The sequence below is a fragment of the Vidua chalybeata genome, chromosome 1 (assembly GCF_026979565.1).
Source record: "Vidua chalybeata isolate OUT-0048 chromosome 1, bVidCha1 merged haplotype, whole genome shotgun sequence".
NCBI lineage: Eukaryota > Metazoa > Chordata > Aves > Passeriformes > Viduidae > Vidua > Vidua chalybeata.
In genome coordinates, this window is record NC_071530.1 from 28,167,803 (window position 1) to 28,302,336 (window position 134,534).

Consider the following 134,534-nt stretch of genomic DNA (forward strand, 5'->3'; position numbering starts at 1 on the left):
ATGAGCAGCATCCCAAGCAGCGGCTCAGAAGAACATATAGGTTAACAACAACAACGACAACAAAAAAAAAAAAAAAAAAAAAAAAAATAATAATAATAATAATAATAATAATATTTTTGCAAGTTATCTGATTAGCACAGCTTCTTTCCTAAAATAAATTGATAAATAAATAAATCCATGAAATGAAATGTCAGGTTCCTATCTGCTTATAATATTAAAAAATTATCCACAGAACTGAAATACACAGAAAGTCAGAATGGAAACATATCTATATAAAAATATATCCATATCTATATATCTCTATCTATCTATCTATCTATTGATATATATATATCTATCTTAGCATTTCTGGCTTTCACATGTTTTTGCATAATGATAGGGCTAATATAACATAACAAATCCTAAACTGTTTTCACAAGGAGTGGGAAAAAGATGTGTAAAAGTATGCTCTGTCTTGCTTCCTTCTGTTCACAATGTATCTAAATACAACAAATGGTGTTCTTGCTCTTTCTGTCTGTTTCTCAATCTGTTTGGAAAGTAGCCATCATTCCGCAGCCAACCATAATATTTGACACTTCCTGACATCATGAAAGCCACCATCTGTCTATCATTGAAGCCCTGTACTTTTTAAAGACTGCTTGGCTTGATCTTTAATGAAGATTCACTGTGAATGCACAGATCAGTTTAGATAGAAAACTGGGGAAGTCTGACAAAAACACTGTGCAAAATCATGTTTTAGTTAGATTCATACACAAAACAAAAGGAATAACAAGACCTTCTTGCAAATACCAAAGGAAAAGTTTGGTTCACATTCAGTAAGTCCAAGGTCCAAATTCATCATGGAAAATTTGGAACATAAAACTGAATTCAGACAAAAATTAAAAATTATCCAAAAAGCAGTTTTCCTACCTATGCCTAACTAGTTTTCAAAGATAAATATAGACATACTTCCAGTGTTTGTAAAATATAAAATAAATGTGTGATAAATTCCAGTGTTCATAAAATATAGAATATGCTATTCATTACAAATCATAATGCAATTTCATATTTAGGTATTATTACTATTTTCAAACAAACCCAAAAAGCAGGTTTTCTATGGTTTTGGCTTGATACATGAGTTTTAAAGACTCTTAAATACCAAAAAGATAGAAATCTCTGTTTTGTAAATATGTGCAAGAAGGAAAGCATAGGCTTTTTTTTTTTTCCCAAGAACATATCTTAACAGGGAAATTTATTCCCTGTGATATTTTAGGCATGTTTTTCTACCATAATTTTTGCACAAAACAGTGACTCAAGGTGTAACTCCACTATTTGCTTTACTTAGAACAGATTTGGATGCAAACCTTTAGAAATCCAACCTGGAAAACCATGACCTTTGAATACCCCATGCTCTGTTTCCTTCATCTGAAAATTAATTCAAGTGTTTCCACATGGCTATAGAGGCATAATACTCCATACAGCCTTCAAATCTTTTATAGCCCTACTGATCTACAGCCCCAACAGAAACCAATTCATGGATGGAGGGCCAAGACCCTTGTCCCCTTTGGCTACCGACTCTCCTCTCCTCCTCCTCCTCCTCCACCAGTCTGCTCTCCCCTTTACTGATGCTGAGAATGGAGATGAAGAATTTCCTGTGCTTTTCTCAGCACAGGACCAGTAGATGTGGCTGGTCCTTCAGCAAACAATTCAGGTCAGGAGAGAGCACTATGTACAAGCTGTGCAGGGGCTAAGCGCCCTGCAAACACCACCAGCCTCACAGGGTGACAGTGAAAAAGCAGCATTCAACGGGCCAGAAAGCTACTCAAGGTCCCTGAAAGAGCTTCTAGAAAAGAGCTGCAGTGCACTTCTCACCACTACTAACTCTGCAAAACATCGCTGCTAAGGTTGAAATTAATGAGCATGAGGGCATGAAAGGAAAATGCTTTTCTTCTTCACAATAGATGGCAATTATAATAATTATTATTTTCACTTTGTTAATTATCTCAGAGCTAGCCATAATAATTCCCAAAGCAAAAATTGGAATGAGGTCCTTAATTTTTCTGTAAGAACAAATAAGGAGCAACATGGTCTGAGTATGTGTCCACATCCCATTTTCAGCCACATGCCAATTCATTTCTGCACCCTCCCATCCAATGCCACAGTGCCTGGAGGTTGTCCCTGCATACCCTGTCAATATTATTCTTCCTATATTTCCTGCCCTCCTGCCATACCATCCCAAGCCACAGCTGGAGGAGTTGGTCTGCACATGCAATAGGTTTGCATGGCAATGTTGTGGCAGTGGGGAGGCTACAGGGAGCGGCTTCTCTGACAAGCTGGTAGAAGCTTCACTCATGTCCAACTAAACCAGACAGTTCTAAGACAGACCAACTACTGGCAAAGGCTGAGCCCATCACCAGTTGTGGTCGTGCCTCTGGCATAATGTCTTCAAGAACAAGGGGAAAAGAGCTTTTCTGTTGCTTGTTTGGAATATATGGCCACCAGGATTCTCTCTTTCACCCCTTCTCCCTCCTTCTCTTCTTTCTCTATCACCATAACACCTGAACATCTCAGAGTCTTTCATTTACCCAAATTTCATTAACCCAATTTACCCAAGCAATGCTCCTGTGAGGCTGGGAAGTGATGTTGCCCTGTCTCATGCTACTATACTGATGGCACAAAGGCAATGAATGCGCCCAGCACTGTGTCCACTCTCAGTAGCAGAGCAGGAATCTGAGCACAACTTTCCCAAGTCCTAAGCTAATTTCCTCATCACTGAGTCTTTCTGTTCACATTTTTCTTTATTGTTTTATCAACATCTTCAGGTTTACTGCTTTAAAAAACTATGATTTTAATAATCAGGTTTTATCCCATAGATATTTTTGTCCTTTCACAGCTTTTTCTGCTACATATTTTTTTGGTTTATAAAACATGGCATCTTCTAAAAATATTCACTTGCTTTCCACACAATATAGAGCATTGGAAGTTGATTTGGTTGATTGGAAGATTTCACTAAAAGTGAAAGTGGAGTTTGTTTAGAGCACAATAGGCAAAGAGTGATCATTTGTTGTAAACTAAGTATCTTACAAGATACAGGTACAACCTCACAGGGTGGAAAAGGAATGGCTTTATGTTACCCAGAATGATAGTGACGTAATCATAGTACCACAACATTCAGTGTTATGGAATTTGCTTCTTCAAGGCCAAAAAAGGCATTCAAGGAATGCCTCGGGCATTTTTTTTTTTTTAATGTAAGCCTGAGAACAGGGCCTTATATACTAACTTCAACCAAACCTCGTTCACAGAGAACTTTCTCCTTAAATGTTGTAGACTGTAGAGCAGACACAAAACTCAATCTGAATTTTTACCTCTCCTTTGTGAAACACATGGAGTTGCTCAATAAATGAGGTGTAAGAGTGTTTATCACTGAAATGCAAGAAAGAAAAGTAGCAGCCATTTGAACAGAGTCTTCACAGTAGAAAAAGGGGAGTGAAGAATATTATGTCATCTCTAGCTGACATTGCAAAGTGATAATAAAACAGACTGTCCTTGGCACCTTTTTCTCTGTCTTTGAGAATATTACTGGATTCCAAATCAGCAGCACTGATCCCAGGCTCTGTTTTGGATACTCTTGCCAATGTCACCAACATCAAAATGATCCATGTCAAGTCTCTTCACTGGGAAAGAGAGAAGGCTGACAACTATTCCAAATACCAGTGTCAGATACTTTCAAAGATACCTTCATGCTCTAGCATAGCTGTATCCAAGTGCAGGGAAAATAGGGAAGGACTGCAATACAACAAAAAGAGAAAGGTGAAAAGGACCTAGAAACAATAAAGGTAAATGTGACTAAGTAAGAAAGAAAATAGGTGATCCAGCCACATACATAGTAAATACTTTCATTCTTTATACATGCCTCATTTCTATTACTCATCAAAACAACATGTAGTGGTTTCTAAGTTTTCGTGTACAAACCAAAAGTGAGATGTGCTTGTATATATTACTTCCATTTACTATGGATTTAAGATAAATGCATTTAAATATGGGTATTAAAGGTTTTAAAAGAGTAAGCTGCCTGGAAAAAAAAATTGCATACTGGTTAAATAAAGAATAAATTATTTGGAGCAGCTGTTCTCATTAGAACAATATTTTCCCATATTTGTTACAAACCTCTTAGTTTGCTTTGTGTGCCCAAAACAGAGGCAGTCTAATCAGTATAAATTCAGGACTATTTTGTGCCAAAATTTGTGAGGACTAACAAAGTTGGTCAAGGCCAAGAACATCTAGGAAGACAAAAATACATATTTTTGTTATGGCCTTGATCACCAATTTTTTTCAAGTTATTCTCCTGTGGACTCTTACCACAGGGCGGGGGGAAAAACCCAAACCAACAAAATAAAAGGCAAGCCAAAGAACCCTTTCTGCAAATAAGGATTTAAAGCTTGATGTATTCAGCCTTTGACTCTTGAATCAATGAAAAATTATTGTAAGTTAGTAATGGATGTCATTCTTTCATCTTAAAGGAATTTTTAAAAAATTCAGAATACAGCTCTGCTGAAATCATGTTGCATGCCAGTTATGATAGTGAATCTTCTTGTATAAAGTTCTATATCCTGTCTACTACCAGATGCAGGACAGGACCTTTCTGCTAACACATTTTTCAGATTAAATGAATAATTATAGAGAGGGATTGGATGGAAAGTCAGGAGATCTAGTTTAAATCCTACAGCTGCCATATTTTCTGCATGACCATGCACTGAATGCTGAAAATCTCCTTCCATTCTCTCAGACAGGGATGCTGATATTTCTTTTTCTCTTTGAATATCATGTTTCCTTAGAGTATAAAACCCTCACAGGAAACACTACTTTTCCTGTATCAAATAAATTATTGTATCCTTGGTAGGATATGTTATATACAGTTGTAAGATAAATAATCATGTTCCAATTCCTAACTCAACATTCATAAACTGGGAAATTGTAGTTAACTCCTGAAAAGATTAGTTTGAATGGATTATGAGAAAGGTTAAAATGACAACACAGTGACTTGGGCCAGTCTTTTTAGATGGAAATGTGTTGTCTTTAATGTCTGTCACTACATCTCTTGTTAGATGCTGGAAAGATCTGTACAATGAAAATATACATCTAACACCATCTTCATTTGTACTTAAAGTTTCAGCTCTAGAACTCTTTCATGAACTAAGGGGGTAAGGAGAGTAAAGAAAGAAAGGAAAGGAGGAGGACTTATTGAAAGTTAAATTATTTCATGCTAATGTCTGAGTACTTTCTGGAGGTCATCCAGTCCCAAACAACTGCTCTTCAGTTCAGTCCTGCCATACTACTTCACTGTGGTCAGACAATGAATCAATTCCTATGCTCTTTCTGTCCATTGTCTGTTTTTCTTCCTTTCTCTGTGTAATTAAACGTGTGAAAGACTCTTCTATTAGCTCCCTAGAAAGGACTTAAAAGATAATTGACCTGCTCCACAAAATGGTAAGGAAATTTTATGTGTAACACAGCTATCTTCACTTTGCCTGAACATTCAGCAGGGTCTGGAGATGCTGCCAGCCTGGTGCTTCAAAGGATCAGGCCCATAAAATGCTCACTAGTTTGTATTTATGCAACAGAAGCCATATACTGAGCAAGCTAATCTACTGTATTCCCCACGGAGGCATCCCAGCATCGGCTACGTTTGCTATCTCTATTCCTGTTTAAAGGTGTCAGCCTAAATTCAAGCAGCTGTCAGCTACCTAGTGGGCTTGGCTCTTTTCTAGCAGTTAATTGTGCAGACACCATTGATTGAGAGAGTAGGCCAGTTGTACGGGTTCTGATTTGCAGGAAAACAAAGAGGAAGAAAGAGAGGAAAATAAACCCTTTTATTATATGTAAGCCAGACATAACAAATATAACCTCAAAGCTATTTGTAAAATTAGCTAAGCATGCATGCTTAATGTGCAGATTATTTTCCATACCTTGATCATGCTATGGCCAATATATGCTGCAGAAACAGATATGAGATGCAAGCAGTTTCTTTTCAATCTTGTTTATGATTTCAGTTATTTTATTTTATAAAATTCTGAGGAGACAAAAATCTTTCCAAGAAAACCAAATTCATGAAGTTTGCTGGCCAGAAAGGAATATTAGTATTGCTTTTGTAAAACACAAGCCACTTCATCCTGTTAACTCCATATCAATAGTGTGTTAATGTCTGATAATGGTAACCATTCCATAGACATCTAATAATTTTCAAAGTCAGAAAATGGAAAGACTAGAACACAGAATGAAAAGAAATCTAGACTTGTTTTGGAAACTTTCTAAAGAGATTTAAGTTCCCAGAAAGATACAAAATACTTTTATGATTTTTCCCTGCTAGTGTAGATATGTGAGACATGTTCTCCTTTTCTATGCCATGAGTAAAAACTTTTATATGGGAATGAGGGATCCCTCAGCATCTGTACTGAAGTTGTAACCAGTATAGCTTAACACATGAGCCATTTGGGGCTCTGCTTTTGTGTCCTGGCATAGGTTTGAGTGAAGGTTTAAGGTACTGAAGTTTTAAGAATGTTGTTCTGTTAATATGCAAACTTTTCAGCATATATTCTAAAAGCTGTACCATAGAAACAAAGTCTTTTTTTTTTTTTCTTACATTACCTACTGGAAAATAAATATGTACAGACGTTAGTGTCTATGTGCAAACTAAACCCTAACTTGATATGCTCAGCCATGAAGAATCACAACATTTCTTGCTTTCATAATGAAAAGTATAATATATACATTTGACAAAACTTCATTGCAAATCAGTGCATACCCCTTCAAAATCACTGGCTCTCTATGGGATGTCACTCTTCTCTCAGCAGTGACTGACTGAGTAGTCAAATACACCTGACATGCTTTGGGGACTTAAATCCAATAACACTGAAATGGATAAGGCAATGATCTGGATGTGAATTGAAGAATGGTGGATTTGTTAAATAGATCAAGCTCAGCAACAAGATTCATCTAACTCTTCCTTCCCTCACTTTTACAAGTGCTGACTTCCCTAACTTTTCTTCTCCAGTGACCCTTAACATGTTCAGTTGTGATGCCTCCAGCAGGGCCTTAACCTGTATAATTTTCCACTACCATCACCCACATATTTTCCACAGAAGGGTATTTCTGATGCAGATTTATCAATATCCAGACATCAGTATCAGAGAATGGTGTTTGTTTCTAGAAAGTTTCAGAAGACTTTCAGTGTCCAAAAATTTTAGTAAACTGAAATTTTCTATCCTTAAAAGCTTACTAAGCCAAAAGAAAAAGGTGAAACAAGCTTAAAGGATCTGAGAATCCTATTCCTCCCCCATCCCTGTTCTTTCTCATTTCCCCTGGAAATATGATATTTGTTTTGGTACACACAGAATCTTTTTGAAAATCTGACTGATTGCATATTGAGCTTTGTGTGCAACCACTTTGATTTGAAAGAAGCTGCATTTTCCAAAATAAAGCAAGGAGCGCTGAGAAGGGAGAGACACAGCTGTATGAAGCTCCATGTCCCAGCAGTGGGTGTGTCAGGTCCCCCCCACTCCTCCAGATGCTTGTTGCTTAGCTTCTGTGTTTTCAGCACAACTTTGGGGGAGTTTCTATCTTATGGTTTCTGACTCTGCCTAGCAACATTTTAATGACTTTTTTTCTGTCTGGAATTTTGTCTGTGAATCACTTCAAAGACCATATTTCTGGTGATATATGCTATCAGGCAGAATTAGCAAAATTTTGCCTGACGCAGGCAAACAATATTTGAGCTAGTTTGCGGCATCAGGAAGAACACCCACAAAGAAAGTGCCACTTTTTGTATTGTCTAAACTCTCCTTTTCAACCTATAGGCAATTGGCACCTAGGCCTCTTGAGAATGGCATCCCACCTTTGTGGTGGGCACAGTGCCACCCTAGCAGATGGTCATGAGTGTTGGCATGCTGAGAATCAGTATGTGCATCACGTTTGAGTACAATAGGTCAGCCTCCCATCCAAGTATGTGGGAATGAGAGTGTCTGTGCTGAGCTCCTGTGCCAATGGTTAAAGGAATATACCATCATTAAGCTAGCTGAAGGAGAAGATTAATTTTTTTTTAATTAAGTCACGTTCTCTATAGCCATTTGGGATCAGCATTTCTGCTGCAGTTCTCTGGTTGCTGGATCACTGAGAGAAGGCAGAATGCATGTATGGATACATGCACACAGATAGCCCAGCCAGGGGAGACACCTTCTTGTTTCAACAAAGATGCATTTTTGACCTATTTGGTACCCCTGCTGAATGGCTCATCTAGATACAAAAGCCAGATCCATAGAAGCTAGCATATAATTTGAGCTCAATAGATCCCTAAGAGCACTAGAGTATTTGGCATGAAATTTGCAATGGAGCCCTTGAAGGGCCTTTCCCATCCTGGAACCAATGGAGTCTAATTTTGATTCAGTAATGAAAAAAAGCACCTTGCTGACATAACAGAATGGACTTGTTCAAGCTCCTTTTTTACCAAGCGCATTTAGAAAGTTACTGATAACAGTAGGCATGCTTTCTTCACTCTCTTCTACCAAAATTGTAAAAATTCTTCACAAGTAGTATGGAGGCTCAAGGCATTTAGACTGAATTGTCTTATAACAACCTCTTTTAGTGTAAAATGTCGTAGTAAATAGGACTGCCATTGTCTATCGATGGCTTCTCTAGTGCAGGGCACAAACTAAGAGCAGGCCAGGAGCATCTGCTTCTCTAGAGAAATGATGACCACTCAGACTTATTGATGTTCTTTGGCCTTATGCATTTGGAACTACATCACAAGAAGCACTGCAATTCATCAAATTTCTTCCTTATGTCACTGAATATTCTGTTTGTGCATCCAAATTTCACTCTTATTGGAAATGTAGACTGTTTAGTCCACATTGAATAGATATGTCTGTTGTCATCAATTTTAAGTAGGCATATTGAAGAGATTTTTTTTTTCTGGAGAGTGAACAAAACCACCTATATATTTTTATGAAATGTATAATCATCATATGATTTTTTAAAATTAGCTTTATGATGCCATAAGGAAGAATAATTATGAACCTTTTTCACTACCCTACTAGTTCTTGAGGAAAAGAGAGACTGATTATAATGAATAAGTGAGCAATTGATGTGGAAGATCCAGAGTTAAATTTCAGACTTTACCTCACTTGAAATTATTTAAGTTATTAAAAATAATCAACATCATCAGCTGAAATCAAATAAAGGACTCAAGTCCACTTCCAATATCTGAACTCCTTGAATCTGTTCCCTGGAGGAAGCTCTGTTAATGAAAATTATCAAAATATTTTAGATTCAGAAGAAGTATATTCTTGATTAAAGCCAACAATAATCAGGTTTTATAACAGTACGCCAATTACATCTTACATAGGTAAATCAGTCCTTGTCCTTGTATCATCAAAAAACTGCCAAAATTTCATGGCACCATTCTCAAAGCTACCCATGTGGGTTCAGAAGTTTACCTAAGTTGTTCTCATCTTAATTTTTAAAATTTTCCCTATATCCTCAAGTTACCAATAACAGCTAGATAGGGCTCAGATTCACAGAATCATCAAGGTTTGGAAGAGATCTTAAGGTCATCTAATCTAACCTTCAACCCAGTACTGTTATAATCACCCCTAAACAATATCTCTAAGTGCCCCCATCCAGACACTTCTTGATGTCTTCCAGACATACTGACTCCAGTGTGGAGGACTGTGAATCTGCTGGGGACAAGGCAACAGCAATTCCTTGAAGAGATGCACCTTAAGCTCTGGGCATTCCTCAGCTCAGGGTGAGGAAAGAAGCTTCCCCCATGGTGCTCTGCAGCACTATGCTACTTTGTCCCAGTTCTGTCCTCCCCATTGGCCCGTTGGCCTTCCCTACCCCTTTTACCTTACACGTTCAAGTTCTAGTAAATTCTCAGCTCCATGTAATCCCATTGGTTTGTGTAACCTTGCCCATCCACCCTGGCATTCCCTATTAGTCCCTTCCCTGTGTATTGCCCCTGAGCCCTCAGACCATTGGATCCCTGATGCTCTCCTCTGCCCCCTCTTTCCCACATTTATACCCTAGACTCTCCTTGGTTTTCGCTTTTGGCCCCTGGACCCTTTAAGCATCACCTGAAATAAAGCACATTGGAACTCCATGCCTGGACCCTCCTGTGTCTTCACTGCTGAGCTTCCATGTGCGTGTGTCTGTGTCTGTCTGTCTCTGTCTGTTTGTCTGTGTGTGTGTGTGGGTGTGTGCTCTCATGGCTCCTACCGTTGGTGCAAGATGCTCTTGGGGAAGGTTGCATCCACCCCCACCATGGACCGCAACACTCCAACACCACCCTGAACAACTTATTCCAATGTTTAACCACTCTTTCAGAGAATATTTTTCCTAAAACCTAATCTTTACTTCCCCTGGTGCAACATTTCCTCTCATCCTTTCACTTGAGACATGGTAGAAGAGACCAACCCCCACTTGGCTACAACCTTCTTTCACAGAGTTATAGAGAACAATAAGGTCACCCCATAGCCTTATTTTCTCCAGACTAAATAACCCCAGCTCCCTCAGCCCTTCCTCACACAAGAGGTTTTCTAGATCCTCCACCAGCTCCATTGCCTTTCTCTGGACACACTGCAGCACCTCACTGTCCTTTCTGAAGTGAGACACCCAAAACTGATCACAGAACTTGAGGTGCAGCCTCACCAGTGCTGAGTACAGAGGCACAATCACTTCCCTAGTCCTGCTGGCCACACTATTCTTGATACAGGCCAAAATGCCATTGGCCTTCTTGGCCACCTGGACACACTGCTGGCTTGTATCCACCTGGCTACCTACATCTGCTACTCATCCTACTGTGTCTGCTTAGAGCAATAGGAACATGGTACCTTTGTGGCCTCCCATATTTCTCATAAAAAGGAAAAGAAGAAAGCATAGAAACTAATCACCATTAGCACCGACGTTCATCTCTATGGTTTAACAACTTGATTATTAAAAGCTGCATAGGGATTCACAGGGAAGGAGAAGAAGTTTCTGAATACATTCTGCCTGCATTCAATGACAGGGAGCTAATTATATTAAAAAACCCAAGAAACAATTGCATAAAGAAATAATTAACGTTCTGACTACAACTATTGTTTATAAGCATATTACATATATAAATTTACATATAATTTATAACCATATATAGTGATGTAATTTGATACAGTGAAATAGTAATATATTGTTTACCACCACATACTAATTAGAACGCTAACCCATGCTAGATGATCTTCTAAAACTAACAAAATCTCTAACTAAAAAAACTAACCAATGATTCAAACCATACAACAACATTGAAACATCAAATCTTTCCTTGAGAAGCAGAGAAGAGAATTCTTTTTGTGTGTTAATTATACAATTAACACACAAAACATGCAATGGGCAGATTAACAAAATGTAAACTAAAAAGCTTTTACTATATCATCTACTTAAGTCTTTGTATTTCAGACTTTACACAAGTGAAGAGCTCCATCTGGAACTTAGTTTTAGTAGTGCTAACCATGCAATAATTTTTTCACCATATAAAAATAAAAAGCAAAAGTACAGTTAGAGGTACCACTACATTGTATCATATCAATGATTTGTTCACAGTCTTTCAAAAAATGACTAAATATTAATTAATTTTTAAATAAATAAAGTTATCATTTCAATTATGTTTTTAAAAGTATCTGCACTGGTTCAATACACAGCTTGAGTTGTTTCCTTCTCTTTTCTTTAACATCTTCCCATGCCTTTGCAAATAATTTTTTTGTTACTTACAATAAGCCAACAGAGAAGAAGATGAGTCTACCGTGTCTTCTTGGGACAGTAAGTGACACACATCTCTGTGTCCTCCCATGTCTTGAGAAAGAGAAGGAGAGGAAGATAAATTCTTATGGCTGGACCTTCCTGTTTCAAGTTAGGGCAGAGCCTGGAAAAATGGGAGAAGTTATGACAGTCTTTCTTTAGTGGCCTCAACAAGATTGTGGAGGAAAACACCTTGCTGAAGTGAAAAGAGTAACAGTAATATATTAAATTAATATATTTTGTAAAACACTTTGAAAACCACTAGAAAGGCAGACTTCACACTTAGAAGGCCATTCAGAATGGAACTTATTTTACAAAATAACAAGGAACCTGAAACTTCTGAATTAGGAAGGACAATTCTCAAATATGACTGTGACTATGGCACATTCTCCATAAACAGAAAGACAGATTCATCCTTGCTTCGGTTTTCTGTTCATGGTTTTATTTTACTGTTTTGCAAAGATCCCATGGATTGAATGAATCAGGCCTTTTCTGCTGTCATTGACTAAAAGAAAGCTAATAAAACCATTTTTAAGCTGAGAGTGTAAAACTTGAAATCTTAGCAATGATAAAGGAGTTTTCCTTATTTCACAGACAAAACTGTTATTACTACTTCATGTATTAAACTAAGTTATACCATATCTCTTTCACATATGCTTAAGAAACATGTAAATCAACTTCCTATGTTAAGCAGCATGAAAGTCAACATGCTTTGTATTCTGTGAGAATTATCTACCCTCCATCCTTCCCCAGAACTGGACATCCTTTCTGCTAGACAGTCATCCAAAGATTTAAAACATCTAGGAGAGTGACAGAATAGTAGAATGCATTGTCAGAAAACATAGCCAATTTCATTAATAGATTATTAAGTTAATTAGTATATTTGTGTCCCTGGCTAATTTCCTTTTTTTTTTTCCTCATTAAAGGTAATATCATACAACCTTCAGTTAAGCACATGACATTATCATACTAGGGTCTGTAGTATGTGACCCCAGGGCTATCACATTATGGATGAACAGGCACCCATGAATGACAGTGGCTCAGAGAAAGAAAAAAAAGAGATTTAGATGTATTCCCAACGACCGCTGCCAGTGGCGTGATAACTGACGTGATGCTTGTGCTGGATTTTGGCTGCAGTAGAGTTAATTTTCTGCATTACAGGATTTATAATCAAGTATATCAAAGAATCAGCATTTTTTGTCTGTCATGCTTTTCTTACATTTTTCTGCTTCTCAAAGTTCTAATTGTCTTTCAAATTGTTTTTTGTAAGAGTAGCATCAAAAAGAAATTGTGAAATTTGAATTTTTTAATTAGAAATATTTTTACAAAAAATAGTCATTCATGATACATCTTGTCTGCCTTGTATGACAGTTAAATCTTGGAGGATTCCACAATTAAGCACATTGTGCCACAAGCACGTCTGACCGATACAGAGATATCTTTATGTAGTTTAAGGCAATCTGGCTCAAACAACAAGTACACTAGAGATGGTAAATTCACCTAAATCTGTCTTAGGCTACACCTCTCCCAGCAGCATGACAAAATGTTATTCCAGAGCTTAGCTTTCTAGATTCCATCTGAAATGTGGAGTGTTGTAGTGTGTTTTGTTTAAAGTTCATGTCTGCCCCCTGTTTTCCTCCTTAATCCCCTCCTCTCCCGAGCTGCCAATCTTCCCAAGGTCTTCCCTAACCCCCTCCATTCCAAGTTGTCAGTCCTCCCTTTCTCCACCCCTTTCTCCAGAATGTTCCTTGTCAATCCTCCCTATCCCTACCCTTCCTTCCAGGGTGTTCCCTGTCTATTTTGTTATACTTGGCACCCTATTTGTTACTTTGTGTTATTCCACTCCCCTACTTCTCCTGATAGGTTTATAATAGTTTAGTCCCACCTTAGACCACTCCCCAGCTTTACCCTCATTGGTTAATGTTCCTGTACCCCTCCTCCTGAGTTACTGTATAAAACTTCTGTTCACCCCGCCGAGTCTTGTCTTGGGGCTCCATCTTGTCCATCCGATAAATACACTCTGGTTTACCCCAAGACCTGTGTCTTTGTTATCTGTCCCTGCGGCGAACCTGCCGATAGCTGGGATTGCAGAATTCGCAGGGGGATGGTCGTGCCCCTGCATTTGCTGCCCAGCACGCCCCGCGATGGTGCGCTGTGACAGTGGAGGTACTCTTAGGCTGAACAAGCAATACTCAAAGCCACAATGATAAATAAAATATAGGTATCTCACTGGCTAAGAAGATGTTCCACTCACCTCAGGAGAGTAAGCCAGAGCACACAGGTATGCTCTACTCTGAAAGCAGGTAGATTTAGATTGGATATGTGGAAGAAATTCTTTCCTATGAGGGTAATGAGTCACTGGAATGAGTTGTGTGGAGAAGTTGTTGACACTCCTTCCCTGGAAATGTTCAAGGCCAGGCTAGATGGGGCTCTAAGTTATCTGGTCCAGTGGAAGGTGTCCCTACCCATGGCAGTGGGGTTGGAACTAGATGATCTTTAAGATTCCTTCCAACCCAAACTACAATTCTATGATGCCCAGCTCCTTGTGTCATTTCTGAAGAAATGCAGACTTGTTTACAAGGTTTGGTTTACAAGGTGCCTGGTTTACAAGGCAGGGCGTTATGCAAACTCAGTAGGAAACCAAGACCTAGGTACAAGGCTATGGCTCAAAATTTAATTTCTGAAGCTTTCAAAAACAAGAGACCATGGCCAGCTGAGTTACAGCAGCCCTCATAATTGCCCATCTGGCTAATACAAAATTACTGAAATGTCTGTTCCTTTGTCATAGCACAGCCTGTCTTTTTGCAAACAGCCATGCCTATAAGTCAGTGAAATTGTGTTTCAAATCCCTTGGCAGCCTTTAAGAGGTTCAGGTGTAAATCTTCATTTCTAGAAGGAAGACTCCATGCAGCACAGAAGACACCTCAGCAGCTGTGCTACCTTGCTGGGGGCCAGCAGCCTTTCAGAAGCTGCAGTCTGGCTCTGCAAGGGAGCAGTGGTCCTTGCTGGTCTCTAATGGCACCTATCTGAGCAGAAGTCAAGAGCCTTTTCTCACAGTCTGGTCTCGTTTTTCTCTTTGTTTGTTTTTCACCTAGACCACTGAATGTAATGAGGCATAAATAGTCCAGGGAACACAGATCAAAACCCAGATCTCACATATACCATGCCAGCATTCTTAATCAATGAGATAAAGATTTGCTGTCCCGCTTATCTGTTTTCATTCTGGCCATCAGAGTTAGGCAGTGATGGAAAGTAGACTCTCTGACTCCCTCTCTTGAATTTAGCTATCTATGTTTTATCAGACAAAGTAGCCTTGTCTGTACAAATGTCATTAACTGTCCCCATTCATTGGGAGCTAGGATTTCTGTATGTGCTGGTGATGCATACTAGCATCCCTGAAAACTGTCTGGGGGCTTCTAGAAAACCTGCCTGGTTCCCAGTGCAGGCAAAAGCAAATCTAACTTCCAAGGGCAAGATCATTTATATGGAACGAGTGAGGAATGAAAATCCGCTGGGAATTCGTAGTCAATCCTCCTACTTCTCTGAAAGTATTGTGGAATTTATTCAAGTGACCAAGTCTGTTTTGTTTTAAATATATATACTTTATCTAAAGGAAAACATTAATTTTTCAGCACTTTTACAGTATTTTTTCTGTCTTCCTCATAAATACATTAACATTATTGTAAAGACTGAAATGCAAAGAGGTGAGGGTAGTACACTGAACAATCTGCAGTATTGTGGGCCTGGTTTAGATCTCATCTGGTAAGTATGTATTAGGAGTAACACTTCAGAAGTCCAAGAAGTCAAACTGACCTAAAACTGGTGCAAGACCTTTGGTTGGAAATTTCTTATATATGAAATTACAAATGTGGTCCTCTGCCTGGTTTACAAAACTACTGTGCATTAAGTAGAGGTTAAAAATTTATGAAGTCAATGGCTGCCATGTAAAGCGTTCAGTCATCATGGTGAAAGCAACCTGACATTGTCTAATAATACAAAGTTAAAATTTCCCTGTATCTTAATGTCCTCTTCTTGAGCCCTTTGAAAAGAGTCATAATTTATCAGATCCAAGGTAATTAATAAATCAAAGTGAAGATGGAGAGTATGACCCAGGGCATGAGCCTCTTGCAACTATTCCCACTATTGTTCATGCCAGGCACCTCTAACCCCTCAGCTGGAGTCCCAAGAGCTGAGCTAGATACCTAACCTCTCGGAGTCATTTACATGAAAAATTAGGCACCACCAAAACATATCCTTAACAAAATCATATAGCAAAGGGAAGCTTCCTAAGGCACTGGGAATCGCCTATGTCTAGCTAAAAGGAAATGTCAATCATGTCTGCAATCCTTTCTCTCTCCTCTGGAATTTTGATTTTCTGATCTGAGCTGTGAGCAGACAGATACTCCTTTTCCACTTGGGACCTTCAGTCCCAAATGCTCTCCTGAAGGAAGCTTTACCAATTGCTCTTTGTGCAGAACTCATTGTTTTATTTCAAAAATAAATCCAAAGGAGGAGCCACATGTAATAGCTCAGTGGTTAGAAGCACTCCCTGAGGAGACTGAACGGGGACCCTGCTCTCTTCAGCCTGAGGGGGCATCAAATTAGCAGCTCCAGGAGCTGCTCCAGCCACAGAGCCCAAAGGGTGTCTCCTTCCTCCTGCTCCCCTGAGCAGCATGTGGCTGGTGGAAAAGCCATCACAGCTTCTGGGGCCAGCACTGAACAGACAGGTCTGACTGCAGCTAGGAAGTGGTGAGTGGCCATGATTTGTACTGCCAATTTGTTTTGCCTTCCTCACAAGAATTTATACTACTACACCATTGTCCTGCTGCCTACTCTCCAGCAAGAACCCCTATAAATATATTTCTTATAGCAATAGTCTAACCTGAATCACCCAGTAGTATTGTGGAGAAAAATGAAAAAAAGGTAGCAATCTCTCAAGATTCCTCATATAATTCTTTTTATGTACTGTATATTACCTCCTGCAAAGGTGGTCTAACTACATTTCATCATATTCTCTAAATTCATTCGTTATGCATTATGTCACATCAAAGGTCACAGTAACTTTTTTCCTACTCAAGAACAGTAGATTCTAATATCAAATATTTTTTCAAAGAAAAAGCAGATAATTAGTGGATAGGATAAGCAGAAGTTTTATCTCTAGAGACTTCACTCCTCACAGATCTCTAATTAAAGCAGAAGAAATTGCATGATGTGCATATGCTGTTAAGCATTAGCACAAGCAAACCTTGAAGAGGGCTGGTACAAAATGATATAGGATATTTTACTTGCTTATTTCTTAACACTTCATGCAGACAAGACCTCTACTTTTTCTTCAGCTGCTAATCAGCTTGTCTGGTTACATGATTTTTTTTTTTTTTTTGTTGGCATTATTGGTAATTATTTGCATTGCCCTAGTACTTAGGAGACTTATTTACAAGCTGAAATGCTACTCCTGCCAAAAAACCGGGCTCTGCTTCAGCAAGATTGCAATTTAAGGATATGTCTATACTGTACAGGAGACTGTTCATGATAAAGTAATTTCACTTAAAGATATTTCAGATATTTTCATTCTATTCTGCAGCTAGCTCCATAAATATTATGGAGATGGTATGATAAGAGGCAACAGATACAGACATATGTGGAAATACAAGGGAAAAATGAGGCGATATTGGTCACTAAGATTGATAGGGGTCAAAGCATATTCACATCATAATTGCTGTCAGCTGTCCTCTAAAATTTATGGTCCCAAAGAAGAAGGTTTTAAGGAGGGAATGAAAAGAGGATGATACAGTAGCTGTCTATATAGTATCAGGAAGCTTTTTCCCAGGATGAAGAGCACAGGGAGAGGAAGTTCAGAGGTGGCTGAAGATAAACCGGTGAATAGTGAAGACTCAGGTGTGAATAGGAGGGATATGGATGGTGGAGATAGGGCCTGGAGAAACCTAATGGTGAAGGCAAACAGTTCAGACCTTTCATAACAAATGTGGGAAAAGATACAGAAAAAGGAAAAATTTGATCCTGTAAAGGATTGAAGAAAGAAGGTAAAGAAATTATTGTAACAGCATTTTGCATGAGACCAGACTGTTGTAAAACTTGGACTAAGACATCCTACAGTACTACATTGTTTGTAGTTATTAAATATCCACAAGATTTAAATTCACAGCGACCTTAAAGTTATATTAAGACAGTAGGTGAAGCTACATCTACAGGCAGAAGAGTGAGATTGGCAGCTCCAGAAGATAATTCATCTTCTACTCTAAGAGAGGTCATGTGAATTTCCTTTTGACTAATAGACACAATCAAAATCTTTCTAAATACATTTTTCAAATGACTTTGTTGAGTTACTTTTTTTATTCCATTTTTTTATGCATCGTCTCAGTTACATCCAGGCTTCCTGTCTCTTCCTGTTCTCTAAAGGTTATGAAGTTAATTTATCAAAGTGGTTTTAAACATGAAGTGGTAATGAATATTTACACACACTATGTCTGTCTTTGATGAGATAAAATGTGAGGATTTATTAAACAATTTTCCAATTAAAGATACTCTACAAAGAACAAAAGATACATCATTGGGCAGAGTAAAGCAGCACAAGTGGAGCTGTTAAAAGCTTATGAATTTAGGGAGTATTGACCTGTAATAATACACTACTTCTTAAAAATCCAGCACTGTTTTCTCAGACACTATTAACTTTTGGTGTGTATTGCCCTTTCTAGGATTCTTGGTGAGTTTGTACCGCATGATGCAAATTCCTTAGAAGGCTTCCATCCTAACATCTGTTGTAACCTGTGGATAGTTTTTCACATAAAAATGTACTGTCTTGCAGATCTGTAAGGTATAGCATGCCACAGGAGGATGAGTAGAAAAATGGTATTATCTTACCTGTGTTTGGGAGGAAGGGTGTTTTCTTTTGGTGGTGATCATCATCACTTACAGAGACGTCAAAAGCTGAATAAACAGTTTAACTTCCAAACAACTTGTTTTACTGACCACATAAAATCTAGGGGAAAGTGCTATTAAGTTACATTATGTCTGGTACATATATTGAGCAAAATTCTTGTAAACACTGATATATATAGGATTCTTCAGTCCTCCCACTTGTAAGAAAACCTAAGTAATGTCAGTATTCCTGAAAACCAGTGGGCAAATTCACAGAACCACTGTCAAGTTTAAGATCTTTTTCAATACTTTTACTTTTGTTATTGCATGGGTCCTCGATGTAAAGGGTCTGTCATTTCTCTATATAACTACATTATATTCAGTTGAGCTGCTGGTAAGAATAGAAGAAAAGGGAGTCTCTTTGAACTCAAATTATACTTATGTTCAAGAAAATGTTTATGTTACACAGTTATCAGATTTACCTTGATCTAAAACATTGTTGTAACATTTATGAAATGATGAAAAAATAATTTTGTCCTTGTCTTCTTTCAAATCCAGCAGTATTATTACTAAGAGGGCTGCAAGTGCTAGTCAAGTTCCTAAACCTTTGAAATAAATCCAACAAGTACAGTGAAAATTATTTATTTTTCAAACATCACTAACATACTTATACGAGGGCCAATAGACATTTTAATATTAGGAGGGGGGCAAAACCCCACATTTCCGATTCAAATAAAATAAGCACTAAACATAATCAGTCTAGATTCAGCTTCGGGTTCAGCTTACCTATAAGCACTTAAAATATCAAGACATGTTACCTCACAGAGAAGACTTCTTGCTGGTGGGTAATCTACCACCCACGTGTGGAGGCATAAGAATAGACATGACTGAGGGGTTACTAGGCATTGACAACATATTGCATGTTGCTGCTCTAACTCAACCCCAATAAAGCGGTATTATGTTTTTCATACTACAGTAACAATCTCAAGACACGCTGTCTTCTCAAAAGATTATATGGCATGTCAGAAAGGAAGATCAACTGTGTTAAAATGGAGCAAGAATTTTTTCAGCAAAATGAACACCATCCAGTTGATTTTTTTCTAAAATCAGCTGTTGGTTTTTTTCCCTCTTTTCTTTCACCTACCTCATTTCAGTCAAAAAAGGCAAAATATCAGTGTCAGCTTTGCACATACTGTCTGCAGCTGATGCAAATGAAACTAGTTATTATCTTTGGATAAAGAAAATATATCTTGATAAAAAAAAGTTTTTTTGTCAACTGTGTATAAAACCTCTGATATATATTCACAACTGAACTTGAATCTATAGATTCAAGAATAGATATACTATTCTTCTTAAGCATATCTGGTAGAGCACAAAATGAGGTTAATTTTTTGAAGGGTAATTTATAGTAGAATGAACAATTGATGTGATATTACCTTCCAAAATAGGAGGGTGATATCGGACTTTTGACTTCATGTGGCCAAAAGGAGCAAAATTGTTTCTATTGTTCTTGTCAGCGAGACGCCAGTTGTCAGCCTATGTTTGCATTAAAGTAATTATTAGTACATAGATCCTAAAATGAATTGCTGCATTCAGAGATCTCTTATTGAGCAGGATTGATCCTTGCCCTAAGTTGAATCAAACAAAATATACATTCACCCATGATTCAGTGACATTTTGACATTTCAGACAGAACATATCCAGTCCGGTGAAATCTCAGCTGGGGCTTAGAGCCTGGTCCATGATGGTAGGGATTGCTGGCATCTTGTGTCAGGCAGCCCTCTGAACTCTGTTACAGGATAGCTTTTCATCTGTGGGATAATTTCAGGTTACATCTATCATTGCAAGTTTTTACAGTAAATCTAAGAGGCAGTTGGGCCTCAAAATATTTCACTTACACTTTCTTTAATAAATTGCCTTTAATTCATTAATATACTTGAGAATTAATAAATGTAAACATTATTTAGATTATTAATGAGAATTAATTAAGTCATAAACAGTTATAATAGTAAAAATGTGATTAATGCAGAACATAGTTACTGGAAAGTACTTTGTAGTTTTTCATAAATATTAAACAAATGAGAATCATTACACATTTTAGAAAAAATATTGACAGGTAAATTCAAGAGGGGATTGCCTGCAACTTTACTCACTTCTGGCATTTTGGAAATTGTCTCTACTAATTATGTCACAATCTTTCAGGTTCTCCATGGAGATCTTAGTTGGCAGCAGAAAGATAAATATGTACCAGATAATATTACTCTAAATTAAAACTGCTGTCATTGTAATTGAAGGAAATGTGAACACAGGCAAATTCAGCTCCCTGAAATTCAGAGCCATCACCTATTCAAGTCAATGGGTCAGCATTAATTTTAATTTAAGCTTCTATTGCAGTACATAATGAAATTTTAAAAATCAACATACAAAAAGATTATGTGGTTAAAGTTTTAAATCCAAAGAGATATATGCATCAGTCCAATCTCACACCATCTCTGCTACCCCTCCCTACTCTGTCCATTCTCTTCCCAGAGAATGTATTCACTGCTGCCTTCCGTGCCACCCTACAACTGGGTGGTCTTTGCACATAGTCCCACTCCAGACACATCTGCACCAGAGTTCAGATCAGTCCATAGCAATTGCTGACATCGTACAACCCCAGGAGTTCCTGAACAGAAGCTGACATCCCACAGCACCTTGAGGGAACTTAAGAATAAACTCTTTTCTACCTTTTGCACTTACAGTTTCACACACACCTTCTACCCTCACTTTGAGAGAAAAATGTAATAATCAGGTCAGTTAACCTTAAATTGATTGTTTGTGAGACTAGCTCTTAGAAAACATTACCTCTTCCAGTCATCATTACATTGTTCAAGAAATCCAGCTCATACCTAAAAAGAGTACAAGGAGGCTCAACCCAGACCTTGGTCCCAGCTGAATGGATGAATGTTGGTTGGTGAACTTACATGCACAAATGCATGACTGGGGAGCTTGGAGGGTGGTGTTGATGTTCATTTATTAACACACAACAAGGATTCTTTGCCATAAGAAAAACAGGAATAAGGCTCAAATCATCTTGATACAGCATTATTTGTCTCTGATTTCTAGTTCTGACAGAGACCTCCAGTGGGAGCATGGACAAATTCATGAACCAGACTCTGCCTCAGTAGCCTGTTTTTAGACCAGAAGCTGTTTTTCCTTGCTTCTGAAGGAGTAAATCTTTCAAAGTTATGCTATAGCTGTAGGAGAGCCAAAGGAGAAGACATCCCACATTTGCTTTTCAGAGCAAAATAAATTAGCCAGGATGAAACTTGCAGATAGAATAACAGAATCATTTAGGTTGGAAAAGCCCTCCGAGGTCATGGAATCTACTAACCCAGCACTGCCACATCCACCAAGCCACGTCCTCAAGTGCCACATCTACACATCTTCTAAATACCTCCAGGGTTGGTGACTCAGCCACTTCCCTGGGCAGCCTGTTCCAATTCTGGAAAACCATTTCAGTGTTGCCGCTGGAGTGATCCTAATTCCTTCTTTAGGGGTAACTCAGTATTGTCTACATAGTGCTTTATATTCACAAACATTGCTGCACAGGCTGCAGAACCAGCAAACCTATCCTGCTAACAGCTTATCTCTGGCTGTCTGTTTGCTCGTTTCCAGCCTATACAACACCCATGTGTTTACATTGATTCAGAGATGTCCAACCCCCAGGCAGCAACAGTGCAGCCATTGAGTTCAATGGAAATATTGCTGTTTAGGTCAGCAAACACAAGGTCAGACTCTCTTACATTCAAATGAACAATTAACAAGCAAAGAATAAACTGACACATGCTCCTGAAGGCTTCAAGAAGAATGAGGAAACATCTCTTACAGCTCAATTATTAAAGGTTAAAAGCTTAGGACATCCTATTATAGGACTTCTAAGCCTCATTGATCTAGGACATACTTGCACATTAAGCAATGAGAAAAATTTTAATTGATCATCCTGATTAGCTGTGAAGTGTAAGGCTGAGCCAGCTGGGCACTGAGCACTGTCCAGGCTGAAAATCAGAAGTTATCTCTAATTTAACTGGACTTGGGATCTTTTTTTGTCCTGCATTTTACATATACATGCTGTGTTTATTCCTATCTGCCAAAAGTCTTAGCTCCTCTGCAGACTAGTAACTTGATCTCAACATTAACCATTCCAAGCTCAGACAATGCAAAATCAATTTTGCAACCAACATTTGCCAAGACACAGAATATGTTTGTGTCAGCTTCTTGAGTTACCTTTTTTCCCCCATTGCCCTGTTTGCAACAGTGAGTGGATCAGCATTTTTTTTTTAAGTAGGAGGGTTTTTTCACTTTGTGTTAGTACAATGTCTTTGATGCAGATATCTTCAAGTGTTTTACAACCATGCAGTAACCTTACTGCATATCATGGGGGGTTGTATATTTGTCTATCTGTATAGCTACACTTACACACTTTATATATAATCCATATAGCACATACACACATATGCATATATGTAAAATAATACAAGTATTAGAATACATTTTGCATTATATGATTATACAACGCTATATGTGGTTGCCAGCTAGACATATGTAATCCCTCAAGGAAATTATGGAGTAAGTTAAGTACGGTGGTTGTAAAATATGTGCACATTTCTGAGTCAAAAATCCTGCATATACAAAATCATTGTATATACAATCATCATTGTCTCTACTCATGCCTGGATGAACTATAGCACATAGCAAATTATCAAGATCATTCAACAAATCATGAGCACAATTGGGAATAGGCAACCCTACCCATGAGATACAATTTATTTTCAGTGCTGTGTATTGAGAGATAGAAGACATTAGAGAGAGTAGTGATGTACCAGTGCTAAGCAAAACAGTGTTTCTTTCTTCCCTGACTTCCTCATTTTTTGGCAGAAGCAATTTTATTTTTGAACATTTATATTCTTCTTGTAATATAGTGCTTCAAAACGAGAGTGTCAGAAAGTTAAAGTGCAGGAAGATCAATGAAGCTTTTTAAATGGTTTCTAAAAATGTGATAAATATTTCTTTTAGTTTCTTCTATAATAAGCACAATGTTTAGCAAAGTAGTTAAAGCAATTTTGGACTCCTGTAAATCTGACTTAAGCTGTTCTAGCACTAATATGGAGTGGAACCTTGAAGAATTAGAGGCATATTTGTTAACAACTTTGACTGTAGCTGATTTACACTCAACCAATAGGCATATTCTAAGGCACTCAAGGTATTTCTCTTTTGTCTGATTAAAACACAGTTAAGAAAACATATAATTAAAATAGTTCTAGCCTATGACTCATAATCAATATTTAGTAGGACAGCACAAAGATTTCTAAGGCTAAATCAGGGATACATAATGCTTTCTCAACAGAATGTTAGTGCACACTAAAAGAAAGAAGTATTATCATATGTTGGTGGCTAGGGAATTACCAATCCTCTGCATTACTTTCTCCTCACAATGTTAGTACCATAGTTTTCCAGCAGTCTTTTGGTCGCTGCATGCACAGATGTTCTTAACTACAGTTAAATTCACACTACTTGCAGTCCACGTCACATGGTCTCCATAACATCAAATCACTTAAGCAGTATGAATTGGTTAACATATTTTATGACTGAGCCATATTAATGAGTATTAAGCATATTTTAACAAAATGAAAGAAAACCAGCCCAACATGATAGATTTAATAGGTAACTTGGAAAACTAAATGCTTTTTTTCTGCTTGAAAATAAGAGTCATCTGTTTTTTTTGTTTCTGTGTGAATATGAATATTCTGATGAAACTGGTGTAGCTGTTGCTTTCTGTTGCTCTCTGTTACTCAGTGTTTTCAGAGCTTGGGAACAGATGGTGCACCACCTGACTCTGCACACTCTAATGTAAGATTCATTGTGCTTCACAGGAAATCAAAGATCAAGCAACATTGCAGAAGGTGAAGCAGCACCTCAGCAACCAGCAACACAGTATGATATAGTCAAGTGGTGGAGCAAGAAAGCAGAAAGAGAGAAGGAGAGAGGTAAAGAGAGATATAATAGAATAAAGAATCCTTTTAATTTCTGTGGTTTTTTCTTTAGTTTTTTCTTTTTTTTCAATCTCTGACCTATTCTTTGGGAAAGGATCATGTGATTTCAAATGAGCAACTTTAATACTTAGGTTGTCAGAGGTTCAGACCTGCCAAGCAAGATATGAATGCTTAGAAAAAAGAGAGTTGTTTGATTTGATTGTTTACTTCCATTTCACTGTAACAAATGCCTGTTTGCAACATTAACAGCTTTAGAAATATTTAAAAGTTCATTCCAAATTTCAGAGGGTCCCATGGCTGTAAAGAATTATAGGTATATAATTCCTACCTGCCTCTCTTCACTTGCTACCCATTCTTCCCTCCCTTTGCCCTGACTTTGTATGCCTGGACTTAAGCCTGGGCCACTCCTTTAAGGAAATCCAGAGTTTACAGACAAATTGTTACATGCCTAGGCTATGTGATACCAACAATTATATTCAGAAACTAAAAACCCCTCCTAGACCAGATGGAATTTTCAGGTACCCAGGACAGCACCATGTAGAACACACAGTGCCCTACACTTCACTCATAAGAGGCAGGTAACTATTGGAAAGGATCATCCCCTACTTTCTTATTACTCAAATACAGTAATAAGGAATACAGGAATTTGCATAACTCTGTATCCTTAAATATATATCCCATCCCAGCATCTAGACCTGACCTAAATCTAAGTGAAGTCAATAGGAAAACTGCTTTATAATCAATTTGAAGCTCACCAGAACAAGCTTTGTACTGAAGTACTATAGGGCTGTCTGTTTGAAATATGCAAACAGTGAAGCAAAATACATGGCTGAAACCTTTACCACAGTGATAAAAGTAAGGAAAGTCAAGAATCACCTAAAAAGGAAGGCCAGGGGAGAGTACACAGCAAAGAAAACATTCACTCAGTCCTCAAACTTATTTCTGTGTCCAACTCGCATCTGGGTATCTAATGTTCAATGAATTAAAAGTGAGGTGGCCCTTGAGGATCTGATGAAGAAGGTCAGCAAAATTATCAAAGCCATTGAGAAATAAAAAAACTATGTTATTACTACAGAGCTCTGATGCTATAAAGAAGATCAGATCTAGGCATAAATATCCAGCAACAGACTAGAGCACGACTGCACTGCCTCTTTGGCTTATGCTGAGTCTCAAGAAAGACAGGCTGGTACCTGTCACTTAGAAAGTTTAGAGCTTATCTTGTTAGTTTTCACTTTTAACCCTTCCAGTAAGAGTCCTGAATCTTGTAAAGTCCCTGCTCCTCATCCTTGGTACAACCAAGGAAGGAGGTTAATACTAATTTTGCTTATGGAGGCTTAAGATATATCTACTTAAGAATTACAGTGTCTGGATACTGGTAAGAAGAAATGCAAAACCAAAATAAAAAAGGCTGATTGTCCCACAGGGAGAAAATCAAACTCAGTACATTGCAGTACCAGATGAACAGAAGTTACATTTAAGTCACAGTCTTAAAGACAGTGAAACCTCACAGAACAAAAGGAGCTGCAAACAGCACATCATTCACTGCATCAGTGCTTCACTGTGCTGCATAGAGAGATGGTAAGACCAAATCTTACACTCCTCCTATGGCACTCACTTTTGAAACCACCTGATTGCCTCTACAGTGCATATGTTTTCCAGTGACATGTGCCAGCTTTACTGCATACTCTTCTTTTACATTTCTAACTGACCCTATATTTATAGGAAAGATGCATAAAGTGATATTTTTGCTCCAGCTAGAGCAGTGCAACAGGGAACTGAGCACAGCTGATGTGCTGCCAGTTTCAGTTCACTGCAATGAAGCTGTATCTGAGAGGATTACAGTTGTGTAGCTAGAGAGATTAGTTTAGTTATCCTACCTATTTTCATTATATGAACATGGTGGTACCTAGTCCCCTTGGTCAGGTACACAGTGAACAACAGCTTTGATGTTTAAGCCTAAGGATTTATAAAGTATCTAGTACAGGAGGGGTGCAAACATAGTTGTGCTAGCAGTATGCTAATCATAATAAGAAATTTCATTGGTTTTGTAGGTTTAAAGTGGCCTCTTTACCCTTAAGTATAATAATAACAGTAGAAGTTACACATTTTAGTTATCAGGTTTTTTTTCTGAAATCTTGATATACAAGACAGCTTAAAGCAAATCCTTATTTGCAGATGGATTATTATTCATTGACATATAGAAACTGAAACAATATTTTTGTGCAAACACAGCAGGCTTGAAACTCTGCATGTAGAATCAATTTGATATTATGAGTATACATTACCTTACTGTAAGCTTTATTTTCTCTTTTTTTTTTTTTTCTTCAGACAATTATAGTGTAAGCTTTGCAAATAATCCTTCACAAATCACTGCCCATGTAGGTCTCTACATTGAAAAGTGATGTGGTTGGAATAATGATATTTCTATAAAGAAATAACAGGCAGGAAAAAAAATTGGAATATACATGGCCTTAGGGAAGAGATACCTAAATTTTTCTTGGTAAAATCCAAAGCAGCTGAAATACAAAATTCAATAATCTCTTCAATCTAATCTATTTTATATTCTTACAATATTTGCTCACATTAGTAACATAATTTGTTACTTTAGAAGTCACTGCAGTCACTTGTTTGACTCTTGTAGCTGAGCATGACAGAGAATGAGGAAAGATACTTTAGCTTCAATTTGTCCATGATATTTGAAGAAAAATACTTAAACTCTTACAACAAAAACCTAAGGATATCAACCAAAGAAGATAGTAAGTTTGAATAGAAAATATCTAGCTATCAATATGATTACCATTGTTATTTATACTGTGTTCTACCCCACTCTGCAATTACAATTGACTATTTTAAAAATTCAGTAAAGATATCTTAATATCTTTCTTACTTAGATGACAGAGGCACTTTGTGGACTGGGAGACCAATCAGCTCTTCACCAATGAGGGCAATAAACTGTACTTCATATTTTTCAATTTTTTTTTTTTTTTAATTCTCCACCTTATGTCATTTGTGACTGTTAAGTCATACTCGAACACAAACTGCAATAATCCTGTCTAGTCCTCATCTCTCCCCTGGCCTTACAGTTTCAATCCCTCCTTGTCACCCATGCTGGCGTTTCTGTGATCTGACACTGAGCTAGTTCATGGAGCTGAGTCAGCAGAAGATCATTTTCTTTTTAAAGGCTGGGGAAGAGAGGCAGAGCTGTGACTTTGGCTGGTTGTGCACCACTGTAAAATAATGCTCTGAGGGATGGGGCAAATACATGCTTGCACCAAGGCTCTTGAGTCTACTTGTGAGTTTTTAGTGACACATTGTTCATGTTGGTGTACAGCCTGCTCCTTCAGTGACAGATACAAAGGGGAATGGGTGGAGCACTTCTAGAAACTCAAAAGTGTTCATTCTTGGAGATATTCAAAAGGTGTCTGGACACAGTCCAGGTAACTGGCTCCAGGGTGTCCCACTTGAGTGGGGGGTTTGTGCCAAATGACCTCCATAGGTCCATTCCAACCTCAGACATGCTGATTATGTGAAAATTATGCAGACTAATACTGATCTGTTTTTTTTTTTTTTTTTCAAATGTGGTGCTCATAGCATCTTGCTTCATTCCAGCTATATATCTGAGCTCTATAGGCATTCTAATGGGATGTTTCATGAATCAGTACACATTCTTTAACTAACATCATTGAAAACCTAGGTAGACAGTATCTTAAAGATTGAGTCTTGAGGTCTTGAATGAACTTTCTTAAAAACCAGAATTTAGACAATTACTGTGTAAGCCTGAACTGTTCATAACCAAGCTCAGCTTTTGGAGGAAATTAATTTACTTTTTCCCCTTTTACCAGGAATGTATTTATTACCACTGCAAAGAAATTTGCACATATCAGCTTTGAGATGAATACAGAAAGGACTGGGCTTTTCAAGAAGAAGCTGGGAAATTGTCACAAGCAAAGCTACACATTAAGCCCAGACTGGTCCTTCTGCATCACCTTTCCTAGAACACATAGTAACTCTGAAAGGTAAAAGCCATCAATATAACTAAAGTGGCTCTTGCTACAGATATGTAGCAAATATTTAATCTAACCTTGGTGCTAGAGAACTGACTTTCTTTGGTGACACAGTTCTTTCTTAAGGTACCTCTTTACAGGTACTAATGATTGTACCCTGTACAATTAAAATAATGAAGAATTTACAATGAGAGTATTCCAGAAGTTTTATTAAGATATAGCATCTGGTTCTCTTAATCTAAAAATATTACTTCCTCACTTGAACAACACAGCTAAAAGTAAGCATGAGGGGATCTAAATACAGATCTGTATTTCCCAGAGCCTTCAAAAAATTTTTTGGAATTTTTTGGAATAGAAAAGTGAAAATTCTTCTCAAAATGGCTTCTCTGGGAACAAAAGACCTCCCCCAAAGACCAAAAAAGCTAACAAACAAAAAGTAAAATCATCATTGAAGTCATATCTCTCTGCTTATTAGATAATTTGCAGGACAATACCTTGATTGACCACAACAATGCCTTCTTTCTCAGTCAATTATTACCTTTTTATTCCCAATGTAATTAAAAATACTGGAAACTCCTGAATTTTCATATTCCTTTACCTATAAGAACTTCCACTTGCACTCCTCCCTTCTACTGTTTTATCCTCTCCATACTGTCAGCTATTGACTGCTTTTTTGTTCACTTTCCTCGGCCTACCCACCTGTCCTGCATGACTTCCAGAGATTTCCTATCTTCTTTTATACGTAACTCATCATCCACACCCTATTTGTCTTTCTCAGTCAAATATTATCTCACTTCAAATATTTGTCTTTCACTCTATCAAGACCAAATAGACTTTCTGTTGTCCTGCCAAACCCAGACAACAGCAGTAACCACACACCACTACTCTCATTCAAAGGCTGGGTTGAGCCTGTTGGTCTCCACCCCTGCTACATGTCACCGTCCAGGTTGCCTCTCTTGTCTATACTATATCTGCTCCTGTCAGGTTTCATCACCTCATTGTAGCCATCAGATCTTCCTTCCCAAAACATCAACCAAACAGTGGGCACACAGCTTCAGGACTGGTTTTATCAGCCCCCCAAAGGACTGGGAGAGCAGCACTCTCTACCTCCTTGGAGAAAGTTGGGATCCTGAGCACTCCTGGTAATGCTGGAATGTTGATCTTCATACTAAAATGCAAACGAGTGGAACCACATTGCAGATACTGGCATATCCATCATTCAAGGATCACATAGTCTCTATTGCTTGAACCATGACTAGGACCAGCAGAAATTTAGAAGACTCTTCTTTGCATCCTATTTATTTATAGCATTGCAAATGTTACTATTTCTCCTCTACATTTTCCCTCCCAGGAAGATTTCTTCCTGGTAATTGAATACAAAGGCTGACAGCCAGCAACAATGTTTCAGGAGCCTCTGGAATATACCTAATGTAGCTACATACAAATGTACACAGGTGGGCCTCAAAACCAGAAGATGGGAAGCACAAAGGAGTTTCTAGTTTCCCTGACTCAATATTTCTCTGCAGACAGCTTGAAAGTACTGTCTTTGTGAAGGTGAAGAGTGTGAGGCTCTGAATTGTATCCAAATAGAATTAATAACAATCACAATACAAAAAAAGGTAAAGAAATTAATACCTCACCTCTTTGAGAAATGGGAACTTCTTTGGGGTACATCCAGACATTAGATTCTGGTTCCAGCTTCTTCTCTTTCTGCCACATTAACAGCTTTTGCAATTTTATATTAGTCAAGAACAAAATTGTTCCACAAGGAACTTCTGCTTCATGATCTCCAAGACATGGCAGTACCACAAGCCTGATTTGCATTCAGATTTCAGACAGACTGTCGAACTATAGAGGATGGATATTATAACACAAGCTTATAGGTCATGGCAACTTCTTGCTGATGTTGCTATTATTTTAAAAATCATTTTCATGCTGTCCTTGAAAGTTAAAAGCAGATCATACTAACAAAGAAGTCATTTTCCTGGAATCTATAGGGCTGTGAAAATCATGATTTGGGCCTTGACTTTTCTTATGTTGTCATTTTGTTCTCAGAGCAGAGACCTTGCCAACTTTGCTTCTTGGAGAATACTGAAGTAAAACAGCTGAACATCAGAAACAGCTCATGATGAGCTTGTCATTTGAGTTCAACAGCAGGGGCCCCACACTCGGTAACCATTACCACTGCCTAATCTATTGCATGTTTTCTTAGTCAGTAGAGATTAGAGCAATGGTAATTCAGATATCTATTGGGAATAGAGCTAAAATGAAATCATGAAAATTATGTGTAAAAATAAGAATGTATAATATAAACAATGTTACTTTGCTGAATGTTGGCCTAATAAAAATGCTGCTTGTTGCTATGCTGGAGTCCTACCTTTGGGAATTGACTGCAGACTAACAACAAAACAAGGAGACTATGGGCTTTTGAGGCTTCTATAAATTTAGAAACTCATTGAGAACACTTGTCCACACAGGGGGAAGTTTTCTAAGTTACGTGCTTGGGATTAGGCTGCGTGATTGCCAACAATGTTAATGGGAGTTATTCTTGCCTCTGAAAATATCAGCCTAACTCTGTAATAAAGTAATTTCCTCCACTATTGGTTTAAGAGCTTTGTGCCAAATTTCTGACCTCAGTTACTTATTTGAAATCCAAGGTTGTTTTCTGGATTGCGTTGTAATGAATCAGTGCCTGCAGGCAAGAGAAGCAATTGCTCAATAAAATTCAGAGACTACAAGTACATCTAGGACTAATATTGTCTGCTTCTAATACATATTTTTGTACCACTATACTCCATGAATAAACCACCAGTAGGGGACATTAAATGCATTATAAATAGAAAGCCTGTGAAATAACTTCATACATTAAGAAAAGGAGTATTAGCTGAGAGCGCTGCCCGAAGAATGAATCCAATGATTAACCAGGGTTAGTTTCCAGCCCTTCTCCTTGGGGCAGGCAGAGCTGTTCGGTGCAATGTAAAAATGCCGAAATGTTCAGTGCAATGTACAGGAGACTAAAATGATAAATGCTAGCTTTGCGTTCTAGAGAGTCCAGTATCTCTTGAGACATTGTGGCTTACCACTGCATTGCAGTGAACTAAGCACTGGCCCACCACAGCAATCCAAATGGGCTGTGGGAGGCTGTTTTGCTTGTTTAGAAAATGTTCACTAAGATGCAATAGCTCTGATAGACCAGGAATAAAAGATTTTGAGACCTAGGTAGGAGTGGGGACGTGCTTTATAGGCAATAGCCATAAGTCAGTATTTATCATTATTTCAAATTGGGGTGACAACTTAAAATTGAACTGCTCACACAGTATAGTGTAAAAAAAAAAAAAATCATGATACTAAAGATGAAGCAATTTGCTTCTGGCCATTTCAGCATCAAACAATTTCATTGTGAAGTGAAGCTGGAAGACATTTTTCCTTCTTTGAAACAGTGAATCTGGTTTGAATATGTCTTACATATGCATGTGAGCCATGTGATAATGTTCCACTCTTTCTGGATTTCCAAAGATGCTGTGATAAGTGGAATTCTCCTTTCCAATGTAGAAAAAACAATACTGTAAAAAACCCAGGCCATGTAAAATTGAGTTACTTGAACAACTTTTCACAGAAAGCTAAGTCAGAAACTACCGTTTAATATTAAATTTATCTAAAAAGAAATTCATTTGACCTAACAAAATAAATAATTGTCATGAGATTATAAATTATCATAACATATTGATAGAAGTAGTTTTGTTTCTTTTTCTTCCTTTTTTTTTAATGTGTGAAATCTGCATTTTTAAACAGAATAAATATGTTAATTGAAAATAGTATGACTAGATGTAGTTTAAATGCTATAAGCCCTTTGGGTTTTCAAAGTGCTGGACATTTTGGCTTTGGTATAGTAAAGCAGAGTAAAGTATATGTAACTTTAAACACAAGAACAATCCAGCATTTACACTGCCCCGGCATAATTTGCAATTCACTGTGGTTTCTAGTTGACTCCCATCAGTGGAAACTCACTCAGTGGGCCACCACACACCTTGGTTTGATTATTTATACCAAAAGAACTTGTTGAAGTCGGAGATGCTTTGTTATTCCCTGTATATTAGTATTTGTTTACAAAGAAAAAAGGGACTATGCCTGCATCCCATCCCAACATGTAATCAGAAGTACGTTGCCTAAGGCAAATACTTGAGGAGGAGAGTGGTTTACACCTTGTCAAGCATTCACACCACACCATAACACATCTAGAATGTAAAGAAATTTCAGAACCTTCTTCAGATTGGCTTTGGGGTAAACTACACTAGCATAGGTGTCCTTTTTTATCAGAAGCAATAAAGCAGATTGTTGCTGCTGCAGTTTGCCAGATGCTGACAAAGGTCACTCAGGTGCTCTTGCAAAGGTCAGAAAAAAAAACAAAACAAAAAAAAAACCAAAAAAAACAAAAAAAAAAACAAAAAAACAAAAAAAAAAAAAAAAAAACAAACAAACAAACAAAAAAAACAGCTTGAGAAACACACTGTCTCACTGTCTTAGTCACCACAACCAAAAAGCCCAGGTAAGAGCAATACAGCTATGGAAGGGAAGGGGTGGACTTTTAGTCAATGCAGCACTTACACTACTGCCACTAGGTCCATTGCAGTAGTGGATTATCACTATTTTTAAAGTGCTGCTTTACTTACATTAATCTTTTGCAGCAGAGACATATTCAAAAAAAAGTTAATTTTTCCCAGGAAAGTGATTTTCAGTCTTTCAGTGTATGCTTTACATCCCTCTACTCTAACCTAGAAGATCAGATGAAGAAAACCAGCGTGACTCACACAAGGAGGCGTTGATCCTATGCCAAATACAAGTGGTTAAAGGTGTTGTGTGGATTATAGACTGAACAGGAGAGATCACTCTGGTATTTACACTCACTGGGAATGGCAACAAGATCCCATATTTATTATCCTGTTCAGCAAAATGTCAATTTGAGAAAATTAGGGAATTGGTAAGAATTAGAGTTTAGTAGCAAGTTAGCAATACTAAATTTGTCTGCTGAGAAATTTGTCTTCTGTCAGTTTCCCAGTTAAAAACTGTGAAATGCAAGTTGACTAGATTGACTGAAGAACCATCATCATTTCCAAAAGAGAATTTTGCCTTATATCTGCTGATGAAAGCCTAGATCTTTGGTCTTCAGTCTTTTTACAGTATGTTATTTATGGTGTTCTCTCATGTCTGTCCTTTTATCTCATCAGGTTTCACATGAATAATTCACTGAAACTCTGGCTATATGATTTGATTGCTCTTCTAGAATGTATGTTAAATTTAGTTATGCTGCACTTTTCTTAGTGAAGCCTTATTACTGAAACTCACAGTTTAGCAGGATACAATCCCCTCCTCCCACCTTCCAACTGTGGGTTTTGTTGTGGGTTATTTTTTTTTAACAGAATGTCAACAACACAGTGCTAGACAGATCCTCCATTTATACTCTGAGGCTGTATTTTCATCTAGGTTTTCACTTCTCAGAAAGGTCTTGAGTGTCTTGAACTGTGTTCTATTCAAGTGTATTTCTTGTAGGATGCCAGCTGCTTTCCTGGCACTAGCCATGAATGTCACTGCTAAATTATGCTCTCTAACACTGTCTCTGACATCTTGAATGCAATGTTTCCAACCCTGACCCCCCTTCTGAATTGAAAGACATGTTGAGGGTTATTTCTGTTCTGGCCCATTCTTTCTCACTTCCACTTGTATTGTGTTAGATAACTGAACTAATTGCTGTGACTCAAAAATGTCACAACTTTGTATGTAAGGGCTTGCTATCTTCCTCCCAGACAACTGACAGCATGAATAATGTTTTATCAGCAAGGTTTGAAATAAGGATGATTTAAAAATATTCTTTTTAACTGTGCAACAAGAAGATTATTTGGAAGAGATCTTTTCTATTGTCTTCCTAACGGAAATTTTATATTGACACATAAACCCTGTGTATCTCTTACCACAGAACTTACCAGGACTGAAAAATCTGAAAGTCATGGTCTGAAATAAGAGTGGTCAACAAATCCTTTTTTGCATAAATACTGATTTAGTCAGGTGTCCTCACCTCTGCTTGACTGTTCTGCATGCCCAAGCTCTGTACAGGCAGAGCTCTGAACTTCCCTTCTGACCTGAGCAATGTTGGGACCAAGGCTTTTTACAACACTTTCAACGGGAGTGATGGGGAAGAGCACAAACTATGACAGAGTAAAGAAGTGGACAGTTCATCTTAATTGCATACATGTTTCAATATTTTATGAATCTTGAGCATGAAGGTCTAGACTACAAAGAAACACATAATGCTCATATCAGGAATATCACCTGCATCTAACTTTGAAATTATTTAGTACAACTTTTGTTTATAATTCCAGTTTGAAATCAAGAGCATCTACAACCCCAAGCATCAATGCCCTTCAATATCTAATTTCACAGTTTTCTTAACACATATCTCATGTTATTTATTATAGTCAGTGTCATCCCAACACCTTTGTCTGTTCTTGCTACATTTTAAATGGTTTAGCTGGCAAGCCATCAATCATAAATCATGAAACATATTTTAACTTCAACTAAGATCAGTTTAGAAAGAAAACAAGTCTTCAATGGCCTAAATGTGTACATTACTCACATCTATAAGTGATAAATGCCTGTTCTGGAAAAGAAAACTTTGTAGAGTTTTGGTATATATCTATAGAAAGAAACAAAATTTTCCATTTCTTTATGGCCTGGAGCAACAATATTATTGATAAAACCAAGGCTTTTAATACAAGGAAGCCTCGGCAGACATAAGTTTCAGTGTTCAGAAATACACCCATTAAACACACACTTTCTTTCTCCAGTAATATTTCAGTCACTAGGTAAATGGAGGAATGATATAATCTTAGGAATGACTGCATTTCCTCCTCTGGAGACATGAAGAAGCTGGAATCATGTTTTTTATTTACTCTGTGTATTTTGATGTTTCCCTTCCTGTAAGATATCTTATACAGACTAGTTCTTCAGTTGTTCTCTAACTTCTGACACAATACAAAAACAAAGATATTTTTAAAACATGAACACATATGTGAATTGGCCATGTGTTTTTGTGTTTTTCTCTACTTGGTATTAAAGAACAATATGACAACAATAACAAACTCACAATAGAAAATTATGAAAAAAAACCAAAAACATTCAGTTTTATAGTACAAAACAAACAAGTATTTGGAAAAGATAGCAGTCATTTCTACAATGCAATTTTAATTCAAAAGAAAATAGATAATTTTGTATATTCCATCAGGTCTATTGTACCAGCCACATTAAGCAGGTGATGCTCATTTCATTTTACAGGTAATTTATTGCAACTGCAACACTAACTCCAAGGCAGTTCACAAAAAATAATTTACCTTAAGTAAACACCATTTGCCACTAATGATGGGGCAAAACAAACTTACAGAGCATTTATGAACAGTAACATCTCTCTCTTTCAGTACACATTTGGAAACCAATCTCTGTTGTTTGCAGATGAATTAAGCATGGCTTGAAAAATCATTAAAGCCATCTGCTTTGATGAGAAAAAAAACCTGCTGTGATCATTTTATTGCACTGAAAGAGGCTAGGGACCATTTTACGATATATTTTAGCATCATTTACCCTAAATTTGACATCCTGTCTAAAAAATGAACAGTATTATCATGTCATGCTTATTTAGAACTACATGTACAGAGAAAGCAGCTTATACAGGTAACTCAAGGTATTTGTTTTGCTGGTCTCCAACAGATGGATAAGCCTGTTTTTCAACCATTAAAATCTGTAGTTACAACAAAGTAAATGTTTATGGGTTCTGTAGAAAGCTTAATCTCTCTCCTAAATGATAGAAGCTAATAAGCATAAAAAAATCATCAGTGTTTCAGTTACAAATTAGTTCCCATGGTCCATTTAAACATAACCTTGTTTTTATTTTTTTTTTTTTTTTTGTTTTTTTTTTTTTTTTTTTTTTTTTCCCCAAGAGTGCTCTGCAGTTATTCAAAGTATAATAAACCAGTAGGTTAATATTGCTGGCTTTTTTTCTCTCCAAATACATATTTTTGAGACCAAATCCATCTCATTTAGCTAGAAATAACTTCTAATAACTTTCAGAATCTCAATATTTCCCCTTTTTGAAATACTATTTGAACTCCTATAATTTGATCAGATTTTCCTCTCAAGTAGCTTTCAGTAGTATTTTAGTGACTGGATTCCACCACGATTTACTCCCCAGAAATACTGTACAAGATGTACAATTGCAGCAATCCTCTACCAATAACAACACTTTCCTACTCCCTATTTAGCTTTTGTACAAATAAATGTATGCACACATGGAAGTTGTTAGTAAAATTTGGGGCAATAAAGCCTCCTAACATTAAATGAGTCATATTATGGCGCTTTTTTCAATTCCACAGAAGGGTGGTGAATGGACCACCTAGAAATGTCACTTATTGCATCAACATCCTAAACAGGGTGGGCCACATGTGACCTGAGCTAAGAACCAAGGAGACATGTGACGCAGTAGTTGCTGCCTAGAGCCACAGAAAGTATTCACAGGTTCTAACAGTACTCCCTTTTCCTGTAACTGTAACTGTACTCATACGAATCTTTTGGCACATAACAGATTCTCTGGTCCTGGGACCAGTCTAGAATAAACAGGCCCTGGGTATTCCTGTCTGCACATTCATCACAACTACAAGTCCTTAGGGAAGTAGATAATCAACACAGCACAAAGCAGTGATGGGACTGATGGGTTTCAGTGTCTGAACTTCCTTGATCCAGTCTAGAACCTCATCTGCTTTTTCATGACCAGATCACATCCTCCTGCAATAGGTAAGTACTCAGTGTACAATCTGCTTCAATGCCAGATTGTTCAGGGGGAACTTAACAATATGGAGTCCTCATTCAGATACATTTGCCTCTTTTTCATTTATGACTCTCCAGTTCTTTTCTCTCCATTCAAAGTCTTTTCTAGATATTCCCCCTAAACTCTATTCCTTCTCCAACAACCCTAATTCTTCATATGGCTCGAGTCACAGAATGATCCTTTCCTTGTTTTCTTTCCCTCCACTTCATTTCTTCTTCTTCCTTGCTTCTCACTTCATAATGCGAAGAGAAGTACACACATTTCTTTGTTCACCCCTTCCTTGCCAGTCCTCTACCTTTCCCTTGTGGTTATATGTGTATGTGTGTCCTGTGGATGTCAACAACCACACTCCAAAAAATCAGTCAATAGCTTAATATAACTTATTGAGTTTGCAGTACTTCCTGAATGCTTAGGTGTTCTTCTCTCAATGTCCCTGTTGCCATTTCTGAAAAAGACTAATCTTTGCAGCAGGTTGCATGAACAATTCTTTATGTTTAACAATAATATTTGGGGATATTAAATCAATACAATTACTCCCATTTTGAGGACAGAGAACTTGAGCACAAAAAAATGAAGACTGTGACCATCCTTGTAAAGTAGATCAGGTAAAGATCTGAATGAACAGACAGATCTCTGGACACATAGCACTGAGGTTTGGTCATTTTCTCTAGTGCAGATGACAAATATTTGACAACAAATTTTAAGCATACTTTCCCCTGATAAACTTTAATGAAAAGACACCCATCTGAAATCTTCCATACCAAGGTGAAAACATGTAATCTAGAAACTAATTCCACTGTTAGGTGTGAAAACATACCTCATTGTTGAGAGCATCATGCAACGGAGTTAAATTGACAAGGAACACAGAAAACTCATCATACATGCCCATGTTTCTAGGTTAAGAATGGAGCCCGTGGGCTCATTAGTTTCTCATCTTTTCACAGGTGGTTGACCTGTAATTATCATCACTCTACCACCCTTGTCTGAGAAATATATCTGCTGATACACACAGAGCTCTTTGCAAGGTCCTAAAAGCAGAATCCAGATGTATCTCTAATGGTGCAAAGGGACTAGGAAGAAATAGCCAGGAATTTCTTTGACTATGTAGAGGATCACGTGAAATGTTTGATGACTGCATAAGAAAATATTTGACATCTATCTCATACACGCAACAGTAGCTGTTAAAGTCTATGCAGTATCAACTACACAATCACAAGTCATTACCTTTCTCTCATTATCTATTCCATGCTAATTCTAAGAATAAAGCATCACATTTGCATAAGAATATTATCTGTTACTCAACATTGTTTTTAAAGGTAGACTTAGAAGTTAAATAGTGATATTTTTAAAACAGTACAATGAATATTGTATGAAATAGTCACATAGCAGAGAGCTGAGTGAGACAATGCCTCTACAGTATTTTTCTGTCTCTAATAAATGATATTTACAAGCATCCGTGACCAGGTTTCTATGCTCCTTGAATGACATAATTGTGCAGCTGATCCCTGAACATCTTAAGCTGCCTTTTAAGATCCATTCTTTCAATTAGGTAAAGTGCCTTGGATCTCATTTTTTTTTATCTCCAGATGTTCTCACATAGCACTTTTCTTTTAAAAACTTCTTAGATTGTGTCACAGGCACACACATACACATACAAAAAAAAAAACCCCAACAGTCTTTCAAAATTAACTCTAAGGAAAAATGTTCTTCTGCTGGGTTTGCATGGGAAAAACCTTGTCATTTCAAGACTCTTCTACTGTTCATCTAGTCTCTTTCTAATGAACTGATCCTTCCATTCCCCCCAAAAAAGCTGCTGAAGAAAAGATGAAAGCCACACTATAATTAAAGAGCTACTACCATCTTATATTAGAAACTAAGATTCACGGATTTGAAAGAGATAGCAGCTGTTCCCTGTGTACAAGATGTAAAATATATAATATACAACATACAGCATAGAAAGAATTTTACATGTATATTAGTACATCTTATAATTTCCTTCATCTTCAAACAATTAGTTAATGTATTTTCTTTTTTATTCTGTTATACTGAAGAATATAAATATTCTGTATCTAAGGGTACAGTCAGAGCCAACTTTTCCCAGCTGGTTAAGAGTTTAAGGAGCACTGCCAATACTTGCTGATTCACAAAGATGTGTTACTCATTCTTTCTTTGTCTGTCTTCCACATTTTCTCTACTCTTTTCCCTATTTTTCTGATCATTATTGTACAAAAGATGCAATCTTTTTTTTTTGTTTGCATATTTGTTCCACAAAAAATAGTGTTGATGGTTCTGATAATAGCCAGAGTATGATTTATCTTGAAATATTCCATATTCATTAAGACACATGGGGTTTTTTGTCCACGCTCACATCTATGTTCTAGAAAATTGAGCTGTTAAAAGAAGGTTTTCTTCACTTGTTTGAATACAAGCAATCTTTATTTCCTAAGAACCGTCCAACATTTGCCATCATCTCATTTCTTTGCTCTTCACTTTTCCCAACACTCAAGCATTTGAGCTTTCTGTGTCCAAATATGCAGGTAGAGTTGTGACAAATTCCAGCTACAAACTAGAAAATGTCAGAAGCTACAACTCTAGGTTCCACAGTGAAACTCAGTATTCAGAAAGTACATTACATCACTGCTATTTTTAGTGCAGCAGCAGTAAAAAACAGATTCCAGACCCCACTTCACAAAATACTGCATGAATATATAGTAAAGAAAAGCTTTTATTCAGAAATCTTATTAATTCTGATCAACCTACTATAGGTGTTGGTGGAAATAGTCCTATTAATTTTACTTACCTCCATGTTGATTTGGGCTTAATCTGTAATTTGCATTCTAATGGTTGTAACTCACATACAATCTCCTGAAAATTCAGAAGACTTTTGTAAACACTAAGACAAAACAAAACTAATGCACCAGAGAATATTTTCCCTGATTTTGGGCAACTGATTTAAGCATGTGCATTGTCAGTGCTGCTTTTAAAAGCCAGATCGGAAAGCAAAGATAGCACTACCTGTTGGCTTTCTGGCAAAACCTCAGTTTCTCTTCAGTATCCATAGTAAGAGACATGAAGAAAGAAGGTGAGAATTATACATGTGGGAGGGATGAAAGAAGAGAATGTGAATGCCACATCTGGAGTGGCATCTGGGATACAGGGCTCAGTACTTCATGGCATGCCCCGTGAAGACATTCAGACACTTCACAGAATTGTTTTGGATGAAAAAGACCTCTAACATTGTGAAGCTCAACTACTAACTCCACACTGCCAAGTCCACCACTAACCATGTCCCCAAGTGCCACATTCACTTGTGTTTTTAAGCACCTGCAGCAGTCAAGCCATTCCAGAAGTCGCTACTGGCTCAGCAAGGGGCATCACCTACTGTGGTCAGGAGAAACCACAAATTAACCACTTGCTGTTTGGAACATCTACAACCACCAGTGCCTCAGCTCTGCTAGAACAGATGCTTCACTGCATCCTAGCAGAGATGGCATCTGATGGTAGACTGGACATGGATTTATAAAGGATTTCTTCATCTTATGGAAAAGCTCAATAGATGAGAATAAATTTTTTCTGACACACCAGTTGAAAGTTACTATAGTTATCACATCACTGAAAAGACATTCTTTTAAATCTACGCATAATATCTGTGTTCCATTTCTGGTTTCAGTTCTGTTAAATTCTCCATGAGTTTTCCAAATGGAGAAGTACTATTGTATTGATAGCAGCATCAAGGATCTATGATAACACTTTAGTAATATTATAGTCATTTGACCTAGCCTATGGCACAAAAAACCTAGGCACAAAAACCGTACACACTTTTCTGTGCTTTTTCTGTCCAAATTTTAAAAAGTTATCTAGCTAGTAATTTCTTTGCTGTGAATTTTTACCTCAGAAAATTATAGAGGCATTAAATTTCTGAGTGAAGTAACAAAAGAAAAAACTCTAGGAACAATTTTCTATTCAATGACTCAAATGATTGCAATTAACAGCTTTCACATTTTCATGAGTTTAAGAAAGAATTTGACCTTCTTAACAAAGAATCAGAAACTGAGTACTCTTTCTCTTAATCGCTCTCTGAAGCTGAGCTAATTTAATTCCTGGATGATGCTGATTTCTTTGCTATAGCAGAAATTTGACCTTATAGCTTATAAAAATTGGTTTTTGGTATAAGTGCATTGGAGATGTTTTTATACAGTATTAATTGATGCTTATTGCAAGCTGGATGGCTGATCATTTAAAGCTGTGGTTTCAGGCATGCCTTGCTTGTGGGTCTTTGCGACATGACAGCAAGTACAGAGACTATTAAAATCTCTTTGTGAAAACACACAAAAATCAATCCTCTTCCAGAAGGAGGTGCCCTCCAGCACAATCAATACAAACTGGTACAACAATATCTTATGTTGCTTGTCAGCTGCTTTAAACCTTTTTGCTCAGCAGAGCTCACAAAGTGCTGCTGCGTTTCATCTCTGCTGGATTGTGCCAAATGAAGATCTATTTCTAAATGAGTTGCAGGGCCAAATGCTGCCATCAGTTACCCCTGTGCAGATGGCTTTAAATTCGGCAAGGTTGTACAAGACTGATCTCAACTTAGATTTCATCCAGTAGAGTTAAAGAAGATTAATTTGTTTACTGCCTTGAGACTTTTCTTTCCTCTACTTTAGTTATATCACCAGTTCTTGATGGAAATTTTTTCCCTACATTTTGATTCTTGCATGCTTGAAGGCCAGAACAGAAAAGGAATCTCAGTCATGACAATTTACAGGTTCTTTCACCTTCCTTCTATTATTAATCAATGGTATTAGCTCTAATTACAAGGCAACTGGTGGAAATTAACATCTTCAAGAGCTGTATGCCTTGATCAGGTCCACATCTACCGATTGCTTTAACTTTGCTTTGTCTCGTTGGCGTTGTTGTGCATTTGTCACACCTCTAACACATGGCTGTGAAAATCCTAGGATTTCTGCAATGACTTTCTGGCAGTCAAATACTTTCCCCAGATCACTATGAACCCATGTCCTGATAAGTGGAACTATCTGGTTCCTACTGCCTATCACCTAGTTCAATCAGTTTTATCTTCTGATACATATCTCTTGAAGATAAGCACCACAAAAACCAGAGTGATAAAGAGCTCTGGCTTAACATAATGTTGCTAAGTGTTAGACAGAGTAAAATACTCCAGTGCTGTATTTCTTTATGTAATGAGACATCAAACACCACGACTGAAACCAAATCCCATAAAATCTTGTCCAAACAAGCCCAGTCAAATCAAAATTCCTTTTAGGGAAATTAACATTCTGTGAGAAGAACAGAAAACTCATCCAAATAGGCAGCTGCAAGACACTGTGAATTAGTACATTAGCCTTTCAGCCTTGAGAGAACAGAGTTTAAGTTCTGGCATTAGGCAGAAAAGCAAACAATTTTTGAGGCCTCATATGAGTCATGCTCATGATGTACTTTTGATAGCTCATGTTCAAAGAAAGGTCACTGTGATTTGGGTGGATGGCAGAATAGATCTTTAGCCCCTGTTATTATTAGCTACTTAGTTAATTTATTAAAAGTAACAGTGAAAAACAAAGAACCATCCTCCTTGATGAATAAAGAATATGGAGATGAGACAGATCCTGGTTTGTGAGTTGGGGAATGTTAGTTTTTCACTAATGCTCCATCATTCCTTTGAAAGTACAAAATACCTTGGGCATAGATGGAATTGGAAGAGGATAGAAAAACCCCCTAGTAAGTCCAGAGTGTAGTGGATATACAAGCACTTTGATTGATCTTTTATTGAGATTACAAAGCCTCCATAATCTCCAACTTTTTTCCATACTTTTCAGTTGAGAGGAGCTGCCATCACGGGTCTTGGTTAGCAGAAGATGTCTGTGCTAACAGCACTCCTGCAGAAATCAGGGATTGGCCCTTGTTTTTTGAAGCTGCTGGGGTCCATCCATGCTGGCCACATTTTAAATATCACCTCCTAAGGGCACCAGAGCAGGAAATTCCCAAATGTCAGAAGCCAAGCAGGTGAGGCAAAAGGCTGGCTTGGCTGAACAGGGATCTTCTTTTGGAAACAGGGCAAAAAAGAAAGGTGTATGTGCGGTGAAGACAAGGTCAAGTGACATGGGAAGAATAGAGAGATGCTGCTTTCTACTCCAGGGAGAAAATTCATGTGGCCAAAGCTCATCTGGAGTTCAAGCTGGCCAGAGGACAATAAAAAGGGTTTTTTCAAATATATTGATGGCAATAGGCAGTGTAAAAATAACATCATCCCATTACAGCATGATGGTCACCTCAAAAACAAGAACAAGGCAAGGCAGAGATGTGTAATGCTTTCTCTGTGTTTGAAATTGTCCTGTCCATTTTTCAGCAATTAAGTTTTAAATACTGCATAATATCCTTCTACAGATGTACAGTGGTCTTATTTTAGTGGGCAATGCTAGAATAGTTAATACTCGAAGACAAAATATTGCAGATACTTGCCTTTTGTAATGTTTTTCTGCCACAGTACTCCCAGTAAGATATGTCAACCTGTCTGAATATGTCATTTTGTCTGCCTTAGTTTCCTGAAAATGGGATTTTCACAATGAAGGAGTATGAAACACAGAAGAACCTAAGCAAATGGAAATACATAGGATTAAAAAAAAAAGGATTTTTTCTCATCTGAAGAGGTGAAAAAGCAGTTTGCAGTGTTCTGGTGCTGACAAAGATACAGAACAAAAATAAGTAATAGTCTGTTACTGCTAAAAGACAAAAGAAGAAAATCTCTTGCATTTGCATGAAGAAGATAGAAAACAACTGGATGCCACAGCCCAGTTCTTTACGTTTTTATCTTCATTTGCATTTGTGCTGATTGGTTTGACCTTGCTCAATTCACACTCTCTATACAAGAATAAATGTACAAAGAAGGGGCAGAGGCAGAATGAATCAGTCTTCTCATAGCAGGCATACACAAAAAATCCAATAAGGCATACAAGATAAGCTTCATCCATATGAAAATAAGGTGGAGTAGAGAAATCTTGGGCCCAGCCCTATTGAATTCAATAGACTTCTGAGTTCTTGTTCTAACTAAACTGTACAGAAAAATTCATAGAACTACTGGAAATGCTGGAGAACTTACCAAACCATTGAGTGGAGCTCTGCTGCCAGAAAATGCTGACAAAAACCGATGCTTCTGATTGTGTTTGGCCTTTGAACTCTGTTCCTTCACAGTTCAGAGTTTCACCTGTGCAGAGAATGTTCATGCATTCAGAAAAACATACATCACTTACAGGTATAAAAAAGGCAGAGGGACCTAAGGTCTGTAGGCCTCAAGGCAGACTCAGAGAAAACACCTGAACTGTGTACATTAAAACATTGTGACTAAATATTCTTCTCTTTAACTTATTTTGACAGAGCTGATTAAATTTCAATCCTAAACTCTGCTACCAGCTGTAATTATTATACTTAATCTTCAACTCACTAATTATTATTCTTTTTCTTGAAGTCTTGTGAAGACATTCTGTTTTACAGTTCTCAGTGGAAGGTGAATATTTTTCTATTGTTATGCAGAAACTTACAAAAAATAAATGGATTGTCTTATGCCAGTAATGGGAATCAGTTCAATGTTATTCCTCTCAGAACTGTTCTAATTTCCACAGTTATTTTGAAATTAGGCGCAGGAAAACCAAAAAGTTTTCTATTTTTAAATTTTGAATATATATCAGTGCAGTCCTTCCTATAGCCTTTTCTTACAGATCTGACTATATTTCAAGGCCTGAGTATGTTTTAAGTCCTCCTTAATCCACTTCCATATCTTTTCTGCCCATTTCACCAAAAATTGGCCTGTGTGCTTCCTTTCCAGGGCAATTAGATTGGCTACTTTCATAGACTTCTATTAGAAGATTTTATGTACTGGTAAGAATTTAGTGCAGCTTTTTTGTCTTAATTCTAACATACCAGAATAAATACCTTATGGGGATCACACTAAGTTGTATCTTACAGCTTCAGGATGGCAGAATCATTAATGACATTCCTTAATAGAAGCACTTATATATTAATAATGTATACGTTAATTACATGGCTATTATATAAAGTGCCTATAGAGTCTATGTACATGAATAGTATCCATGTAGTAAATCACAAAGCTATATGTCAACTGTAATTATCCATTCATTTTTAACTTCCTTTTTCCTGCTCCATTGGGCAATCTCATTTTCCAGCAATCTAGAAAAGTTAGTCCTCCTTTCTTTTATTTTCTGATAAAGTTTTCCTTCTTTTCTCACAAAATCTGAAGTTTAGGCAATTTCTATCTTATAAACATCTGAAATAATTGACAACATTTGTTGAAAGAAGTAGTTTGAATATGTGTGTGAGCACATAAATATTAGTTAACACATCTCTGCTACTTCTCTAAGATGTTCTATTTTGACCTCACTTTCAAAATTCTTTGTCAGGACTAAGACTTTCCATTGCAGTCATTAACTTTATAAGCAGAAAAATGAAGAAACCTGTGCCACTATTTAAAATTTTCTGAACAGTTAAAGAATAGCTTTCTCTTTCTCCTTACTTTTTGTTCTTTTTTTTTTTTTTTTTTTTTAGGATATGAGGTTCAGGGGAAAAAATTGCTTGGGATTGTTGCTATAAAAGCTTTCTTTATTTGGGCAGGGGGAAAGCTGTAAAATGTACTTCTGTCTCCAGAAACAAACAGCATGGAAGTAACAAGCAGCTTGGGCACAGTAATACAACTCCTTCATATCCATGTCAATAAAAACCCTATACTGCATTGCTCTATGATTATTCTATAATTATGACATAGCAACAGCTGTATTCAGTAGAGTGGGTTAGAGGCTTTAGCTTTAAATCTGAATTTGACCTTTCAACAACAATAAAGGAAAAGAGTAGGAATCTTGATAGCTACTGAATTTTAAAGTGGAAACTTATTTTTCCTTCAAAAGCAGGGTCATGAGAAAAGGAAGCTACCCTATACTTGTCTAAACATTTAAAACCTGAGGTACTGGAGAGGCTTGCTTTTCTTGGTGCCCTTTTTTGTTATGTAGGCTCTTCCAAGGGCCTTTTCTTTAACAATAATGTTACCGTTCATGAACTGATTCAAATTTTTTTTCTCTTATCAATATAGAGATTCATTTTCTTACATGTTGATGTTTTTTTTAGCACAACCCATTGAACATTCCAGATTTTTTTTTATAAGCAAATTTGAGACCATTTCATGTAGTGCAAAAATTAACTGGCTTGAGTTACTTACATGTCCTAGGTGTGCAGTCCAACAGAAGCTGAACTCATCTGCTATCCCAGAATCAAAGGTCTCTTAGCAAGCCATTCTTAGCTAATTTTTGTTTCTCATGAATTACAATTAACAGCTTATATTTGCCAATTTGCACCAAGACTGAAAGCTTTAATCTTTTTTCCTTATGATTAATAAGGAGTTTTAGATTCTTTCCTTGCTCTTCTTTACTGGATACAGCTACAACAGCCTCTCCTCCTGATGTATGGAGCTACTGTCTGTCCCATTTAGGACTTGTATGAGAATTCAGCTCACACTTGCAATGATATTTTAGACTGATACCATTTTGGGACAATGAGTCAGCAGGTCACACTTCTTTGGCTAAATCCTCTTATATAAATTTTCAGAAATACTGACTTCCCGTTATAGTTTATGCACACGGTCACCCCCAAGTAACACAAATCAGCCAAATAAAACTGCCTTTACTCTTCCAAAAATATTACTAACTGAAGGCATCACTTACACAGTATTTCCAGTTTTTTTGCATTATTTTACATGAGAGATTTTGGTCTCTTGCTGTCTGTGTTTGTCATAAGCATCCCATCAAAATCCAAACCTTCTCGTCATAAGAAATTTGGCCTTGGATCCACACCTGCTTTCAGAGAGTCAGATGACTGCTCTGTTGATAAAACTGATATAAATGCATGAAGTCACCTAAGGTTTTAAGGAAGAGTCCAAGTCTGATGAAATTATAATACATACTGCTTAATGCTGTCTGTTGAGGCTGGAACTCAGAGCATTATGGAATATGGAATTGATAAATTTAGAGGCAAAATGAGAATGGAAAGACATTTATAAATTTGTTTTTCTCTCCTTACTTTTGGCAGTTATAACTTCTTAGCCCTACTTCAACCCTTCATGTTACTATATAGCTTTAGTTTCCTATATACAAAAATGCCCCGCAGAGAGCAATTACAATGAAAAGTTAGGTGTTAGTGGTAGGAATATAAAATGACTATTACTCACTAATTGGTCAAATTTTATTCTTGATTCTTTTTTCATTTCTTCTTTGTTGAAAGACATACAGTTCCCAGGTAAACATAAATGCAGCATCTTTTCTCTTTTCCCTTTAAAAATAACTCCAACCTCAATGTCAGCAGCTTTGTAATCATGCACAGGCCTTTGCAATTTAGTGTAAAAAATCCAAACTACTTAAGTGAGTTGTGTTACCTCCTTTTCAGTTCAGTTAGAGAACCCAAACAAAATGCCATACACAGAACTGCCCTATACCAATAGAAATTTGTGCCTTCATTTCATCTGTAGCCAAAGGTATATTACTTTGCTGGTCTAGCCTTTCTGGCTAAATCTGCAATAGACCTGATTTTTGCTAATATAGAGAATGCCTGGAAGCTTAGTGCAGACCTTAAGATTTGTAAATGGTCACATGGTCTTTGTGACAAGCTGGGCAGGCAGCCTGACCCTACAGATCCCAGATACCTTTGTAGAAACTAGTGCTGAGCCACTGGGAGCAGAGACTCCAGCGCACAGAGTCTGCCAGCATTGGTCAGAAAAGTTAATTGCAAGGATTAGAGGTGTGTATAGAGCTCATTTAGGGAGCTTTATACTAAAGCGGAATGACTTGTCTACATCAGTAGAATTCAGAAGACATGTACTTTTGTTTAATTTCATGTTTTATTGTTGGTCTCATGCTATGCCCCAGGTCTTTGATCATTTGTGTATCTTTCTGAATAATGCAACAAGTTAAAAAGTCCTGTGTATATACTATGCTAGACAGGCATACACATTACCAAATACAAGCTATAGCCTCTGTTAACATAAAGCTACATAGCTGATTTCAAGGAAACCAAGCTGAGTTATACCAACCCACAATCTGTCCCATTATCCTGAAAGGTATTCTTTCTTCTTTCGTGTTTGTGGATTTTGTTGGGTTTTTTCTAGTATAGTGGGATGAAAAAGGTATCCCATTTGCAGCCCCAACCACTCTCTGCATATTTCAGTATCTTGTTTTTAACAACTACCAAACACTGTGCAGATGATTTTACTAAATAATCAACAATCACTCCAAAGTCAGAATTGATATTCCTGTCCTTGGGGATATGCTACCAGGGCCACACACATTCCCAGTGCAGCTCTGAGCCTAACACATTTGGCCCACTGACCACAAAGTGCACTGCCTCCAATTACCTTTTCTCTCTTGCTTTTATCTCAGTGTACTGACTCTGCACTTATCTTAGTCCCTTCCTTTTATCTAAAACACTGCAATCTTCCAAGTCCCTTAATGCAGTTCATGGTTTGACTCCTGTTGTTCTCATCTAATATTATCATCCCTTTCTGTGTTTTACTTTCTCTCTTCCTTTTCCTGAAGCACTCCCACAAGCACCAGGGTCTTAAAAAATCACTGCTGTTTACAGAGTTTATTACTTTCCATAATTTCTTATGATTCTCCTGCAGCACGTCATTCAAATAATTATGTTTGTGATTTACTGTATCGGTCATATAGCCTCCTTCTTCCTGAACTAATCAGCTCTGGAGTAGCCACTTGGTAGAGCCAGATTGCCCCTGACAGACTTTTTTCCATCTCTGTGCTTCCTCACTCAAGCATGCTGGGATCATGGTCTCTCTGGTCTTCTACATACACACAGAGTTCCTCGCCAGATCTTCCAGGGCAGACTCATCCTGGCTGGCCAGGAATCAGGCTAAACTGCAGATTTCAGCAAATGTCTCAAGCTCTGAGGAGCTGGTGCCTCTGCAAAAAATCTCTCTCTGTCTCTATTGAGGTGGTGTAGCCATATGCCACTGCCCATGCAAGATTTTGACGGAAAGCCACCATAGAAAGCCCTTTGCAGTACATCTAAAATACTCAACACTCTGTACCTTAGCTTCTACAAAGTGCCACTATACTGATGAACAGATTGTTCACTAAAATACCATGGGTGAGTGAAGAATTTGCTTTAACTATCCTCAGATAGATCAGCTGGGTCCTGTCACCGAAGGGAGGGAAAAAGAAAATGGTGAAATCTCCTCAAGCCTTTCCTTTTTAAGGCAGCAGCAAGGAAATACCATAGCCTCTACTGTAAATTACACAGCAAAAAAGCTATTTTGGACACCAATTCTCTACCTGGTTACTTGGAAAGTAACTGTGGAAAATAATACACATAGCCATTCCTTCTGAAACAAAGCCAGTCATAGATGCTCAAAAACTACCAAACCACCTCACCTCCCAAATCCAGCCAGTGGCTGTAATTTCCTCTCTACCACACAACTAAAAAACATTTATATGGGCATATGTGCCCACAGAGCTTTGTAAGAGCAAAGACAAAGACACAGAGTTATGGCTTACCAGATCCAAAAGCTTGATTGTAACCCTGCCTCAGGGTTACCTTCCTGTAACTCATTTAGAAGCTCATTTAAAACGAACAAAATTTCAAGGTACACTGAGTATTTTTTGAGGTCAGCCCAATGAAACTATGTAATAAGGACAATACAGCAGTATTAAAGACATGATACATTGCTAGAGTAAATACTACTATAGCTTTGGAGAGCCTGATGTATGGACAACTTCTTGGAATTTATTTACCCTTTCTTTTGGTGATGTATGTTGTGGCATTTTCACACAAAAAAACTTCTTTGGGAAAATGTCAACAAGATACTTCATAGACATTTTAAGACCATTACATAAGAAGATGGCACAGATATTTCCTTCCCACAGAAATTAAATTGGTGTTCAGGGAGGAAACCAATATTTCAACAACCTGAAGATTGAAGTTAACTTTACCTACCTACACAATCATGAAAGCTGGGGGGTAAGGGACAGCACTCGGCTGATGCATTTTTTGGTGTCTCAGACAGGCAGATCTGGGTAATCCCACAGTTCTAAAATGCTACTGCCCCTAGCTTTCCATTCTCCTGCTCTGCCAGATATTACTGCTCTTGTAGCAGAAGAAACGAAAGACAGTGCACTGTTGTCTCCTCTTCTGTACAAGCACAGGGAGGGGAGAGCTCAGTGCTGTATTGCAGATACTCTACTTCTCAGTCTGGTAGCTTAGCAAAATGCAGTGGACTTTGAACTGGGGTTTCTGATGCAGAGGCACCTGCTCTCAGCTGCTACCTCCTTTCCAAGCAGAGTAGCCTCTGATATAAAACCAAACCAAACCAACAACATTAGAAAAAAAACCAACAAACAAACAAACAAACAAACAAAACTAAAACAAAAAAAAAAAAAAAAAAAAAAACACAAAAAACCAACAACCAAAAACTCAAACACACAACAGAAAAACCCTCAGATAAACAGAGAACTGAGAAATTAATTTCCTAGGCTCTTATTACTAGATCCCAGGCTCTTATGTTAGTAGAATATTCCAAAGTGATGATTCTTAGAGTATAAGACACCATATTAATTAAGACTCCCAAAAAAATCTTTGAAGAAGACTATTTAGAAAAGTCCTCAGTACTATTAATGTGAGCACTGAATAGGGCTGTTTATGGGTGCTATTACCTGTAATACATGAATTGAAGATAATGCTCTTCAGAGGAGAAAGTAGTGCCATTAACAACTCAAAGATTTCCTCATAATACCTTTTGTACACATTGATCTATTTCCTGCTATTAAAAACCAGCCAAACAAAAAAAAAAAACCACAAAGAAGGCAAAAATATTTAATAGATGATATTGTCCTGTGAAAATGGACTTGAAGCCCAACCCAGTCAGATGTCAAGGGCAATAAAACTCTAAGCATTAATCCCTGGGGAATAGTCCCATGTATTAGAGAATCCCAAAGATGACAAAATTGAGCAAAGGGGTCTTTGCAGGGAATTTCTAGAGAAAAGCATTTATGTATCCCAGTTTCCCCTGGTAACCTCACCAGACCACGGTCAGGACAGCAAGCAGATTTGGTCTGAGAAGCAGATGAAATTTGCTTTTTCAGTGAATGTAATGTTGAGGTTGTTAATATAAGTTAGACTGGTGTAACCTTGGAGAGAAAAGGGCAGAGTCTTTGCCATGGAAGTCATATCCCTAATGAAAAAGAAATTGTCCTAAACTTGTAATATTAACTCTCTTAAATGGATTCTGAGGGAATCTGCCAAGTCCTTCACTAACTTCACCTGTGTTCAGCTATTGATGCAAGTGGATCTGTGATGGCACATGAAAGCTGAGCCCCTTCAGCTGTTCCACGGTGCTGGGTCTTTCCAGCAATGCCTCCCGAATTTGCTTCACAGCAGCTCTACCCTGTCTGCCCCAATGCTCTGCCCAGCACAGAGACAGACAGAGACAAGCTCATTCTATTACAGCTCCTACTAAAAACAGGTGAAAGCTGCATATTCCCTCCACTTGTGGTACAGCTTGAAAACAAAACTAAAATACCTCCAAACTAACCAAATGAAAACCCAGCCCCCTTATCCCAGTCCCAAACATCCCACATTCAAATCCAGTAGAGTATTAAAATGCCCTCTGAAAATGTGTAAGTGTTCTTAGTAGGAATCAATCCCAAGATATACATAGACCATCTTCCTCCCTTTTGTCAGTCAAATACAATGCTTTGGTAATCTAACTCCTGGCTATAACTCATATATACATACACATGAATTGTACATACTCCACCTTTTTTTTCCCCTGTTATGAATTGTACATACTCCACCTTTTTTTTTCCCTGTTCTTTTTTTTTCATTTTTCTTTTTTTTTTCTTTTCTGTTTTTATTACACTTTGAAGTAAGCCATTCTAGGCACTGGGGACAGATCATTCTCTCCTCTCCCAAAAGAATAACCTTTCTGCAGGGGCCTCTCCAATTCAAATGGTTAGGAATCCAATACACAACAATCTTGCAGAAATCAGCTGCCAGATTTATTATTCTACCTGAAAACCCCCAAACAAAACAAAACAAAAAAAAAACCCAACCCCAAACAAACAAAAAAGTGGAATAAAAATAGACTTTAAATAAACCTCATAGGTACATTTTAAAAAGGGTTAATCAGTTCAGTGAAAGACCTTTTTGTCTTCTGCTGAGAGATCATGTAATGTTGGTCTGACTGCTTGTTTTGTTCAGTGAGTCACTACCGTATACAGATATATATATATTTTTTTCTTCTTAAATATTACACATTCGATGCAATTTTTAAATCATTTTTTTTCCTTTTTTTGTCCAACCCCTTTCCCAAATACCCACATCCTGCCACAGGCAAGAGGCACTCTGTGCTGACATTAAAGAACCAAAACCAATCCAAGGACTTTTCATCAAAGCATGTTTCATTTGAACCTCATTTCAATGGAAACCACATTTTTTTAAACAATATTACTCAACATTTTCCCTTTCCTTTTTGCTAGTTCTGCAATTTTAGACTTCTTTTTCTCAGTTGATCACCAAGTATTTAAGTGCCATTGAGACCGATGGATGACAGAATTAGGTGGCATATTAAGGCATATATCATAAAATATGTTGTCTCATGGATCTGCATAAATTAAGTACCTGCCAAAATGCTTTTTTATGCACCTGTGGTTTCTAGTGACCACTACTGCTTTACTTTTGATTAAATGTGTATTGAAATATTCATAACTTAAGTAGTGTCTTAACTGACAAAGGATGGAAGATCAACCCATCACCTAGGACGGTCTTTGAAATCCATCCATTATGATGAAAGTTATTCTTGTCTTTTTATGGTTATGTATTTATTTTTCTCCCACTTCTTGACAATCTAGGAAAACGAGGAACTTCATATAACAACTATTTAAATTTCACTGGGCAAAACATGAAATCCGATTCTTATTTCCCTCTCCACCCCTTAAACCTATGAATTATTGTATTTCAAAAAAGGTGCTCATAAATATTTTAAACTTTTGGGGTTTTGCCGCTTTTTGTTTTTGTTTTACATACAGAATAGCATGTATGGTTTGTATTCAAGGTAACCCCTCTCAAAAAATAAAACAATTTGAAAAAATAGTAAAACAACCAAAAAAACCCTCAAAATTTAAATTGTCTTCCGAGCATATCCGATCACATTTACATTTAGTGTCCAAAACAAGTTGATTGGTAACACCAGTGCCAGCACTACAACGTCATACAGCAACTTCATGGTATTCTTTGACAGTTCATCTCTGTTCCACCGAAAATTACAAAAGGTTCTGCAGAGCTTTCCTTAGCAAGCTGAAGCTTACTAGTCATTTGTGGATGCGCATAAAAGCTGCTTATAGCACAGCTATGGCGTAAGCTATTTTCTAAGCAATAAATGGTTCAAGTCATCTATTTTGTCCTGAAATGCTACCTGTAGTTACAGCATTGCTTATAAATGGTCATAGTAAATTCAGCATCAAAGAGAATATTACAGAAAAAGACAGCAGCAGAAGCATTAGCATTATCTAGTATTTATATATGTTATCAACATAACACAGCAGTAAAAGGTTTAAATGCATATTAATGGGTACCGTGTCTAAAAATTACTAAAGTACCTATTTAGTGTATTGGATATTTTTCTCAAGGAGTGCTTGCTGTGTCTAAACAGCATAATTAGATATGTGACTTAGTACAGTTAATTCCTATTGATTAAATAACTTATTTATGTACCAAAGGAAATGGAAGGATACAAAATGTTTTCTCCCTCCTGATCATGATCCTGTATTTAATGCTGACATGATCATCAGAAAGCCTATTCCATGTAATTACTACCCTCAAATGGATCTTGAAAAATCAACGCTATAGCATGGGCCATATATGTATAGCAATGTGGCACCAGATACAGCATGCAGCTTGCAGTCTGAAGTCAGGGATTTCACTGCTTGGTCACTGTATTTATGGCCAGTCTGTCATTAACAGGATTTTTTTTTAAGTCATACACACACAAAAAAAAAAAAAAAAAGAAAAAAAAAAAAAAAGCTATCTGGTTGTTCACAGAGGCAAAGTACAAGTTCTGCCACTGGAAACTTCTAAATTAAATGCTGTGGTATATGCTTTGCTTCTCTTTTATTACTGCAGAAAGACAATTAGGAATGGCAAGAAACAAATGCCCTAGGCATGCTGTGCTGATATCATCACCGAAAGTGGTTATTTTGCACAATGAGAATTAACTGTACTACGGATACCCAGAGAAAATGTACAATATCTTATGCCGATATGAAACAAAACAGACATGATATAGCTTTTTTTTGTAGTTAAAACCTGTATGTTCCCTTCCCAAACTTAAGTAAAAAGCAAACCCACCCTTTTCCTCCTTTTACACAGAATAACGTTTAGGTTCCAACCCTCCCCTTTCAAATAAAGTGCGCTGTCCATGGCAGACCATAGGAGTAATGCAACAGGAAAAGCCCCTTTTAGTGTACTATTTAAAAAACAAACTGAAGTTGATTCAGCTTTCCTCTGGGTCTTGGGAAAGAGGAGAAGCTTAAGGGAGGGGGAAACACCCCTTCAGTGTCACTGTTGTTAATAGACATAGCCTTCGTTATAGGGGTGGGTGTTGCAGCAGCCTCCGTCCTGCATGTAGACCATGCTCTCATCAAAGTGGGACAGAGGCACAGTGTCCTCCTCATTGATGTGGCGCTCCATGTCAGTCTTCAGTAAGGGGCGCTGGTTGTCGGGAAAAGCCATGGAGAAAAGCGCTTCAGGGTCGCAAACAAACTTGTAGACATATCTTTCTCCAGCCACCTTAGGACAACAGAAGGGGAAAAAAAGGTACAGTATAAGGCCTCGTGTTTTGCAACTCCAAGTTCAACAGTCTTGTAAAGAACTCACCTTTGTTACACAATTAATTACATGACAGCAGAACTGGTAAGGTAACAACCTAGCAAAGACAAGTGGGACCTGCCAAAGCAGACTGTGCAGAATGCTCTTGATTTTGCCACTCATGACATCCTGTTGGAAGATGAACTAAGTATTCTGCTTCTAAACACTTGTTTGCGATCATTTTCTATACTTAACCACAAATGGAACTGTTCTTATTGGAAAATGTAAACAAATTGTCACTACAGTGGCAAAATAAAATTACACACTCCGTGTGTGAAGTGGAAAAAGAATCACATTGCACAGCAGAGATCTGGATTTCACTTCACACAGATTGATTCATGCTTACATATAAAAGCACTTTAGTTATAGTGCCTGCTGATTGTACAGGGACAGCGTAAGCAAATACGTAGGCTAATATGTACTTAGCAATTGCTCATGCAAAGCTGGAACATTTGCATTTGCTTATGGAGGGGCAATTTGTCCAAAGATCCTAAAGTTTTCCCTTAATCAGAAACAGCCTTAAATGTCTATGCTTCAATTTCCTAAAAGCTAGAGAATGATAAAAACAACACAAAATTGCTGTCTTATTACAAGCAACAAACAGAAGTCAATATAGTGTCTTCTCAAGTACCTTATTTAAAAAATTGTGCTTAAAAATATGCATTACATTGCATGCTCACAATTTATTAAAATGATTTTAAAATAAAATCATATTGTCTGCTTCTTGCAACTCTAGCTAACCATAGCAATGAAGCGAGTTAGTGAAGATGGAAAAAGTGTTGCAAACTTAACAACTCTCTTCTTATGGGTGCAAAATAGTTTCAAGCAACTCCTTAAACTTTTAGCTTATTTATTCTACAAATAGAATTTGGTAGGGACTGTATCTGCAGTGGAATTTTTAAAATCAAATAAATGTCAGCAAGATTGATAGACTAGAGGTTACATTCAGAAATCAGGCTTTTGCATAACCTGCTATCATTGTTGATTTAAAAAAAAGGAGGGAAAATATGCATGCAAACTTTGCCATAAAAAAACCTACTTTGCATCTACAACCCCCATTAGTTTTTAACATACATGAACTGGCCAGATAGAGCGATCCCAGGACAAACCTGAAACATCGCTATGTCAGAAAAATAAGCATACAAGTTAGCTTTCAAAACATGTGTTAAACACATTCTTGTGTTTAAAGTAGTAGTTTAGGATGTAGCAAGCTAGCTGTCCAAAGTACTTGTAAACTTGCCACATTAAATGGATATGTGGGTTGGGGCAGCATTATCAGCCTTCTGGTATTTCTATCCCCACCTTTTCAACTTGCTTCACTCTGCTACTTTTTCTTTTTTTTTTTTGCCTCTGCTGCCTTTGAAGTGTGCTGGCAGCACAGATGCCTATGCTGCTGAACTGTAACCTGCAACAAGGAATTCCTCTGCCTGAAGCACCAGTCAGTGAAACCAAGCACTTCTGCTTCTCCCTGGTTGGACCCAGTCTCCAATCCACTTTACAAAGACTCTGTGCACAATTACATGACACACAGAAATGAATGAAGTGCTGAGCTACTGAAGAACTGTAAGCCAATACTAGCCCAGATTTTTGTCCCAGTTGACTACTGGTAGTGAAAAAGGAGTGCACTACAACAACCCCATAATCTAAGAAAGAGAACTTTTCAGACTTCACAAAACCTACCAGAAACGTTGCCCAGTAACTTGAGCTGAGAGCACTGTTTCCATTCATGGAATTGGCATATGACAAGTTTAAACATGTTCATCATCACTGGTCACAAGACCAATGTGAAAAGACAAGGAATAGGTTTTGCAGTCCAAGGTGTTTATTATGATCTTTGATCACACCTGGCAGTTTTGTAGATACAGCAGACTGGCCTCTTCTATTGATTTCTCAGTCAATCTACATGGTACTACACAGCAAGATTTAAAAATCAGCAAGCCACAGTAGGAGGATGGCTTGAATACTGTCAGCAAGACTAGCCCATAATATAAAAATTATTGCTAAATATTTCTCCTAATTTGGTCTATTATAAATATTAATTCTATTCAAAACCAGCATTAGTACAACACTATTGACAAAAATAGTATGGGTATGTTATACCCATACTACTGGTATGTTAATCGGCATAATTATGCTCCCCTATCTTGCACTTACTAAAGTATCCAAGCACTGGGCAGCTAATTTAGATCTGCAAAACATTAATCATACTGTACTCTACTGTTTGCCTTTTCCAGCTGCCAGGAAGGCCTTTTGGATATTTTTGAATGTTACTTCTTTCCTTATAATTATGAAATGCATTGTGTGAACTAAAACCACAGATGTTTTTTACATAGGAAAAAAAAATATCTTAATGCACATGCCAGACCTAGTAGGTCCAAAAGCTTTGTTTTTGCCTAAACAGATGAAAAAACTACCTAAGCCATGCAATTACAAGAACTCCTTGTAAACTGACCTATGGATTAATATGCAAGATTCTGGTGAAATGTAAATACAAAATTAGCTACTTACCTTTTGCATGATTCCCTTTTCATAATAATAGCGAAGCGATCGGCTAAGTTTATCATAGTTCATAGCTGGCCTGTTTTTCTGAATCCCCCAGCGACGTGCCACCTGTCACAAAAATGGATTAGCAATGATTTGTTAAATGCATTTAACAAGCAGACTTTATCATCAGATACTTTATTTGGAGATGCAGGAGGGAAAACCTTGCAGGTGCAATAAATAGGAAAAGGTTGCCATGACCTGAATTTCCCATGTACGACTGTGAATTTTAATTAGATGTACATCATCATTAAACTTGTAACAGATTTATCGGACAATGTGGTGGAGGGTTAGGGTTTTTCCTTTGCTTTTTAATAAAGAAAATCAATGAAAAAATAAAGCCATACAAAGAGATGATGGACAAAAAACATTTAGCAAGTTCCACTGGAAAACTTTTACAAAACTTTTCTTCTATTTGATACTATGGACTATTGTACTGTGCCTGTCTTTTCCTTGCTGCCAGAAAAAAAAGTAAATTATTTTAAACACACATGCATACATACTTAGTTCATGAACTAATACAGACTGTACTTGGAATGACAGCAATTTTGCAATTATTAGGAGATACACGTCAAAAGACAACTCACAGTCTTGAACATTACTTCAGCAAAAAAAAAAAGAAGAATTATCTAAGGAGGCAGAATAATCACTTGGAAGAACTATATGGTGGTATGAAGAATGGGACAGAAATTTCATCGTTTCAGCCGTATAATTTCTCTTAAAAATAACAATAAAAAATGAATTGCAAGTAACTCATGAAACTATTCCATAGAGAACAATATGCCTTCTGCTCTGACTTATGTTTTCTACGTGACTTTATGCTTCCTGTTTTATTGCTAAAGATAGTTTTGGACAAAGCGACCCTTTGTTTAAAGAGCTTAACTTCTTATTCCTCGCCTGAAATTTAATTGGCTATTGGTGACATTTCAATTACTGCCTGTAAAAATGACTATAATATCACCTGAGGGAAAAAAAGGCAGAGCTGATGAATGCTTTAAAGCACATTTTATAAAAATGATTGAGAGGTACATATGCATACAGGTCTGGAAAAAGGACAGAGTAACCATGCAGCTTCTCTGCAGACTGCTCTGTGAAAATTCCCGTAAGTGCCTGAAGCTTTTTGATGCAAGCCATGACAACATGCAGCACTGAGCAAAATCTATGATTTTGGTGTCCACCTGGACAATAATGTCTAAAGTTTCTCTTGAAAGCATTATTTCCTTTCAGTGGTGCAGCTTTTCAGGCTTATGTAAATTATCACAGCTCTGTTAACGTCAGCTACATTTTAGCTGTACTGAAACACACCTCCAAGCACATAAATTTATTCCAGCTGCAGATTTGGCCTAGATGTCTAACTTTGATTCACCTATTTATTTTTGTAACACATTACCACATCACTCCTTTTTTATACCGTCCAAGGTTTTTTTTCTGCATTAATCGGAGTCCTAAAAGTCCCCAACATAACTGGCTTGCAAAATAAATAAATACACAGCAAAGATAAACAACAAGTAATGGTGAAGAACATGCTACATTGTGTTGTATTTTGAGACTCCTAAACAAGCAATCAGGTCCAGTTCCCATCCCTGAACTGCACAGCATTTACCTAGTCGTGCTCTGTGGAAGGGATTCCACCCTTCTCCCCTACCTTCCTGCTGAAGGTTGCTGTCTCTGTGACAAGGCTGCATACATGGACCTATGTCCAATTCTCAGGCTCCATAGTTCACAGTTACTCCCTGAATGAACTATGGCATTCCAGGAGCTGATACATATTCATTTTTGTTGTCACTCTTTCTACAAGGGCATAAACCTCCAGCAAGGAATGGATGGAAAGGTCATGTCACTGACATTCTAGCTTGCCACAGCAAGCTCTTTGATTTCCCTTCAATTTATACTTGGCAACCAATAGAATTGTGTGACTTCCCATAGGCTATTCTTATTTTAATTGACTGTTTCTGTCAGATTCATGACATTCATATGAAAACAACTTAAACTCCTTTGTACTCCTAGGAACACACAGAGTGAGGCAAACTTCAAGCCTCCTCCAGATCTTGGATGCAATGGTGCTCAAAAACACAAAGCAACCTTTACGTAGCCAGACATGCAGATGATCTGTTTAAGTTAAATTAGAATATCCAGTTCTTCAGGGAATTACACAATAAGGAAACCTTAGGAGTTTGTAACTTTCCTTTCCTTAGCTAATAAAATCTATAAAGTTTTTGCACCATCTGCTGGAAACCATTTCTCAATAAAACTCTTCAGTCTTGAAAGAAATTGGAAGTACCTCAAAGACAAGACAAAACTAAAAGAGTAAAAAATAGGAGACTAGGGTAGGGGGGAAAATCATAGGCATCATTCACCAAAACCAAAGAAAAGACTTTCCAAAGATTTTGCTCTGTTCCGGGACAGGTTACACAACTAAGGAATCTATCTAGCCTGCTAAGGCTGCAGGCTTGCAGCAAAGTTTCAGTATCATATTGACTAAGACTGTTCTGAGTTCAAATCCTCAGATACACAATGTCAGGATCTGCAGTGGTGACTATCACTAGAGCAGGGAATGTTCAAACAAACCAGAGCCAGCACCAGGGTCCTTGCAGCAACCTGCTCCTCAGCCAGACCATGTCGGGAAGGAAATGGACATCAGTCCTGACACCAGCCCCAGCTGCTCCAGCATCTCCACAGAGCAGCTAGCAGACAATGTAAGTAACATGCAAGAAAGCTTTCAGACTGTTAATGCCAGTAGATAGATGGCAAACAGCAGAAATAGCTGGTGGAAGGTAGAAGCAGCCATACTCCCCCGAGCCTTCCCACTCAGCTCTAACTCAGAGGGGATCCTGCCAGAAAATTTGCTGTGGTCTTCTCTATTAGAAAACCCTATTCAAGGGGTAAAAAAAAGTAAAGCAGAATGATACTGCCTTTTGACAACCCTAATTAAATCCTCCACTTAAATTTTACTACAAAATTCACATACACCTGATCTTCCAACAGTTTCTATGATAGTTTAGAATGCAGGCTAGGTTACATAACATCACCTAGTCCAAAACACTTTACGTAATAAAACGTTCCATTTATTCCTGTTTATCACACAAATGAACTAAGACACGCTTCAGCAAATGTTCGTGAATAAAAGTAATTTTATCTACCCCATGGTTTAGAAGAGCCATGCATGTGCATGAGCATCTGCAAGCCTAGGATCTAAGCCTGTACTAAACAATGTAAGGATTCAATCTAATGAATCTAATAATTGGTGTTGAAAGACTAGTGAGGGACAAGTTTTCACATTATTTTGGGATACAGTTATGTCCATAAAGTGATTCTGAAAAATGTAGACCCCACAATTAATGCGAGCTATTTACTAACTCTAGTACTTGCAACATTTTTATTATTTTGTGGGACTAGGAGTCAAATCTATTCTTAACCACAGCTCTGCTCTAACTGAAGCACTTCCCTTGCCAGTCCTTTCTGTCACCCTTCTAAAGCACTACTGAAGCAAAATACTGAAGGAAAACAAGGCCTAAGTCCAAAGGAGCACAGTTAAGTTTGCAGGATGGGGCAGTGGATGTGAGGGCATGCTGTCTGTCTAAATCACCTCCTCTGGCTCAATCAGCTTGAACTCCATGCCTCGGCCAGTCCATGCAATGAAGTGAGAGTTTGATGGGTCGTCAAGAAGAGCTACCAAGAACTGCCAGAGCTGAAGCGAGCCTCGCCGTTGATACGTGGGTCCTTCGCGATACATGCCTGGCTCCTGTTTGACATCACCTGCACACAACAGCAACAACGTTAGAGGAGCAATGCCTGGGAACACCATCACTCGGTTTGTCAGATAAGTTGGCAAAGCAATCATTAGGGGCAAAAAAACAGAGGGAAGAATCAGCCACCCTCAAATGCAACATTCCCCTGTTTGCTGGGGACTTACAATAACATATCAATATACTAAAAAGGACTTAAATTCATTCATGATTTATTGAAGTCTCACTAAGTCTCTCCCCATGTAGGTTTGATAAAGGCAAATCACTTGCAAACCATTTTGTAATATCCTCTCTTTGAAAGCACATAAACTATTTCTGAAGCAACTGATATATGAAGAACTGTGTTTGCCTACAGTACTTTGCACAGCCCCCAGTTTTGGTAAAGTAATATAGGCTTCATAAAGGCGCAAAACCCTATTGAGTGAAACTTCTCTTGCACGCAAATGATTCTAAGGAAATGACAAAGTATTTGACTTGGACTTAAACAGCATGTGCTTTGTATATAGGCATGTAAATCCTGCAGATACGCAAGTTCCTCTGTGGCATATTGGACTTGCATATGAGCAAAAATTACTTTTACTCATATCTACGAATTAAATTAGTATTCCCTCTGAAAAGCAATAAGTTAATTTTCCTAAAATTTTAAGTCTAGGAAAACATTTTAAAAAATATCAATAACATTCTACTAGCTGTTCCACAAATTGCCAATAAGAAAACCATCCTGTTACATCCATAATGCCTTTGTTGTTTTTAAATAATATTTATACTGAACAACTCATGCAAACAACAACAGCTGAAAGGTCTGATGCTGAAGCAGACAGTATTTTTTTTTCCACACAAGGACTGCAATCCTAGATATACTGGTAAATTCCTCATTTCAACTATCAGAACAGCAAAAGCCTCCAATAAACAGTGTGACCTGTTTAATAAGGAAAGTCAGGAATTTAAATTCAACCACAACATTACGATGCTCTGGCAGCCATTACAGAATGGCTCTGCGTAGTGAATGGCAGAATAATAATATTAGAAATGGAGCACTTCCTTTTGTAATCAGGAAAGAAAATTGACTCAATAGCAGTGGAAAACAAATAAATCAACACAAGGCTTTTTGGTTTATGTGAGGTTCAAGTTCCAGTCCTGAAAGTCCTTCTTTTTCAAGGACAGGTTTTTTCCTTGTAATGATAGCTGTGCAATGTGCAAATAGCAAGCGCAATATTACACAGGATCAAATTCTTTCCTTGTGCTGATCTTTGATTTCAAATGAAGCAGCTGAGAATCTACTTTTGAAACATCAAGACTAGTCCTGGGCTTATCCAACTTTTGCTTTACTGGCCAGAATATGATGATACATCTGCTATTTTTCCCTCAAAATATGATGCTGCAAGCATAAACACACCTATTTGCATCACAAGATCAATCTTGTAGAGTACAAGGTATTCTCTCAATGGGCAGTCATAGAAACTAGCAGCAGACTGTTTGCTTTGCAGGCATAAAAATACTTCTTAACATTTAATTCTTTTACTGTATTTATATTTTTTTTCATTTTCATTCCCTTTCCTGTATAATACCTAAATTAACCAAAAGGTTTTTAAGGAATATATAGACAAATGCTACTGTTAATGAGTTTTATCTTCTTGTAGTACAGGGTCTGATCCCATTCCCATAAATGTACATATAAATCTGACACTGGTGCTCAGATCAGATCCACAATCATTTTTGAGGAACAAAAAAATACCTGACACGATGTGCTTTAAAAAAAGGTTAAAAAAACTCCAAACAAGCTCACATTACAAAGGCAGGGTATAAAGTAGACTTTCAATAAAACACTCTTTCTGTGACTTTGTCAATGCAGTAACAAAGTAATACTGGATTGAGCAGTCTTCAGTTAGGTCTAATATTGTCTAAAACTCTTTTATCTGTTTCTTACCAACATAAAAATACATGTGATACTCTGAAGAATGTGCAGTTCTCTGGATTACTTTCATTTCAGAGTCTCCAGATTTTCAACAAATACAACAAATGCTGCTAAACACGCAATAGTTTTGTAATCCATAAGTGAGTTTCAGGACAAAACAAACCAAATAATGTAAGAGAAAAACACCAATTCTACAGCCCTACTTTTAGCTGTGGTCAAAGATTTGTTCACAAGTTTATCAGGAAATATGTAATCTTTCCTGCTGAAATAAGTAAAGCCAGATATACACACACTAATAACACAAAAGCTACACTAACAACACTACGCTAGTATGCATCCACTAACATAATGACATTCTAGCAAATTTAAGTAATTGGTCTCTAAATTATTTCCCAAAGTTACAGACTAACAGAGTCACTGGCAAGAAATACGGTGTCCATCTACTTTGCTTCTAATGAAATAAATCTGAAATCAACTGAGTTACACCAGGAAACTGATTTTATGTCAGAGTAACTGAGGATAATTTGGATCATTCATTTTAATTGACCTCAGAATTCCTCTTAAAAAAATCTGCTGTAATTGGTAGTGTTGTGAACAGAGCATTGATTTGTTATCAATCCCACTGAAAAATAAACCACTAGTACATTCAATCTAGTGCAAATACATTGGCATAAACACAAAAAATGCCCTATATACTCACTTCTCACTATTCATCACTTCATAGACAGCAAGACAAGAGGCTTAATCCTCAATAAAACCAAAGCTGCTGCTTTCTCCACTGTTTTGTTAATTATAAGTACAGCTTTCATTACATTTCAAACAACAAGTAGTATGTGATCATCAGTGCAATGGAAATCCTCTTATTACTTCTCAACAGTACAGAACTGAGCTCCTCGGCCACAAGACTGGATGCAGCATCTTTTGGTGGTAAAAGTCAAATGACATCCTATTGAAGAGGAGACTTTGGTTTCAAGAGACAAAGGTCAGCTTTGGTTAGGCGCACCACAAATGGTGTGTTAAGGAATCCTAAATTGGAACATTACTGGGATTTTTTGATCAGCAACAGAGAAAAGTCCCTCATCTTTTTCTTTTTCATCTCCCTATACAGGAAAAAGATGTGTCATACATACCGTCAAACTTCTCTGGAACAACGCAAGTGTCATCATAAAACTGCCTAGGTCCCTTTTCATACATACAGCCTGTGGGTTAAAAAGAGAGAGGTATTTATATAAAAGATGCATGGAGAAAAAAGAGATCACAGGCTTAATGCCAGAGGGAACACTAAGTTATACAGGAATCAGATTAATATCCCACATCCTTTAGACACCGCCCAATCCCAACATTTTGGCCTAAGTACAAAGGTGTTTAATTAACATATGCATTCCCAAAAGACTGTTAATCTCCACCTGCTAAAATGAAAAAGCACCCATTTTTCTCTATGATTTATTACAAAATGTTTGCTCATTTCCTGTTTGAACTAGCATGGCTTTGACATTTAACCATTAGTTCCTGCAGGTCTTCTCCCTGCAAGACTCAGTATTTCCTCTTCACATCCACAGAGGTCACCCTCACACACTGCTCTTGATGTTCCTTCTAATTAAGATGATTTTGTAAAATTTTGTTTTGTCATTAAAAGACACTGTCTACAGCCCAGCAGCCTTTCTAGCACACCTTTCTGTAGACCTTCCTACTATTTCCTATTATGCTCATGTTTTGCTTAACCAGAACTGCATTGCATATCGGTATCAGTCTCACCAGTGCTACTGAGTGAGACAAAACATCTTGTCCTCTTCTGCTGCCCTCTGACCCTCCTTTTGACTGCCTAAGTATTACAGAAGGCTTTTTGCATTAAGGTTACAGTGCTCAGTTGGGCTGGTTTCCTGCTGTGAAGCTGAGGAGGAGGTCCACCTCAAAATCCTTTTTTCCAGTATATTGTTTCCCTGTTCCACAGGCCTGGTCTACATTCATGTATTAAAAAACCATTTTTTTTAATGTGCCCAGATAACCAAACAATTCAAACTGCTTTGTGTGACTGCCCTGTCATGCCCGTTATTTACTGCTCTATCTTTGTGCCATAAAGTTATCTATTAACTTTGTTGCATATCTTTACTGAAAATATTGAATAGCAACACTCCTGATATAAATTCCTACAGAACTATAATCCATTCAGAGATGATTGCCTGGTGACAGCCTCTTTTAGATCTGTCAGTTGGCCAGGTCTTAATGTATTTAATGTGTACTTTATTGATATTGCTTTGTGCTAACTTCTTAATCAGAATGTAATGCAGAGGCAAATTGAATGCCATAAAAAGTCAATCTATACAATACAAGCATCTTTATCAATCAAACTTTTATTTTCAGCAAAGAACAGAATCAGATTTGACATGACCTTTATTCTGTAAAATTATGTTGATTGATTTTCAAATACAGAAAACAAATATTTAGCTAACATCACTGCTTTTTTACGTCATTCATGAAAATTCAGCCACCTCCAACTCCTTACAAAACCACAACATGGATAAGATGGGTTTTCCCCTATCTATGCTATGATTAAAACTCAAAATCTTTTGCCCTTATCCCTGCAGTTCATAATTCATATAATTTGATATAACAAGACTTAGAGATTTCCATCTCCTGTTTTACCTTCCATGTTAAACACTATCTTTTTTGTTTTTCTGTCTTTATTTTAACCCAGAAGCAGATGGGATTTTAGCCAGATGTGTTATCTTTTTGATTCTGTCTTTACACTAGCAAACGAAGTCTTCCTGGAAGACTTTGATTCTCATGTCTGTCTGGATTCTCATCAGTCTCAAAACCAGATTCCTCATGTTTCTGAAATTTGCCCACTGGAAGAAAAATAAACCCTAAACAAACAAGCAGAAAAAAATATATTGCTACGACAGATAAACTAAAACAGGACAGTGGAGTCTATAACCTCTCTTTCACAGTCATCTTAGTTCTGTTGACTTCTTATTTCTAGTACATATAAAGTGCTGTCACTCAGAATTATTAATTTTGACAATTATGTAAGCTGTGTCCTACTGAAATAATTGGGAATTTTGGTATGTCTCAATTTGGGTATATAGTGCATCAAAACATCGCAAAAATAATAACAAAAGAAAAACCCAAAACCTTCACTGAATTTAATGTATAAAATGGATTACTTAACACAGTTAACTGAGCCTATCATGCTAACAGCCTGGAAAATATCACTTAAGCAGAATGGGTGAAACAGACAAATTTTTATGTCTTCCTTTCAACTGCTAGAGGCCTTGAAAAGCAGAATGAGTTAAGTTCATAATTGCTTCTATCCTGATCAACCCATGGCACTAAAAGAAACTACAAAAATTCAGTGCATCAGAAACTCAACGCTGAAAAGGGAAAGAAGGATGATGCAAGTCTTCCCAGCGCCAGAATTAAACCAGTGAGCCTCAGATACCCTCAGCTTTTAAATTTTTTTACATTTCTCTCATACAAAAGTGATACATAATAGAAAACTTAACTTCTGTTCTGTTTGGGTGAGCCAGGAAGCCTTCTTGCCTCATGTAAATGGAATGGCAGCTAGGCACTTCTGAAAGGAGAAGATGACAATGCAAGTCAAAAGACTGTCTGGAATTAAAAGTGTGCAGGTTATCAATGGGACAAGCTGCAAGCAGAACAGCAACAGAAAAGGATGCGAGTCATAGTGAGAGGGAGCCTGTCAACACACAGCATTTCATAGCAGCACACATTTTCACCACACACCACATATGGCCAAGGAGAAAATCATGATGTGAGGCTCACAGATCCTACCTACGATAGGCACTTGAACTCTAAACCTCTTGTAATCAACTTTGCTAAAAGCTGACTCCCATGGCAATTACACTTTGGACCATTCACCAAATAACCTTCACCAGTGACCATGAATATTTTAAACCCTGTGCTTGCATATCTATCTTTGTAGCTAATTCAACCCAAAGTTTTTAATCAATTGCACTGAAAAAGACTGCCAGTCACACTGGAGACTTATAAACACTACATTTACACAAGGAATGTCAAAGTGAATTTAGAGTAGGATAATGCTTTTTAGACTCTGGTTAAGGACTTGAAGGGTTAATGAAATTTTCTGCAGTTGCTAAGTATTTTATCTAGAAATTTAGGTCTATCAATATCACTCTCCACTTGTATGTGTTGAAAACAAAAATGACACCTTTCCAAAAAAAAATACTGTTCATATTCTGAGTAATAATGATATTTATTTGCTATTCTCCAGCTCTTCTCAAATCTGCAGGAAGAATGAGAAAAGCCAAATAGAACTATCGAAAAACATATTTTTAAATGTCTTTCTTCTTCTTCCCTGTGTCTTGCACTGTCCCCAAGTAGTCACATCCTGTGCACAGGGACTTGCAAACAGAAACACACCGTAAATGTTTGCCCTTCTAGACCGTGTTTAACCTACTTCTTGGATATCAAAAGTCTTGCTTAACAAAGTCTATTTGATCTTGTGATGAACTCCTACCCTAAGCTATGCAATCTGTTACCAGTAACTTGTAACTCTTTAAGAGATGCAAACAGAGGTCGAAAGAGCAGACATTATTTTTCCAACACCGCCTACAGACTCTTTCAGACTGTGATTCCAAATTTCACTGTTCACTGACTAGTGATGAGTATCAAAGATTTGGCAGGATAAGAAAATGAGGTTTTACACTGACTTCACAAACAAGCGAACACAGGGCAGTAATAAGTTTCCTCTAACAGTCCATGGTCTCTCTTGCACATCTGTGCCAAACTCTTCATTACCTCCTCTCTTGATAAAACGCTTGGTGCCTGCCTCCTCAGCCCTAGAGAATCTCTAATGTCTCAGGCAGCTATTCTGAGCAACCACAGGAATCAGTGGCTCAATGATCATCCCAGTCCAGTATAGCTCTGCAGACTAGAAGTCAAGGCTACAAGCAGTGCTTCACCTGCAAGGAATCATTAATGTTAGCAAGTAGATTGAATTCTAAGGAGAATGGAAAAATCTACGTAAAAAAGAGGAAGCTTTAGAACTGAAACAGATGCTATTTTCTATTTTAGGTAAAACTTCTCTAGTATTGGCAGCAAAGCCCTTTTTGACTCATGAACTCCACTCCTGCAAAGTGATAGAGCAGAGTATACTGAATAAAGAATTATGCATGCATCCACAAAGTTGTCTTCTTAGCCAAGCTGGGGTTTCATCTCCCATGCTCCTAAGTCAATTATAATTAACATCTGGAGTCTCTTTAAGGCAAGCATTGTTTGTACCAACATTACTTAATCTTCTGGTTAGCTTGTGCTTAAACAGTCCACAGAGGACCAAAAAAATACAGCAACGAAGAGTTTATTTCTCGTAAAGTAACCAGAGTCTTGTTATCCTAAAGTGCTATCAGTTAATTTATGACTATCAGAGTGGGTCAGACTCTAATCAAATTGTAGAAACATTTCCAAAGTGATTATTCAATCAAATGACTAACATGGTTAATTAGGAGCCATAAACATTGCTCTGAAGTTCATCAAAGTAATGACTTGCCCAGAAAAATTACTGCTAATTAAATTGCCTGCTGCTTTCATTTCTACCTTATCTAATAAAAAGTCCAACCAATGAAATTTAGTATTGCAGTTTTAAATTGTACTAAATGCTTGACTAAGACCCAGAAGTATTTTTACATGCTAAGCAGAGCTACTTCAAAAGAAAACATTTTAGTGTAGAAATTACAGAGCAATTATATGTTTTCTTCCCCTTAAACCATTGTTTCAAGATGACAAATAAGACAGAAGCAGGCATGAAATACTTCCAGGGCAAGATCCAAGTGTTTGAGATGACTGATTTATCATCTTTTTGCAAATTTTGGTCTTTGAAGAAAAATGTGCCTGGATTTAGACTTGCAACAAGCTTATTCCAGACTGTTAATGAAATAATTCGCATTGTAAGGTTACATCAGCTCAAGAATAGCAGAACACCTTAAAAAAAAAACAAAAACAAAAACAAAAACAAAAAACTAGCTAAAAATATGGAAATGTAAAAAAAATTATTCTTTTTTATTATTCTTTTGGAAAACTTAGGGGTCATTCTTAATTGCTCTTCTTATTAGCAGAAACATATCAACCATCTTAAAACAATGAATATGGTCTTATATCATAGACCATGAAAGCATTCCTTTCCCAATAGGTGCTGTTTTAAAAAGTACACGTAATCTAGATGTGTAAAAAATGCCTTCTCATCCAGGACTGTCACAGTCGACACACTCATGTAAAAATGCCTTCTCATCCAGGACTGTCACAGAGAAAAATAAGGAAATAAGCACTGCTATGCCTCCATCAAAATACATCCAAGCAGAAAAAGCCCAAACAGACTTTCTCAGGACAAGAAAAATCTGCTATTGAACTTAGTGGGCACAGATTCTAAGTTTCATTATCAGGTAAGACACTTGAGTGGTCCCTTGGTAAGGTAGTTCATATTAATTATCATGTCAGAATTTAAGAAGTTAGGTTGTCTCAGCCCTGTATAACTCAGAGCAGGTAAAGAATCCTTAAATCCTCTTTTCTGATTGTTTTTCACAGATAAGGATGAGATTTCATTCCTACAATCTCACCCTGCAGAGAAAAAAAACAGAATTTCAGCCTATGCCCCTAGCCCAAATAGACACAGGGAAGATGGAGCTTCTGCAGGCAAAGGCAGAAGTGACAAGACTGTATTCTACGGAATGAAGTGACTGACTGTCTTCTTCTGAATAAAGCAGAGCAAAGCAGGAACTGGAAACCTGAACCAGGATTGATTCTGACTTTACAAAGCCTCCCTAACTGAAGGGCAGGTTGTCATGTTACACTCTAACTCTGAATTACTTTTTAGTTCACTTTATCAACATCAGTTGAAGATCTGGAGGCCCAGGGCACACCCCATGGGCTGGTGACAAAGCACAGTGTGATACAGAGCAACTGCATTGTATGTGTGCACGTGCAGAGGGAGAGACATGGAGATGGAGCCTTAGAAGGCACAGGCCATCTGAAACAGGGTGGGAGAAGAAGGGAACTGCCTGCCTGGCCTCACCCTCCATGTGGCAGCTGAGGTGAAAACTGTGCTGCACTGGCAGGCAGCTGCCTTAGTCAGGGAGCCTGTTAATAAGTCAATCAAATTCACCAAACACTCAACTCATAGTGAAACATGCCTACTTTCCTAAAGGTTTAAAACAAAGTGATGACAATAAGACTGGAACCTTCTTACTGTTTTCCTGCCTACTTTTTCACTTACAGTTTATTACCAAGTAAGTCATATTAGAAGCAGATTCCATAAGGGACTGTTTCAAAAGGAGCTGTTCCCCAAAACTTTGAAGGGACTTCACTGGAAACCCTGCAATTTCACTTATACCATGTCCTTCTAAATTGTCCTTTTGGTCTGAAAAGTAATTATGTGAATTTTGGCCCCTATTTCATTAATTCATAGTTTGTGTGTCTATACAGATAGACTTAAATGTGCCACTTTGTCTTCCCATAGACAAGAAATGCAGCACACGCAGATTCTCTCCCATTGTGCATGCCTGAGGGCATGCACAAGTCCCTCAGGTAGCTGGGACAAACCTGGTGTCACTCCTATGTGCCAACCTGACCCTGTGAACACACCAGCCATCCCTTTGGTACCTTTCAGAGCTTCCCTTGCACAGTACAAGCACTTCTCTGCTACGTGAGCAGGTGGTTAATGTACTGGGAGAGATTTTTACCAAGTGCAGAGACAAAAGTCTCTTTTTATTTTAAAAATAAAATGTTTGAACTAGAACACATCATACTTTTGGCATTAAACTTAAAACATCACAATATCACTGCAAATAACTTTTCTGTTCATGGATTTTCAAGGGCACTGACAAACTGTTTACAAAGGAGCACTTCATCCACCACTAAAAAAGCGAGTGTTGGACATTCAGCCTCCTGGTGGAAAGCAGCTGTTCACAACATCATTGAGAAGTTCTGACCAGCTCAAGGGTGAAGATAATAGTGAAATCACCAGAAAACAGGACCTTTTTAGGTAAGAACGGCAGTTCTTCAAACAAGGTCACAACAAATCTCTCAGGTAGCACCAGGAGTCATTAATAAAAATGCATGATTTGTGTTTTGCAGGGAGAAGCAACAAATTATTCTTGTTGGATTTTTAAACCTGCAGAACGCATTTAGATTCAAACTTATATCTCCCCAAAAAGGAGATATTCAGGTAAAAATACTGGAACTAAGGACAAACTCCTTATACAGGAATTGCTTGAGCAATTGATCCACTATTCAAATGCTGGTAGATCAAGTTTTTGTTCAACAACCTTTAAGAGCTTTATCCCCTCACAAGCTATGTAATGAACAGAGTCCTACAAATTGGTGAAGTCCTGGCAATACAAAAGTCAGCTTTTTTTTTTCAGTAGTAGATTCAGCATGAAAAAATGTAAGTGCACTGAAATTACATGGGTGAAAACAGATAAAAATTCTCTAAAAAATCAATTTAAAAATTAAGCAATCTTTTCCCAAATTATTATTCAATTTATAAACATTCAGAATGAAAGATTTTATTCATTTTCTCTCTCACTAGCCTTTGTGCCAGCAATCTAGGAAAAAAAAACAAACTTACAAGAAGGTGCACTCATAGATACACATACACTTCCCTCTAAAAATAGCTAATTAAAATTGTTAAAGTTTAATTTCTTACACCTCATTTCACAAAAACTTGTCAGAGAATTAAGTTTGGCCCCACTGGCTCATGTCTAAGTGGAAATATTACACACATAAAGAAAAAACTTAAGCAAACATCTTCCTTTCCACAACTTTGGTTTTTAGATCTATGACAACATCTAATGCATTTTGTGAGACCAGATGTCAACAGCCTGTCTAGGCGATGTGTAACTTTTTGTACAGCAGAACAGGAAAACAAAGGCTCATACATTCAGCTCTGAATTGAAATTCCACATGGAGCTGATCTTTTGAGCATACTTTAAATTCATGTATTTGCTTTTATTAACCTCAGTAACTGTAAAATGTATCTTAAACTTTGCTCTCCTTTGAATTCAACAAAAGACAGCAGTATTTTCTCTCTCCCTTGCTCCTTTTGTTGGTAATCTCACTGCAAAAATGTCTGTGTTGCTTTTTCTCCCCCGCCCCATTCCCTGCCTGTAAAATCAAAGTTGGACAAACACTGCACGGCTGAAGTGACATATTTGAATGGAATTCAGACCAACCAGTTCCTGTTTATGTTTCTGATTTGAGAATGTAGCCTTCTCATTCACTATACATTAGAAACACACCAAGGCCATAAATGGTGTCAGGTTGCAGGCAGCCAGGGCCAAGCAGCATTAATCATTACTTTAAGGCAACTGGCAAAAGCAGCAGCTGAGGGAACACTACACCCTTCAGCTCCGCATAAATGGACATTCCAGGGTTTGGCGTGTGTGGGTTGGCTTTTTTTTTTTTTTTCCCTTCAGCATCCATTTTATGAATGAAACTTCAGGCTGCACAGAGTCCATTCATATAAAAGCTATGCTCACAGGGCTTAGTCTCTCGGGATCAATTGGTCTTGGGCAAGGCTGATGTGATTGGTTTAAGGCAGGCTTCAGCCTTCCATTACTGATTTAAAATGCAGCCTGTGTCCATTTGACCTGCCTTAATGCACAAAGAGTAAATCCAGACTGCGCTCTCAATCCTCAAATCAAATCATTAGCCAGTGCCACTTACTGTAACTGTAGATTTAGAGGATATTTATCCATTTCTTTGAAAAACAGGGACTGCAGGACAATTTTTCAGATCGTATTGTCTGCCTTGAAAACAAAAATACATATACGGTCTCCTGCCTATATATTCACTTTAACTTGGTATTCAGGCTTTCCTTTGTTCACAAAGATAACATAGCAAAATGAAATAATTTCTAACTACAGATTTATTTCAGACAGAAGTAGTGAATAGAGGAAATCAGCTAGATTGAAGCAAGTGAAAAGTTAAATTTCTGTCCTTCACAGCAATCTTCTGAAGCCTAGGTTTCCCAAGTTTCCCTGTCAGATGCTTTTATTTTCTGCTGCCATACAGTCCGACAGCAGATTTGTGTTTTAAAAGCAAGTACAAAGTCCAGTGCAGCTTAACTGTTGAACAAAATTCATATCATTCACTGAAGCAACACAGCAAAGACAAGTTCCCAAAACACAAGGATGAAATATTTTAAATCACAGGGAAAACTGCAAAACCAAAATTGAAGTGGGGAGAATTCTTAAACTTCCTAACTCAAGAGCAAAACCCTGTCCCTTCTCCCTTCCTGTCTTTATGCCATCTGGATTTTCAATGTGAACAATTGTACTTCTGTGCATAAGAATTTCTTTAAGGCCATAAGGAGATGCAGTTTGAGATGTGTGTACTGAAGCACCATACCCAGGAAAAGGATGGAGTAATTTCTGTTTCACAAAACATTTTATAAAAATGTGTTCAAAAATACTGCAAGTATTTGCAGCATGATTAAAATAAGGAAAAAAAAAGAAAAAAGGAAACTTGGAGAAAATTTGAGGAAAAGAGTAAGCAGCTGGAAGACTTTTGAAGCAAGATACAAAATCTTGAGTCACACTGACAGATCCACACACACAATCCATCTACAGTGATTTAGAGGTGGTACATTAATACCAATAAATTATTTTCGATGAGATGTAGCTATGAGCAAGGGAATGCAACTGATCAAAGAAAATTTAGGCTTATGATTAAGACATATTTCTTAACTGTGAAGTCTATTTGTCTGTGAAATAATCTCCCGGGGGAAAAATAGAAGCAATACTACATAGCAATCACACAGAACTTTATATTTTTAGAGCACAGTACAAAAATTAGCCAATATAATCAAAAACAGTAGTGGAAGCACCATGACTTGTGCCACTTTAAATGCTGCACTGGTCAATGCATTTAATGCAGCACTGGAGAATATCCTGGAAAAAGCAAACCAGTACTGTCTCCAACTGACTTTTTCTCTTTACACTAGCATCTCCAAATATCTAAATTTTGACTTCAGGAGTACAATAGAATAACAAACTGTTTAAAAAATAAATGAGGAGCGAGGAGGAGGAATCAACCTGCAAATAAATATAACCTGAAAAAATATTTTTTCCCCTTTGAAATTTCAATTCAACACTTTCTCTTACGTTATTCTGCAAACTCCCATATTTAAGAATACACTGGTTGATGCCTAGGGAAGAATGTGCTACTAGGGGTCTTTTCCCGCATTAATATCCACTGACTTGCTTTTCAAAAAACACGTCAACAGGTATTTGAGAGGACTCTTGCATTTTATGCTGCTTCCTGTCATTAGGTAAATACATTTATAACATGGATGGAGAATGCTACTAACATTCTATACCTCTAAGAGCAAACTTAGGAGGTTAGTAAGTGTCATAGTGAAAAACTTCCTTCACAAACTTTATACAAATCCTTTGCTGCAAATATGATACAGCCTTTTGCTCTGTCACTCTTGTCTTGAGAGCATAGGTCAAAACTCTTTGTGGGAAGGAAAGCCATGCTGCAAACAGCTTAGCAGGTAGAGCCCCTGCTTCATTTGTTACAGGGGCTGGAAGTTGTGTATGTACTGAGGCAGAAGTTTTCAAGAAAAAAAAATAATAGAGCTGAACGCCCAACTTTAGGTCCCAGTAAAGCCCATTCCAGCTCCAACAAGGTTTTGAAAAGTAGCCACATTGCTTCCGCCAGATTTTTGGTATTATGTATTTTTATTCTGCTTATACTGAGACCCTTATCTGATGTTCCCATAATTCTTCATCTAGAAACATGAAGAAAGTCCCTAGGAGCTAGGATTTGAACATATGTAGTACATAATGTTCTTTTAAAAATCACCCAGTTCTAACTGGGTATCCAAAACAAACCAGTTTATGTATCTGATTTGTCTCTCAGCCTCTGCTCATTTCTCTTAACAGAGGGGCAATTCCCCACCCATTCTCACTTGCCAACACAAGGTATTTGCTTGTGAGGCTTCAGGAATTAAAGGGATGAGCAACTCAGAAAGGAAGACATGGAAGCTAATAATTCTTTCTGGAGAGTTCATTCTTTAAGTGATGCGACTAGTGTCTTGGAAGTGACAGGGAAAGAATCCAAATTTTCTAAGGTCCGTTCAAGCATATTAATTGTTAGGCTACCCTGAAATGAAACTGTGAGAACAGCCTTACTAATGCCTGTAACACATTCAGGAAGTACTGAATCTATCTAAATTTCAACAGAAAAATTCCAGGCAATCAGTAAGTAGTATATGCAAACAACAGTTCCTCCTCTATTCATCTCCATTACCACAGTGTGACAAATTTCAGTTTCCAAAGACGTGACTATAAAGATTTCTCAACCAAAATAACTATTTCAATTTTGCAAAATAACAATTTTCAATTGGGCAAAACCAAATATAAGATTTAATAATTTAAGATGTCACTTTAAAATTTGATTTTTAGTATTAATTGATACACACACACAGCTAGAGTCATACCTTACTATATTTGCAAATACACTACATCATGTAGGAAGGGCTAAGACTGTGAAGATCCTGCTCAAAAATAAAGCACAGAAAAGACAAGCTAGATCAAGTTTGGCCTTTTGTTTAAGTACCTGAATACATTACTGAATTCTAAAAGTGCTAACTGTACAGGAATACCCACTATTAGGCCTTATAAACAAAGGTCTTAGGAAGTGTTTTGGAGTGTATTTATTAATCATGCAAAATCTCAAAGCTCTGTATGTCCCTGGCTGCACTTCTGTGCCTGAAGTTGCTAGATTTACCATCAAGTACTAAGTACATGTCTGACATGATGGTCAGACATGGAAAAAAATATCCATGGCAGAAAATGTCTGATTGAACCTATATGGTTCACTGTGACTTCTAGAAGTGTGGATGGATAAGGAAAAGCCTCTACTCTGTTGACATTTTTCTTTTTCCATTATCTCAAACATCTCCATTATCTCTATGCTGCAGCAGAAATTGCATACCTGCAATTACAATTACAACTAATTGATCTGCCATTTCCCATGTCATAATTAATGTCATGTTTTAATAGAGTTGTAATCATTCTATAATAATGCTTTTCATTCATCAGCTTCCCACAAAGTATAAAAGAACAGTGCACAAAAGCGATGAACTTTTACGAGCCCCTTTCAAAAACATCCCAAAAGGAACATCTCAGTGCATTACAATGAACTTTTTAAATATGTTTCTATATTCTTATCTGAGCTGCAATAAAATACAATGAAAAAAAAAAAGACTTTTTACTCTGGCATTCTTCCTTCCCTGAACATCCATAGGTGAAAAATGAAATCAATGATTCAGTGACAAATACATTATGGTTCCTAAGGGGTTATTTAATGTACTCTTAGCAAAGATGGAAAATGATGGTTTCTAGAGAACAGATGGTAACAAGACAAAATATCAACAGACCACAGTTGTTGACTGCAATTTATGGAGTGTACAGATGTGTCAACTTAAATGCAGTGATTCTGAGGCCAATAAAAGTACTTCCTGATACCAACAGATTAATTTTTCATGATCACTGGTTACACAGCTATTACATTTTAAAAAACTAATCATTCATCTACAAAAGAAGCAACAATTTTGCTTGAAGATAATTATTATAAAGTGGAGTGTTGTTCTTGCTGGCATAAAATAAATAGACATGACAGGACTGGATACAAGTTTGTACATCTTCATTTCAGAATAAAATTTCCTGTTTTCTTCCATACAGAATATTTCAAAGAAAGATGAGTGTTAGCAGCCAATCCAGATTTAAAGTAACAGTATAATAAGGAAATCCCACTTCTGATACAAATAAGAAGCATGTTTACAAAAGGGCCTTTTTATGACCTTTAATTTAGCAAAATGAGTAACGGTGCTTGTGAAGGTTGCAAGGGACTGGCAGTGCCTGAAGCTGCAGTCCCTCATTAATTACCCACTGCCACATGAACTAAACAGTCTGTCCCATATGCTCTAGGACCAGAGATACATAACTCCACAAAGTCACAGATCTCAGAACCTTCATCAATGAATGGGTTGAGTTCTGCATCTGATCCTTGTCATTCCATTTCACTTTCATCTCATCTCATCTTATATTTCAGCTTGGAGAAATATTTCATTCCTGGTCCCCTCCCTGTTAAGGGCTAAATCAAATTTTCCTAAGGATTGGTTTTTTGCTTGTTAAGAATAAGAAAGGAAAAAGCAGCACTACTTTCCAAATTCTCCCATTCTAACATTGAGATCAACTCTTCAACAAGCACTTTACATTAATGAAACCACAAAACACCCCACCAAATAGACAGTGTTAAGTTAGCTACAGAAAGAAAATTTTAAAAACTGTTCTACACTATATCAAATTGCAAGATAGCCTTTCATGAGCTAAAATTTCAAAGGACACTTCAACTCAGCTGTCATATAGCCTTTGGAAAATAAATTGCAAAAGCATCTAGCCAGAGACTGAACCAGAAGGAAAGCCCTGGGAATACAGCAGCATCAGGAAGAAGGGGGAGTCAGACTGAAATCAGACAGAGCCATCCATTCCCCTGCCCAAGTCAGCATGGATGTGGACAAAAGCAATGTACCCTCCTCCAGAAGCACAGTTGGGACATGCTGAAATCCCTCCCTTTCCAGTGTGGCATGTACAAAGCAGGACCAAGGCAGACACTGAAAAGGAGCTGCAGAAGTCACTTGCACTAAAACTGAAAAACATTTTGATTGCATTATCTTGGCTCTATACCAATTAACTGTTTAACCCCACCTAGAGCACTCCTCATGTTTTAATCTCAGCTTCTTTTCATACCACTTTTCCAGCTTTCTTTTTTGTAGTTTCCTTCGCCTTGTTACTTGGTACAAATTACTAAATTTCTTTTTTGACTTCTTAATTTTCTCATTCTTTTCCCAAGTATAATATAAACATTACATTGAAATTTTGTCAAACATTTACAGTGTTATTCCCTTGATTTATTTTTCTATGCTTCCTATTGCTTATCTTTTCTATTTTGAACAGAAGCCATTGAGAGCAGACTCTGCCACCACCTCCTCTGTTTTGTACTGTCTGTAGAGCAATAAGGTTCCATTCCAGTTGCCCCATAAGTACAATCATAATAAACATTATTAATAGCAACCGTGTATTCTCTACATCAGCAACCTGGCATCTCAGATTATGTACCTCCACAAAACACAGCAGTATGCACAAACTGAGGAGCTGACACCAATTTGGCCGATTCTTCTCCCTCATCGGTTTTATAGCTGTATAAACCCCACTTCAGTGGAGTTACTCCTGATTTAAAGTAATGCAAGCAAAAGGAGAAAGAGTTCTCTATTTCTGGTACACAAATGGAAGAAATCATAAAACGGAGCACACAAATTCAGAGGTCGAAGATGAGATAGTACAGAATAAGTTCCCTCTTAACAAAGCAAATTTCCACCCATTACTTTCTTCCTCAACTTCTTTAATGTTTCTGGACAGAGATTTCTAGAAAATGAAGCCCTTTAAAGAGCAAGAAATGGTGGCACGAGTCACACTGTATTAATACTTTGTAAGCTCAGACATAATTTGTGAGATGTCAGTGTCAAAAGAGCAAGTTTCAATTCATACAATCAAAACATGAATAGCACTGGCTTGGAGTCATATATTGTTTTGCTATGCAGAACTAAAGGAGAATGTCACCTACCTGAATCATATGCAAAATCCCTAGGTTCCTGTTTAATCATCAGAGGAGGGGGGAAATTTTGACTGGTTGCACTGCCAACCATAGCGTTGTGTTCATATACTGGATCGTGGTACTCCTGCTTAAAACCTTGAGGTGGGAAAGGGATGTTTGGTTCAGACATCTGGCGCTGATATATTGGACGCCCTTCCCTTGGCATTGCAGGCAAAGGTGGGAAAGAATTGCAAGGTTCAGAGAGCTGGCGGCGAAATCTAGAACACAAATTAGAGAGGTCATGTAAAGGACTCCATCTACGTTCCATTTCCCAACGATCTTCAGAAGTCATTATTAGTGGCTGTATCACTTTCTCAATAATAAATATTTTGCTTATGATCATGTCAAGTGCTCCCATCAGGATCCCTGTCATTGTACAACAGCGGCAAAGAAAAAAAATCCCACCTATTAATACCAGCTCTAAGACCTGTCCCCACTACATCCTCTCTTTGCTTTCAATATCTTCCCTCAACAGAAGAGGCAAACAGGAAATGCACCAGCTTCAAAACAGTAGAAAGACTGACATTCTACCACAGTGACATGAAGGAGGTGTAGTTAGAGTTCTCTGCTCTTTCACAAATGCTAACTTGTACTCTAATATACTCTTACCCATCTTACTGTTACACAGAAACCATTCTGACCACAATAAACATATTTTTAATAGAGTATTGTCTGCTCTAACATTTGGAAAAATTCCAGGGTAAAAGTCCACTGTTCTGTCCTCTCAGAGGTAGTGCCATGAGAGATTGACTTGCAAGGATGGCACTGCATTCCAGCTGTAACAGGAAGGGAATGGCAGCACCCCAGAAAAAGAAGAGGGTACAAATTTTTGCTACAACAATTAATTACTCTCCTGCCTTAACTTTTCCCCTTAGTCATTTCTACATGAAAGTTGTAATCTGTACAAGCCACACTGCCATTTGCTATTCCCAAATGCTCTTCAGCAGGCAAAAAATAAGAGAATTTAGTTTCAAATTATCTGGATTTACATGCAATGCTACTCAAGAATTCTGTGCTTGTTTTTTTCTTTCATAAAACCTGTCTACCTGAACTAAAAGGCCTGAATGTAATTACTTGGACATCTGCAGGTTCAGAATCATACAGAAGAATACCAGGATGCTTTTTGCCACTGGGCCTTGATGAACTGCATGATGTCTTCCTGTTATCTCCTGCAGATTACCACAGTAGTAATCACCACAGCAGTAATATCGTGTCCACGCTAACCAACAGCAAATGCAATGTTCTTGCAAGAAACTAGTCCTGTTTTCACTTATTATAAACAAGACACTTAAAAAAAAAAGTCACTTGTGCTTTTCTTTGGAAGCTTCTTATTGTCACACACACAAAAAAATGAAGATCTAATCATTCCTGAGCTTCCTGTACTTCGGGTCTGAATCAGCTTTGGTTCATGCATGCAAAAGACTTTCTATTGGAGAAAACTGTGTGAGTGAAGCACAGCACAGGGGTTTGATTGCACAAGCAATAAAATCCTTGACTATCAACTCATAGGTAGTACATGTTTCTACAACAATTTAAACTCTACTACCATCTGTCATAATACTGCTGTAACTTGTTCTGACAAATATTTACTATCATAGCTTAATTATAAATACTGTGGAAACTACAGAGATAGAAATTATTACAATGAAGTAGTGGAGACAAAATGAATTTTTCCAATGCTGCTGTAAATACTATAATTTTTGCAGTAGAAAGAGTACTGCGCTGTAACACAATTTTTGGTTTTGCAATTCCACCTACACCTGCAGAAAATAAACTTAGAAACTCAAATGTATTATGAAACAGTTAGGCTGACTGGCACTGCATTCATTTCCTTTTTTTCCTTTTTTCATTAGCCAAAAAAAGAAGCAGAAATTATCATTAAGAACTGTCAAGGAGTGAATCAGAAAATTGCAACTTGAAGATAAAATAAGAAACAGGCTCACTCACAAAGCCTCAAAGGAAGTTAATAATACTTGTTGTACTGGAAGCTTTGTATGGAATCAAGCCATTTGTTTATACAAGTGGATTTGTTTCCTGTTGGTACTTGTAAGGACCACTTATATTCACGGCCTGTATGAAGATGTATGGCCTGTATGTACTAGATACTAATTCTATCCTATGCCACCAATGCATGTTCCAAAAAAACCTGTGCCTTGAGTTATAGATGCATATATGAACTCACATAGGCAGGTCATTTGTTTAAATTACATTTTCTGAATACACTCAGTGTAGTAGCATCTCACCTTGTACATCACAAAAATTTGGATTTCACAAGAATATGGAGTACACATTCGCTTCATACACCAGATTCAAAATAAATAAGAAAATGGGCAAAAAATATCTTCCACTACAATTCCACCTTTCTTTAAAAATGGAGGAAAATGAGATGATTTTGTTTTTTCTTTGTTCCTTGAGTCAGCTATTTTGGACTTAACTAGAACACATGATATTCTATAATAGAAGGGGAGCATTAGTGCAAAATGCCCTAAAGAACATGGATATCAAAGATAGGAGGGAGGGAGCAGAAATCATGTAAAGAGCCTACAAAGCTTGCACAGAACAAGGGTTGTGGGTACAGAAACTATATTAGGATGTATGCAAATGACTATAAATAGTCAAGTTAGGGCTGGCATACAGGTTCAGTGCTCTTTTTACAAGTTGCTTTATAACAAAAGAATTTTTTAATCTGAAAAATCTTACTACTGTTCTCTGCACATCAGCTATTTAGCTTCTGCCGATTTCAGTCTCCTGGCAGCTTGACTTTGGTTTATGTACAGGAACACATTTATCCACCCTCCTGTAATCTAAACCATTGCCTGGCTTCACTGGGGGCCTTTGTGGTTAGACCACAGTCCATGGCTGGGGAGGAGATGGGGACTATGATAGGTGAAGGGGCCAATTCAGTGTTTCCTGATGGCCAGAAGGGCTTGTAGAGAACCTTGGTAGTATTTAAAGCTATCTCAGCAGAGCACAAAACAGCAATAGTAACGTTAGCAACTGCCTTCAAATGCGATCTACACAAATCCCTGGAGATAACAGCCCTTATTAGAGCAGAAGCATGCAAATCACACTCCCAACAAATGTTTTTCTTTTCAGGTCTTTCTTAATTTGATAATGATTAAGAGGTAAAACAATTTTTTGAACATATATCTCTTTACACACCATTGGAATTTTAAATGTTCAAGAGCAATCAAAACTCAGCATACAAAAACAGGTTCACGCAATAAAGGCTAGGGTAAATAGAATTCCACAAACAAGTGTTTGGACTGAAAAAAACGCGGGAATCCACTGAGTATATCTGTTGCAAAACTGAGCTAAGAAAGACAGTTGTCTGGGGATTTCTAACATATCAAAACAAAACAAGGTAACTTAAGGACAGTTTAAGCTTTAATTCTAGTCTCTAACTCTTGTGGCTTTTACTCAGACTTATGTTATTTAAGTACAGTTTATGTTGGCATATTTTTTTGAAATGCTACATTACAAAAGGGCTTGGAAAAATGATCCAGCCTTCTAAAGAAAGAATATTCTGAAGCAGGAACACTGTAACATGGCCACTTATCCCTTAGATAGGTGAACTGCTTAGCAAGAGGCCAGATATTTATAGTTAGGAACATGCTTGCTAGTGACTTCATCACCTTGAAGGGCTTTCTAGCCTCAAGTTAATCACAGAACTATAGAAGAGCCCAGGTTGTAAGGGACCTTGAAAGACCATCAGGTCCAACCTTTCGTGGGAAAGGGACCCTAGATGAGATTATCCAGCATACTGTAATCACCCTCACAAGACAGAACCAACATGTAATTTAAATTCTGTCACTGCCAATATGAATTCATGCACTAGTGCAACCAAGCTGGGTGCCAACCTTTCATAAACACACACATCTCTGACACTATGAACCTTGCTGATTTCCACCTCAATCCCCAACCTAAAAGGGAAGAGTTGTGGGCTGGAAGCCAGTACTCTCCTATATAAGAGCTACAACTGAAACACCTTCTGCATGGGTCCTTCACATGTTTTGTGTTTTACCTGTGATCCATAGGGAAGCTGTTGTCTTGAATGGACTGGGACGGAGGGAGGTGGGTAGGGAAAACCCGGTCAGGTTTAGGAGTCTGAGCGGAATTTGGGGAGGCATGGTGCAGCGGTGACACGGGAGTGCTGGATGGCGTTGGTGGGTTGGAGGGCCTCATTCCCACTTGTGGTTTCTGATCATAGGCACTATTAGTAAAGCAAGGGAAAAGCAAGGTAGGTTATTTTTTCCAAAGAAAGAAGAAAACCCAAAACCATAGCATCTACATCCAGAAAAAAATCACCACTAGTGCCCCATTTAGAAGCTTTTGATTATAGTTAACTTATGAACCAGTTTGGGGCAGAAGAATTCTCAATGGTACACTAAGAAAGCAATGCACAAGTCATGTTAGAGGCAAGTGATTCGGCACCGCATTTTCTTATCTGAGGCACAGAAATGTATTTTTAAAGAACTCAATCTTACCGTCACATTCTAACAGGAGGTATACAAAATACATAAAAGTAGAAGCACCTGGACCAGAGCACAAAGAGCTGACAGTGCCTGTCAAGGCTCTTTTTCTTTTGCACAAACCACAAAGTGAGACAGTAAAACAATACAGCCAGAGGGAAGGGATCTGACCCAGAAAAACAATGGTATGCTGGCTTAGCTACCCATACTAGGATGTCAGCAGCCTCTCCCGACAGGTTTTTTTACCCCTTTCTCTCTCAAAAATAAACTGCTGGTCCTACAAATACATAGATGTTATTTTCAAGGGTGTCTCACATCAGGAAAGGACTTGAGAACACTTTGATCATCCCTGTTTCTAACCAGGAGAAATGCCGACATTAGGAATATAGTAAGCACAAGCTTGCATACTTCTCTAAGTCAGGTCCCTTAGCACACATCAAATCCATCAATGGATTCATTTGATTTTTGAAACCAAAATCACTCCTTATAACCAGCAAAAGTGCCAGTCTTTTCCTTTTTTTTTCCCCATTCATATCCAAAAAGTTAAATGTTATAATGCTTTAAGTGCTAACAGTTTTCATACTACATTAATGAGAATCAAAGCTAGATAAAAGATTCTAAAATAGACTGAAATGTCAATAAGAAATCCTTCAGTGCTGACACTAAAGGAAGGAGTGGCACATAAATGCAACCAAAAGAAAGTCAATAAGGAATGAAGAGGTATCAAGCCCCTCCACCACCCTCAAATAACTAAAGCTTTTATTATCTATGCCTATAAAAGAAGACAACTTGCTTTTGAATGCAACTAATGAAACACTGTTTTAAAAGGTAATCACCCAGAAATATACACATACAACATCTGCACAATTTGTCAAATACCTAATGTGTTGCTCAGACCTGCCAATCCATTGCCTGTTACACAGATCTCTCTTTCGTAATGTGCATAATGCATTTTGAAAGTACTTTCAACACAGCTCACAGAAAACACGATACTCCTTTCTTCTATTTCATGCTTGTACCCTGGGTTTTTAAACTCTGGCTAGCTCCCATGCAGGAGGAATGGAGGATGTGCATTTTGATGAAAAACACTGCTTTAAAATTATTATGTAAGTGTTTGACACAACTGTAAACAAATCCATCAGTGTTCATCAACTAAATGCATTATCTCATCAGTCTGTTATCTGCTGAAGAGGTAACTTTTATAAGATCTCTGTTATGGCTTTATTACTCTTTCATCAGTCCTCATTTAAGCCAGCAGTTCTCACTGCAAACATGCTCCTAATTACTTTACCTGACATTGTACAGGCACTTTTCCCCATAACTGAACTTGAATGGTTGCTCTTGACTGCAAGCGGAGCCAAGTTCCGAACATGGGCTATGGGGTTCCTTCTTGATTTTCACAGGGAGACCATGAAAAGCCACTGGAAAGAGAAGGAGAATGCAATTAAAACCCAAGTACAATATCAACAATTAGCTTTCCCAAGTAAGCTCAACACTGCTAATTAAACACATGATTAATTAAACAATTTTAATAATAAAAACAATATAGGAAATAAACATTTCAAATATTTCTTTGAGTGTCAACTGAAAAATAGACACCAGAGATCCTTCATATTGGCTATTATCACTTCTATTGTTTAATAGAATGATGGCCAGCATCCCATCTCATTAGCAGGAAAATAACAGCCCACTTATATTTGGCTTAACTACTGTAAATGTTGTCAGAGGCAAAATACTTCCCAGGCACCAAATGTTTCTAAGTAATATCAGAGGTTGCTTTTAGCTATAAATGCAATAGTACTCCACTTCAAAGAGTGTCACACAAATGACTCCAAAATAAATATGAGATATATCAGCCTCCAGTATATGATCAGTAATGTTTTTGTCCCACAGAATGCTTGAAAATTTGCAGCAAAACCCTGGAAACTGGATGATTATATACACTTTTAATTATAAATAACATCTTAAAAAAATTCAGAAGGAATGGCTTAAGTATTTTTTCTTAAAAATAAACAAGATAAAATACTGGCCTGACCAAATTCAATAGTAGATGTGATATAGACACAAACCAAAAAAAAAAAAAAAAAGCCATATTTTTAAAAGCTAAAAAAAAACCCAGAGGGGGTGTGACAGAAATGCAGCATTAATTAGAAGCACAAGGTGGTCTGCACTAAGAGAAAGGCCAAAGGTAAAGGCAAGGTTAACCAGCAAATTAGTTTACACCAGACAACTTTCCTTATTTCATATCCAATCTAAACCAAAATTAAAGCCGAAGAAAATTCAAAGTTCACCCGATGCTGACAAACCTAAGTGGCTAGGAGGAGAAAGGACTAAAAGACAGGTATGTAACGGCTTGAAAACACATCTGTCAAGTTTTAAATAAAATGCATTTTTGAACTCAGAATTCAGAGACAATTTTATCACTTTGATGTTGTCACTAAAACACCATAGTATGAACATCACATTCCGGCCTGACGTAGACACTGATATCTCCATAAAAATCTATGTACATGCAGTAGTTCCTATTAGAGAATCTCAGCAGAAAGTCAGGCTATCATTGTATACCATCAAGTAGCATCTTACCCCTTCTCTTGCACCAGAACTTGGTAAAGAAGATTTGTTATAGACTACATATTTTCTGATACTACTGCATCTGCGTACACATGCCAGGGTTCATTGGGGAGATAAATGAAATGCTCTCTAAGAAGTGAGCATCAGAACCACTAAACTCTGGCATCTGTGAGTAAGGTCTGGATTCCAGACTTTTGCCATGGGTTTTCTCATGGTTAGGCAATGTTCACAGAACTCTTTCACAAACAGATCCTCTTGTACCCTATTACATGACAGCTTCTACTATTGCCTTCCGGTTGAGTCATCTGCAACATAACACTATTCTATTTTGACACGTATTTTCACAAAACTCACAAGAGTTAGCAGAAGATTCCTATTCAGCTATTATATTTTGCAGATATCAGTTGTGGAAAGATTAGAAAGGAGAAGCAGACAATCATACATATGGAAATACATATGCACAGCACAACAACTTAGGAAACATGGAAAATGTGAACATCACAAGAAGAAAAGAATTCTCCCTGAATAAAACTGTCTGAACTTGCACTAAAAAGAAGCCCACATGGACTTCTTGAAAAGTGATTCTCAGATTTAATAATATGGCAAAATGCAGCTCACTCAGCTTTCCAAAGCAACTGCAAAGCAGGCTGATATCCAGTAGTTTGTTTCAGGATGTTCTTAAGTGAACTTTTATTGCTGACTCTCCTTTGTATGTCTTGGTCAAATAATGCATGCCACACTTTTAACGTATATGATGGGCCCCACAACTCTGGCTCCGATGCGAAGGTAGGCAATCTCTTTAACTTGAATGAAAAAATGAAAACACAACTGCAACAAGACTCTTTTTTAAAGCCAGTATCACATATTTGCACAAAGGCCACATGCTGCTCTATTTTTTTTTTTTTATTTTTACTTTGCTACTTCCTTGGAGTTAATCTGTTATGAAAAATTACTTCCCTTATTTATTTTTAAATAACGGGAGTACAGAGACTCCCACACTACAGCCCTGTGCGGAGAACTGGCTGGGTATTTCATCACAGCGCTGAGAGCCTGAACGTCTGCTAACAGGCAGTTTTCCAGCTCACTGGCACAGGCACAAGTGAAAGCAGCACATTCATTTTGTGCAATTTGCTTTACCTTCCCACATGGAGTTGGTGCATGTAAAAGGCTGTTAAGTACTAAATTATTCCTTATCAAATCACCATCATCTGGAGTCATGATCAACACTAATTAAATTACTTTCACTGAACACGGCTCCAGCCTGCTGCCTCAACTGCGAGGTACATTTTATTTTGCTTACTGTACAGTCCTAGCAAGGTACAGGGCACAGTGCTAGAAGGCATCTGTGCTGTAGTTTTAATTAAAGTTTACCTCACCTTCCTCCCAGCTTTATAAGCTAGGGTAAAGTGTATCAAATCAAGTAGGTTAACACCTTCACTTCATTTAGAGAAAGCATTACAGACCAAAGTGATTTTATATTAGATCTTTATCTTAACTACAGCCAGAAAGATAATGTAGCTGTAAAATTTAAAGCCTTCCTCGGGCAGTCCCCTGACAGAGTCACCATGCTAAGCTTTATCTATAACTCCTTAAGTGTACACTTTTAGAGTTAGAAAGGAAAAAAAGATAGGCTGAAAAAAAAACTTTCGGCTTTTTTGGGGGGCTTTCTTGAAGGCTACTTGCCCTTTCAGGACATGTCTTAAGTGTGGCTAAAGATGACAGACTTATTTTAACAATAAAATTTGAAACATTCAAAGCAGTTTTCATATCATCACTGAAACCCTCCGCCCATCACTTCTGATTTTAGTATGACACTCATTATATAGTGCACCTATTAAAAAGGAATTTAAACATACACACTTTTGCTAAATTGGATTTTATATTATGTTCTCAATCCTCTTTCTTTTGAGGAGAGCAGGGTTGTTTATTTATACAATCTAATTTTAGTGCAGCATACCAGCTACCAACACATTCAAATTAACAAAATGACATTTTAAACAACTAGCTCCTTACCACTTCTTTCTTCCTGATGGTAAATTCATTTTAGTTAACGCAGAACAAGAGTCTCAACCCTATTAATGTAAGGGGCTCTCTGCCTTAATAATGATCTTATTAAACAGTGACCAAGGGCCAAGATTTCATCCCAAGTGATTACTTACAGATAACTACCTCTGAACTTGAAATGCAAACAATCTTACAACGTGTATTTAGATGGATGGCTTCAACACCTCATCTCAACTACCATGCTTAAGTCAGGCTTATCGTTATCAGAGACAGACCCTTGCCTCACAGACCCTGTCTGGAGTGTCTCCAAAGCCAGCCACATATATAAGGCAAGCAGGACTGTTACCATTTGTAGAAAATTGATGAAGATATAATACATTACTGTATGCATATTCTCTGTGCATAAATATATCTATTTATATCTGCAGAGTAAAAGGGCTTGCATATTATATATAATGTGCTGTTGTACAGACCTAGATCTTATACAAAGCAATAATGACTTCACCACAAAATAAACTCATATGTAACATGCAAAAACACAGGGTGGAACCTGCCATCCATCCTTCAGAAGTGCTGTTCTACTTTGCTATCTGTCAACAGCCTAATCCCTGAACATTTTGTTCATAATAACAGCCAAAGAATTAAGAACCACACCACTCAAATGAAGAACAATTTTATTAAGAACTCTGAAATCAAAGGAGAAATTGGTTTGTCTCAGAGGAGTCTGATATGTACACTTTCTAGCCTGAGAAACAGGAAGTGTACCACCTCTGTACAGACAGAACTGAATCTACTTCTTTTGAGAAAGCCCTGAAATGCACTGCATTAAGCAATGGATTAAAGTATTTTTCAATTTAAGAGATGATTATTCAAGATGAAGAAGAAATTAGGAATATGTTATATGAAATGGCAAGTCATTTCTCCCTTGAACAAAAAGTAACATTTTAACTTTCAAATTTCAGGTTCCTGCCCAGAAAACATGATAAAAATCTTATTTCTGAGGAAGAATAGTTTTAAACATACTTTTAAAAGCCAAGAAATATAATTCACTGATGTTAGCTAATGGCAGGTAATGTTTACTCCACTGACCAAAGAAACAAAGATGTCCTGTCCACACTTGTGGGTCAAGAACATTTACTATATCGTATAAAATCAATTGACAGCAGTTGATTTTGTACCACACTTGCTCCGGACAGTGAACTCTGATGTCTCCTAAGTAATACAATATTCACATGTATTATGTTTGAGGACTTTGAGTACCTGAAGAGAATAGAAAGTAACAGTAAGTCATGGCCTAAATGTGCTGTTTCTGAGCTGTTTTTCAAATTTATGCTCTCAAATCATTCTCTAAACACAATTCTGTAAACAAATCCACTAATTTTTATCATCAATTGAGGCAATATTGTTAATATGCAATGTAAGTTTTGAGAGATTTCTTGAACACACTTGAATATAGGGGACTTGACTCAACAGCAAGATGAAAAGACAGAAGATGTAAAAATACTTAAGCTGATACCACTGCAACTCCAGGTACTAGACTGACTGAGGTGAACCAAGATAATACTTGGTAAAATTTCAGATGCAAGAAGAAAGGCCCCTGTACTGATAAAGGCAACACTGTCACACTTTAAATCTATCTCTCGATACATACAGCAATGCAGCAGGCACTTCAAATACAGAGTCTCTCCAAGATTCTTTTCCAGTACATTTACTTCTGCCAAGCCTTCCCCTTCCCCCAACACACAAAAATCCATTACTAAAGGGTCTAATCTCAGCTATCAGCACAGAGTGCCTTTTATGGAGCCATTAAACCATTTCTCTTGTTTACAGTGCCTGAAGAAAGATGTGAATTATGTCTGTGACAAAACAGGCGATAACATTTCTAAACTGCTATCAAAATGCAAACTGAAATACACTTAAGGACAGGGACCCTAATTCATGTTTTAGCCATTTTCCTCGCTCACTATAACTTAACAGCACTCACCTGATGATTCAAACAAATTATTTATGCTATAAGTACAACAGGTTGGCATTAGTGAAAAAAAAATCTGCTTTTAAACAGTTTATTGAACAGTTCGTCAAAGAGTGTAAAATGCTAGTTATGTCTTAGGTGATAGTAGTGACCTAGCTACTCTTATCAGAAAACATTTTTTAAAAACCCAAGCAGAACATTGTGGGTTCACGAGTGCTGAAATGCCTTATTTTTGCAACAGTCACCTTAATATTTGAATCATACATTCAGTATAGGTATTTGTATATCTTAAGCAATGAGCTATGAAACGAAATACTTTCTCTATAGTTTTCTAGGTGGGAATGCCAGGCTTTATATATATTTTCCAAAGAGGTTTCAAAAATGTGCATTTAACTCATGAAACAATAGCCGTCTGCATTCTGGAAGGCATTTATTGATTATTTATTTCTAGATCATTATAATTTGAGCTTTAGACCTTTGTAGACAGCTGCACTCTGAATTTCAACAATCATTTAATAAGCATCAGATTAAAGACATTAGGATGTCAAAGCAGTGTGCTCTTTCAATTTCATTGTACTATATATTTTGATGAGAAGTTTTACTGGTAACTTTGAGATGCTCAGGAGTCATCAGAAGCAAGCACTCGACATAGCTGACCATTCATTCATACTCCAGAGGTTATTGTGCTGCAGCTGGATGCAGTACACAGCCTCGTATACTAACAGAGCCTGAAATAAAAACATCATGTAGGAGAGGTGACAGATGAAGAGAGCTTGGACAGTAAAGGCTGGTAATCAAATACTTCCATCTAAACTGTTGCCAGTGATTTTGAATAAAAAGCATATAAATACATAAGACTGCTACAGCTGAAGACAGAAGTGACTGCAAGCATGGACGACTGAGGCAAGATCTGCAGTTGTTTTCACCCTACGTGATCTCTTGCAAAAAAATGTTTTGTTTCTGACCACTGCAACAGCTGCAGAAATGAGCAAGACTTGAAGCCTGTGGACTGATTTAAAAGTGGCTGAACAGATTACATCTACAGAGACTCCACCAGGTTCTTCAACCATTTATCTATCAAAGTCACCTCTATCAGATCTTAGCTGAGCTCCAGTCAACTGGATTTCATTTAGGTCCTGCTCTCTGCCAGATATTGGAAGAAGTTGGTGACAAATTGGATATCTGACACACAGATATGCATCATCACTGTGGTTTCAGAGACTATCCTAGCAGTTTATAGAAAAGCTGAACATAGACAAGAGACCTGAACTTTCACTACCTTACAAATGAAAGCTGCTAGGAAGGGAAGGGAAGGTGGGGATGGGAGGAATCTACACTTTCCTGTCAAGTATCTTTTTTGAAGAAATACATGATCTTGATATTATTCTCCATTTTACAGTTGCATCTAGAAAACTAAAACTCCTTCAAGATACAGAATTTAGACCTAAAGACAGCTGGGCTCCACCTAGACATACCAAATAGTGACCATTCACCTGAAACAGTCTGCATGTGTGTTTGGGTATTTGCGTGTGTACACGGAGTCAAATGAAAGTAAGCATATTGAATGTGCAAGCATACCTCTGCAATGGTACATTACATATGGCTAAAATATGTGTAATACTGTAATAATGAGCAGAAGGCTTTTTTTCTCTTCAAATGGATATGTATAACTGGGGAGAAAATGGGTAAGCAGTATGCAGAATAAGGTAACAACTCGTAAATGTGTGAAAAAGTGTTCAATAAAAAGTTAGTTCTTTATTCTGTGGCAGCCTGAGTCAGAAAGAAAAGAAAAAAAAGTCTAAGTCCAGAAAAGAAAATCTCTGGACAGCCCTTAACACAGAGAATGCTCTGCCACCCCTTGTCTCAGTGCTCTTTCCCAGAAAGTGGGACTTCATGACTGGGCAGCACTTGGCAAAGCCGTTATATATGATTCCATCAATTCAGTCTTCGCCTTGGCTTCAGATCAGATCCTTCCAGCCCCTACTAGCTCAAAAGATAGAAACAGCATGGGACCTCATTTTTTGGAAGCTTGTTCTGAACGATGAGCCCAAGCACCAGCTTTCAAAGCCAACTGGCAAGAATAGAATACGTGGGCAAGATGGATCTATTTGAGAATCTTGTTTAACAAAAAAAAAAAAAAAATACCAGCTTTGAAGTAATCTGTCACCTTTACTGGAAAATACGCAACTACAAATGCACTTTAATAACAGTTAGAACTCACGCTGCAAAATGAAGCAAATTGCTTATTTTCTCTTCCAAACTAAAGCTTACAATGTTGTGCATGTCAATTAATAGTCTACTTGAATCGCATGATCACTACACAATAGTATAGCCTTTACAATCCTTAGGGGGTGGGAAAGGATGGAGGGGAAGGTAAGGAATAAAAGACAGCCCAAAATTGTGGGATTCTTTTCCTCAAAGCCTACATGGACTGTTCTCAGATGACATGGTATGAGAATAGAAAAAAAAATATTGATTTTGAATTTGACTTAGGAAAAAGTAGCAAGCAGGTGAAAACAAACTGCAGCAAAAGCTGGAATTTATTTTTGTTTACTAGCAAGGAGCTGCAAAATGGAAAATAACAGCTTATTTTCCTACAATTGATATTGGAAAATTCTAGACATTGAGATCTAAAGTAATGCATCCATCTTAGCCAGCATTGTTTGCTAAAATAACTTCCTCTTGCTTTGGAGTGAGGATTTTTTCTTTCCTAATTTTTTAAGCAAAAAGCATTACAGACTAATGACTAAAAGACAAAAAAATGCATTGATGAAACTCAATTTTAAATTAATTGAATCACCTGTTCATCTCTAGATTATGTTAATTCTCTATATTCACCATAATTTTCCCTATCCTGACTATGATCTGGCATTAACATGAAGTCTTTGAGTTTAGCACCTGAGGCCAAAAAGTGTTGAAATAGAAAACAGAGAAGAGTTCACTACACCTATATTGCACCAAGTTTGCATCAGGTTTATAAGAGGACATTTATACCCTGGGAAGAGGCGACCAACAAAAACATCACTAAAATGCAGGCATATACCATTTCTCTGCAGGACAGCTTATTTGACAATTAAACATGATGGTCCTGCCCCTGTTCAGCAAAAAAATACTTCTAGAAGCTTCTTCACAAAGGAAAATAAGTGTCATTCTTTAACTGGAATTTTCTAAAGCTTGTGCACTAAGACACTAAAACATTCTGTCAGTATTGCTATTTGTGGGCAGCAAACCCAAGATCCCTTTGCCATGACAGATGTAGCCTCCCCTGAGAGGTGGAGGGGTTCCCAGTTAGTGTGGGAGAGGAAGCACAATATTAGAGGTTGCACCCTTCAGCTTAATAATTGGTTCACTTTTAGTGCAAGATATCCCAGATTTGCTTGTCTGTGCAGTTGCAATTTCTGAAATGCTCATTAGTTACTGAGGGTACACCTGCATCCTTCTGGAAGTCCTGAAGGCACCACTGAGATAATTCAGATATTTGTAGCCACTTGGCTTGTCATTTAAAAGGACCATGTCAGTAGAAAATTTCATAGTATATTCACAGAGTATATTCAGTATAACAAAAAGTAAGAAGCCCACCCAAAAAGGTAAGCCACCCAACTGGGGGGGTAGGGGGAGTAACTTTCACTAAATATCAATAAAAGATAACCTACTCACTAAAACGCAAAGGCAGAGCAATTCCAAGGCAAACTTTTCTAGAGGCTTCTAGTAAATACCTATGTGAGGCACTATAGGTCTGTTGTCATATACTAGCAGGGTATTTGGGCAGCTGCTACCTGGCTGAACTGCCACACGGTATTAGAAAACCGTCTCTACTCTTCTACCCCCAAGCATGGAACATTTTGGCACAGTTTTGGTTAGTTGATCCCTCTTTGCCTCTATCCCCAAAAGATTTCCATTTTCCTGTTAAGAACTCTCTAGAAGATATTTTCAGGCAGCAGGAGCTGCAGTTACCAACACAGTTTCTTAGCCTCCAAAAGAAGCAATCTCACAGAAATGCTGTCACTGGCACTGTTTTATTCCGATTTATGTCCCCTTCCTGCAGTGCTCTCCTTCCTTTCCAGACAATTTACCTGTCCAGCTGTAGGAGACTCACAGCTGCAGGCAGTCGAGTGGAAAGTGCTGCCAGAGGGTCTCTGCCTCCTAGCAAGTACCTCCAGGGTAAAAGTGAACCTGCTGACAAATACCACGGGCACTGGATAACCGAGAAGAATACCAGGAAATTTGCAGAACATTGGTGGGAGGGAGAAGGGAAGGATTAAGCTAGGAGGAGTGAACTGGCTCACTTTGATGTCTGAGGAGAGCAGGTGAGGCAGGACAAGAGCTCTCCCTGCCCCCAAAATAAACAGAGGCTCTCTGGAGGAGGAAGCGGTAACCTAATAAAATTAAAAGGGCTGGGTTCTGTGGCAATTGAACTAAAACACGTGGATAGATGAAGATGATTATAGGGAGGGAAAAAAAAAATTCCAAAGAATTTTTAAGCCCTCTATATTGGATCTGCAACCTCCACGTCCACACAGAGAAACAGGGCTGCTCTTCACCTGCATTTGCTCTGTTAAAATCCTGGGAGGAGATTGGGGCATTTGTTCCTACAGTTACTGATAATGTATCTGGCTCCAAAGGCTCCCAGGCACGATGCAAAAAGAGGCAATCCACCTTTAGAGCTTCTGCTAAAGAGGAAGTTCTTAATGTAAAATCAAGCCTGGGAGAAAACTTAAATTGTATTCCTACCTGGGAATTATCAATAAAGTTAAATGCAAAGAGAAGAGCTGGCCACTATATTAGGGTCTGTGTGCTTTTCTGAGGACAGGATTTCCATTTGCAGCAATTTTCAAAATTTAATTTAAATTGTGAGAGGTAATGGCTAAGCACTGTGTAGTTTCCATTACTAAAGTATCCAGTAATATCCCAGCATTTTACACATACACACACATGCACACTTTCCACTTCAGGTAACTCTGCAGTTTGACATTTCACGTCTGGATTTAAATAGGTTTTGTAGAAACAAAGTTATGAAGAAAACTCTGGAAACTATAACAAGCATTTTTCCCAAACATAACAACAAACTCTAAAATGAACAATTTTGTATTTTCTATTTTTTTGTTTTAAAGGTATCATCACCTTGATATTTAGGAAAGATGCCCACAGCAGAAAACAAACAGGAACTGATTCTGCCTCATTTCCCCTCTTACGGAAAAGTTTCAAGTTGCATCTACATAATTATTATTTATGTTGTTCTTTTCTGATGTATTCATTCAAAGAGCTAACAGCCATCTATAAATGAGAGGGCCACCGATCTTGTTCTTGCAGCTGGACACAATGTGAAAGAAACTGGATTTGATTGCTGGTTCTGCCATAATCCAAACAACCCATGTCAGAAGGTTGATACTAGTCTGAAGTAGCTCAGCCTCAGAAGCCTACCCTTAGAGACCCATAACCAATGTGTCAGTTTGTGTCCCTATGAAAACAGGAATATCCTCATAAAATATCCTCATCCTAATAAAAGTTTATCCTTAAGGATAATCATGCCTGTCATATACTCAAGTATATGCAAAAGCAAGAAAAAACAATAAATAATGCAATGGACTCCACACTGAGTGCTCTCTAGCATGAATTAAAGAACTAATCATTTACAATTTGTTTTTATTTTAGCAGCTCTCAATGCTAGGCACTAAAATAGAACAAAACAGCATTTTGAGATTATTTTTAGTTCAATTTTGCCTTTAACAATAAGCATATATTCACAGAATAAGTATACACTAACTCAGGGTAGCTAATGGGATGTTTGTTTACTTCATGTGGAGAAAGGGACTGTCACCACTCTAAATATGCGTCCTCCATGCTTCAATGTTCAATTTTCACAAATGTTCACCAGTAACAGCTCTAACAGCTTACTTTTACAGATCATTCAAGCAAGGCTGAAATCTAATTCTCTAGTTCACTACCAAAACTACTGCAAAACCTGCAGTCTCCAGTGGAAAAGGTAAGTCAACAGTAAAATTCAGCTCGCAATTTTTATCACTGTTTCAACAGGGAAACAAAGAAGCCATTGTCAAAAGTGGTTACGTCTGGGAACATAAAGTCAAGACTATATTTAAGTAGGCCGTTTTTCAAAGACTCTTAGCAAAGTGCTCTTTCTGGAGCCAGTGGAGGCCTGACCACCTGCAACCAGGTGCTCCTTCTCAGCACAGATATTTAAGGCTTCTGCTGCTACTTAAAGCATTCCTAATGTATATAAGACTTGCTGAACATACATTACCAATACACTTGCTGATGTTTTCTGAAGCCAAACATTTCTAAAGTTTTATGATTATTATTTTATAAGTGCATACAATCAGTAAGACTGACAATTACATGTTGTATTTCCTGTATGTGTGTATGCATATATATATATATATATACACACACACATACACACACACACTGACTGTGTAGACTTGTATTAATCCAGCTTCCAAATTCTAATGCCAAATGCTTGAAACTTTTTGTCTTTACAGAATACTGACACTTTAAAAAGTCCTTGTTTTCTCCATTTCTCTTATTGCTTTGGTCATGTGAAATTTTTAACAGATTGTTGGTAAGGAAACATTGCATTCAGTTAGAGCATGAAGACAGAGTATTAAAAAAGAATTAAACTGTTTATCTTTTCTAGGTATACATTATAAGCAGAAAGGAAACAACCTTTGAGCAAAGAGGATCAAATTAGCAAGGCTGGGAATTGTTTTTGCACATGTAATTTTTCAAATGTCCTTGATGATGACTCATAATATATAAATTCAAAGACAAAAACCTGGCCAGTCAGTAACCTTCCTATTCAGTGACTGCAGGACTCGGCAGTAAATGTCACTGCTAGAAAATATTTCACTACATTAACTTACTGGCAACCACATTTGCTGAATAAGTTCATAAACAGCCACAGGAAAAAAGACAACCAGAAATAAAGCTGCTAATGATTCACTCTTTTCTAACATGCATAATCCTCAGCTTACAGAAGAAATAGATATGTAAGAATAAAGATATCCTTTACCAAGACAGTTCACTTCTCCATTCACCTCAGCAAGGTCATACTAGAATCCAGGAACTGGTAAGAGTAATGTCTTGAAGACAAAGAGAATGAAGAATAAGTGAAAGGAAAAGAAAAGACTCCTTCTCAGGGAAAAGACAAACACATGCCTTGATAAAATAATCAGTTTTCCATTTACAAGTTTAAACTAGGTTTAGACCATTCCTAAAAAAAAAAAAACAAAAAACACTGATGACTTCTAAATTTCAAAAGAATTAATAAATATAATCATTTATGCATATTTATCAGCTTATAAATGGCTTCACTGTAAGTACTTCCTAGTACTGAAATGCACAGGACCAAAACAAAAGAACTTAGAACCTGAAACAAGGACTATTTTTCCTGTAGGCTTACAGAGGACTACCTCTGTCCTACATGACACAAATGTGCGTTAAGCGTGTCAGTGCTTAACTGACATCTTGAAGAGTTTCACTCTCTCCTCCTTTTTTTAACTGCTATATCCCTTGAAAACTTCACAGCACTCTGTAGGAGAGCCTGATTTCTATCTCCAGTTGCTGAGGCAGCAAGCAGAAATAAAAAGATAAAAAATTATACAGACTGCAAACACATTTTACATAAAGCAACATATGCGATATACAGAAGTGGATGAACTCAGCTTGCAGACTGCCCCCTTATTTTAGACCATTCCAGAGCGTATAGATTTTTCAAATCAGTATTTACTCTGCTCTTGAAATACAAAACTCGTTTTGTGAAAACACTGCTTGGAAAGGAGCTTCAGGAGAATAAGGGTTTTGTATCAAAATAGAATCACAAAGACCCTTCAGTCTGCCTTGCTTGGTTTCAGTGTGAAAATAGAGCTAAAAGAAGTTTATGCACATTTTAACACAACTGGAAGTGAAAAAATGTTCTAATACATATACATACCCCTGATGAAATTAATAACTATCTGGTTTAAAACAAAAATAATGGTAGTGTTAAGAAAATACTGCCATGACCACAAGTTACAATGTGAGGATCACTTGTTTTTCCACAGAGGAGACCTCCACAGAAGGAAGGAGGGGAGGCTTCCTCAGAGAGGAAATAGAAGTTTTTTTCAAAACTGAGAATTCAATATTTTTAATAAAATATGTTTAATGTTTTTGTTTTCATGTAAATAGATGTTAGGAAGTGACCTGACAGCCTTAAGAAATTACCATTTGAAAGAAAAAAGGTCTACATGCTTCATCTTTGATCTACGAGACAGATTTATCACAGGACAGGATGACTGAAGTTTATTCATTAGCTGATAACCTTCACATGCAACCCAAGCCTTTAATCTGCAATAAAGCAGCAAACAAGGATGGGGCTCTAAGGAAAGGAAACTAACTCAGCTTGGCAGGGCAGGGACATGGCGGTGGAAGGGCAGTGGGCAGACAGGGGCAAAAAACCCCGCCAAGAAAAGCCCCGTCCAGCTGCCTGGGCTCCCCCATGCCCCACACTGCTGGAGACCATCAGGTTCAGCTTGGTCCTGTGCAGTTAAACCAGTCTGCATGAGGTGTTTGCTGTCTCTGTGGATGACCAGAGATACCTTTCCATTAGCAATAATATACACATCACAGCCTGCCGGGCACTCTGAAAGCAAGCTTCCGCTTTAGAAGTTTTAAAAATCAAAAGCTATGCTCATGATGGGGGTCTTCTAATTTGTTTCACAGGGCTACTGCCACCACCACTATTTACATGACCTGTGAGACACTACCACTACTGCAGTCCAGGAGAATCTTAAATCTTTGCTCCTTCAAAGCTGGAAATTTAATATAAAAATACAAGCAGATAAGCAAATAAACAGAAACTGCTTATTATAAATCAAAGCAAGCCCACAAATTCTCTACTATTAAGATCACAAATTAAAGGCATTATGGTCGACACTCTCCCTGATGGTAAAAGTTTTTCAAGAATCAAATTTTGCAATTATGGTCACAACTATATGGCAGATTTAAATATTTCCAAAAATCTTCTAGAGGAAAAAGAAGAAAAACAAACCCCTTATTAGCACAGGCTAATGCCCATCAATGAGTCACAAAATGAGTTTTCTGAAAGACAATAAATCCTAATTTCTTTTGAATGTGAATTAAGGGGAAAAAAAAAAGGAAAAGAAAAAAGAAAGTTAACAGGTGGTAACAGTTTCAGTCCGGCTTTAAACAAAGGAAACAAGTGCTCAGGGATACAATGAAAGAAGCAAGGCTATCTAAGGCAACTATGAAGGGAGATAAGGTGGTCAGCATCGACTCCTTAGTCTGACCTCTTCAGCTCTTACAACAGCAATTGCACTGGACTTTCTTTGTAAAATGCTTTTGAGATCTCCAGATAAGTGATCATTAAGAAAGCTGTGTATCTCACAGCAGAGTGATACATGCATTTCTCTACCTACTTCAAACCAGAAACAAAGATGTTAAGCAACATGCCCAAGGTCATGCAAAGCTAAAGGCTTTTTGGAACAAACCACAGAGCCCAGACTCTCACAGCGCTTAAGAAAGAATCCATCACGTCGGGCATGCACTAAAGGAAGTAAGCATGTGTCTCTGTATTTGACAACATCTGACCTATGGAAGGAAGTAGTTCCAAGACAAGTGGCAAGAAACAAAACACAGCTGCAAAAGAAAGCCCTACCAGGGAATAACTCAGCACCAGGAATAAGTAGCACCACCTTGCAGGATATTTGTCAAACTGCCTGCTGTAGCACCACACTTGCAGATCTATACTCAAAGAAAAGGTTATTTCAGACACACAGGCTCTAAATAAAGACAAAATAAAATTTAAAAAAAAATCTCAAAAAAACAACCTGAAAAGATGCTGGTGTGTGCAACTTGCCACACGCAGACAACCAAAATGCTACCAACTGTAATTTCTAGAACATTGTGCACTACCAAGACATGACTACCAGCTGCCTATGAAGTGAATCATCACATTACAAAAATGACTTTTTTTTTAGGCCACTAAAATCTTTTCTAGAAGCTGCAAAATTAAACTATTCTGCATCAAAACCAAAACCAATTCCAGTAAATATACCTCATTTTGACTTCAGTAGACCTGTCAGAACTCCTAGTATTCTGGTGTTTTCTACTTATATTGTGTGGGGTTTCTTCTCCAAAATATGTAAAAATAAGGGCAAATTAACCTCTATCAATTTCTCACCAGCTCTTGCCATACTAAAGCAAGCAGAAAATGCGCTTCTAATTCTGAAAGTCACTTTTGAAATTTAAATCACAGAAGGAAAGAGAAAGAAAATAAACCAAAAGAAGCATTTTTTATATGGCAATGCAAAATAGTCATTCTTTTGTATGCTGCAAATATATAAATAAATATTAAAGCTTTTCCTCATTTAAACTGCATTTGGAATATCCTACACCATTAGTTAAAATGACAGAAGAATACAGCTACCTGAAGCCTATGTAAAGAATCTCTCTTTAACAGGCTTTTAAAGACTGAAGCCAGAGCATCTAAAAAGCACATCCCTGAATAATTTAAGATTCCTGGCATCTACATTGAAAGCACCCCTTTACTAAACCTGGAGGAACAAAAAAAGAGGTAAGAGAAAGAATAAAGGTCATGAAAGATCAGTGACAAAATCACTGCTAAAAGAAATATTTTTCTACTTTAAAGTTTAATCAGACATGGAAAAGCATGGATTTTTACAGCCAGCCCTTCAATTTACTGTCAACAGATGTGGTCTAACACTAACATTTACCCCTTGGCAGTGGTAAGGCAAGGCTGTGATGATCTAGGAAACAATACAGAAACAAAATAAATGAGAAGGAAGGAAACTGATCAAGAAGGTGAAGCACAATACATTAACAGAAACTCCATAACAAATAAAAGCCAAAATCTAGAAATTATCATTAATTTTAATTATGTAACTAATACTTCAAGGCAAAAGAAAAGAAAAGAAAAAGAAAACTCTGAAAAAGTAGATCCATGCAAATACATATTATTAAAACAAAATAAACCATGATTATACTATTAAGACACCAGGCAATCTAGTTTGGTGCAGAGTAACCCCCATTTATAACCAACTGTACCAAGGTCGCATTACAATTCAGTGTTTTGTTGACAATACCAAGTTTTCTTTGCCAACTACATCTTTTAAACATCAGCAAATCCTACCTACTTCCTCTTATGTCTGTCACAGAAACCATCCAAACAATGGGAGCAAGTAATCTTCACCTCAACAGCTATTGACTTCGGGCAAACTGAACACTTTATTCATTTTTGCTCCTGGAGTGGAAAGTCCTTGCTGTTCTACAGTATCTGAAAGCCTAGCCACTGATTACAACCAGTTCAGGATCTGGCTCCTCCTCAGTATATGAAAATGGACTTGAAACAATAGGAAACCTTATCGGAGGAAGTTAACACAGGTCACCCTTCTCCAAATGTGAATACTGACTTTACATTGAAGGAAAAACAGCTTAATTATGTTTTATGAATTGGATAAGAATTAGGAAAAAGTGTCACATACAGAATGTTGATTAAAAAGAACCACCCCAAAACATTTACCTTTTTAGAGGAAACAGATTTTTTACATCTTTGCTTTACACAACTTTTTATGCTATTGTTAAAGAATAGTCATTAGGAAGTTACTTGAATGTTCAGCAAACAAGTGAACTGCATTATAGAAGCAGATTCAAAAAAAGACAAAACCAACCTGCCTGAAATTAAGAAGTTTTGAGTAAAAGCCTATAGAAGTGATTCCTCACTCCTTCTGTGGAATTTTTATTTCTTGCAAGAAGGAAAATGAAAAACTAAGGAAATTACACTATTTAATATGCAATTCAATATTTTTCCAGTATAATTTCAAACAAAAAAAAATCTTTTTTATACACATTTTTGTCTCTTAGAACTCAAGAATTTCAGTGCTCAAAGAAAGTAGAAAGGGACAAGAAACCAAACTGTGTTTTGTTTTTCAAATTTCAGCCAAACAAGCTAGTTGTTATCTAGTCTGAATTCTACTCACTCTAAACAAAATTACACAAAGGTTCCTTGGAATAGGTATGCCAAATTAAAAAATATTTAATAAAAAGGTAAGAGAAGATGGGGCTTTGATGACAAAAAAGTAAGGTTTGAAAGTGCAGGCATTACTAAAATTCTTATGGTAGGAAGGGCCTCTTTCCAGAAGACATAAAGGAGTAACAAAACAAATTTTACTTTTAAACAGCTTAAAGCTTGACATGCTGGATCCTTAGCTAACAGAAATACGCGTAATTCCAACAACGTCAATAATACCACATGAAGTTATGCTAGCTGTTGATCTCACTCATAATATCTAAAGCCCACACCTAACTATAAATACACATATTATGTTTGCTTTTCAAAAACTGATTGAAGTTTAATAGCAAGTCATAATTGAAATATTCATGGTCCCAAGCTAGCTTTGAAGTTAAATCCCTGAGTGGACAAAGTGGACTGCATATCTAATCTAAACTAAATGTTTCCCCTAGTTACTAATACCAGTGCAGTTTCACTAGTTAAAATAATTATTACAGAAAATAAATGCAAAAGCCACAGCACTTTAAGGGGCATTTAATCCTGCTCAGAGCTAGGACATGATCTTGGCAATATCAGCTCCTCCACTACCTTCCACATCTTGCTTCAAGAGTTCATTTCTTCAAATCACCGAGCTGGTGATTTCTAGGCAAGAAAATTTTAACCCCACTGCTCCAGAACTGCTACTGTTACTGAAGCTTCTTAAGTCTCCTTTTAATGTTTCAGTTTATCACAACTTTCAATTTAACAGTACAGATCTGTCTCAGCTTTAAAACCCCTTTCTCAATAAATGAAGCTATAAATAAAATGCCATTATTTTTTTCTACCTGGACTGCAGATTGTAACTGATTCACTGCAACACTTCAGTTTTCTTTACACACTTTGCACATCAGACACACACCCCTATCTATATCCAACTCCATAAATGAAATTTCTGTAGCAATGCAGTTTAGTTTAGATGCCTTTAAACTGAAGTGGCTGTGATCCCCTTCATCGGTTTACACTTCTGTCCTTCTTCATTTTTGTCTCAATTAAATGTATTAAACACTAAATCTATGATAGCTTGTCCATTCTCTCCCATGTAAAAATAACCAAAAAAAAAAAAAAAAATTTAAGTAGATATTAAAAAAAAGAAATCAAGTGCTTTTGCCAGACTGCTGCCAGTAACGGGCACAGTACTGCACAGTTATAGACTATATAGAGCAAGTCATTATAATGGAGTTTGAAGGCAGGCTTGGATCTAGAGAAAACAGTCACAATTGTGCTACTTCTGCAGCAGTAGTTTCCCCATGGCTTTGGTTATGTTGATCTCCGTTCCTGTTTTGCAGAGCCCACAGCTACATACATTATATCCAAGTATATGTCTGAAACTCCATAACCTTTGCCAGAGTAACTCTCCAGGAAGCTCTCCTGACCTTTACTTAAGATAAAGAAACTAACTGAAATGAAGAAATAAATGTTCCTTTGATAATACTATGCAAGCTGTGGCTAAGGAACTTTGAAACACACAGCATTAATAAAATAGCCATATTAGGAGAATTTCTTTATCACCAAAAGCAGTGGCCAGCTTCAATGGGGCTTTTCATAGTCCACAAATTATTTTCCAAGAATCATTGACTTGTTGTGTAACGATAATTGTGGGTTAATAGAAGCCCCAGTTGAACTTTGTACTCTTACACAAAGGCATATGCATGAATGACTATATTTGAACACAGATCCATATGTAAAGTAACATATCTGATTTTCAATTTATAGATTGTTTTGTCTTTTGTATTGTAATTTATTTTTAAAAAAAGTCTTTGAAGACAGAGGTTAAAAAAAAAAAAAACAACAAACCTCTGTTATAAAAGGCAATTTTCAAAGTTTAAAAGTGACCATGATTGTTGGTTAGCATATGTACAGGAACTTTGAGAGAAAAACTAATTTAAATTGTTGCTGTGTAGGGATACTATCCTGCACAGCAACAATTCCAGGGGATTAAAAAAAAAAAGTGTGGGCTTTTTTTTGCCTCACAAGATGCTGTTATGAATACTCTTAAAACGGCTTCTTAATAACTGAAAAAAACAATCTAAAAGATTTATAGGAAAATTCAGTAAGTGTAAATTATTTTTTAGAAACAATTTAAATGCAATTCTTCCTAGTCTCTTTATATTAATCTTAATATTTCAGTATATGAATGTCTTGTTTAACAGCTATCTGGTTTAGTGAACTGCAGTAATTCACTCCAATAGGATAAACTATTTAAGTTATTTAGCAAAATGGAAAAGCTACCATGTGCTCTGCTACAATCAGCAGACACTGTTTAGAAGAGACCTCTGATGACTGGGAGAAGCCTTGCCATGAAGAACAAAACTACAAAAAGAAGCTCCAAGAAGCCTGTGACTGTCAGATGTTTCTCATGCTATGTCCTTGCAATCATCCAATACCACAGAACATCAGGTACAGCAAAATGGAGCCAGCATTTAACAGAATAGGAGCATTTTAATAAGTAAAGGCAAGACTTGAGGAGTATAGGCTGATAAAAATAAGTTTAGACTCTAGTTAAGTAAGTAGAAAACAACGCAAAGTACCCAGCTTAACATAACTCCTGTTTGCAGCTATTAACTTGAAGGAAAATATTATTTGAGCAAGAAAATGCCACATGCTAAGACAACTTTAAAATGCTTCAGCTGTGGTTGTATTTGATTGATTACGTGGATAATCTTATTTATTTATTCATACACAAAATGTGTTGAGCAGCCTCTGCTCAGCAGAGATGCATCCTACGTCCCACAGTATCTGATCTGTACCGGCTAAAAACCTCCTCTGCACATTCTACAGACAAAGAAACTCCTTCCACCTCCACAACCTAAGTTTTTCCAGTCTTCCCTGGGGCTGTGGGTGGAAATGACAGGGAAGGGCCCCATGCTAAAGGTTATACCTTCAGCCCAAAGAAGTTCTTTTGGCTGCATGTCAAAATGCCACTTGCTTTATCTACTCATCACTGATGAGTAGATACACCGATGTCACCGATCAGCAAAAGGAGCTATCACATGACCACAATATGACAACATAAATAACAAAGATGCCAATATAAATATACAAATAGGTATATTTCAAGAAAGTGATAATTTGTAGTATACTTACAACTTTCAGCCTGATAGTCTGGCACAAACTGCTCATCATTGTCAGGTACCTGAGCTGAAGAAAGGAAAATAAAAACAAAACAATCAAAAAACAAGAATTAAAATACACCATTAAAGCATAAACAAAGATTCTTGTGCTTCATTTAAAGCACAGCCAAATTTAAAATTATGATTTTTTGTTTCTTCATTGTTGAGTATGAAAATCAGGCAAGCGCATCATTTTAATATCAGATAAACCCTGGGGTGAAGCTGTGTGGTGCAGTGTGAGTCCAGAGAAGTCTCGGCACAGAACAATGGGAAGGGAGGATGTAGGGACTCACTGGTCCTGCCTCACTCCCTGTACCAGGATCTGGACCTACCAAGCCACTGGTAAAACTCATTAGTGCTTATTTTCAAAGTATCTGCACATAAAGTCCACCTAAAGTCCACATAAAACCAAATCCCACTGATTAACACTAATGCTTCTTTAACCTGAAACTACCACACCTTCGGCTTACTTAAAAGTGATTCCAATTGTTCGTGGCAGTCAGCCAGCACAGATGGGATTTTCTGTTATTGTTTTAAATATTCAAAAAGAACTACTTTACCAGACCACAGAATTCCTGGTTCAATGACAACATTTCAGACATCAAAAAAGTTTTACTTAAAACAAAAATCACGATTAACATCCATTTGCCTTTTGTAAGATTGTCTTTGCTTTTAGGAAACTTCCATCACAAACCTGAGCTATTAAATACAATCATTTCACGGTCTGCTGATAGATAATTTTGCTCCTCTGGTACCAGATTTCCTTTTCATTGTATATCTAAGACATTATCCATCTCTCAAACTGTGTGGTAAACTCATTTAAACCATTTAAGCTGAAATAGTACTAAACGTTATTATAGATGAATACATTCAAATAAGTGCAGAACATTACACAGAAGCAGTGTCCTCGGAGCATGACTGTTTCTGGTACATCAAGAGAGATCCAGCTTATCTTCGTTTAACTTTGTCATCTTTTCCTCAACATCCACACTAACTGGAATCGCCACAGCAAAGCTGCGTAAAATTCTCGTTTAAAAATACTTTCCAGAGTTCTTGTCCAAAGACAAGCAAATAATTCATATGATCTTAATTAAAAGTTAACATCTGCCATGATCTGGTTACCCAACAAGATTTGAAAGGTAAATGATGTTTATATAATCATTTATCGAAACTGTGACTATCAAATGTTCTTAAATAGATTAGTTGATAAAATGTGACTTTCGTGCCCTTCGGAACACTTTCTAGTATAGGAAATGCATATTCCCCATTATATATGCGCAATTTCTACTAGTTTTTATATAATTTATTTGAATTAAAAATATATATTTAATTTAAATTACTCACAATTATTTTGAATGTGCATTACAGTGCTCTTTATGGACCAGATCTCCACTCCTTTACTCAGGAAATATTTGTAATGACTTAACTGGAATTTTTCTTTTCCTGGGTAAAGAGTTCAGAATCAGGCTCATAATACTGAAAAATTATTTGCTCTGGGTTTTAAAATAAAATTAAAATCCTACTGTCTTAATTGCAGCAAATACCCCTTAAAAATGACCTTGGAAATGTGCAAATACAGATTTTAAAAGACGTGTGAGATAAATACACTAAGTGTAATTAGTCTTACTTTGAAAAAAAAAATAGCTACTGTTGCTTTGTTGTTTGGTCTTCTAATTAAAAAAAAAAAAAAACTGAACAAAAATCAAACCTGACAGTAACCCATCCTTTTAGAATAAGTCAGTAATTTTGAGGACATATTGGCTCCTCGAAGTTTGAAGTTGTATAAAACACTATCAACCCAAATATTGCCAGTATTTTGATGCATTCAATTTCTTTTTCTTCCAGAGAAACCACAGAAGTTTTACCAAGAATGAACTCAGGGATAGGATGAGCCCAAATACTAACACTCTGCAATTTCTGACATTTCATGCAATTGACTACACGTGACTGTTTGGCATTTCCTTACAAAAATGCCAACTATTTGACTGTCACAGAAAAATCTGATTATGAATCAAGGTCTTCTGCTTAAAAATCAGTTCCTAAGATTTCTAATATTTCCACTTGTTTTTGAAGCATCTGTGAGTACATTCAGAGTTAAAGTAATTTAATCAAGTAACTTCTTGTTTACAGAAGACACATCCCACACAATTTTCTTAAGCCACCCATCATTTTCAAATGCAGCAAGGAGACTAGCAGAATTAATTTTTTTAACATGCACCTGCATTTTATATATACATGTATATGTAGATATATATATAAAAATTTGTGAATCTAGGATATCTTTAAAAGCCTCAAAGAAAACAAAAGCCCCGTCTGTTTAAATAATGAGGCTGCATTTAGTGGTTGCAGAACAGGGATAGAAATCTCATATAACTTTCCAGAGAGTCCTCTGTGCACTGGACAGCTTCACCAGTGCTTCATTATGGTTTTATCAGTTTAATTTGACTTAGTCCAGAAAAAAATCTGTTGTAGAGATTTATATATATATCAGTAAGTAAGGTCCTTTTGTTTTCCCCTAGCCATAGTACTCTATGAAAAAAATAAAATATATCTGGTTGAACTGTCATAGAAACCACTACGTTACTGCCATTACCCCTGATTTGCTCTTGTTTATGAAGTAAATAAGAATAATGTACTTTATTTGTGGATCCCCAAAATTTATGAAGGTGTATTTAATAGAGACGGAGCACATCATTTTATCGGTACGCTAGAAACAGGTGGAGACTATGCTGTCAAAATTTACTTTCAATGCAATATTAACATAGCCTTAAAAGCCTCTGTAGAGAAAGGAACAGCTCAAGTTAAAGAGTGTTTTAAACCCTACTAAATATAAACAAAACAAATAACAGCATCCAAAACATTCAAACTAGGAATATGCATTTCCACCTGGAATGCAAATTTAGTAGCATCAGTACCTTAGAAATGAGCCCACAAGCCTATATGGAGAAATTAAAAGGACCTTCTAACTGGTCGAAATGAGTACTTCTTTCTTTCACTTAATCTGATATTATTCCTAAACAAGCAAAACTGAAACTTGCATATGATCATACTGCTGAAATGCAAGCACTCATCGTCACACAGAGACTCCTTCCAGCAGCATCTTGCTGTGAGATGCTTTATCATGGGATACATCATCCCATTGCTCAAGCAGAGGAGGGCTTTTGTACCTGGATTTTGGATATTTACAGGTAGATTTTGCAGCAAGTTAAATAGGCAGGTAAAGACACTTCAACATGAATGTCTGAAAGGAAAACGTAACTTGCAGTATCACAACTGTCTACACATTTATATACATAGGCCATTCATTTCCTCTTTTATTCATAAATACTGCAACTTAGCAAGGTCGCCATAAAAACTTCTAACGTACACAACACACAATGCAGAAATCAGCAAATTTTTTTTTTTTTTTTTACTTTGCCATTCAGAGGGAAATTGAAAAAAAGATATCTGAAATGATCACCCATCTGAATGAGAACATTTCCTCGAACTACTTAATTATGGGGGTCTGAGCAGGCAAGTATATTCCAAAAGACTGATAAAAGGTTTTGAAGGATATTAAGCACGTGGCTTTTACTGCTTATAGCAGAAGCAGCTACATGAGTTCATTCCACATTCAGAGCCATCAAGTCTCAGGCTCCTGAAGCAGACATCTGCAGCATAAGCTATCCAACTCAGCCTAGAATATTACCAAAAGTTTTTGGTTTTTTTTTTCCTTCTGACTATAGCTATAATGTCTCAAGAGGATTTGGAAAGCATGCATAAATTTAAATTACGATCTTGAAGATCTTACCAGTTTAAGTTTTACAGTTTCACTACCTCTGATATATGCAAACATTCACAGCACAAAAATACTTAATACTTGTCTGTAGTTTTTAAAGCTTTAAACACTCTTTGAATGGCTGAACTGACAGCTCATTTTGCAAAGGCAAAGCAATTTGGAGGGAAAAAAAAGTTTAGAACTCGGGCCTGTTAGCTTGCTTTCATTGCAAGTAAACAAAAAGTCCCCATTAACAAGCATCCAGGACAAAAGGAGTTAATATTTAATTAAAACCAGCTCTATCCACTGTAACAATGACCTGGAGCCAAACAAGGCAGAAGATGTATGAGTCATTCTTTCTGCCAGTGAATGAGACAGCTGATCTCCGAAGCAATTCCTCAAGACAAGCAGTCAGAACTGGAGTTCTGCCTCCATTCACAAAAACACAGTCCAGCATGAACCATGTGGCCCCAACCACAAGCTTTTCATGTCACACCCTTCCAGAAAGCTACAGCAAAGTAAACTTGAACTTTAGGCATAAACACAGCGATTTCACTGCTTTGTCTCAAGATGCAGCACAGACCTGCTGAGGAACGTTATTTAATAAATGAAAAGTTAAGCAAACTATAAAGGGCTTAAACTTAACTCTTCCTTCTCCCACTCACAAACTGCTTCCAAAAGCTCAGCTGCACTCCAGAGAAAGGTGTTCCTCTTAAAAAAAAGAAAAAAAAAAAAAAAAAAAAACACTTAAAAAAAAAATGGAAACTGTCCAGAAAAACAAGAAGCTGAAAATGCTTCACTTAAAACTTTATTTTGGGTAGCAGAACACTTCCTGCAGTACTGTGTGCTCTGACCTCATGCTTCACTTTTAGAGCTAAGAGCAATTAGTTTTAAAATATCCATCATTTATTCAAAGTGGCAAAAGAAATTTAAATTGACAGGAAATTCTATATGAGCAGTAGTATTTTGGCCTCAGCTAAAATAAGACTTTGGGCCTCAACAGTAATGGATCTATTGAGTTCTCTTTGATTCATTGTCAGTTCTGAATATCTGAAAGATGGGCTAAATTGTAAGTATTCCTGCAAGAGCTGGGGTGGGGGGATGTTGGCTGGTGGCTGTATTTTTTCCACAGGAACAAATGTTTCTAACAAAGAAGTGTTGGGAAAGTAAATCAGTGATAAATTTCAAGATGGTAAAAAATTTGTTTCCCATAAGCACTGGATTTGCTGTCAAAACAACCCCAAACCCTTTTTACATAACGTGAGATGCTCTGACTAATAAACTTAAATACACTTCAAAACTAGCTCCAGATCTCAAAATTCTTCCTTATGTGAATAATCCCTAGGAATATGAAGATGGGTTTGCAGAATCTGCTCTTCATTTGCTGCTATACTAAAAATGAGAAAAGAAGTTAGCTTTAAAAGGAGTACTCACATTTAATATTTTGCGACATGCCTCATGGTTAGCAAACCCCTCTCTGTTTTTGAAAATTATGATTTTCAGTAAAATTATTTGCTTTACTAGCAAACAAGAAAAACACAAAAAAGTTTATTACTACACAGACTTTCAGACTTCTAGATTTTTGGTGGGTTTATTTCTTTTGGATTTTTATTTTAATAAAATCCCCTTCCCTCCTTTTTGTCTAATCTGTTCTTTTTTTTTTTTTGTGCAGATATTTATGATCATGAGCTGTGAGTATTAGAAAATCAAATCAGATCACTATAGTCCACCAAAAAAAAAAAAAAAAAAATATATTCTCTGTACTACAAACTGAAAGTATTTTCACTTATTTTAAGAGTGTTTGTTCCTATCAGGCAGATTTCAGTCATGGAGGTATTAAATTACAATTTCTTGACTCTTATTGCTCCCATAAAAACGTGGATAGTTCTTGAATGTGGCTACATACCATTTGCCTTACACTGGCTAAATTTTACAATTTTTTGGCAGAAAAAAGCTAGTTAGCCAGATTAAACAAAGCCACTCTAACTAGACTAATATTTGAAGATCCAGTACTCTCTTTTATTAAAAGCAATCCTTCAAGACCTAGAAACTATTTCCTTTCACACCTCTTCCTTCAGGAAAAAAACTACAAGTCAACACTTGCTTAGACATCACTGCAACACTGGTGGGACCTTCACATTAGGAGAACAGAGGGAAGAAACTTATTTCCTCGAGTTCATTCCAAAGTTGGCCAATAATTATTTGAGAGAAATTACTTACTTTCAGATACTAAAAAGCGGCTTCTGAATACCAGTAGCCTGATAAGCCATCCACTCAATTTAGCAGAGTTGCGGCAGAGGCACGAACTCGTTACCTGTAGCTGTTATTTCAAACCCCTTACTGTTTACTTAATCTTTTTGTATGGTTTTCAAATCACACAAAGAATGTTGTATTTTTGTTTTTAGTATATTGCCATTTGAGAAGCTTATTAACTATTGCTGCAAGAAGCAGATCTAGTGCATAAATTTATTATTTGTCTTCGCTTGGGATGCCTTTTATGTATCTTAAACAAGCTGTAGGAGAAATTAGTATCTAAATGATATTTTTTAAAAATCTGAGTTTTTTGTTCATCTAGTATTCCCCAAAACCAAATGCTTTCGCCATAGAAAGGAGACACTCACTACCAATTTGTTCTCTCTTCATTTTGTTCCACAACAAGTAGGTAGAGCTACCATGACAAGATAACATTAGATTCATATTTTAACCACTTTTTTCAAATCACCGAACAATTGCTACCTGACAGAACCAATCTGATTCCAAACACATGGAATCAATAAACCCATTTCATAGTATTATCATGTCAAAATGTTGCCACTGAGTTATTTAAATATAAAAGATAAAATCCAAATAATATTTGTCTTGATTAGCAATAGGCAACTTTAACTATTTCAAGGTTGAACATTGAAAAAATTATTAAAGGCTTCCCATTTTCACTTTCTAGCATGAGAAAACTGTTATACTCTACCTTCTATCTTGCATAAGAATTGACACAGGGCAATCTTAGAGTTGTTTTACATCAAAATAATTTAGAGTCTTTCTTACATATATAATACTACACAGAGTAAGAAGTAAAACTCATTTCCATAAAAATCTACTATGCAGCTAGTGCAATACATTTGTGAGCTCTCTGTAAGTAGTATTCAGCTTGTTAATTATGTAGTAATAAAATATTAAACAGGTTACACAAATTGTTTACATTTGGATTAATTCTTTAATACATGTGAACCTCCCACCATTTTCAAGAGGAAGAGAATACATTTCTTTTCTGTTTACTTGTTTACCACCAACTTGTTACAGGTGACACTAACTGTAAAAATCTTTAGGCTAAAATATGTGATGCAGTAAGGACAGCTTCAGGAAAAGCAAAATAAAGAAAAATCCACCAGCATTATTTTTGTGGTTTATAAAATGCAACTCACTTTCTTCTCCTAACTAATAAGTAGATTTTTGACCTGGTTACTCCCCAGTGAGGATCTGAACTTGTGGGAGAAACCTGGTCAGCTGCCACTGCTTTTCTTAAAAAGGGTCAAGATGTTTTAAAATTTCATGGTCATTTCCCTGGCTCCAGAGCCTTATGAAAAGAAATATGTAAACAGTATTGATGCTGCCAAATTGGCAGACTTCTAGCCTAGGAAGGTCCAGAAGAACATAAATGGACACATCTAGCAATGGGTAAACAAGTCTGATTTCAAAATCTGTTTCCTGGCTAAGCTCATCCATATAGACATTTGAGCAGAGCTACAGTATCCTCAAACACTAGCATATTATAAAGACTAACAGGTTGTTATGGGTGTTTTGGGTTTGTGTTTTTTTTTTTTTTTTTTCCCATAAAACTTTGGGATCAAGCTAATAGCTCAATATTTGAAGTTGTCATCTTAACTTTTTATTTCAGTTTTAGTTTAGCCTTATGAAAAGCTCTGCAAAGTTTGTTTCATGAAACAGCTCAAACCACGGCATGGCCCAAAACAGAGATTTTGTTAAGTATTTCTAGAACACTGAAAAACCTGTAATATTTAGTTACAATATACTGCGGACAAATAGTGTTATTTAGGTTATTTCTTTCTGCTAGGTTAAAAAAAAAGGATCTTTTTTCATTTTTAAATATTTCCCAGATTATTTTATCTGCCTTTATAAAGGTTATTCAACATAGCTGACATGGGACTTGACACCTTCTCTATCAAAACCTATCTAAATTTATTCAGTGAAATACTCTCTGATAAAGAGGTTAAAAGGCTCTCAAACAAATTATTCTAGTCTAAAAGAAGCAGTGCCTTCAGATTAAAAATTGTCATTACATTAATTTATGTACCTATGGAAATTATAAAATTTTTGTTTAAAATTCTGCATTGTTTTTCAAACTTCCATTATTATCTGCACATACATTATGAATCTGTCTGTATTTTTTCTGACTTAAGATCAAAGAAATGTTACCATTTTTCAGAAACAAAACCATCCATGCCAGTGAAACAATCAAACTGAAAGTTAACCTCTAAATTAAAATATAGTATCTTTTGAGTAGCATTTTAACATGTTTCTGATTTGCTACTGTGAATGAGATGATACAATGTAAAGAGCTCCTTAGGAAAATCACCACAGGGAGACAGTTACAGCTGACCATTATACTACAAAAATGATCTTAGTTCAGGACAGTCTGTTTTAAATTATTAGGGAAGAATTGTATTAGTTCATAAAAATATATCCTATGTCCCATTAATTTCAGGAGGGGTTTATGATTATACACAGAATAACCCCATACTAAAACTAATACTAGCAGAAAAAAATGTCATCAAAATAAACAATACCTCACAACTTACTAATAGGTAAAGAGACCACACAAAAAGCTGTTAAAACAGAATCAGGGCATAAACAAGTAGTCAGCAATATTTCCCTTTCTATGAACACCAACAGCAAGCATTTCACCCCAACATCCCTCCTTTAAAAGAAAACCTAAGCAAAACAAACAAAAAAACACCTCAAAAAAACAAACAAAAAAATTCACAACAACAACAAAAAACCAAACCGAAAAAAACCCAAAAAAAAACCAAACACAGAACATCTCTTCTATAGACAGCTGTGAATAGTCCTGTACAGGAAAGAACTTAAACATATGTGAATTTAAATCAGGATCACATTCATTTAAATCAGGATGAATCTGGAGAGATTATTGTAACTTGCATCAAATTTATGTCTATTTCAGATGCAGAAGTTCACATAAAAAGCTGACCAGAAATATTAAGAAGAGATAATGCACAAAAATCTTTATGCTTCAAATAAACAGCACTGCAAATATCAAAGAAAAAAAAAAATCAGAAAATATTGCTGAAAACATAGACTTGAACAAGCAAAAAGGTACCTTGCAAATTGTTAAAGTTCTAATGCAGCAGCTCATTTTTGTTACTGTTAAATGAATATCTCAACAACTACTCGAAATTCAGATTTGTACATTATTGTTCTTAAACCTTGTCTCTTCACTAGAATGTGCTTTGCAAGATTATTTGAAATACTTAAAAGAGCATGCATGTGTAAAACAGACCGATGGTAGTTTTCTAATCACCCGGTACAGAATCTCATGACTACAAATACAAAGACAAAAATAACATGCAGAATATTTAAAGGTTTCTGAAAAAAAAAAAAAAAAAAAAAGGAAAACAATAAAAGAAAGAAAGAAAAAAGTATTGGTTAAGTATTTCATACACACCTAATGTTCTGTGTTGTGAACAAGGTGGAAAGAAGACACTTGCACTTAAATCTTGAAGCATCCCGTCCCGATGAACCCAGAGAAACTAATTTCTGCCATCAGAAAAGTACTCCACCAGAACACCAAATAATTATATGTGCTGCTGAAAAGGAAACAGCAAGCCCAGTTCTGGCTGTATGTAGTCTCTCGAGGTACAATAATATAAACCTGATCAATTGCAATTAAAATCTGAACAGAGGCTTAGAACTTGAAGTCTTGGTGCATTAGTTCTTGCCAAAAGCAGATGTGATTGTGAGCTGGAAGCAATTTCTCCTGGTAATTTGTGATGACACTGGGTAGAGCAGCCCCAGAGTCCCCAAAGACAAACTCATCAGAGGCTCTAATGTATGCATGACACATGAGGTGGCTCTTTTAGAGCTCAATTAATTGGGCTGAACATTAAGACAGCAAGTTCAGGACTTTTTTTTTCCCCTCCAGAGTTGTTTTTCCTCTTTTTACAAGCAGTTTTTTCCCTTACCTTCTGCAAGCCATGTTTCCTGTAATTGGCTCAGATCTTGAAAGAGTTCTGCAAAAAGATAAAGACATGGATAAAACTTAATCAAAAATATATTTTTCCTTAAGAGCAATATACATTAATTCTGTTTTGGCAGTCAAGTGTACAGAAAAAGCAGACATTCTGAGGCATCAGTTACTGATTTTTCTACACCTATTAATAAAAATCCAAACACTTACTGTATTTTCAGATCTTGAAATAATAACCAGAATCTTAACAGAGCTCTGTAGTATAAAAGGCTCATTCAGCAACACATAGAAAAGTTAAAAATCATAATATTTCTTACAGGTGAACAATTTCTTCTTATACAATTCAGGCCTCCTCCTGTAATATCTGCCCCAGATAAAGCTTGCTTGGACTTCCACAGTTCTGCCTGAGCAAGAACTGAGTATTTTTAATAGTAGGGTCACAACTATCATACAAAAATTCTGAAGCCATGACCTGAGATGCTGCATAGCAAAGAGAAATGTGAAATATTTTGTACTTCCCCTAATGTTTTACTTTGTTATGACATGAGAATCACCACTATTTCCTCTATGCAGTACTCACTGTACTTCTTTAAATCTAAAACCACCTTCTTCATGGACTGAATTTTGCAGCAGCTTATCTTTTGCAATGCACTGAAATCAGTTACCTATAATGGGTGTAAACCAGAGCAGCATTTGGCTTACTTGCAAGCCCCAGAAACTCAGTTACAAAAATTCTGTTTGTTAAGACTAAGTAGGATATTTGAACTAACAAATGGTTTATTTTTAATTTACTGTATTTTGAGAGAGACTTCCTCTTTTATTATGCTGACAGATAACTATTTACATATACTTAAATTACAGAGACTATTCATTTATCCTGTGGACTGATACCCCACATCCACATTGGGAAATGATTTAACTGAAAATCAGAAGTTGCTTTTTTTAAAATCTATTTTTCCAGGCAACTATGAATTTTGAAAAGTGTGTCAGTGTGTTTTTACCCTGATAAGATTTACACAGGGGTAAGTTATAGGCCTCTACATATCTTTCTATATGTCTTATGTACATTCAGGGCTCTAGGCGTAGCATAATACAGACCTTTGTAACCTAAAGAAGTGTTAACAGATATTACCAGCCTACAGTTCTCAAGCTAAAATCCTGAGTAGCTACTGATGGGGCTAAGTTACAAACCTTTGGGCCTCTGAAACTTTCTCCAGTCTAGGCTCCCTTAATTGAAATTCCCTGGATTTTTAACCCTGTTAGTGTTATACAACAAGAGAAACAGGCCAGCAAGCACCAGAACCCTGACTATACAGTAAAGCTGGTGCAAATCAAATCTCTACACCCACATTCTCTCACTCCTGCTACCACTAGTGAAGACATACCAGGGAAAAGGACGTTAAAAGATGGGAGGGATGAAGAATGCCCTAAATATGAAGAGGCCTGATGGTGAAAAACCAGGTGCCCTGACTCGTGTCAGATACCACAAAAGCTTGGCCTCAGTGCATGACATCCGTGTGCCACATGTGCACAAAATGCAACAGGGTAAGTCAAGGGAAGATTTTCAACTTTATAAATTTATTGCCTTTGCCAGTTTGTTTTGCATTAGTAAATGTAGTTTTCTTGTCTTGTTTATTCAGATTGATCTAGATATATTTATCTCCAAAATAAATAAATAAAGAGCTCTCAAAAAGCTTCTCTGCATTAGTAAGAAAAGGAGAAGGAGGGGGGGGAAAACAAGCCCTCACCTTCTGAATCATGAGCCAGGTCTCTGTTAATGAATTTTCTTTTCCTGACATTTGTCGGTCTCTCATTACAGTTTCTCCCACGCGGATTCTATAAACAGGAAAGATCAGTTACTTTAGAAATCTGAGGTTTGAGATTTGGTTGGGTTTGTTTTGGGCTTTTATTTATCTAATCAGGAATATGCAAAGTTGGCATAAATTCTTTACATTTTCAAACAGGGACTTCTTGCAAGCCTTCAATTTCTAACAAAAGATACTGCTGAGCACCTAATATCCTTCAAAAGATTCCTATGTCTAAATGCAGCACATTTCTATCTATCTATGTAGACATCTATTTGTACAATACATATATAATGTGCTCAAGCAGCAACACAATACCAATCATATTTTTAGCATCTAAAGTATACAAACCTACACAATAGCCCATAAATCCCCATAGCACAAGCTATGCAGGAGAACCCAGACATGAAATTATAATAGACTGCTTTGTTTCCCTGTGTTACTTATAAAATTGTTTGCAAAGTACTGAAAGGAAAAAAAAAAAAAAAACCAGAGAGGAAAAAAAAGGTTAATGTTTGCCTCAACTTCATTCTTTTGAACGTTGCAGGCAAACGCAGCCAGAAACTTTGAATGCAGCTGCTGCTCTCGCCTCCCTCATCCGCTAATCATGTGCATGATTTTTTAATCATCCCAAAACTGTCTTTAAAAGAACACGATGCTTTATTGCAATAACTGAGAAGATAGGCTCATCTTGCAAGTAAAGCTCCCAGATGAAGAGTCGCCCCTACAGCCGTAACAAAGCAGAGACTGTCTGTAAAACTCCCCCACAGAAATAAGTCGGAGTCAAGTTTATAAACACCAACTTTGAACTGATCACTCACATTGGTGACCATGTAAGGCACTTGCTGGTCATAAAATCCATCCATTCTGCAGCTCTTCCACGAGTCTTAGCTCAGTGTTTTTATTTACTGGGCATTTGATCTGGAGATTTCCTCGGGATCTGGACTCCAATCAGCCTAGAGGGGAATACAAGATGGCTTTTAGATTAAAAAAAAAAAAAAAAAAAAAAAAAAGGCAGCATGAATGAACTGCTTGCATTTGCATACCTAATTAACCTCAAAGAGTCCCATTCATAAAAAACAACCCTCCCTTCTCTGCCTTCACCTGGGTTACACGCTCCTGCCAGCAAAACGCGGAGCAAAGGCACTCCGCGGTGGCGGCAGCAGCCAGAGGAGCGAGAGGCAGGGCTTTATTTACACTGCGCGCCGCACCCGCGGGCGATCCGCGCCGGCGGCAGCCCCGGCTCTCGCAAGCGTGTGCTCAACTCGTAATGGCGAACGCGGGGCTCGCCGCGCACCTCGCGGCGGCGGCGGCGCCCGGCGGCCGCGCACTCACCGCCCTCACACACACACGCACACACAGACACGGCCCCCCCGCCCCGCGCACCAGCCACCTTCTCCCACAGGATCGCTCCCGCAGCCCCACCGCCGCCGCGCAATCCTGCGGGGCGGCGGGCAAAGTTGCGGGGGAAGACCCACCTGAAGGCCACGCGCGGCGATCGGTTGCAAAAAATTCCCTCCAAATTTAATAAAAACATTAATTATTCCCCGGCACTTCCCCCTTGGAAGCCGCGAGCGCCACTGACAGAGCTCAATCCCGTGGTTTTTCCTCTCCTCCTCCTCCAGGGGCCCCCGAGCCGCGCCGGCGGATCCCCGCCGCCCATTGGCTCCCCGCGCCCCCCGCCGGATCGCCGGATCGCCGCGCGCCCGCCCGCCCCGGCCCCGGCCCCGCCGCCCCGCCCGGCCCCGCGGGGAGCGACTCCCGCCGCTGCCCCGACCCTCGCCGCCGGCGGGGGAGCGCGTCGCAAGTCGGCACTCGGGTGCCCGGCGGTATCCCGGGATCCTGCCGCGGGCACGCCGTGTCCCCTGCGCCCCCCCGGGAGGCAAGGCAACCCCTTCCATTCACAAAAAAAAAAAAAAAAAAAAAAAATTTAAAGAAAAAGTTTCGCCTCTCTGACTCCGTAAAGCAAAACGCACCCCCCACGCACACGCGCGCCCTTTCTGGTGGCAGAGCTGCCCCGCAAAGCGCCGCGGGCGCCCTGAGGTGAGCGCGGCGAGAAACACTTCGTACTGTTTTGTCCGGAGCTGGTGGCATCCCAGGGCTCATGGTTGCGCTCCGTTTGGTTTTTTTGTTGGGCGTTTTTGGTTGGCGGTTTTGGGGTGGGTTTTTGGTTTGGTTTTTTTTGTTGTTTGTTTTGTTTTTGTTTTGTTGTTGTTGTTGGGGTTTTTTTTTGTTTGGTTTTTTTTGGCGTTTTTTTTTTTTTTTTTTTATTGAATCATAGAAAGCAATTTCTATTTCTATGAGGATGACATAATTTCTAGGTTTTGTGGACAGAATTTGGCAGCACCCATACACTGGATCTAGGGGAATTTTTTTGGTGTAGTTGTGCCAGGACCTGCCAAGGTCAGGACTTCTGAGGATTTCTCTACGACAGCAACCTTTCTGTTCTTTGGACAGAGTGGAAGGCTGTATCCAAAAACTCTTGCCTTTCTGAACTGCCAAGATGCACCAAAGCAGATTGTGTGTTTCGTAACAGCTATATTTTCCTCTCTTTGAGCAGTAACTTCCAGGTACCACAGAAATCAGGTGGTAAATTTAGATATTCATGACGCTGTCTTGCTGTGGGATACAAAGTTTTAGGTTTCTATGAACTGATGTAGTTCAGCATTTAACAAGTAAAGCCCCAAAGCCAGCAAGTCCAGCTTCTCACTCGGCCATTTCTGAGGGCTCACTTTATAGCTGACTGTAAAGCCAACTAAAGAAACCTGCTTTTGCATAATTTCCCTCTGGTGGTTTTAACAATATTCAGGTCACTTCTTCTGTACTACTTCGTTTCAAAAACTATAATTGTTTCATTACACTCTATTCTGGGGCACGTTACTCTCTGCCACAACACTTTGATTGTCCTCCTTTCTGATCGCACTATCCATACTCACTTGTCCAGTCCAGCTGAGGAAGAGAGAAGCACTGTGTTCCCACCACTTCTGTCCTTCCCCTATGGTCTTCTCAAGGAAAACATCCACCACCAGCAGCTTGTTTTTTGTGTTCTTATTCCTTCTGTTTTCACACACCCATCCCAGCATGCCTGCAATTACAAAAGAGTAATGTTATTCTAAATGTAAAAACCTATAATAATTTTATTCTGTTCTTGACCAAGTCTCTCAGTTGCTGTTCCTGTAAGCCACTTTTGTGATAAAATAATTGGCAATTCTACCCCCCACCATGGGCAGCTCTCACTACACCAGATTGCTCAAAGCCGCATCCAGCCCAGCCTTGAACACTGCCAGGGATGGGGCATTCACAGCTTCCCTAACGAGGCCATCATTTTCTTATTTATACCCATACTCAGACTGGAGCAGCTGCTGAACTTATGGGAAGGCTGTGGCTATACATATGACCCTGGGAAGCAAGGGGCCAATTTAACCCCTGGACCAACAGAGCTGATGAAGCTACTGTCTCCATCTGACCACTCCACCCCACTGGATGGATATCCTGAGCCACTCATCAAACAGCTCGGAAAGCACTAGACTTTACTACAAATTCTTCTAAAGCAAAATCAGTAATGTATTTTCTTGTCTTTAAACAGTGCACTAAAAATTGTTGGTGTGTCAGTCAGCCAAGGCAATTAAACCAACATCAAGTGAAGTTCACAAAGTTACCTCAGAGCCATCGCATATTAGGAATCGCCTATGAAATTGACAAGTCCCACCTTGCACTTTTCTACATCACAACCTGCACCTTACAAAGTCTGGCACAGCCCCATGGCCATCTTCCAGCACATACCACCACCCCCCTCCATGTGCACAGGTTTGGCATCCTGCTTTACTGAGCTGTAGGAGGTCGACTCCCTGCAAACAGCCGAGCTCTCTGTGGTCTTGGCTGGGCTGTAACTCCAAGAGAAGCTGTGCAATAAATGCATCCTGGCAGGAGAAGCACTGTATTGCTTGCTGTTCCTCCTCATGCCACACATCTCTTCCTTCCCTCCTCCCTCTCTCTGGCCCTGTTACACATGCTAGGGAGGAAAGGAAGAATGAAGCTGCTTTGAAGCCCTCTTTATCCTCATCTTTGTTCATCCACTGTGCTGAGTGGTAACTCAGAAAAACTTCATTAAAAGTAGAATGCTGTAGATGTAGTTCTGTGTGCTGAATTGCAATTTTGTATCATCATCAGTCATAACTGTCTCATATGTTAACTGGTGAAGGCATAGTAATTACTTTGTAATATTACGTCTTTGTTGAAAATTCTTGCAACTTTGGGGGTTTTTGTAAAAATTTTCTGTTTAAACTAGTCTTTTTGGAAAGAGTAATTAAAACATAACTACTGTTAATAGTACTGTATTATTAAATATATTTTCTTTTTAAATAATCCTTTTAGAAACGGAAAAATTAACTTCAAAATCACTTCAATTTTTAGTTGAAAAGGTGAAACAGTTTTTTACCAAATTGAAAATACCCCCAAAAAAGTGCTGAATTTATTTTACTGTAAGAAATTATTTTTAAATCAACTTTTCTAATAATACTGCTTTAGAAATAAGGTACTAGTTCTCCTTTACAAAGATATGTTCAAGTACTCTATAAAGCTTCACTATATATTGAAAATTATATACTATTTCCATTTCTTAATGGCCATATATACTTGACACATTTATTTGAAATTGGACAAGGAAATACTTCTTTTCTGTTCAATTTGACACACTATGGAGTTACAAATAATTGCTGTACTCTAAAAAATAAAACTAAGTCCAGACAGAGCAAAGAGGAGATTCAATAAATACTGGTTTCTTCTAGAAAAGGTAGAAAGAGTTTAAGCACATTTTCAAATCAGGAAATAAATCATCATAATCCAATATGATAAAATCTAAGTTCAATCATAAAAAAGAATAAAAAATAAAGATCATTAATTTACTTGAAAAGAAGACACAGAAATACACTTAAAATACTTTATGATGACAAAAATAAACCTTTTAGACACCTTCATAAAATTATGCTTATACCGAAGAAAATCCTTCAGAAAAGGGATAGTCACAATTGGAGCATAATATGCAGGTACATTTCAAAGCTAAGTTTAAAAAACCTTACTAGTTTTTAGAAATTGTTTTGCTTTATCCATTCCTTCCAGGCATTTCCCCAGTAAACTTTGATGTCACTGATAGGCCTGACAGACAACAAAAAGGATGCCCTCAATCCAAACAACTGTTGAGCAGCAACTTTTAAATCATAGTCTATAGAAGACTGATTAAAATAACAACTACGTATGTGACTGACTACAGCAAATCCATGAAAACCTAATGAGATTTCTGTCTGGTAAATTAACCCTTGACCACATTTTAACCTCTTGATGCTGACTCTTTAAGAAGATTAACAGTGCTTATTTTATCATGACGTATCATAGTGTCATATAACAAAATAGTATATAACATCAAAATTAAAAAGAAAAAAACAGAGAAATTAATAGGGCAGATACTTGCCCAACATTAGGGCTTTCTGTAAAGCCTTTGTTTCAAATTCAGCATCAAGGACTAAACCTTAAATCAGGAAGAAGGAACATACCAGTAGGAAGAAAAAAAACCTGTGATTATATTCACATGCAAAACTATGAGATGTGGAATTAAAAGTAGGTGCAAACAAGTATCTTCAATGAAAAAAGGAAAGAAAATAACAGTGTTGTGTTTGACTATATGAATTAACATCACATTGCATACATCATTGTCATTTAGACCTAGTGTTACAAACCTAGAGGCCTCCATAATCAACTGCATTTCAATGTCTGTTTACCTGACAATGCAATGCAGGGCAATTTGCAGAAAACATTTAAGTATTAGAAAATTATGCTACACAGGAAAACAAAAATTAAAATATTTCACAATGAGTGCAAGAAATTAAAATTCCAGATAAATCTTTTATTGCAATGTGTGCCAACCATATCCTGGGCTCCAGGAAGTAGTGTGACCAGGAGATCAAAGGAGATTTTTCTCCTCTACTCTGTTCTTGGCCGATCTCACTGTATCCAGCGCCAAGGCCCCCAAAATAAAAATGATGTAGACTTGTTGGAGAGGGCCACTAAGTTGATCATAGGATTTGAGAACCTGTCATATGAAGAGAGACTGAGAGACTTCAGGCTGTTGCACCTGAATCAGAGAAGGCTCCAGGGAGAGAGACCTTATAGCACCTTCCAGAACATAAAGAGGCCTATGAGAGAGATGGAGAGGGAGTTTTCACAAGGGCATACAGTGACAGCACAAGGTGGGTACAGTTTTAAACTGAAAGAGGGCTGCTTTAGATTAGATTTGAGGAAGAAATTGCTTACTATGAGAGTGATAAGGCACTACAAGAAGTTTTGCAGAGAAGTGATGGATATCCTATCCCTAGAAGCATCCAAGACCAGGCTGGATGGAATTCTGAGTAATCTGGTCTAGTGGAAGGTGTCCTTGTCTGTGGCAAGGGGTTGGAACTAGATGGCCTGGTTCAAGCCAAACCATTCTATGATTCTCTGAAAGATGAAAATTAAGTTAAGCTTAATAATATTTTCAGCCTTCATCATAACCAAGACTTCAAAGTATAAAAGCTTTAGAAAGGAGAAGGCTTGGCAACTCACTTAGAGCATTGGCCCAGTTGTGGCAGCAGAGTAACCTCAGTATTGTTCTGGATCTCCTAGTGGTCTTCTGGGTAATTCCAACACAGGCAACCCCTGTCATCTCACTGGGGTTTTTGTGTCTATAAAGTGAGATATATCGATATATTGATACACTGAGTTCTTAACTTGAGAAGTACTGTTGACAATAATAGTCTTTCACTATTGATTGTGGAGATTGTGGCTGCGTCTAACTCAGATTGTCCTAATCTAATTCCTTCTGAAGCTTTGAGGAGCAAAAATGCTACTCATATGTATTAATTTCAATTACAATTACTACACAACAGAACTGAATAATCTACAACTGAATCCATGATCAGGATGAATTCTCAGCTCTCTGTACCAACACAACCAAAGCATCAGTCAGTCTTCTAGTGCAAAATACTAGAGATAACTCAAAAGACTTCTTGACTGAGTTGTATAAATCAACTTAATCCCATCACAATAATACTAATTTCCTTACTAACTGAGAAAACCAAAATAAAATAAAAATTATACTAGTCCAGGACCTAATATAGCAATGTATGAGTCACTGGAAGAACAAACCAAGTTAAAACATTAAATGTAAATTGCAATAGGTTCTTGCAGGATCAGTGGAGTTTCCAGGTTTCTCTCCTTGCAATTAAATTAATGAAATGGCCAGACATGATAAAGTGATAATGAAGTAGCTTAGAAGTCACTTGAATATCAGGCCAGTAAAATAATTTGTGCATAATCTCACAGATGGCTTTAATTTGCATGTCCTCCTGTATGGATACCAAGAGAGAATCATGCAAACACTTCAGAATCCTTCACATACTTTGTGAGATTTCTGCCCCACTGTGGTTCATAGAGTTTGTAGAAAACCTCAAATCTCTTGATGCAGTTATAGTCTAAGGCAAACATAAAGCAAGGAACAGGAAGAGAAATGCTTTAAGATTGTGTTTACTAAGTTTGCTGGAAAATGTCTCATTTAGAAGTTTTTCTGTGTACATTAAATGGTTTTGGTCATCCTTTAAGCCCTCCCGAAACCCAGAAGACACAAAGATGACACAAAGATGCCCTTTCAGAATTACAGACTCTCACCCAAGATCACTATTGGACATGCTCAGAGCTTGAGCACAGATATTAACATAGCAGCAAGGGGTCAGAAAGCATTGCATTTAGGAAAAAGCAATGCCATTTATAAAATGACTGGCTATAATGACAAAAAAACCCAAACAAGCTTGTGGAGTCAAAGAAGGGCCTTAAGCCTATTTTCTTTTTTTTAGCAACTGCATCAACTGGGTTAGTAAAAAAATATGACCTCTCTCTACAATTGTTCATTTATGAATTGTGATAGTTATAGCAATAACCAAAACTATTACTATTAGCAGGCAATGGCTATATTGATATTATATTGTATATACGTACATTTGAAGTAGTAAACATGTATAACCATTAGGACCTAGGCATCCACTTTCACCTGTGTACCACCCCTAAGTCTAGATGTCTGCATACAACACCTGAATATTCCAAGACAAGCAACAGAAGACTCAAAGAAAAGGGACAAAATCTAAACACAGCTCCACATACAGAAAATGACAAGATACCAAAAAGCAGATGTTGATTACTAAGAGGAAAAAAAAAATAAAAGACAGATAATAGTATTTTTTAGGTTTTTTTTAAATAGCAAAGACTTAATAAAATTATAAAAAGACCTAAATAAACCAAGACATTAGTTGAAAAGCACACTGTAAATGTTGTTTCAGAGGCAAACCCTGCCCCAGTCTCCAGTTAATTAGGAAGTGGGTTTGCTATTAAGAGACTGAGGCATGCATGTGCTGCCTTTGGTGCTCAGGCAAGGAATTAAATTTTTTCTGCGCATTTGCAGTAGGGCCTGTATTTTGTTAGAGTAGATAATGTAGGACAATAGACTGTGTTAATTTCTGTGAAAATAAAGAGATCATATGCATTTTGTTCTCACTTTTGCCATATTTAATATGTTCTCTACTTTTAGTTGCTGAGAATGCCAACCTTCATAGCTGGGCTTTGTTGTTCCTGTGAAGGTGCTGAACAAAGATGGTGGTCTCTGCCCTAGAGAGCAGAGGTGTTTGTTCATCAAAACAGAAATGAAAATGTGTTCTCCCTCACATCCAAACCCAGTATCCTTGAGAGGCAGAGGTAACAAAATAGACAGTAGCTATGTATCATTTCTATCTATGACTAGCAGATGCATTTTAAATTAGAAGTTTTAAAGCAGCATTTGAAAGAACACAATATATGAGGTTCTTGAGCTTTCCATGAGAACTTCTCCCATCCAAAGCAAAAAGTAAGAAGAAAAGTAAGAAGGGGCACTACAGGCTATCGTTACTGCTTTTATGGCTATTACAGCTATTAGAGAGCTACCTAGATCAACCAATCTCACACTCAGGATAAACTGTACTACAAAGAGCCAAAGATAGGGTGCATCTATGAAAGGTGGTTGAGGAGAGCATGGAAATCGGGAAAGGACAGCAATAAAGACAAGAAGCTAGTCCTTGGTAGCGCTACATGGCACATACAGGCAGAGACAACAAAAGAGAAAATGAAGTTCAGATACAAGAAAGGTGTAGGTAGACAGTGACTAGGAAAAGCCAATGTTTGCAAGGTTTAAATTGAGGACTAAACAGCTATTTTGAGTCATGTGGTAAGGAAATTCTTCCCTGGGTGGAAATGTGAGGTAGGAAAAAAAAAAATAAACAAAAAAACGGGGACTAAAACTATATCTACAGATGTAATAGGATATACAAGAACTATAGATCAGAGTCCCACCAGACAAATGGTGCAAGTCTTCATTGAAATAACAAGTGCCACAAAGGAGATATCATTTGAAGCCTTAGAATTATAAAACACAGAACATTTAGAAACAGGAAGTGATCTTTTCATTTGGTGAATTTAATGTGCTTAAAAACTTGTATTTTCACGTCCCAAAATTTGTTCATAAGATAAGAAACAATAATTATACCTGTTTTTCAAAAAAGGAAAATTAGGCTCTTGTGAGTATACCAAGGATCAATAATAGGGACAAATGTTGCATGCTGGGAGGATTTCAGTAATATTCCAGGACTTCATTTCTTCTTTGACCTGCCTATATTGGGTCACCAAACTCAGCTCTGATGTTAGAGGCTTCTTGCACATAGAGTGCGCAAGGTTACCATTATTCACAATTTTGCAATTCATTAGTTTTCAGTATTTGAAAAAGAGGGGAGAAGGGAAGAACATGCAATCTTTGAATGTTAGTATTTTCATTTTTGAAAGTTCTATGTTTTAATAAGGCATGAAATTACTGGTTCTTATTGGATTTTATTTTGTCATAAAGATTTTTTTCCTATTTTGAAGACTAATATTTTAAAATGTCCCACATTCAATCAATCAATCCAAGAAAAAAGGAAATTAAAGCAGGAGGTGGAATTCAAGCCCTGATATATGTGACAAGGGCCAAATATGCTCTAATTCCATCTGCAACTGCTGCTGTTACTGCTACAGGTTCACCATAGCAAAGCAAGCATAGTAAAATGACCGCAGGTTAAAGGAAGCTGCCGAGCTCTTGTTTTCTGAAATATATTGCTATGAATTCACACAATTTTAGACCTTTCAGGACTGTAGAACCATAGAAGTATTCTCTAGTCACTTTCCATTAATGTATATTTTAAAAAAAATCATTTCTATAACTAAAATAAGACATCTTCTGAGAACTGTCTGCTGTCTTAATAAGCAAACAGCACATGTACTATCCCAAAGAGCAAGAAAGATTCCTGCAGCATAGTAACATTCTATGGCCTTATCTTCCTTCTAACACGCTGAAAAATATTTCTGTAAATCTGAATAACACTTTTTACATAAGAAACCCTCATAAGCCATTCTGCTCCATTTATTTCCTTGTCCACATTATTCTGCCTATTAATTCTCATAATAAAAAGTGTAACATAGAGCAGAGATTTTGAAGACAAAGTTTGTACAACATCCTATATTGTTTTAAAGGAGGAGAATGTGGTAGAGATATTGAAAAATCTTCCACTGATCTTATTTACTCTTCACTGTACCTTTTTATTTGGTCTCTGTATTCCTTAGGTTGGTATAGTATTAAATTGGGTGGTACCTACTCCACATACAAGTTTGGAAACATTAGAGACCAAGGCTTAAAAGTAACTGAAGGGTTTTTTTGTGAGGGTCAGAGTGCCTTCAGGAAAAAAACATACTATTGTGAAAAAGATCCACAGAAGCAGCTGTTTTTAAAATGTTGTGCAAAGGCACAGCAAGAGCTGCACAAAGTCCACGACTTTTGCAAAGGAGTGTTAAAATAACGTCAAATAATAACAACAACAACAACAACCACCAGTTCAACAAATGCCACTCAGTCTGAATAGAAATTTTCAATTGGGCAGAATTTCAGCAATGGAACGGCAGAACAGAGGCCAAAGGAACTGACATTCATTTGCTTGTGTTTCAAAATAATATCTAGCTTGAGAAAGAAGGAAGGACAAGAAATAAACATCTCTAAGAAAAACAGCAATATAAAACCTACAGTTTATGTTTGATAGGACAAAGAGTATTTAATTACATTATATCATTAACCTAAGATATAAAATACAGAAATCATATTTGGCTTTTGAACATAACAGGCTTGACTGACATTCCTTTTTCCAATTTTGGTTTGGGTTTATCTTTATTTTTTGTAATTTTAATTTAGGTTTTTATTTATTTTATTTATTGAAATTCTAAGTTTAGGTCTATTTCAGTGTTGAGTGCTATGCTTATTTTTCTTTTTAAATTTAGAGGCCTGTACTACAGTTTGAACTGGAGATTAAGTAAATTCCTGATAAATCATGCTCTAACAGGAAATGTTGGAATCCCACTGTGAAGAGGGCCAGACTATATTAAAAAAAAAAAAAAAATCTTCTCATTCACTTAGAATCCAGTGCAGATAAGAACAGAAGCTCAGAATGTCATAAAATTCCTCAGATCATAGATTTGCCTGAGAAAAACCCAAAAATATAAGGCTCCTTATATCTAAGATTACAATCCCTGCAATCTGGTACTTTATTCAGGATGTTCTTGTTGCAAACTTTGTTGAATCTTTATATTATCATCTCTGTGCTTTTGATGATAGCCTAAGGAAGAAAGATGTTTTCCTTCACATTTTACGAAAGAAAGCTAAAATTTACTAAGCACAGTCCCCTGAGTCACTATGGCTTTTTTTTCCCTTCGGTCAAGGAAGATACAAATGAAAACATACTTGAGTTATGGAACTTTCTTGCTTGCTTTCTTCTTACATTGATTTGTTTTACCAACTCTGATTACTAAATTTAATTGTGTAAATTCAATTCATTGCACAAAAAATATACCAAGTTTTTAGGGAGTAGCATTTTATTACAAGTCAAAGAAAAACCTTCCAAGGAGGACTTCTAAGTTGATATAATAGGGTTTTTTGCATTGTTGTCTGACCTGGATGCCATTCTTTACCCTCAAGGTCTCTTAACAGGGTGTCAAAACCTTTTTAATTAATCTATTAATTTTAAAAACTAAAAGGAACAGGATGAAAATTACTTTTGCCTCCCTGAGAAGTCCATGTCATGACCATAAACATGCCATCTTTGGTACATGTTCCTTGGATGACACAGATGAAAAGGAGAAGTAATATACACAAAGAAGCACCTGTGCACTCAGCCAGACCTAATATCACTCAGAAGCTAAATATTCCACTCCTAGCTCTACCTTAGGATAGTAAAAGGGGTGTACATTACATATATTGGTTAGTTTGGTAGAATATTCTTGGGCAATGTTCAAAAACAAGCAATAAGGAAAATTGTTACAGCCATTCATAATGTGATTCATACACAAGGATTCTACATTAATATACAGTCAAATTACTTAAAAATACCATAAACAAATTACAGTGGAAAAAAGAGAAAATATTCAAGTATTTTGGCTGAATCACACAGCAAAAATATGGATGTCCATAAAATACATATCTGTGTTCTAGAGTTTAATATTTTATCTACACCAGCAAATGCAAAAAAGGGAGCAAACTAAACCTCAATGCTGAGAGCTTGAAAAATTAAAGAAAATGTAATTAGCCATGATTTTTCTAAAAAAGAAGGTGTTACCTCTTAGAGATGACCAATGTCAGGGATGCTGGCCTAATTTCTAGTAGTAAATAGTAAAGTAACAAAGGATGATTGAACTAGTGCTTCTCTGATTGTTTTAGCTGCCATCCTTACTAGAAAAGAGCAACTGTAGGCTGCACAGATTTTTTTCTTTTTAGAGCTCAGGTCACCAAAAAAAACCAAGCTGGTGTCTGTAAAATTCCTTCAATAGCTTTAGCAAAGGGATGTGATTTCACCATATACCAACTAATGGCTGCTTCCTAGTGGCTTGTGCTTCTCCAGAGGGTTCCTGATGATACAGAAATAGTTTCTACAGAAACTAGCTTAGATTTTTCAGTAGTCTTTCCATGCCACTTCACTGCAACAGTGTAGTAAGTAAAGACTATTAGAGATAATTTATTAAAATTTCTACAGGTTTCTAATTTATCCTGTGGTTCTTTCTAGCAATAGTTCTTTTATTGCACATGTTGCTGTCAGCTAAATGTGACTTAGTGGATTGTGCAGCCTATCAAATTTTGCAAGCTCATTTAGAAAGCCCTTATGGAGCTTAAATTCAGTCTTCTCCTGAAAGCACAAGCATGTCCCTAAACAGAGCTAAGAGAGACCAAATACTTATGGCATTTTCTTTAAAAAGCCCCAAACAAATGAAAACACATAAACTTGTAGGGAACTGAGCACTTCAGGAAAATGCTGGAATGGCAACTCAAAGAAGTACCCACACTGTGCCTTTAAAAAGTAGCAGTTTATATTGGGTTTAATATAGCAGAGAAATCTGTGCTGCCAGTACTGGCTGACAAGCATCCCTCAGCTTTTCCAAGAGGAACATGTCTATGGGAAGAGTGCAGTTGACTCTTGATGAGCATTTAGGCTTAGACTTCTGAGCAAAGACTGTCAACATGAAAAGTATTCTTGCCAACCATAGTAGTGCTTTTGCAATACCACTAAACACAGTTTCTTTTTTCTGTCTGAATATAGCATTTCTTATATTTTTTCTGGCTTTCCATATGGATATCATCTGCTGTTCTGAATGCTTAATAGCGTAATATAACAGGAGCATGTTCAGACCTTTCTTATCTGTACCAACATCTCCAGAAGCAACTCTTGTGAAAATACCACACATCACATTAGAGTGAAACACCAAACATAACTCACCTCATCATGAATAGAAAATCACATTCATTGTATTTATCACTGTTACAATAAATTAGTAAATAACAAGAAGGGAAAAAAAAAAGGCTTTCTTGCTTACTTAGGCTAATGATGATAGTGTCACACTCTACTTATTAATAGCAGGGTTTTTTAATAGTGAAATAGTAACCGTTATTGTAAAAGAGAAAGCTACTGTAAGTCTTAAATATCAAATAAGCCACATCTAGCACCCCTGAAGACCTGGAAAACTGCAAGAGCTGATCAATTCACTCAATAGTCATCAGCTAAGTGATTTTCAACGTGACAAGGGAGGATGGTCTCAGTTCTCTTTTTTATATTCTATTTTTACATAAAAAATAAAGTTTAATAAACTTTTAAGAAATTAAAAATTTAAGATAATAAAAAGGCTAAGAACCTAGGTCAAATTTTGTGAGTCACTGTTAGAGCAGACCACATTTCACTAATTCTAAATAAAAATTTACCTTGTCAATACGAATTTGACACAAAAGTTCCCATTTTTATTTTATTTATTGATAGTAGTCTAACTAGCCTAATTCATATATTTTTTCTGGTTCTGACTAAAATTTCCATAGGGATGGCAATTATGTAGAATGAGCTCAGGAAGACTGGTATGATAACTAAAGTGCTGTCCTGGGTAATGTTTGGTGTAAATAATACTAGTGGGGTCTAGAGATCTTTTTATGGGACTAGGAAAGAAAGTACATATTGTTATTTAGTTTTGTACCAAAGAACAGAAGGCAAATCTTTACATTATGTACAACCTTTATGTTCACTGAAACTGGGAAGAAGAAGAACAGAGGGAAGAGGAGATAGTGAATATGACCTGGGAGGTCTCACTTAGAGGTGTTACAGAGAGGTGAGCAAAACAAAAAAACATGTGCAGTAAAAAATAAAATCATCACATCAACACTAGATAAACAGAAGAAATGGGCATAGGCAAAATAACAGATAATTTATATTTTTATGCTGAAATTTTGTGTAAGACTTTCATATAAGACTTCAGAATATCAGTGAAAAGTTTTGTAAAATGTTGATGGAGATGTCAGGAAAAACTTTATCTCACGTTTTAAGTCAAAGTGAATTTTGTTAGCTCTCAATTCACACAGCACACACCACTGATGGGATGGTAGCAACGACTGTATTTAGAGTTGGGCTCGATTTGGCTTGGCAAGCTGTGTTAATTGTGAGTTCCAGTTCACCTATTTGACATAGTATTTTGTGCAAACAAAGCCCTCAGATTGAAAAGAGAATGCAATTCAAATATGTGTGAGGGTTTTATGCAATATGGTGTAATTTGCTTTACTGTAGCTGAACAGAGTATGTGTGAAAAAACAAAGAGACAGAAAGCAGCAGAATGCATTGTATTCTTCTTTACCATATCAAACCATGATGCCTAGAGAGGCTACCTGGAACAGAGGCTAGACAGAGTTAAAGAAATAAAGTAGGTATTTATAAAAAGGCCTTCAAAGGATACACCTTGGGCAGTACAAGAGCCTGGCCCTGGCTACACCCAAGATGGACTCAAGATGGAGGACCAGTCACGAGTTTTCACACTTTCACAGTTTTGTTCCATTTGCATAGTGGGGGGTTAATTGTCCAGTTACAGCTTCAGGTTAAGTCCCATCCTCCCAAATTGCTCTCCTCAATTCACTGTTTACAGTTTTTGGGCCTGAAGCTGCAATGGTGGCCTTGGTTCTCAGGCTGGAAAAGGATTATTTTGTCTAACTAAACTGTGAGGAGAACTTGCAAACACTTTATATGAAGTTTAGAGTTATACTAAAGCAGTACAGAATCTGGAAAATATGAAAGCTAAAACTTAAGGCATCAACCAAACTCCCAGAACTTTTCTATGCTTCCCAGAAACATCACCCACACAAGGAACATAACCCTAAGCAGCTAAGGGACAGAAGCTGCCACCTCATCCCTGCAAGTAAGAGTCTCATAGATTCACAGTTTAAGTGCTTCTGAGAGCATAGTTTAGCTCTTTGGTGTACCACAAGTATGCAGCCATTTTGTTGAAAAGTCCCAGCTGTATAGTAATCAGCACACATTTTTAATCTATCCATTCTCTGTTATGAAATGCCAATAGAGCATAATAGAGAATTTTAACAAGCATCCACTCCCTGCAGTTATAATCTTCATTTCAGCCAGCTCCTCATTTCTGTAGGTGGTAAACCAGTACACCACACAGATTCAAGACTGTAAGTTAGAGAGTGAATTACTGGGACAAATGACATAAAAGTAGGAGGATTAGAAGAATGTCATCCTTGCCTAGTAATATTATTCAGATTGTCCTTGTTGCGTAATGTGATAACAATTAGGGTGCTACATAGCATACCTCCCTCTGCCCTTCAACATCACAGCCAGGTTCAGCTGTGAGAACACAGATCAGCCCTTGGTAGCACCACACAGACATTCAGTATAGAGGGGTTGTTGAGTTGAGTGGTGTTGACTTTGTTTTGTTGTTTATTTTTTTCAACAGAAAAGCCTGGGAAAAGGCTTCAGTATGTTCTATTTTTTAAAAAAAGCACTTTTACTTTTAAAAAAGTAATATTCTTAAGCAGTAGAACAATTTTTAACAGCGCAGGCAGCTGAAAAATGGAATCTGACAAAATGGTCTGTTATTTATCTGCACAATGTCATTCCGATTTTGCCAATATCTTAAGGCTAACTTCCTGCAACTTTTCATTGAAGTGAGTGCTTTTCATTTCTCCTCTTTGAAAATGAAAATATTTACATTTTTAAACATGGGGATGTCTGTAATAAGCAATATTATTTGAATGAGATCCTCAGCAACTCTCTGCTGAACCCCAGAAGGCTTTGCCAACCTTATTACTAAAATTATGCCTGATGACTTGCTTATGGGAAAGGACAAATCTCTCCTTTCATCTGGAAGGTTTCTCTGCCCAGTATCAAGCAGTCATGTCAAAGCACACACAAAATGTCCCTTTTCCAAACTACATGGCTATTAATAGACTGTAACATAGAGGCTACAGATAAAAAAGATAGATAAGAGCCTGTGAGGGAAATGTCTCAATCATGAAATCACACATATGGCTGGATGTTCCTCTGATACCTCTGAAGAAACATCCAGTTTTTTAGACATATGGACATGAAATGGATCATTCTGCCTGTACATGTAGCATCACATTATCTATCTGTAGTGGTTTTGGGTTCACCAATTTAAGATTTCCCCAATTTTGAGCCATCCTC

General features: G+C 37.2%; 1 protein-coding gene across 3 annotated transcripts; it reads right to left on the bottom strand.

Annotated features, from left to right (window-relative positions):
* Positions 1-52,766: 52,766 nt before the first annotated feature.
* Positions 52,767-118,981, bottom strand: ETV1 (ETS variant transcription factor 1). Of its 3 annotated transcripts, XM_053960384.1 has the most exons (13): positions 118,893-118,981; positions 118,236-118,370; positions 117,358-117,445; positions 115,605-115,652; positions 105,607-105,660; positions 85,185-85,314; positions 83,446-83,634; positions 79,392-79,639; positions 67,231-67,299; positions 64,859-64,927; positions 61,654-61,823; positions 58,035-58,136; positions 52,767-55,448 (listed from the first exon to the last, which is right to left on the bottom strand). In XM_053960384.1, exons 2-13 carry the CDS (start codon positions 118,278-118,280, stop codon positions 55,227-55,229), a joined length of 1,434 nt encoding a protein of 477 aa, XP_053816359.1. In that variant the 5' UTR covers positions 118,281-118,370; positions 118,893-118,981; the 3' UTR covers positions 52,767-55,226. The 3 variants fall into 3 exon arrangements, with proteins under 3 accessions (XP_053816359.1, XP_053816363.1, XP_053816372.1); XM_053960388.1 differs by lacking the exon at positions 67,231-67,299; XM_053960397.1 differs by lacking the exons at positions 115,605-115,652; positions 117,358-117,445; positions 118,236-118,370; positions 118,893-118,981 and adding an exon at positions 115,088-115,247.
* Positions 118,982-134,534: the final 15,553 nt, after the last annotated feature.

Excerpts from the sequence above, each read along its gene's own strand:
- ETV1 (XM_053960384.1), bottom strand. The coding sequence starts at position 118,280 with ATGGATGGATTTTATGACCAGCAAGTGCCTTACATGGTCACCAAT. Across the intron at positions 85,315-105,606 it reads AGACTATCAGGCTGAAAGTT|TGGCTTTTCATGGTCTCCCT; the intron begins GTAAGTATACTA and ends TTCTCTTTCCAG. Across the intron at positions 79,640-83,445 it reads AGCTTCCCTATGGATCACAG|ATTTCGCCGCCAGCTCTCTG; the intron begins GTAAAACACAAA and ends TTTGTGTTCTAG.